Genomic DNA, 143,080 nt, shown 5'->3' on the forward strand with positions numbered 1-143,080 from the left:
GATTACTTTGAAATATAATCCAAAAGTAATCAGATTACAAGTAATCCAAATGTATTCTTTTAAAGTAATCCTACCCAACCTTGTGTGTGTGTGTATATATATATATATATATATATATATATATATATATATATATACATATACATTTGTAATGTATTAATTTAAAAACTTGCAGGGGTGGTGGCCAAATGGTTAATGCGCTTGGTTTCAGTTCGGAAGGTTCTGGGTTCAAATCCCACCCCTGCCACATTTCTCCATGTAATGTGGAGTTGCGTCAGGAAGGGCATCCGGCGTAAAACCTGTGCCAAATCAACATGCAGATCCACCTTGGATTTGCTGTGGCGACCCTGAGTGCAAACAAGGGAGCAGCCGAAGGGACTTACTTACTATTAATTTAAAAACTTGCTTTAGACTTCTGCAAAAATGTATCCCTGAAGATTATATCTGCATCCTTCAGAAGTGCAAAGGGTTTTCATTGTTTTTTACAGTGAAGGTATTTTTATGGTAAAATGACAGAAGAGCATTTTTATAGTTGTTTTTTTGGCGTTGCTTTGCTCTGTCTGTTATGAATGTTCAGTTATGTACTAGAATTCCTCCACATGCAATTTTGCAATATAAAGCTGTTGGAACTTTGTGACACCTTATGGTGAGTCAGCAGTAGTGCTGATTATTGTGCATGTGCTTTGTGTGTTATTTTTTTTTTAATTATTATATTTTTAAGACTGCAATTTTAAAGCCTCAAATGATTTTTGCTAAACTTGAGAGAAGGATATATCAATCAATCAATCAATCAATTTTTTTTATATAGCGCCAAATCACAACAAACAGTTGCCCCAAGGCGCTTTATATTGTAAGGCAAGGCCATACAATAATTATGTAAAACCCCAACGGTCAAAACGACCCCCTGTACGTAAGTAACTGCAAATGCAACTGGCTGGACTGTTGCAGCCTGTTGTTTGTGTGCATGAATGAGGATGTTTGGATTGGCAGCTTGTCCAGAGAGTACCCCGCCTCTGGGACTAATGACCTGTGGGATAGGTTCCAGCTCCACTGTGACCCTTAATCCCCCCTGCAATCCCCTCAACACACACCCCTCCACATGCAACCCAGGGCTCCATTAGTAAGTAAGTAAGTCCCTGCTGCTGCTCCCTTATTTGCGCTTGGAGCCACCGCAGCAGTTCCGATGTGGATCTGCATGTTGAATCAGCACAAGTTTTACGCCGGATGCCCTTCCTGATGCAACTCCACATTACATGAGAAATATGACGGGGGGGCGGGGTGTTGAACCGGGAACCTTATGCACTGAAACCAAGTCCTCTGCCTTTGATACTGTTGACCACCAGGTCCTGCTGAATAGACTGAGGGATCATGTCGGACTGTCTGGGTCAGTTCTTCTGTGTTTTTTTTCATATCTGTCTGGGCGCAGCTTTAGCGTTTTTGCTAACCAGATAAGGTCAGAGTCTGCAGACCTGTTATGTGGAGTCCCTCAGGGTTCTGTATTGGGCCCCATTTTGTTTTTATTGTACTTGATCCCTTTAGGTAGGATCATTCAAAGATTTACTGATGTCTCTTACCAGTTATTTGCGGATGACATCCAGCTTTACTGCTCCTTTAAGCCATCTGTGATTAAGAGGCTTGATTCCCTCCTCCATTGTTTGGCAGAAATTAAACAATGGCTAACGAATAACTTTCTTCAGCTTAATGCAGACAAAACAGAGGCATTGGTTATTGCCCCTGATGCCCATATTCCAGGTATTCAGCAGTACTTGGGAGACCTGGGCCAGTCTGCTAAATCATGTCTTCGAAACCTGGGTGTCATTTTTGACAAAGACATGTCATTGGTACAGCATTGTAAACAGCTGACGAGGAATTGCTTCTTTCAATTAAGAAATATCTCTAAGCTCAGGAAAATGGTGTCTCGAAATGATTTAGAGCTTATTATTCATGCTTTTGTGTCAACACGTTTAGACTATTGTAACAGTTTGTTTTCATGTCTAAACAAGAAGGAGTTGTGTCGACTGCAGTTGGTACAGAACTCTGCAGAAAGAATTCTGACACAAGCTAACAGAAGGACTCATATTTCCCCAATTTTAAAGGAACTTCATTGGCTGCCAGTGTCCTTCAGGATCAATTTTAAAATTTTGGTTTTAACTTTTAGAGCTCTACATGGCCAGGTGCCTCCCTATATCTGTGACCTCATCCAGCCTTATGCCCCTGCCAGGGCTTTGAGGTCTGTGGACCAAAATCTGTTGATGGTTCCTCGCACCCATTTTGCAACCAGAGGAGAGCGATCCTTCCAGGCTGTTGCTCCCAGGCTTTGGAATGGTCTCCCGCTGTCTCTCCGCTCACTGGACTCTGTCGATACTTTTAAAAGCCAACTTAAGACTTTCTGTTTTACTCAAGCGTTTGCTTAGCTTTTAGGCTGCTCTGTGATCCTATGTTATGTTTTATGTTTTTATGTCTCGGCCATTGTCTGATGTTTTGTGTGGTGTTCTCTGCTTTTATGTTGTGAAGCACCTTGTGGCTCTTGTCTGTGAAAGGTGCTATATAAATAAAATTTACTTACTTACTTACTTTTGTGCACACGCTTATCACAGACTGAACCTACACTGACGATTAAACAAACTCAAATCAGCAGTTCTGGAACCCAAAACTCAATGTTTTCTGTCTCAGGGTAAATCAACTTAGAGTTCATCGATAGACTCAGAGTTTATTGAACCTCCTTTCTGAAACAGGCCCCTATTCATGATGAGGGAGTATACCTGAAAAGACCAGACAAAGAGTGGGAATATTTTACTATCAGTATTTTATTACGTCCACCAAGGATGTAATAAAATCATGTGCGTTTATTACATCTGCCAAGGACATAAATTAAATCATCGGTGTTAATTTATTTATCTGTCTGTTCGTAAGATTACATCAAAACTACTGCATGAATTTTGTCAATTTTCACCACAGATACATTTTAGGCCATGAAAGACTCCATTAAATGTTGGAGGTGATCCAGATCCAGATTCTGGATAATGTTTCACTTTACATAGGCTTTGAAGGATTATGTTTAGCAGTATTACGTCGAAACTACCGCACAGATTTTGACACAATTTTCACCACAAATAGAAATTAGGCCTTGGAAGACTCCATTAAAATTTTGGTGGTGATCCAAATCTGGATTCTGGATCAAGATTTCACTTTACATAGGCTTTGAAGGATTACGTCAAAACTACTTCACGAATTCTCACCAAATTTACACCACAGATACATATTAGGTTATGGAAGCCTCCACTGAATTTTGGAGGTGATCCGGATCTGGATTCTGGATCAAGATTTCACTTTATATAGGCTTTGAAGGATTATGTCAAAACTACTTCACGGAATCTCACCAAATTTGCACCACAGATAGATATTAGATCACGAAAGACTCCGTTGAATTTTGGAAGTGATCTGGATCTGGATTGGCAGACATCAGAAATATCTGGTTCCTCTTGTTAACCCCAACCAGAGCCTTAAGGTCTTCTGACCAAATGTTGCTGGAGGTGCCTAAAACCAGATTAAAGATGAGAGGTGACAGAGCCTTTGCAGCAGCTGCTCTCAGGCTGTGGAATAGTCTCCCCTTTAATATTAGATCATCCCTGTCCCTAGAGACTTTTAAATCCTCTTTTAAAAAACCTATTTCTGTTCTCTGGTGTTTCCTAAATGAGCGATTACATCTCTATTTCACTTTAGTATTTCTTCTGCTGCTTAATGCTGACAAACTATACCTTATTTGTTGTCTTTCTGCCACCTGCTTCTGTTTTTTTCCTCTCTGTTTGAGGTGCGGCTCCATCCTGAGGTCAGAGTGGGTGTCTTCTTCTGCAGGTCTCCCATCCTGGACACCAATATGGACTCCCAAAAATTTCCTGTATGTTTGTGTAGTGTATTGGTTGCATGGCCCAAGCACAGGGTCGCCCCTTTGAGTCTAGGCTGCTTGAGATTTCTTCCTCACCACTGTCGCCTGTGTGCTTGCTCGAGGGGTTGGTAAGGTTAGACCTTACTTATGCGATGCACCTTGAGGCAGCTTTGTTGTGATTTGCTGCTATGTAAATGAAATAAATTAAAATAAATTATTTTCTATGACTTTTTACTCTTTATTTTACTTGGTCTTTTATGTTTTATTTCCTGCCTGCCAATTTTATTGTTATTTATTTATTTATTTATGATTGGGGGTAACTTGGTGTCCATTTTTACATTATATACAGCACTTTGGTCGATTGCTGTCGTTTTAAATGTGCTTTACAAATAACTAGCAAAGTACTGGTCCTTCAAACGGTGAAGAAAATTGTGAGTCACTGACCCGGGAAAGTGTGCAGCAGTATACTGAGACAACGTATTAGCTTCCAAAAGAAAGCTTTCAAAGCATTTTGTAGAAGCAGCTATAACAGACACACTGAGCCCTTATTTAAGAAGGTTAAACCTCATCTTTTTTAAGTCCTAATAATTATGAAATGACTGACTCTGTAGTGTAATGAAAATGGACGTAACTTTTATTTTTTTCTGAATATGTTATGAAGTTGTCAATAAATGCATCTCTCACACCACCAGGTGGCAGTAAAAGACATTTACAGCAGTAACAGCACCACCTAGTGTATACCGAAGTATGATGGGAATGACAGATTATAATAAATTATGAGAAGTGTAATACAAATATGCTGACATTTGTCTGCAATAATTAAGAAGCAATGCTTTCACAAAAGTATACTGTTTATGCATTTTTGGGGGGGCTGTGCCCGAGTGCTATCAGCGTCAAAACGGGGCCTATAGCGCCCGAACCATAATAGTTGGCACAAATGTGATGGCAGATTTGGAATCTGTGGATGTTTTTGCCCTAGAAAACATCTTCGAATAATTTTCAATGACCTACCTTGATGAAATACGAAAAAAAAAAGCAGTGCTCAGTGACAATGCATTGAATGTCATACATGGAAGCTGGATGGATTCATACTCGCTTGGCGAAAACTCCATCTGGCAGAAATTGGTGGTATATCACAGATCGTGGTTCTAATTAACCGCAAAATGTGGGCAATTAAGGGGATTTGTGAAAGAGACATGATGTGCATCCATCACTACAGAGGATATGGGAAGATCAAGAGTGTAGAGATGATGTGTGAGGTGAGCAGATCCAGAGAACACTGAGGACAATAAATTTGAGTTAACAAATAAGAAATAACCAGAACAATGTGGCTTCAGAGTCACTCACAAAAATATTACACAGATGAGGAGAAAAAAAAACGATATAATTATTGATTGCTGATCTGTTTTCATTGTTTAAAAAAAATAGCCTGCTCTCACCAATGTGCTGGAGACAACATAACCATGGAAGGTTCCCTACTGTGCACCTCCTCCTTTGCTTTAAGTAGTCCTTTAAAGTAGCTTCTCTGGATTTACAGACCCTTTTTAATAAAACTCATCCTTGGCCAGTAGCTGTTTCCTGTAATCGTCCTCCTTCTCTTCCAGTATTTTTTTTTTTCCCTTTGGCTTCCATTTCTTTGGGTAAAAGTTGTTCTTTGAACCTGAAAGCTTCCTCTATCTTTTAACTCTTTCTTTAAAAATTGTCCTTCATTGTTGCTGTCTGCTTCTGAAAAGCCTCCCCCATGTCAGTCAAGTCAGGACTTCTCTGGACTGACCTGCCAACAGCTTCCATCTCCATCCTGGAAGAGTCTTGATCCTCCTCTGACTGCTGCAAGAATTCCTCCATGTCAGCATTTGCATGGCCCTCCATAGTCTGATTGTCCACATTGTGTTTTTCAGGTTGCTTCTGAAGTGCATTTAGAACCTGGTATAATTTCAGCTCCTCGTGGTTGCTACTGTTTTGTGTGTCCTGATGATCACCTCTGTCCTGATGTCTGATGATTTGTCCATCCTCAGTTCATCTTGACCCCTTCTTCTTGAAGCGAGGTGACTGGTTTATATCAATAATAATGCTGTCAGTTCTGCCCACAATTAAATTCAACATTTATATTGTTTGTGAAGAAACGCAAACAACACCATGACCTCTGTGGTGGCTGCAGCCCCCTATTGGCGAGAGCCTGCTACTGCAATTTCTTTTTAGCTGAACATATATATATATATATATATATATATATATATATATATATATATATATATATATATATATATATATATATATATATATATATATATATATGTGAACTTTTTTCTGCTGTTTTGATTGTAGTTATGCTGTTCTGACATACAATAACGAGTTCAGGTTTGCAATTTGATATAGTGAATACATGTCGGTCATGCATGCAGGGAACTTAGAGAGGCCGCACGTAGTTGACTAAGGTTTTTTTTGTTGTTGTTCATTATACCAATCAATCACAAATATTTTACTTGTTGGTATAAGCTTTTGATCAAATATCTAGCCACAATGAGTTTACAGCCTTACCACTGTCCGCTGTGTACTTGAACAGGGAGGTTGGTCACACATTACCCATGTGAACTGCCTTGAGGCAGCTTTGTTGTGATTTGGTGCTATTTGTTACAAAAGTTAACATTCCCACCAAGTTTGGTGAAAATTCATCAACTGTTTTTTTGTTATTTTATTTACACACACACACACACACACACACACACACACACACACACACACACACACACACACACACACACACACACACACACACACACACACACACACACACACACACACACACACACACACACACACAGAGGAGCAGGTGTGATTACAATACACAGTAAACCTATTTTCATCATTTTTTAATATTTAATAATGACGGACTTGGTTGAGCTCCAAAAGATATACTTGGACTCCACTCTGTGAGAAGTTTTGTCTGCTGAATTGTCAGTGAAATAATGATGGAATAACTTCACATGCATACAGTGCATCCAGAAAGTATTCACAGCTCTTCACTTTTTCCACATTTTATGTTACAGCCTTATTCCAAAATCGATGAAATTCACTTTTTTCCTCAAAATTCTACACACAAAACCCTGTAATGACAATGTGAATTTTTTTTTTATAGATTTTTACAAATTGATTTAAAAAACAAACAAACAAAAAACTAAGAAATCAAATGTGCATAAGCATTCACAGCCTTTGCCATGAACTTCAAAATTGAGCTCAGGTGCATCCTGTTTCCACTGACACAGACAACGACCCTCAGCAGACAGCCAAGATATCAAAAGAGTGGCTTCAGGGTAACTCTGTGAATGTCCTTGAGGGGCCCAGCCAGCCAGTTCAGATCCACCAGTAGTCCGGCGGCTAAGGGACAAATTTTAGGGGAATCATGCACTTTTATACAAAAGCGCCAAAACTTTATCAGAGGTACTTTACAGTGTCCTGAAGTATATAAGATACTTTGAATCCATAAACGTCTACACTCTAAAAACTTGGGTTTAAGAAAATAACCATTTTCAGCCTTCTACAGCATATAATTCATGACAAACTCGTATCCAGATGTCTTTTTAAGTTCATAATATAAACTTGAAGGTTATGAAAAATGTATTAAGGCTAAGTAGGGATGCTTCGAATGTACTTCAGTGTGCTTACACTCTTAGAAAAAGCATTAATCTAGGGAAAGTGACTAAATATTGTCTAACTCATTGTAAATATCAATATACCTATGCAATATAGCTGTTTGTGAGCATAGGGCAAAGGAAAGATGATACTCATGCACTCTAACATATTTACACTCTAAAATAACAACAGTGTTTGAACGGAAAGAAATGCTTTTTTATTAATTACAAGAAATCAATTTTGTTTTTATGGCCATAACCATTATTATTATTATTGTTGTTATCATTATTATTTTATGTTATTGGTATTCAGACGATTATCACCATATTTTTTAACTGACAACATTGTAAATACCTGGTTGGCAAACTTCCTAGATATGCACAAATGTTTCATGAATATTTTTAATGAACTACTGTCTACAGCTTTCATGCTAGGAAGATCACAGTGGCCTAATTTTATGTCTCAGAGGTAGAGGCCTGTTAAAGATCCCTACCTCTTTCATTTTGAAACATACCACCCTGCTAATGTATAAGGATGTACGACGAAGTATGACGCCGCACGACGGATGATACATGATCACATAAGCTCAGTATAGCTTTGCACTAGTTGCAGTAGCCATTCTCTACAGCTTAACAATGTCCAATCTTGATCACTGGCCCCCTACATAATAACCATATGATCTTATTGTCATATGAATAGCAAAATAGCTAAAATCAAATGTCTCCCGCTTTGACATGACTTAATATAACCTAAAGAGTCTCTGGACAAAGTTTGGCGCTTTTGTAAAAAAGTGCACGATTCTATCCCTTAACTGCTGGACTACAGGACTCTTCCTAGAGCTGGCTCCCTGTCTAAACTGAGCAATTGAGTCAGGGAGGTGATCAAGAACCTGATGGTCACTCTGTCAGAGCTCTAATATTCCTCTGTGGAGAGAGGATAACCTTCCAAAAGGACGACCATCTCTGCAGCAATCCACCAATCAGGCCTGTATGGTAGAGTGGCCAGATGGAAACCACTCCTTAGTAAAAGGCACATGGCAGCCCACCTGGAGTTTGTCAAAAGGCTCCTGAAGGACTTTTCAGTCCATGAGAAACACATTTTTTGGTCCTATGAGACAAAGATTGAACTCTGGCCTGAATGCCAGGTGTCATGCTTGGAGGAAACCAGGCACCATACCTACAGTGAAGCATGGTGGTGGCAGCATCATGCTGTAGAGATGTTTTTTTCAGTAGCATGACCTGGGACACTAGTCAGGGTTGAGAGAAGATGAATACTGCAATGTACAGAGGCATCCTGGATAAAAGTAAGTAAGTAAGTAAGTAAGTAAATTTTATTTATATAGCACCTTTCACAGACAAGAGCCACAAGGTGCTTCACAACATAAAAGCAGAGAACACCACACAAAACATCAGACAATGGCCGAGACATAAAAACATAAAACATAACATAGGATCACAGAGCAGCCTAAAAGCTAAGCAAACGCTTGAGTAAAAAAGAAAGTCTTAAGTTGGCTTTTAAAAGTATCGACAGAGTCCAGTGAGCGCAGAGACAGTGGGAGACCATTCCAAAGCCTGGGAGCAACAGCCTGGACGGATCGCTCTCCTCTGGTTGCAAAATGGGTGCGAGGAACCATCAACAGATTTTGGTCCACAGACCTCAAAGCCCTGGCAGGGGCATAACGCTGGATGAGGTCACAGATATAGGGAGGCGCCTGGCCATGTAGAGCTCTAAAAGTTAAAACCAAAATTTTAAAATTGATCCTGAAGGACACTGGCAGCCAATGAAGCTCCTTTAAAATTAGGGAAATATGAGTCCTTCTGTTAGCTTGTGTCAGAATTCTTGCTGCAGAGTTCTGTACCAACTGCAGTCGACGCAACTCCTTCTTGTTTAGACATGAAAACAAACTGTTACAATAGTCTAAACGTGTTGACACAAAAGCATGAATAATAAGTTCTAAATCATTTCGAGACACCATTTTCCTGAGCTCAGAGATATTTCTTAATTGAAAGAAGCAATTCCTCGTCAGCTGTTTACAATGCTGTACCAACCTGTAAAAACCTGCTCCAGAACAACAGTTGCCCTCAGACTGGGCCGACTATTGATCTTTCAGCAGGACAATAACCCTATAAGCACACAGCCACGATATCAAAAGAGTGGCTTCACGACAACTCAGCAAATGTCCTTGAATGGCCCAGCCAGAGCCCAGACCTGAATCAAATTGAACATCTCTGGAGACATCTGAAAATGGCTGTGCACCGACCCTCCCCATCCAACCCGATGGAGCTTGAGAGATGCTGCAAAGATGAATGGGCAAAACTGCCCAAAGATAGGTGCGCCAAGCTTATGGCATCATATTCAAGAAGGCTTGAGGCTGTAATCATTGCCAAAGGTGCATCAACAAAGTATTGAGCAAAGGGTGTGAATACTTACGTACATGTGATTTTTTTAAAATTTATTTTTAATAAATTTGTAAAAATTTCAAAAATCTTTTTTCCATGTTGTCATTATGGGGTGTTGTGAATAGAATTTTGAGGGAAAAAAATAATTTACTCCATTTTGGAATAAGGCTGTACATAACAAAATGTGGAAAAAGTGAAGCACTGTGAATACTTTCCGGATGCACTGTGCAGCAGTAGTTCCTCTTTTCAATTTGGAATGGGCCCCATTTGACGATTTTATGGAATGGGCCCCATTAACCTGGGGCCCATTCCATAAAACAGGATTACCAAATAAGACAGGCTTATTTTGTTAGTCTGTCTTATTTTCCAGTCAGGATTTGGATGTTTAGTTTATGTTTGTTATTTTTGTAATCAAGTTTGCATTGTTTTTCTGTGTGGTGTATTTTCTTGCTGGTCCTTTTTTGCTGCTTGGGGTTTTCTGTCTTTACCTCTCTTATCTATCGTCCACCTGGTCGTTACTGTGAGTTTCTCTGTGAATTTTCAGACCTTTTGTCTGACTTAGTGCTTAGCTCAGATAAGATAATTATAGTGGGCGATTTTAACATCCACACAGATGCTGAGAATGACAGCCTCAACACTGCATTTAATCTATTATTAGACTCTATTGGCTTTGCTCAAAAAGTAAATGAGTCCACCCACCACTTTAATCATATCTTAGATCTTGTTCTGACTTATGGTATGGAAATAGAAGACTTAACAGTATTCCCTGAAAACTCCCTTCTGTCTGATCATTTTTTAATAACATTTACATTTACTCTGATGGACTACCCAGCAGTAGGGAATAAGTTTCATTACACTAGAAGTCTTTCAGAAAGCGCTGTAACTAGGTTTAAGGATATGATTCCTTCTTTATGTTCTCTAATGCCATATAACAACACAGTGCAGAGTAGCTACCTAAACTCTGTAAGGGAGATAGAGTATCTCGTCAATAGTTTTACATCCTCATTGAAGACAACTTTGGATGCTGTAGCTCCTCTGAAAAAGAGAGCTTTAAATCAGAAGTGTCTGACTCCATGGTATAACTCTCAAACTCGTAGCTTAAAGCAGATAACCCGTAAGTTGGAGAGGAAATGGCGTCTCACTAATTTAGAAGATCTTCACTTAGCCTGGAAAAAGAGTCTGTTGCTCTATAAAAAAGCCCTCCGTAAAGCTAGGACATCTTTCTACTCATCACTAATTGAAGAAAATAAGAACAACCCCAGGTTTCTTTTCAGCACTGTAGCCAGGCTGACAAAGAGTCAGAGCTCTATTGAGCTGAGTATTCCATTATCTTTAACTAGTAATGAGTTCATGACTTTCTTTGCTAACAAAATTCTAACTATTAGAGAAAAAATTACTCATAACCATCCCAAAGACGTATCGTTATCTTTGGCTGCTTTCAGTGATGCCGGTATTTGGTTAGACTCTTTCTCTCCGATTGTTCTGTCTGAGTTATTTTCATTAGTTACTTCATCCAAACCATCAACATGTTTATTAGACCCCATTCCTACCAGGCTGCTCAAGGAAGCCCTACCATTATTTAATGCTTCGATCTTAAATATGATCAATCTATCTTTGTTAGTTGGCTATGTACCACAGGCTTTTAAGGTGGCAGTAATTAAACCATTACTTAAAAAGCCATCACTTGACCCAGCTATCTTAGCTAATTATAGGCCAATCTCCAACCTTCCTTTTCTCTCAAAAATTCTTGAAAGGGTAGTTGTAAAACAGCTAACTGATCATCTGCAGAGGAATGGTCTATTTGAAGAGTTTCAGTCAGGTTTTAGAATTCATCATAGTACAGAAACAGCATTAGTGAAGGTTACAAATGATCTTCTTATGGCCTCGGACAGTGGACTCATCTCTGTGCTTGTTCTGTTAGACCTCAGTGCTGCTTTTGATACTGTTGACCATAAAATTTTATTACAGAGATTAGAGCATGCCATAGGTATTAAAGGCACTGCGCTGCGGTGGTTTGAATCATATTTGTCTAATAGATTACAATTTGTTCATGTAAATGGGGAATCTTCTTCACAGACTAAAGTTAATTATGGAGTTCCACAAGGTTCTGTGCTAGGACCAATTTTATTCACTTTATATATGCTTCCCTTAGGCAGTATTATTAGACGGTATTGCTTAAATTTTCATTGTTACGCAGATGATACCCAGCTTTATCTATCCATGAAGCCAGAGGACACACACCAATTAGCTAAACTGCAGGATTGTCTTACAGACATAAAGACATGGATGACCTCTAATTTCCTGCTTTTAAACTCAGATAAAACTGAAGTTATTGTTCTTGGCCCCACAAATCTTAGAAACATGGTGTCTAACCAGATCCTTACTCTGGATGGCATTACCCTGACCTCTAGTAATACTGTGAGAAATCTTGGAGTCATTTTTGATCAGGATATGTCATTCAAAGCGCATATTAAACAAATATGTAGGACTGCTTTTTTGCATTTACGCAATATCTCTAAAATCAGAAAGGTCTTGTCTCAGAGTGATGCTGAAAAACTAATTCATGCATTTATTTCCTCTAGGCTGGACTATTGTAATTCATTATTATCAGGTTGTCCTAAAAGTTCCCTAAAAAGCCTTCAGTTAATTCAAAATGCTGCAGCTAGAGTGCTGACGGGGACTAGAAGGAGAGAGCATATCTCACCCATATTGGCCTCTCTTCATTGGCTTCCTGTTAATTCTAGAATAGAATTTAAAATTCTTCTTCTTACTTATAAGGTTTTGAATAATCAGGTCCCATCTTATCTTAGGGACCTCGTAGTACCATATCACCCCAATAGAGCGCTTCGCTCTCAGACTGCAGGCTTACTTGTAGTTCCTAGGGTTTGTAAGAGTAGAATGGGAGGCAGAGCCTTCAGCTTTCAGGCTCCTCTCCTGTGGAACCAGCTCCCAATTCAGATCAGGGAGACAGACACCCTCTCTACTTTTAAGATTAGGCTTAAAACTTTCCTTTTTGCTAAAGCTTATAGTTAGGGCTGGATCAGGTGACCCTGAACCATCCCTTAGTTATGCTGCTATAGACGTAGACTGCTGGGGGGTTCCCATGATGCACTGTTTCTTTCTCTTTTTGCTCTGTATGCACCACTCTGCATTTAATCATTAGTGATCGATCTCTGCTCCCCTCCACAGCATGTCTTTTTCCTGGTTCTCTCCCTCAGCCCCAACCAGTCCCAGCAGAAGACTGCCCCTCCCTGAGCCTGGTTCTGCTGGAGGTTTCTTCCTGTTAAAAGGGAGTTTTTCCTTCCCACTGTAGCCAAGTGCTTGCTCACAGGGGGTCGTTTTGACCGTTGGGGTTTTACATCATTATTGTATGGCCTTGCCTTACAATATAAAGCGCCTTGGGGCAACTGTTTGTTGTGATTTGGCGCTATATAAAAAAAAAATTGATTGATTGATTGATTGTCTGTCTCCTGGTGTTTGGTGGTGGGCGTCTCTCTCTCTCTCTCTCTCTCTCTCTGTCTCTCTGGCCACACCCTTGTTCTGGTTCTTTCTCACACACCTGCTTCTCATTCGTAACTAATCACCTGGGTGTATATAAGCCTCACCTGGTGCACCTTTCCTCTGCTAGATCGATGTTCCTAGTGCCTTCGCTTCTGGCTCTGTTCCTTGTGTTTTCTCTTCCTGCCTGCTTCCTTGTGTTTTTTGACCATCTGCTTGTGTTTTTTTTTCTTTCTCAAGTGTGCCATTTCACCTGATGCTTTTGGTATGCTTGCTGATTTTGAACTGCTTTTTTGTGTCCCAGACCCAGCTGATGACCAAAGTATACGGTTTTAATCCTAAAAGCTTGTTGTTTGAGTCTCGCAATTGTGTGTCATACACACTAAGCAAACACATTGATTTACACATTGATTTAAAACATCAATTTATACTAAAACATATTTATTTGCTAATGATGCAATTCAGCTCAGAGTAATCTCAGTGGGATTTAGGGTCTGGCCTTTGACAGACAGAATGAGATTTTTTTGGCTTCCCATCATTAATTTGGGATTATTAATTACTACTTGATTACTGACAGGAGAAAATCTGTGTAATATTGAGATTTCAGCATCTGTCATACTGTGTGTGTATATACATACATACACATATTTGCTGTGACACTGAAGATGGGGTGCTTGGTCTCTATCACTTATCAGTGGGATTTTTTTTTTAATTTGTGCTAGAACAGTAAAACCAATGGCTCCATTCCACTGCAATTTGTCAGCAACCCATCACTGAACCAGGATGCACAAGCCAGGTCCCTGGTACCTTATCTGCAACTGTCAAATCTTAATGTAAAGCAATCACAACTCATTTTATTAGTAAGAAAGCTTTCTCTGCTGTAACATAGCAAAATGTGCAATGTGAAGCGCTGTACTGTACGTAGGGTGGAATAAAATTAGTGAAACATACTTACACTGATCTGATGGGATTTGAAGATAGATGGATGGATATCTACATTGAAAACCATGTTTATTTATTATTTAAAATACAATAAAAATTAATAAATTGTAACTACTAATTTTTCTACATTCCAATCTTCTGATAATCTAGGCATTAATGCAAATAAATGGTTTTTATTATCTGAAAATCTGTATTATCATAAGAAGATTTCCATGTGTTAATGGACTATATGGAATACTTCATAATAATACATAATACTACATGAATAGTTACAATAAATTAGAATATAATGTTCTTTTGTCCGATAGCAACCAGTCATGTAAATCTACTGTGGAGGTTCATAGCTTTTGAGTTGAAAATCTGACGCTAATAGTATAATTAGCTTTTATTCGATTTCAGTGGAACGGCAGGAAATGTTCATTGTTTTCATTATAAAAGACAAAAACCACATAAAGCAATCAGATACAACCGCATAGCCATGCAGATTAAATACGATCTTCACAGACATAATGACGTCACTGCTGTCTGGTTTGCGCGCGGGGGAGGGGGCGTTGAAGGCGCGTGGAGAAAAGGGGAGTTTAAAAAAAAAAAAATCAACCATCAACGCGCTAGCGGCTCGGGGTCACGAACTATGACCTTTAACAGAAGAAAACCAAAACAAATATTTTATAAAATAGCGGAGAGCGCAAAGTCTGCGGTCGTCGTTTCCCACAGGTAAGATTTAGTCCGGAGTGAAAAAGCGTATAAACCTGGGTGAGAATGGGGATGATAAAAGACCGCGGCTAATCTCTAGGCTAGCTGGTTAGCTGCTAGCCGACACAGAGCTCCGTCTCTGCCTGAGTCTGACAGCTACAACCTGGGAAGGATCACTAAGTGTTGCGTGTAGCATGGCGATACTAAATATCACTCATTCCTAATATGTGATACCGTTATCGCTAACTTGTTCTCAAAAGCTACTCTATGCTACGATGACCAATTGAATAATTCCAGTCGGCTTTTGCTGCTAATTCGCTGCAGATGAACTCGACCCCTTTACCTTTGCCATCACGGTGACAGGGACACTTTTATTATTTTTTTTTCCCTGCTGTGACTTTATTCACCGTAGATGTCGTTTTACATTTAGTGCGAATACATCAACAACTGGTTAATACTACTGAAAAAAATGCAATAAAATATATAAAGATTGTACTTTCGATTTATTGGCTGGCCGCCAGAGTCTCCATTTTGTTCTGTGTTTTTGGTGCATTTGAGGAAAGAATAAATGTTGATGGGCATTAGCGTTGACCAATCAGCAAACGAAGCAGAACAGTTTGCTCCTCCCCTTGCCCAGCTTTTGAATCTGCTGCAGGCATTTGTCTCTTTTTTACCTGTTTGGTGCCTCGGCTTGTATGTAAATCTATTCCATTGATGATCGTACTTTTTCATCGTTTATATATTGATTGACGGAATGTTACGTTAAACGTCCCTGCCCTGTCCCTTACATGGGACAGTTTAAAATATTTGTCACAGATAAAGAAGCAGTTTAGGTATGATAAGCACAAATAGAGCCTTTTAAGGAAAAACATTCCTATATAAAATATAATAGGGTCATAAATGACCCTACTCTGTCATTTCGGTCACTAAAATAGGTTGGTCGCTTGAAGGTTAAATGATGAGTAGAACATGAGTAATAAGACTTTTCTTCTGTACTATGAATGATCATTACTGGAAAACCTGATAAAACTGAAACCTTTGAAAACTCATGTTTCAAATACTACTTGAGTCAGCATGAAATTGAAGATGTCATGTGCAGCACTGCCATCTGCACCCGCTGGACAGTTCTAGATACTGCATCAATAGCAAATGATGAATTTCATATTTAAAGGTTCCATTCAGTGCAGGATCTTCTGGTTTGTCAATACAGCTGCCAAACAGGCCAGCATAGGTTTAACTGGAACATAAGTTCTCATTATTAAGACAAACATAAATAATGGGTCGAGGTCCTTCTCCATATTACAGTGAGACTTAATACTTTTGAACTTGTGGGACTTTCTTGGCCGATTTTGCTTTAGAAAAATAAATCATTCTAAATAATGGAGTTGTTTGTGACAGGGATTCTCTTAGATTTACTTTATCCCACACATTCAGTGAAAGAAAGGCGTGTGTGTGTATATATATATATCTCGGTAAGTGCACAATCAGGTGTTACCATTTTAATAATGCAATGTTACCAACCTATATCATAAAATAATGCCATTAGGGACATTAGAAGCTATTGTTAAGGACCCTTGGCCATACCTTTTATCTGTGCCCTGCTTTTTACAGTTTGGAAATGCATAAAAAACCTAAAAAATGGTGAATATATGGTGAAAAAAATGCTATTTTTTGCATGTTACCTCGTTTCATGTGAAATTTGCTCATTATATAATAAACCTGATATTTATCCTCTCGAACCTTTCAAAGAACTACACCAATCAGTGACATTCCCAGTATTTCTCTGGTCATGACACAAGTTACGGAATCAAAATATCTTCACTTGGAGCCAAGCAGCAGTCATTTGAGTAAAATAATAGGTTTGTAACCAGAATCCAAATTTGTCAGTTCATTTGCGAAAACACTATGTTCTAAACATAAATCCTTTGATTTCATAATTCCTGTTTATTAGATTTGACACCTAAATGGATCCCCTACAAAACAGTGCTAGTAATTTGTTTCAGTTTTATTGCTGGAACTTCTGGGAAATTCACATAATCAGGGATGTGGATGTCCCCCAAAATATTGTAGTCTCCGTAGTAGCATACTCACAGAGGCAACACTAGGTGCAGGAATGATACCACCACAGGAATATTTCACTAGAGTGTCTTTGTCTCAACCATGATCTAGAAATTGGAAGTGATATATTTATTTTTAGTACCTCAAGAATGACAATTTGTGCCAAATGTAGTCTCCGTAGAGCCTTGTAGTCTCCATAGTAGTAGCTCTATACTGGAATCACTTGTAAAACTATGATGGAGGTTTTACAGCAGAAATTTTGGTCCAGTCTTTTGACTCACATTATAGGGCACAGAAATAACACAATTTCCAATGCTTTGGTGTGTAACTTTTTGGAATAAAAGAGTTCTTCACAAACCTAATGTAGTCTCCGTAGTACCTGTTTTTGTTCACAAGGATCAAGCACTCAGTCTGTCACCGAAAAAAATCTAAATGGTATTTGCTCATGAAATTCTGCATGAAGATCCCTTGGGATGTTGTTATCATTGTGGAACAAACTATTAAGCATTATACTGAATTTAATTTTTCACCAAAAGTGAAACACTAGTGGTACACCTGATTGTGCAGTTACACACACATATATATATATATATATATATTTTTTTTTTTCTATACCTGCTTACTCCAATTAAAGATCTTTGGGGGGCTGGAGCCTATCCCAGCAGTCATAGGGCATGAGGCGGGGTACACCCAGTGGTGGGCATAGCTAACCAAAAAGTTAGCTTCAGTAACCATTAATCAGATAACTGAAAAGTTATCTTTTATGACGATAAACCAATAAACTGCCAAAAAATGTATCTTTATTACAGATAAACGAAAACTATTAGTATTGATTTGGACACGACCACATCAGATTACGCTGTTGGCTTCTGATAAATCAGTTTCACTTTAAGCACTGCAGGGGCTCCTGGGTAAATTCAAGGATCACAAACACAAAGAACATATGAAAAATGAAATAAATAAATAAAACCCCAAACACTGTCATCATCTTTCAAAAGCAGTAACACACAGTATTAGAAGTCAGTTTATCTTGATATTAGATACACCGTCATTTACGAGCTAAAAGCTGCTGCTTTTTTCCACACGCTTTGAACCTTGTGGCTTAAACAACCGAAATACGTCCATTAATGCGTTGATTGGCAGAGTAAAATACACGTAGTAAATATAAATTCTTACCTTTTAGTCTCAGTGGGATTCATCTGAATAAAATAATCCACATAAAGCGTCCTTTTTTAAAATCCAAAACAGTGTCTAAACATGAAGAAAAGTCCCTCCCTCTGTACACACAGCTGCGCCATTAGAGCTCCTCTCCCCCACCGAGTCTTGGTGATTGAATTACAGCCACAAAGAAATAAAATAACGTTAAAATGAGTCTGTTTTGTTTTTGTGTCGAGTGGACAAGTCACTGTAACGTCCAGAGTGAACCTGAACTACACTTCCCACAATGCTCCCTGTGTTGACCTGCCATTCACGTTTTGCACTTAATGATGACATCATCAGCAAGCGACAGCCAGTCTGCTCAGTGGCTATAAACACACAACAAATGGACTAAAATGTTTGATTTTAGGGTTTTCAAACGTTTTAGACCGTTAAACTTTACCAGCAAAGACAATGTTATCGGACTGAAAGTTATCGGAAGATAATTGGTCCGATGATGGTTTTAAAACTTATCTGAAAAGCTAATCCGATAGCAAAAACATTAGCTTTGATAATTATCTGCTATCGGATTAGCTGAACTATGCCCACCACTGGGTGCACCCTGAACAGGATGCCAGTCTGTCACAGGGTCACATAGACAAACACATTCACACCCGCACACGCATTTATGAACAATTTAAAGTTTTCATTCCACCTAAACTGCATGTTATTGGATGTGGGAGGAAACCGGAGCACCCGGAGGAAACCCACTCAAACATGGGGAGAACATGCAAACTCCACACAGAAAGGCCACAGGTGGGAATTGAAACCATGACCTTCTCGCTGTGAGGCAACAGTGCTAACCACTAAGCCACTGACAGGTGTAATATATTAAACTGATTTAAGACTGTAGGGCTCTTGTTGAAAACTGGAATAAACTTGGTTCAAAAAGTTGCAGCTTTTAGACACCTACATTACATTTCAATTTCAAAAAGTACGTCCCTTTTTCGCTATATGTTGGAAGATGGTCATTATGCCTTACATTTAATTTACTGAAAATATGACAAAGTGACAAAGTTTTTTAATTCGGCACACAAAATATTCAAATAGAAAAAAATGAACAATTCCACAAACAAACACAGACAAAACTAGTGCGTCCAAAAGGGTGTGGGCTGAAGCAAAGCTTATTAGCGCCCACCCCTGCTAGTACAAGTCCAACAATTCTAATCAGTCATATTTACATAAATATAAATTCACTACTACATGTCGACACACAGACATACACATCAATATACTATTCACTTATATTTATATAGTACCAGATCATAAGAAAGTCGAATCAAGGCACTTTACGCCAGTAAGGACTAACCTTACCAACCCCCAGAGCAAGCACTAGGCAACTGTGGTGAGGAAAAACTCCCTATAAGGAAGAAACCTCAAGCAGACCAGGCTCTTGGGGGGTGACCCTCTGCTTGGGCTGTGCCACATATACCTATATACATACGTATATACTTTACAAACATAAATATATACATACATATACACAGTCACTTATATACATATACACCTACCCATATCTATATATCTACATACGCATATACATACCCACACATTCAAATATACAATAAGTCCCACTTATAAATTGAACATTCCATATAAATCAAATTATATTTGCTTCTTTATGATACTTAGACATAATGTTCTTTTTGAGTAGTTTCTTAAATCTCACTAAGGTACTAGTCATTCTAACCTCTTGAACATTTGTTCCATTTCCTCACCCCAACCACAGACACACAAAAACCCTTTACATTTGTTCTTACTGGTGGTTTCATAAAAATTGCACAACCTCTTAAACTATATCTGGATTCCCTCAATCGGAACAGACTCTGGACATGTCTCGGTAAGGCTTGGTTTTTCGCTCGAAATAAAGTTTGAATTGTAATGTAATCGACCAAATCAATGAATTTTAATAAATTTAAAGACACAAATAGAGAATGAGTTGGTTCACGATATTGTTTATTGCAGATGATTCGTATGGCTCGTTTTTGCAAAAGGAATATTGGATTGGTATTTGTAAGTGTTTCCCCATGACTCAACACAATATGTCATATATGGTACCATCAGAGAATGATATAAAGTAAGTAACCCTTCTTGCGGCAGTAGGTCTTTGGCTTTATACAAAATGGCTATAGTTTTTGACAATTGTGATTTCACATAATTTATATGTGGTTTCCAGCTAAGTTTATTATCAATTATAACACCTAAAAATTTATTCTCTGTTACTAACTCAATTTCCTTATTGTTTATAGTTAAATTTTTACATTTGGGTGCCTGTTTATTTCCAAATATAATACATTTAGTTTTCCCAAGGTTGCGTGACAACTTATTAGCGTCAAACCAAACCTTAAATTTTTCCAGTTCTTTCTCCACTATGTCCAGAAGCTGTTCAAGATTTTCACCGCTACAGAACACAGTTGTATCATCCGCAAAAAGGACACATCTCAGTGAACTCGACACCCAACTTATATCATTTATATAGATTATAAACAACAAAGGACCCAGCACTGAGCCCTGCGGCACCCCACATGTGACATCCCTGAGTTCAGAATTTGTATTATTGAATTGAACATACTGAAATCTGCCTTGTAAATAACTAGCTATCCATTCATATGCCAGACCTCTGATTCCATATTTCTGCAGTTTACTTAATAGTATTCCATGGTTAATTGTGTCAAACGCTTTCTGTAAATAAAAAAAAACACCTATTGTGTATTGTTTATTATCAATTGCAGTTGCTATACTTTCCACAAAGTCCATCAAAGCATGTGATGTAGTTCGAGACCTTCTGAATCCATATTGTTCTTCACAAATGATGTTATGCTTCAGTAAATAATCATTTAATCTTTTAGCAAATATTTTTTCCAAAATTTTGGAAAATTGTGGCAGGAGTGATATAGGTCTATAATTAGAAAATGTGTGTTTGTCACCAGTTTTAAACAGAGGAATTACTTTGGCTATTTTCATTTGAGAAGGAAATTTACCAGTACTTAGTGACATATTGCAAATATAATTGAACGGTTTTACTATACAATCAATAACTTTTTTTAATAAAGCCATATCCAAATTATTAAAATCAGTCGATTTCTTCCTTTTTGAACCATGAACCAGATCAAGTATTTCCCTTTCATGAGTACCACCAATGAACATTGAAACAGATTTGTTAAACGTTGAATTATTTACCCAGAAGTTATTAGTTGATGAGTCAATCTTACTGGCAAGATTTTTACCCACATTAACGAAGTATTCATTAAAGTGTTCAGCAATAGATATCAATCGTGATGTAGTTGTTACTCTGAAAAAATGAAGGATAATCTCTAGTTACTCAATTCTTTTTTACTATTTCATTTAATATGTTCCATGTGTTTTTGATGTTATTTCTATTTTTGACAAGTAACTCATTATAATATGTTTTTTACTGAGTCTCATGATATTGATTAACTTATTCTTATATGTTTTATACTTACTTTCAGCTTCCTTAGTTCGTAGTTTTATGAATTGTTTATATAGTACGTTTTTCTTTTTACATGCCCTCTGAAGTCCCTTAGTTATCCATGGTTTGTTGCTATATTGATTTCTATATATTTTGTCAACAAATGGACAGTGTTTATTATACAAACTGGAAAAAAATGGAAATGAAAGCATCATATGACCTGTCAACATCATCAACAAAAACATCTGACCAATTCTGACTTGATAAATCCTCCCTTAAATTATCAATTGTTTCAGGTGTTACTTTTCTACTCATGAATTTGATATTGCTTCGATACTTACAACAACCCTCCAATTCAAAGACTGAGAAAACTGGCAAGTGATCACTGATATCGCTGACCAGTAGTCCCCCACTAAGATTACCGGATATAACGTTAGTTAAAATATTGTCAGTGAGAGTTGTTGAGTCCATAGTTATTCTGCTTGGATGAATGATGGTTGGAAACAGTCCTAAACAGTACAAGGTGTTTATAAATGAGGTAATTTGTGGATGATTGTGAGGGTTTAAAAAATCTATATTGAAATCTCCACAGACAAATAAATAATATGAAGTGATAAAGCACATTTTGGCACTTGATGGCATGTTAACATGATGTTGAGTTCACAAATAGAAATCCAGTATACTTAAGTATAAGTAAGTAAAAATTATTAAATGCCCTGTCACACCTTGACGATTTAGCCTGCGTATGCCGACCGTATTAAAAACTCTGGTGCACGCCGGTACACGTCTAATAAATTAATGCAGTTGTAACACCTTGACGATTATCCAGCATATGCCCAAAGCCCCGTTACACCCACTGGTTTGGGTCGGTACTGCACAGTGTGATGCGTGTCAGAAACAGAGTAATTTAACATTATTTTATTTTTTTTATTTTCATTTTTTATCTTGGTGGACCATTTTCATTGTGTAGAGAATGCTGATGAGTGGACTGGTTGTGGGGAAACACTGCTGTGAATGAATGAAGTGCTGTCTCCTTAAATGTTGAAAGCGCTGGCTGCTTCCTGATCAGCGGATCTGCTCAAGTCATCACACAACTAATTAATGAAACGCTGTGATGATTTAAACTTTTTAAGCGCCAGTCGACCACGATCAGGTGTGATCTGAATGAAGTGCTTTGTGATTTGTCAGTGTGGTGATCACAGACAGCGATGGCACTTTAAATGTTTAAGCAGCGCATTAATCAGGCGTGATCACCCTGATCGATTGATCAGGTCGTCTGATGATCACACCACAGCGACGCCACTTTAAAAGTTTAAATTGCTTTAAAAGTTTAAATCGCTTTAAAAGTTTAAATCATCACAGCGCTTCTGTGTGATCAACGTGTGACACTGGCATCCTCTGAGAAATGCACATGGAGCAGAAAAACCACTGAAGGATTTGCTTTAATACTCTACATTTCCAGCCATGAATTAAAGTATTTTCAGATGTCATTTTCAAAAATCAGGAGCTTTATGTGGATTCATGTCCATCTATGATTGTGAATTGGATTGAAATGAACAGGTCAGACTTTATATTTTTTTCCCGTGTGTGAATGAAACAGTCTTTGTGCATATGGACCGCAGGTTTCAGCCAATCAGTGGCCAGCATTAATGGACAGATTTAGACTTAGGAGCTGTGAGCAGCGTGCCGCAGGACCGTGACAACCCAACAGTATGACAAATACACCACTTTCAGTCACGGATCAGTAGAAATACGCCATACCAAACCCTGTTTAGTCAGTTATCACAGCGCTTTTTTTTTTTTTTTTTTTTTTTTAGAAAATACATTTATCTGTTTGTTTAGCCATTTCACACTCCTGTTACAAGACAGTGATTGTAGCGCAGTGGTGAAGTTTCCGTATGGTAATCAGAGTATGCGGGTTCAAATCCCGTGAGTGGCATTTTTTTATTTAACTGCAGGGTTCTGTATTGCCTCACCTTTTATGTATTATTTATATCAACCCAGTGATATTCACTAATTATACACCTGGGTTTTATTTTATTTTCCTCCACATCAGCAACTGCAGCAGCTCGCACTGTGTTCCTGCTCAAAAGACACTGTCGCATGTATGAACTGTTGCACTGGCATTGTGCACACCTGCCTTCGGTGTGATGTTTAGTGGTGCGCTCATACGAGCGGTACCGCCGTGAGTCGCCCTGAGTTGTACGTATTTGCACTATGTGTGAAGGGTCCCTAAACAACTGCAAATTATAAAGAAGACAATGCTCATACGGCCAAGGGTATTTTAGCATTGCGTTATATTTAAAAGTCAGTGGAGTCTGTGCAGTGTAAAGAGCATTCCTCAAGTATACCAGTATACGTAATACAGTTTCACTTTGTGTAGCTTATATTATTAATGTATGTTATAATTACAGTTTTAAATAATGTGGTTTTTACAGTTGACTAATTAAAATCCTGGTTTCAGTGATAAAGCAGACTATTGTGATATTCAGGTAAAATAATTATTGTCACTTGAAAGAATGAATGACATGTATTTTCCCCCCAGTAATATGCCATCAAGAAAGGTTCACCGGTATCAACATGAAATTTGGCAAATGTTTTTGCACCAGCTGATTGGCGGTTGTTTAATCTTTTGTAATCGCTTTCCGTGTGGTTCCTTCCTACAGATGTTTCTAATGTCTGGACATTGGCATGATGAGAAACCAGAACCTGCTGTCTCAGCAGCAAGTGGACTCTGATCAGGTAACAGCCTGCAAAGGAAAGAATGCTTTCTACAGTCGAAGGCTACAAAAGTTGTATGTTTTGTATTAAGGGACACTGTTACTTTCATATGGAAGTATAGAATTGGGTTTCAAAATGGAGTTGTCAACCTCTCTTTCAGATTGTATGATGACTGCATCTTCACATCGCTTTCAGTTCATTTCAGCGGAGCCTGCCACTACACCACAGCAAATCCAGGTAACAGCAGGATACTGTACATTCACTGGCTTCAGATAAAGTGCTGCTTTTTTCCCAGCAGAGTCATTCCATCTCAAATCAACCATTGGCTCCAACAGTGCCATTTCTTATTTGCATTATAATCAGGTTCATTGTGCCATTAGGTCCCAAAAGAAGGTAGGAAACAGGTTTTTTGGTAAGATATGTACACATTTTGCTTTAACACCCCACTATAAGGGGGTAGGTTTAGGCCTACATCTGATGACCATCATTCAGGTAGGCACTTCACAGGGCCACAATTCTTGAAACATAACCGCTAGAGGCATGAAATTTAGAGGCATCTTATTTTTCATTGCTGGTTGCAAAACAGTCGTGTTTTTAGCTCTAGCTGTGTGTGGAAAATTTTATGGAGGGTGGAATTCCTGAAAATAACTGAGTCTTAATTTTGTCCATCCATTAAAAGGTCTCTGTATGCTATTTTAATCTTAAAAAAAAAAAAAAAAAAAAAAAAAAATTAAAATTGTATTTCATTCTTTAGTATGGGTCTTTACTGACATGCCAAAACCACTGTTGAGGTGTTCAACTGTTTAGTGTGTCCACAGGACCTACTTTAATTAGGGGCGAATCTGACATTTTGTGAAATTCAACCACATTATCACCATGTGTGAAAAGTAGCACCACTCTGAAATTTTTTGCAAAATTGTCTGTGTACTAGTTGTCAAAACTTCAATTTGGTGTTCTGTCTCCTTCATATTGAAAATTTAGGCCAAAGTGAGGCCTAAAAATGCCATCGGTCATGGCAAGAAAGTGTCATAGGCCCTTAGATGTTACTGTTTTCTGTGGTGTTTATATGATAAGATGGTTGCAACATTCCATCTAGGCCTATATGGAGATTATTTAAAAATATTGCACTCATAACTGGGTTATACTCTGGACTTGTCACCATCCATGTCAGACTCACATTTGTCAGACTCATATGATTCTAGAGCCAAGAAGTTGGTTTGCTTTCTACATGAAGGACAATATTTTTGTCCAGGTATGACATGCTGTCCTATTTTGCTTGTGAGAAACAGTGAGGTAGCCATGTAAATAACTCTGTCATCCTGTTACACTTTTTTGTGGGCACGAAAGGGATCACAGCAATTCTTTTGTAAGAATTCATACTTTTCAAGAACTTGCTGATGGTGATAACAGATTGTTTGCCCTCAGTTTTGCTCCCATTTTGTATGAGATGAACTCAAAGATCTAAAACTTTTTCCACATACACAATATCACCATTTCCCTCAAATATTGTTCACAAACCAGTCTAAATCTGTGATAGTGAGCACTTCTCCTTTGCTGAGATAATCCATCCCACCTCACAGGTGTGCCATATCAAGATGCTGATTAGACACCATGATTAGTGCACAGGTGTGCCTTAGACTGCCCACAATAAAAGGCCACTCTGAAAGGTGCAGTTTTATCACACAGCACAATGCCACAGATGACGCAAGATTTGAAGGAGCGTGCAATTGGCATGCTGACAGCAGGAATGTCAACCAGAGCTGTTGCTCGTGTATTGAATGTTCATTTCTCTACCATAAGCCGTCTCCAAAGGCGTTTCAGAGAATTTGGCAGTACATCCAACCAGCCTCACAACCGCAGACCACGTGTAACCACACCAGCCCAGGACCTCCACATCCAGCATGTTCACCTCCAAGATCATCTGAGACCAGCCACTCGGACAGCTGCTGAAACAGTCGGTTTGCATAACCAAAGAATTTCTGCACAAAGTGTCAGAAACCGTCTCAGGGAAGCTCATCTGCATGCTCGTCGTCCTCATCGGGGTCTCGACCTGACTCCAGTTCGTCGTCGTAACCGACTTGAGTGGGCACATGCTCACATTCGCTGGCGTTTGGCACATTGGAGAGGTGTTCTCTTCACGGATGAATCCCGGTTCACACTGTCCAGGGCAGATGGCAGACAGCGCGTGTGGCGTCATGTGGGTGAGCGGTTTTCTGATGTCAATGTTGTGGATCGAGTGGCCCATGGTGGCGGTGGGGTTATGGTATGGGCAGGCATCTGTTATGGCGAAGAACACAGGTGCATTTTATTGATGGCATTTTGAATGCACAGAGATACCGTGACGAGATCCTGAGGCTCATTGTTGTGCCATACATCCAAGAACATCACCTCATGCTGCAGCAGGATAATGCACGGCCCCATGTTGCAAGGATCTGTACACAATTCTTGGAAGCTGAAAATGTCCCAGTTCTTGCATGGCCGGCATACTCACCGGACATGTCACCCATTGAGCATGTTTGGGATGCTCTGGACTGGCGTATACGACAGCGTGTACCAGTTCCTGCCAATATCCAGCAACTTCACACAGCCATTGAAGAGGAGTGGACCAACATTCCACAGGCCACAATTGACAACCTGATCAACTCTATGCGAAGGAGATGTGTTGCACTGCATGAGGCAAATGGTGGTCACACCAGATACTGACTGGTATCCCCCCCCCAATAAAACAAAACTGCACCTTTCAGAGTGGCCTTTTATTGTGGACAGTCTAAGGCACACCTGTGCACTAATCATGGTGTCTAATCAGGATCTTGATATGGCACACCTGTGAGGTGGGATGGATTATCTCAGCAAAGGAGAAGTGCTCACTATCACAGATTTAGACTGGTTTGTGAACAATATTTGAGGGAAATGGTGATATTGTGTATGTGGAAAAAGTTTTAGATCTTTGAGTTCATCTCATACAAAATGGGAGCAAAACCAAAAGTGTTGCGTTTATATTTTTGTTGAGTATACAACATCAGTGTAAATATTTTTGGCGTCACTAGACTGGGTGTGTTGGCCTCAACAGGTATTCAGTGTTGTTTAACAACATCTACTTTCTGCCTGAGCTGCAATATGACACATTTGATATTTCAAAATATGTTATATGGCAAAAATAATGCTCAAAGGCACTTAGGCTCCTTATTGAGTTAGATTTTCCATATGAAGGAGACAGAATACCAATTCATTCTTTTGAAGTTTTTATTACTGGAATATGAAGATTCACTGTGAAAAGTTTTTAGAGTGGTGGTATTTATCACATATGGTGAAAAATGTGGTTTAATTTCAGATTTGCCCCTAATTAAAGTAGGTCCTGCAGACACACTAAACAGCTGAGTACTTCAACAGTGGTTCTAAAATGTCAGTAAACACCCATAGTCAATGATCCAATACTATGAATTATGATTTACGGATTCATATGGCATACAGAGAGCTTTAAAGACATGGGTGAAATTAAGATTTTGAGTTTGTTTTTTCCTCTTTCTCAAGAAATCAATCCTCCATAAAATTTTTCACAGTCAGCTTGGGGCTAAAAATCTGATTGTTTTGTAACCAGCAGAGAAAAATGAAATGATGCTGTTAATTTCATGCCTCCAACTGTTATATTTCAAGAATTGTGGCCCTGTGATGTACCTACCTGAATGACGGCCATCAGATGTAGGCCTAAACCTACCGTCATATAATGGGGTGTAAAAGCAAAATGCATACACATATTCCAGAAAACCTTTTTCCTACCTTCCTTTTGGGACCAAATGCCACACAGACTGACTATGATGCAAATCAAAGGTGGTGCTGCTGGAACTTTTTTTGGATATTGGTTGATTTAACATGGAATGACCCAGCATATCACAAGCAATAAAGCTGTTAAGCTGCTCTAGCTTGAGTATAATTTTCTCTCTTTTTTGCCTCTTTCCACCTGTATCTTTCATGTCTATTCCCTAGATTGTAACTGACCAGCATACAGGACAGAAGCTTCAGATAGTGACAGCAATGAACTCCTCCAGTACTCCTAAGCAGCAGTTCATTTTGACTATGGGTGATAGCTCAGGACCTGGCAAGGTTATCCTGGCCTCCCCAGACAGCCACAACACTAAGCAGCTCATCTTTACTGCTGCAGAGAACTTTCTCCCTGGAAGGATACAGGTACAATCCTCCAAAACATTATCACTGCTTTGTGTTTTGATAACACGCTTAATACAGTGGACTGACATACTGTCCATGGGGTGTCATAGACTCATCTGCTTCATGCTGTAATATCTGGCGATAAGAACAGGCACTAAAGGGGCTTCTTCCGTGCATAGTGCTATACTCTTAGATTCATCTCTAAGTCTCTTAATTTTGCAGACATTGCGTGTTTACTGTTATTTTCAGCATTTAAACCATGATGCTGATTTTGGTTTACTTTACTTTTCAGATTGTCACAGATCCCGTGTCAATGGAACGGTTGCTTGGTCAGTCAGGGGACTTGAGCCGACCACAGCCAGTGGAGTACTGCGTAGTTTGTGGGGACAAGGCTTCAGGTACTTATGTAAACAGACGTTACCTGCATTTGCAGTGCATTGGATGTGTTTTAGGTTTTGCACAGTAATTCACTTCTGTGTTCAGGTCGTCACTACGGAGCAGTCAGTTGTGAAGGCTGCAAAGGTTTCTTCAAGCGGAGTGTAAGGAAGAATCTGACTTACAGCTGCCGGAGTAAAGAAGACTGTGTCATTAACAAACACCATCGTAATCGCTGCCAGTTCTGTCGGTTGAGAAAATGCCTCAAAATGGGGATGAAGACTGAATGTGAGTTTTATGTCTGCAGATGTTGATTATTTTCAGACTTGGGTATTCAAATGTTGTATTATTAATTGAAAAATCAAACAACACTCTTACTGAAAAAGAGGTGGGTAAAAGTTAATTACATTTATTAGGCTCACCTTCTTTGAAGTGTAAAGGTCTACATTAGTCCCCCCCCCCCCCCCCGCAGAAGATAAGAATTATGCTAGTGGAAATCAAATAAGAAGAATTAATGTAGTTTGGTTCTGCAGATGTTTTGATCACTTTTTAAAGTGAGGTCTTAAAAAAAAAAAACACATTGTGTGGTTTCTCAGTGGGTATTCATGCAGTACTTCTGAAGTACAAAACAGCCTTGAAGACTATTATTCTAGCTATATATTAAGTCATGTATATCTTTAAAAAAGTTGCACTCACTAATAGGAAATATTATTTCAGCCAGCCAGAGGATACACATTTATGCACCATGATAGACTGTTGGCTTATTTTATTTTTTATTTTTTTAATTGTAATAATGTAAAAACTCTTTAATGACAAATGATGATTATCTGATTAGTACAAGCTTTGGGCCACCTCTGTAGCTTTGTTGGTTGTGGAGACATACATCAAATTTTGTGCGTTTTGTTTTGTGACATCTTTGTGACATTATCATATTTGATTACGGATGATTTAGTGATTGATATGAGCTTTACAGGTCTCTGGCCCCTTTAAAAGCCTGGAAAATGTATTTTCCAGATTATATGCCTGACCTTGACCCAAAAAAATATTCTTACCAAGTTTGGTGAAAGTCTGCTCACCCATTTGAGTTATTTTGTACACACACAAGCAGGCAATTACATTGCTTTGCTGCATCACCAATGCCCAGGGTAATGAACTGGTAGCATCCACAGCAACACTCTGATGGAAGACACCAGATTTCTATGAATACACTGTTCTGCAGACTGACCCTAGAGTTTGCCAATCCAGTTGACTAAAAACATCACTAATATTGATATTAGCATTGAAACATGGCATTAAGGATTAGTCTGTTTATGTCTTCAGCTGTACAGAGTGAAAGAAAGCCTGTCGATGTATTGCCAAGAGAGAAACATACAAACTGCGCTGCATCGACACAGAAGATCTACATTCGCAAGGATTTAAACAGTCCGCTAATCGCCACACCAACATTCATGTCCGATACAGAGACTGATTGTTCCAGGTTTGTTTAAATCTCAATTTTTTTTGGCCCATTTAAGATGTTGTTTGAAGTTGACCTGTTTTTGATAGACTCTCTGTACTATGTGCAGGTCCAGCCTGCTGGATCAGGGGATGCTGGTTAATATCCAGCAGCCAGTCATTCAGACTGATGCTACTCTGCTGCTGGCTGACTCAAAGGTACAGTTGTTACTCATTTATTTATTTATTTATTTAATAAAGGAATTAACTTTCAGTAAGTATAGCTGGTCTTGCATTTTTTATGTTTTATGTTCAGGGGTCAGCCAAAGAAAAAACTAAACAATCTGTAAAGCAGTTTTTGACATTGAACTTGTCAGTGTTAGGGTGCTTTTACATGCACCTTGTTTGTTCCAGACCTTTGAAGTGTTTCAGGTTAGTCCAAAGTTAAATAACAGGTGTGAAAGCTGCCTCAGACCACTGCACACACGAAAGGACCAGAATGTGATCCAACAAAAAGAGGTGGTCTCAGTCAAGCCCAGCCGAACCATAGTTCAGTTCATTTGAAGTGTGAAAACACTTTGGATAGTTCAGACTTTTAGACCAATTACAGGAAGTTGAGGCAGGTTATCTTCACCCATTAAACAACAGAAGAAGAAATATCATCAGACACAACAGGGTTATTCCCTAAATATATCTCTGTAATATCACACACTGTCAGGATTGGGGTTTTTCCGGTTGGGGTTGTCTGTCCCTTTTTCTCTTGTCTTTCCCTACTGTTTCTTGGTGGTGGTTCTTTCTCTCTCTCTCTGGTCACGCCCTCTTTCTGGTTCATTCCATGCTCACCTGTTCCTAATCAGCACCTCTTTGCCAGGGCTTATTTAAGCTCCTCTGTTCTCCTTGTTCTTCGCCAGATTGTTGCACCCTGTGCCTACTTTCCAGCTCTGTTTTCTTGTATTCTCGACCTGCTAGCCTCAAGTGTGTATGACTGCTTGCCTGTATCTTTGACCACGCCTTTTGCCTGATGATTCTGTTTTTGTTACTCTTGTTGGACTGCTTCGCTGTGTACCGGACCCTGTTTACTGTTTTAGTAAACAGCTTTTACCTACAGAGCCAGTTGTCTGTGTCCTGCATTTGCGTCCAGCCATATCCGACCGCTAGTCCTGATACACACATTATTCATGTTTTCCTGTTTAAAATGGGGTGAATTTCAACGGTTTTAAAAGAACCATCTCTCGCTTCTCATCTTTTCTCCTCTATAAAGTTAAATCAACATTTTTCTCCTTGTCACTGCAGCCGGGGTAAAAGTTTAAAATATTAATCTTCTGACGACAAGTGCCGTCACATGCTGCTACTAAAATGCCATAACATTGTTAGTTTATTTGCAACAAATCAATCAATCAATCAATCAATTTTTTTATATAGCGCCAAATCACAACAAACAGTTGCCCCAAGGCGCTTTATATTGTAAGGCAAGGCCATACAATAATTATGTAAAACCCCAACGGTCAAAACGACCCCCTGTGAGCAAGCACTTGGCTACAGTGGGAAGGAAAAACTCCCTTTTAACAGGAAGAAACCTCCAGCAGAACCAGGCTCAGGGAGGGGCAGTCTTCTGCTGGGACTGGTTGGGGCTGAGGGAGAGAACCAAGAAAAAGACATGCTGTGGAGGGGAGCAGAGATCAATCACTAATGATTAAATGCAGAGTGGTGCATTTAAAAGGAATTTGTTCATTTATTTTTAGCTCACTTGGACCAAAGGTCCAGTGGGCATATACCGTGGGTCTGCATTGGCGGCGGTTTATGTAAACATCTTCTCTGAAACTGCTGACACAGTGAAGCTGAAATTTTGCATAAATGTTCCATCCTATAAGGGGCGCCAAAGGTATCCAATGTTAAACATCGCTGCTGTTGTGGCCTTATTGAAAATGCCACCTAGAGCCATTAGTGAGCAGTCTTTAAAGATATTGAGCTGAAATTTGGCACAAGTGTAGCTAGAAGGTAGCTCCAAAACATTTCCAATGGGTTTTTAAGATTTGTTTTTTTTTTTTCTTTTCATTTGACTTTGATACGACATTTGTACTTTGGCCATGCCCACTTATCCAGCTGAAACTGTGATGTATTGTATCATCCAGGTGAGCTACAGTGCCCGTGGCACTATTTTTCTCCATTCAAATGGAACTGTCCACCAAATTGACGGCAGCAACATCAGACACAAGCACATGGAACATCCAATCTGTGTCGAGCAGAGTTGAGTCTATAAATACTTTTAAAGCATCCATCCATCCATCCATTTTCCTCCGCTTTATCCGGAGTCGGGTCGCGGGGGCAGCAGCTCAAGCAAAGCCGCCCAGACCTCCCGATCCACACACACCTCCCCCAGCTCCTCCGGGGGAACCCCAAGGCGTTCCCAAGCCAGCCGAGAGATGTAGTCCCTCCAGCGTGTCCTGGGTCTTCCCCGGGGCCTCCTCCCAATGGGACGTGCCCGGAACACCTCTCCAGCGAGGCGTCCAGGGGGCATCCGGAAAAGATGCCCGAGCCACCTCAACTGACTCCTTTCAACGTGGAGGAGCAGTGGCTCGACTCCGAGCTCCTCCCGAGTGAAGCAGTCAGTTACAAATGCAATTACTTTCCAGGATTCTGAAGAGCAATCGATTATAGGTACAATTAGTTGAAAGCATAGCTGTCATTACAATTGCTTCGAATACAATTACTTTTGGACCCAACTTTGGTGTAGAGTACAGAGAAATGCAGTCTGCATAGATGATGTAAGAATATCATGAAATATTTAGTGCTGCTATATTTAGTGTTACTGTGTGAAACCAAACTAACTGGACCAAATGTGTACAGTGCAACAAAAACATGAACCTTATTCAGACCTTGCTATGGACTTTCAGGTGTGAAAGCACCCTTAGGTAAGTTTTAAGAAGTATATGTTAAACATGTGTTATAGATCATTTGAACTTTTGTGTTTTCCTGTGCAGGACACTTCTGTCTATGGCTGTTCTCAGTGCATTTGACTCATACTGCTTGTTGGAAAGTAATCAATATTATGCATCTTTAGATGGAACCTGGGCAGGGAGACCTGGGGACGCTTGCCAATGTTGTGACATCACTGGCCAGCCTGAATGACTCCCTAAAAGAGAATTTAAACAACGGCAATTCATCAGACAGTCCACATGAGGAACAATCGGCCAGTGAGATAACACGGTACATAGAGAGGATAACAGGGGTTTGTGAGAGGTATTAGGTATGGCTTAATACTCACTTCAGCAGGCCTTTACAGATTTAAGATGTTTCTGTGTTGTGCTGTGCACAGCGCCTTTGACACCTTGGCCAAAGTCCTTAACCCACCTGAAGAAGGATTGGGACGCACCCGGACAGAAAATTCACTGTGTGCCACTGGAACAACCATCCAGCTTATTGGTGGAGACCAGGAGTCCCCCATAATTGAGGTGGAAGGGCCACTGCTCACAGACAGCCATGTTTGTTTTAAGGTGAGTGGGTAAACACATCAAATGGCCTTTAATAAAAGAAACTGTAGAGCTGAGTGAACCACGTAGTAACCGTGATGTACACTCTGACCGTGCACAGTAGAGCTAAGGGGCCACATCTGGCTCACGAGGCAACTTCATAGGGACCCCAGTTTTTGCAAGTGGCAAGAAAAGTAAAATTAAGACCAACAGAACACCAACACAGGACACCAAAATATCTTTCTGAATGACATGGTAAAGTTGATCTGCACACACCAACAGCTGGACAATTAAGAATTTTTTTTTTCTTTTTCCCTGTGACGGCTAAACTCCAATGGAGAAAGTTTCCTTCTGAACTGATACAGTCTTACCCCCCCCCCCCCATGTGTTTTTTTCCACTTCTTGAATATCAGAAATTCAAATACATGCTGTTTTATTAAAGTAGAAACATTGGATGAAAAGTTTGTCTTGCTTAAATGGAAAACGAAAGTTTGCAGTATAATGCAACACTCTTCTTTCAAAACATACTGCAGCTATTTGTGTGACTTGTTTTTGCCAAGTCAAATTAAGATGCTTTATGTTGGTGTTTCTCTTACTTTGACTTATATCTGTAGGTGTTCCTATATTAAATTTGTTTCATGATGTGTTTCCCTAATATATAATTTCTCTGTGCCCTTTTCCCCCTGCTTTGCTTCTCTCCTGTAGCTGACCATGCCCAGCCCCATGCCTGAGTATCTGAATGTACATTACATCTGTGAGTCAGCATCCAGACTTCTGTTTCTCTCGATGCACTGGGTGCGCTCCATCCCCGCCTTCTCAGCTCTTGGGTGAGAATACATTAGATGCAAGAACATTTAATGAATTATCTATGCAACTTTATGAATGCTGCAAAGATGGACTGTACTATCAACTATCTTGCAGGTTCACATACTTTTCTTTTGTAATTCTTTGTCTTTCTCAGTCAGGAGGCAAACACCAGTTTGGTCCGAGCATGCTGGAATGAGCTGTTCACTCTGGGTCTCGCTCAGTGCGCTCATATCATGAACCTGTCAACCATCCTGTCTGCCATCATCAACCACCTTCAGAGCAACATTCAGGATGGTAATGACTGCTAAGCTTGTCATCACTTCACAGTAGAGCAAGTAGATAAGAACAAAGAAATGTGTGCTTGTGATATGTGAAAGTATTAAAAAGAGGGTTTATAACAATTTGTGGTATTATCTAAACATAAGATGTCTGGTATGAGTAGCAGTATTCCCATCCCCATGTTTTTGATATACAGGGCTGTGAAAACTCCACAAATCTGTGAAATTCCACAGATTTCATCATGGGGGCGGGGTTAGTGTTTTACTCTGTAATCATGATCATCACTGAGTTTTTAAAATGTCTATCGCAAAATGTTCTTTTTTTACGATATCGTGCCAGTTATATAAGTCCACGACGGTCCGCGGACACTGATCTGTGTGTTACAGATACAAATCAGTGTCCTCGGATTCACGGAGTTTCGAGGAGAAAAAATCCCTCTCTCAAAGCCTGGCTGTTGCGACAGTTGTCGTAAAGCGGGACTGGTTGGTTGCTGCGGCGATGCTGTGTGGCTCCTGCGTGAAGCTTAAGCTAAATGTAGCATGTGGACATCGCAAACCTTTAGCGCTCTAAAGTTTTTAAAAGAAGAATTGTACAGCATGTCTGTGTCAAGGACCAACGTCGGACAGAGAGAAGATGTAAGAAAGACTGTTTGAAAAAGTCTGATAAGGACAATAATCCGTGGAATTGTCGCTGGCTTCATCAACACACCTGAAAGAAACTGAAAAATTGAACTGTGCCATCAGGAAACACGGTAAGAATTTTTTTTCTCTCTGAAAAATAAACATTGTCCTGTTCAAACAGGATTTTAGAAAAGATTATGACTTTTTTCATTAATCCAGACCTTCTTTCATTGGAAAAAAGACTGTGGCTTTGAGTGGATTTACAGGAATTTCCACAAGAATATATGGCTTTTTTACTGTAAGGAAAGTTATTGATATTTTACCCTGATTTTCAAAATATTCTCCAAGTTTTGGCTGTGGTTTTTGAAATACTTTAACGGTCTTTTCAGTCTTCATGAATTTCATGTAGTTTAATTGTTCTGCGTTAATGCATAATTTGGTTTACAATTAAAAGGAAAATCATTCCAGGTCCTGCTTCCACGTCATGTTCTGTTATTTCAACATGATCATTGACCGTTCAAATGAAAGGTTGAATACAGGGTCATTTAAATCTGCACTAATTTTGAGATTTTTTTGTTCCAGGAAATGCTAAAAATGTATCATTAGATAAAAAACTAATTTGGTTTCTGGGATCCCACGGGGCCCGAGAGCCCGGCTCCTGTGGGTGTATGGCCCCCAGAGCCCCTCCATATTTTCCTTGGATTTTACAATTTTCATTTCACAGCCCTGGATATATCAGCACTTATTTGCATATCAGTGAACTCACCTGGTGGAGTGGGTGGTTGCAAAGAAAACCTGCACCCTCTTGGCCCTTTCTGGAATCAGTTTGAGACTTCTGCTTTAAACTATTTAATTACTGTAGATGCATTGAATGGGATTACGGTAATTAACACAAGTGAACAATTTAATTTTACTTAATTAGAATAATTTTGCTGATTTGGATTGTTTGAGTGAAGTAAACCTAAATGTTTGAAACCATTTGAAATCCTGGGTTTTACAGTGTGCATAAAACGTGGACTGTTTTCCATCTCAGACAAGCTTTCAGGGGAGCGAGTGAAGCAGGTGATGGAGCACATCTGGAAGTTCCAAGAGTTCTGTAACAGCATGACGAGGTTGGAGACGGACCGTTATGAATACGCCTACCTGAAAGCAATAGTTTTGTTCAGCCCTGGTGAGTTAGAGTGGATGAGAGTGGTAGTGTTTGAGTTTCTGTGGAAAAGTGGGAGTTTTCACCCTGTACATTTGTGAGAAATAACTGTTGTGTGTTTGACAGATCATCCAGGTGTGGACAGCAGCGGACAGATTGAGAAGTTCCAAGAGAAGGCTCTAATGGAGTTGCAGGACTATGTGCAGAAAACTTATCCAGATGACACCTACAGGTACATTCATACCTCCCAGGTAACCAAACAAAATTGTTTCAGAGTAGTAAGTCCATAAACTAGAAAAGGTACTTAAAGAGTGCAGTACTTGTGTATTACATGTGTGACACAAATCCATGCAAATTAATTCTTTGTGATTTAATATATGGTTCGGTGTGCACTCATCATACTTATGTAATGTTTTATTACAAGAGTAATGTTCCTTTATAGATTTTTCCTCTCACTTTGAAATCCCGTAATACAAACATTTCATTGTTTGTTGTAATTTATTTTATGATCCATTTAATTGTATGTACTTGTTAAAGTGCAAATAAGAGTAAATTTTGCAGGTGAAATGTCACTGTGTCATAAGCACTTCATGCCTTGAGTTTGACCTTTCACGGTCACCCAAGGTCAAAAGGTCATGTAACCAATGGAAAAGTTATGTATGATGACTTCAAATTAGTGTTTCATAGTAAATACTGGTGCCAATTTCTTAAAATAGCCTTTGTAAATACCCCCATAAACATTGGGCCAAAATTTGGAGTTCACAAACTCATGTTTTTCTCACACACTCACACACCCACACAAAGGACCAAAACAAAGCTCCCCCATGTGCAACAGCGTACAGGTAAAATAATGTGATTTTCAGAAGTTAAGCTGTGCGTTTCAGTAACTATCGGAGTCAGTGCAATCAACAGAGTAAAATTATCAAAAGTGCTACAGCTTTGTTATCCTCAGCTGGCCGAAAGCCCAAAGGAGGATTATGTCTTGGCGATTTCTGTCTGTCCATCTCTAAAAGGTGTAAGCATTCTGAAATCAACTCCTCTCACACTGGAGGAATTTTGTCAAACTTGGTACAGTTCCTTGTTATAAGTTGGTAATAGGCATATTGTAATATTGTACAAGATTGACACATTTTGGCAGTTAAGTCACATTTATTTGAAATGGGACAATGCATATTAATGAACATAGTTACATGTAAATATGCCTGATTGTAGCAGGATGCTAATTTTCATCCTTAGTCCCAGTAATGTAGAACCGGACTAAGAACACACAACATACCAAAACAAATCAATGATGACAAAAAACAATTAAAACCGAATATACATACAAATATTTACAAATTCAAACTCGCAACAATTGATCGTTAATAAGCAGCCGACAGGTTGAGGAACCAAAATAGTTTTATGATGATGGGTGATTGAGGTGCAAAAGTACTGCATTAAAGTGACGAGTGCTACGTGCAAAGTGCTTTAGTGCCTGGTTGAATTGCGTATTGCGCATGTTTAAAAGCAGCTGTTCCAGCTGCTTTTAAACATGCTGTGGTTTGGCCTCTTCTTAAAAAACCTCACCTGGACTCATCAGTTTTATCCAATTTTAGACCTGTGTCTCATCTGCCATTTCTGTCTAAGGTTTTAGAAAAGGTTGTCTTTTTACAGTTACAATCATTTTCAGAAGACAATCTCATCCTTGAAAAATTCCAATCTGGGTTTAGATCGCGACACAGCACTGAGTCAGCACTTTTAAAAGTTCATAATGACATCACTTTGTCGGTGGATGCAGGGAATCCTGCTGTGCTGGTTCTGTTGGACCTCACAGCAGCCTTTGATACTGTGGATCACACAGTACTTGTTTCCCGGTTGAAACATTTTATTGGCATTCATGGTACTGCACTTAAGTGGTTTAGATCATATTTGGCTGAAAGGAGCTTTTCTGTCATGATTGGGGACCTTTCCTCATCAACTGCTCCTCTGTGCTGTGGAGTGCTGCAGGGTTCTGTCCTTGGGCCGATTCTGTTTTCTTTGTACATTCTGCCATTGGGGTAAATTATAACCCAGCACAATCTGTCCTTTCATTGTTATGCAGATGATCTGCAAATCTATCTGCCTGTGAGGACTAATGGGAGTGATGCTTTGTCATCATTATTTCATTGTATTCGTGATGTAAAGCAGTGGCTGTCCCAAGACTTTACCTGAGTGATGGTAAAACTGAGATCATGGTGTTTGAGCGCACTGGCATACCAAATGTGGTAACACCAAATTTTGGTGCTTTGGCTAACTATGTAAAACCAGCTGTCAAGAATTTGGGAGTGATATTTGACAGCTGTTTGAGGTTTGATCAACAGATAAATTCTGTTGTCAAAGCTAGTTTTTTCCAACTTCGCCTTTTGGCTAAAATAAAGCACTTTCTCAGTAGACGTGATCTTGAGACAGCCATTCATGCTTTCATCAGCTCCAGACTTGATTATTGTAATGCACTTTATTTGGGCATTAATCAGTCGTCTCTTGCACGTCTTCAGTTGGTGCAGAATGCTGCTGCTCGTCTTTTGACAAACACTTTTAGACGTGAGCATATTACACCCGTCCTGTACAAGGGTATTGTGTACATATAACTGAAAAAAAAGAGAGAAAAGTGGTGCCTCCACAGTTAGGCTACAGATGGTTGCATGTCTGATTTGCCAGTAACCAAGCTTTCAACTGTCCTTTGAAGGTTCTGAAAGTGGTGCTCTCCCTGATTGTGACTGGGAAGTTGTTCCAAGCTTGCCCATCTTTTATGGATAATACGTTCTGACCAAAGGTGGTCCTTCTATGAGTAATCTCACATTCACCTCTTGTGTCAGCTCTTGTACTATACCCTGTGAATCTTTTTATGTGGATGAATTCTTTAACAGGAGTTTGTGCTGGTCCATGTAAACATTTATGTATGAAGCAGGCATATTTGAATACCTTCAGATTTTCGAAGTCCAGAAACGTATGCTTTTCCAGAACCTTACAGTGATGATAAGAATTAGATTGTCTATCATATATCTTAACTGCTCTATTATACAGCTGCTCTATGGATTTTAATACCGAGGTGGCTGCAAATGTCCACTTAGTGAAACAGTAGTCAATATGTGAGAAAACCATGCAAAAGAGATATGTTTTGGCTGCATTAGTTGTTAGAGAGGGATGTATATGTTTAAAATTTAGTAAATTAAAATTTACTGTATTTTTGACTTTTTTAATATGTTTTTTGAAGGACAAGTTTGAGTCCAGGATAACTCCAAGATTTTTAAATTGAGATACCAGCTCCAACTCCTCCCCGTCAAAAAACACATTGGACCTTCTAATGTCAGTGGGACGTTTACTAAACACCATACATACTGTTTTTTTTTTTTGTATTCAAGTGCAGGCAAGTGTCATTTAACCAGTGTTGTATGTTGTGTAACACATCCATGAGTTTTGAGGCGATGTCTTTCACATTATTTCCGTAAGTAAAAATGACCCTTGATTAACAAACCTAGACACAACTATCACATACTTTGAAATGTTATCAGAATGTACCAAACGCTAGTGATGGGTCGATGAGGCATCATGAAGCGTTTCAGCACATTGCCAAGTTGTATTAATACTGTGTCACTGAATACTGACACCTGCTGGACCTAAAAAACCCCTACAGGCACCCGCGTTGACACTCAGTGTCGAGATGTTGCCAAAGGTCATCTAAAACAACAATGTGGCATTTCAGTACATGATTTCCAAACAACAACAAACCAGTAATGATGAATATGAGGGCTGAAGGACCTGAACAAGTTCCCTGAGCCCTTCACTCTCCACAATGCTGAGGGGCTGGCAGTCGGTGCAGTTTTGATACATATCAATATCACAATATTGCCATGGCGTCCATCTTGAAAATAATAATGTATAACCATTTGTTAGCCATCTTTGCAGCAACTGAGCTGAAATGTGCTACATGGGTAGCAATTGGCAAGCCCCAAAACATATCTATAAATTTTGACCATGATATGATCCCTGGACTATGATCACACCCACTTTTCCAGTTGTCAGTTTAAACATCTAAGGAACCACTGAACCAATGAAGCTGAAACTTGGTGTGCATGTTCCTACCAATGAGGACACCAAAGTATGCTTGAGGCATTATGATCCGATTTCAAACATGGCTGCCATAGCGGCCATATTGAAAATGCCATGTAGAGCCATCGGTCAGCAGTTTTTAAAGATATTGAGCTAAACTTTGGTACAAGGGTAGGTAGCTCCAAAGCATTCCTGAGGGGTTTTTAAGATTTTTAAAATTTTGACCTTGATACAATCTTTGAAGATTGGCCATGCCCCCTTTTCTAGCTGAAAGTGTGATGTCTTGTATTATCCAGGTGAGCTACAGTGCCCGTGGCTCTATTTTTGTGGAAATTGCTTGTGAATAATTAGCATTTTTAAAGAAGTCCTGCAGTGTTATACGATGATACGGGTGCATTTCTCAGCCTGAATCAGAGGAAGCCACGGCTTTGTCACACCGATGACAAAAAGAAAAAAAAAACTACTTATTTTGAAAGCTGAAAATCTTTTCTGCAATTATTTTATTAGCATCAGTGCTCAGTTTATTCATGATCAGCATTCACCACAGCCATCTGTCATCTCTTCAGCACACTGCTAGCGATGAAAATAAATCCCATTAATGATCTACCAAGAAAAAAAATGATGTATGTTAAGTTACACTGTTAACAACATGTCATTCATTATGAGCGGCTGAGCTTAGAGAGGCAGAGCTATGACATCATCATTTTTGAAAAGTTTCATACGTTCAGTGTCTTTGTGCTGACGTGACTGAGTATCTTTTCGAAATGTATGTCTGACCCGTCGGGCCAGGGTCGGGTATCTGCACTCGCATCTGCAATAGATTGCACCCTCTTGTGAATGAAAATGGTACTGTATTTCCACTTTATTTCAACCAGCAAATGATTTGAATGAGTTCAGTTTTGGACTTTAAAAATCAATTCTCGTATCAAACAACTAAAAATCGCAATATTATAAATTTTTTTCCCCCACACCCCTAATAAATCGCATTGCCCACACGGCTGAGAGACTTAGGAAGTGTTTCACTGTTTAACTGTCTTCACATTTTTGCATCAGAACAGTGAGTGCACAGAAGCCAAAATCTTGAGATCACATAACTGTGGTCACTCTACAGCTATTGTTTCCTTCCTCAGATTGACCCGTATCCTGACACGGCTCCCAGCCCTGCGCCTCATGAGCTCAAGCATCACAGAGGAGCTTTTCTTCACGGGTTTGATAGGTAATGTCTCTATTGATAGCATCATTCCCTACATCCTTAAAATGGAGACAGCCGAGTATCACAGCCAGGAGTCTGACCTGACAGAATGACACACCTTCACTCCAGTTCGCAGAATTGTCTGTTAAAGATGAGTGTGCCTCCACTTCAGGTACTGAGTATGTGAGGGTTTAGAACCTGTAATGACGCCTGGTGCAGTCAGTCAGGTTTCACTGGTGGATTAAGATAATCTGTCTTGTTTTCAGGGGGCAGTGCAGTTTGCGCCTCTTGGTTTTGTGGCCTAAATTGAATGGCTTTGAACTGAATGAAAGCAGATGTTTTGCCAACCACAGCTCTTTTTCTGACTTCATCGCACTTCAAGCTAAATATATGTAAGATTTACATTTTCAACTATTTAGTTACTTTAATCCAACTGTTACTGTGTTCTCATTGTCACAGACATAATTTTAATACGGTCTTTTGTTTCAGCTATTGACAAAAATATATTTTACAAACCCAGCCAAATCAAACCTAATAAAAAAAAGTCTTTGTACTGACTCTAAAATGTACTTTGAGGCTGACTATTTATTTGCCAACGTTGGTACAGCATAGGTATGTTATTACTCTTCATTTAAGAAATTTGACAGTGGACAATAAGTAATGGCTTGAAAAATAATTTGTCAGCTACAAAAAGTGATTCAGACCACAAACCTCAGTCCTTAATCTGTGGAGTACTCCCGTTAGCTGGGTGTCATAGTGTTGAAGTACTTCCTGTTGCAACATGACCAGTATTTGATATAATTCTATGTTAAAGTGATCACATCTTTTTTATATAAATTATTTTTTATTCTATTGATTCTGATGTCAGATTGTCAGTGTTCTGGTACACTTATTTCTGAATTAGGAGATGCATAAGTTTATTGAAGTTCTACTACAAATGTATCACGTGCAATCGCCTCATCACTTTTCCCTTTATGACAATCGGTTTGTTCGCTTGCATTTCGTCAGTCATAACTACCTTTCTATATGTACATTTCTTAACTGTGTATTTATGGCAGTTATCTGTTTTAAAGAATTTTTAGCGTGAAAGGAGTTGGGTCCAGAAATGTAACTTATTTGTAGCTATGCTACTGTTTTTGTATGTTTGCATTTGTATTCTGCTCAGTGCACATCAGACAGCTTTTGTGGTTTTCAGCTGTATTCTTGCTGACTAAAACTTTTTTTAATATGTTTTCTAAAAGGTTTTTAATTCATTTGTTTTGAAGAAAGTTGTTGAATACTAATTAAGTGTACTTAAAAGTACTTTTGGGCAGGTTTCCCTAAATAAATAAATAAAATTCATGACCGTCTTTAAGATGATACAGAAATAGGATTTTTGTTATCAAAACGTTGGCTATATTGACTATTATTTGGGTGTCAGACCCTTAAAAGACTGTTTGCAGAGGCAGGGGTGTGAAATGCAATTTGTATGTGTAACTTCATTAAAATGCGTGCATGTTGTTGTCAAACAGGGTTTTATAATCTTGTTACTGCCTGCCCTTAAAAGAACATTGTTATTTTTATAATGCATTGCAGTGCATGAAGTTGCTTAAGTGCATTTTAATAAATGCTGTATGGAGAGAAAAAAAGTGTTGATTTTAAATGTTGTGGCTTTATAATATTTACTAGGGGCTGAGCTGGTGTTCAGTGACATTTGGCCAGAAAAGAAGAATCGTGTTGAATGGTTAAAGGTCCATAGTATGTAATGTAGTTTCAATATTTTACCCATTCCTTCAAACAAGATTGATGGATTCAAACAGCATCCTTTATTTTTGTTCATTAATCACATACGTTTTCTACCTCACATCAATGAATATGTAAAACAAGTGTGTTCATGACTGAGCTCTTGTATTATCATTCCAGTCTCTGAAGCTGACGTCTTTGAAGCCACAGGCTATAAAAAGAAATAAAGAGTTTCACATGGAGTAAGCTTTGACTTGAGTCTTTCAATGATAAACAGCGGAAGTGCTTCAGTTTATGTAAGCAAAGCAAAGTAAATCTGCCACTGACTACGGGATGATGCATTATGGCTAGTTTTAGCATGTTCAAAACTTCTGCGATGTGACCAGTGCAGTATTTCCTGCATTACATCACACTGCATTGCATGGTGTTACATAGATGTTATTAGATGCACAGAGACACATACCGGGACACACACACAGAGTTGTATTAGCACTTGGACAGAGGTACACCCCTCTGCCAGTGTTACGGATCCACGGAACGACCATAACGAATGTGTGAGGTGGAGAGCAGCTGAAAGAAAGGGAGGAGAAAAAAAGTTTACATCTTGAATTGGCCATCAGCATGTACATCTTATGCCAGATCCACAGTTGGATGTACAAATCTCTCCCAGAATTTGACATAAATTTATGTTAATATATTTATGTTAATAAATATTGTTTCCCAATAATAACATCTTGCACACAAGGTGTTCTTGTCTATCTCAACTTTGTTGTTGCATTCTGCAATTTGGCACATTGCGGACACTTATGCGCACATGAAATAATTAAATGTGGAAAATATATATTTTTTGAATGGACTGCATTTATATTGCGCTTTTTCATGTGCATCAGATGCTCAAAGCGCTTTACAATAATGCCTCACAGTCATCCTGATGTCAGGGTGCTGCCATACAAGGTGCTCACTAACACTGGGAGCAATGGCCCTTAGTGATTTTCCAGTCAGGCTGGGATCCTCTAGTCTCAAGCCTAATGCTTAACCACTACTATCACGTCCCTGTGTGCAACATTTTGGCATTTTTACTACTCAAAAAGGGGGGTCTCCTTCCATATTTAATGCTCTCTCAAAGCAGAGCCCTGCATCAGCCACAGATGGGTAAAACCTGTGTAGCATTGTACTGATGCAGGCACACACTAGTTTTGTACTCTACTGGGTGTATCCACCAAAATCTGACTATGCAAAGTTAGTTATAAAGCTAGGCCACTTTAAATATGGACATCACCTGGCCTGAAAATCAGTAAAACATTTATATTTTCCTTAAGATTGCAGGTGGAACTGTGATCTTTGTGTCTACACTGTGTTTTTTAGGGTCAAACAACTGGTGTCACTTAAGGTAAAATGCTTCAAAACCATCATATGAAGGGTGGTGTATAACCATGAATAAGGTAACCAATCCTGGGACTCAGAATTGATGCAACACACATAAAGCAATGTTTGTGCATTTAAGCAAATTTACATATGGAAAATGTTTTATAAATGTCTAATACCATTTATGAACGTGGTCAAAAATGTCAGATAAACTTATGGCCTTCTTGCAATTTGCAAAGAAAGAAAAAAGAAACTGCACATACTTGAAGCTATGCAGTAAGTGTGATCTGCAGTTTTACTTCAATGAAGAGGTTCTTTATTAGCTAGCCTTGGTTGGGTTTTATGGTACCTATGTCAAAATTCAGTCCTCATGGTTGTCATCCAGATAATCATGAACTTGGTTGAATGTGTTGTCACAAGATGTAAGTTGGCAGGATCGGCATGCAGAAGTACATGGAAGCCTTTGTGCAACTTTGTGGAAGCTTTGTGCAACTGCACTGGATCAGAGGTGTGTATCGTGCAGCATTCAGACATAATGGGAACAAACTGGCTGTCTTCAAGTTTCCAACCCAAATCCAGTGGGTCAAAGTTTCTTCCCATTCAGAACATTGTCTGATCCTAAGATGGACAACCCTATCATCCTTGGTCTCTGTCAGCTTGGCCTTAGGATTGACTTTGCACTGTCGTGCAGTTTTTATGTAACTCCTTGTAACTTTATAACTGTTAGAATGGCCTAAGCAGTGGCTCATCCCTCTGAGTCTGGCCTGCTTGAGATATCTTCCTTAAGAACAGCAGAGGGAGTTTTTCCTTACCACTGTTGCTTATGTGCTTGCTCAGGGGGGTTGGTAAGGTTAGGCCATACCTATGTGGAGCAGCTTTGATGTCATTTGGCATTATATAAATAAAATAAATTGAATTGAAATCCTAGTAAATGCAGTTGGAAAATGTTGAATCACTGGAGAATCATGGGAATGTAACTTACATTTTAGCTGCCAAAGTGGGGGCCATATTGGATTTACAGGTGATCTATGGGCTCTTAACACAATTTGTGAACAGTGATAAATTATTGACCTTTCAATATCCAGAAAAACATGTATTGTGCAAATACATACCCTATGACAAACAAGTTGTTCCATGTAATAGTTTTGGTTGGGTAGGAAACTGTCAGGCTTTGAAACTAGGCTTGTCTAGCTTAACGCACAGTTGCATAGCACCATTGTTATTATTCCCCCTGGGTTTTTCCTATGCCCCAAGTAAATTTTGTGTGCTTTGTTCCAAAACGCTTATTGAGTGTTGTTAGAAGTAAAGGTGATGTAACACAGTGGTAAACATATCACTGTTCCAGCTTTTTTGAAATGTGTTGCAAGCATCCATTTCAAAATGAGCAAATATTTGCACAAAAACAAAAAAAGTACCAGTTTGAACGTTAAATATCTTGTCCTTGTGGTGTATTCAATTGAATATAGGTTGAAGAGGATTTGCAAATCATTGTATTCTGTTTTTATTTACATTTCACACAACATCCCAACTTCATTGGGATTGTACCTTGCTATAAAACATACAAATGTGATTCATATGTTTACTGATGGATCAAAGGTCCAGTCACAGGACATGACATGGACAGCAGTTTATATTTCCCAGTTTTGTAAGTCTATCATAAAAAGACTTTCAGATCATTTAGGTATCTTTTCGATGGAACGGCTAATGATTCTGCTTGCACTGTGGTGGGTGGAGGAGGTGAAGTTCAGTCACCAGGTCATCTGTTCGGATTCAATGGCAGCATGAATCAGCATGTTAAATGGCAAATCTGTTTGCAGGCCAGACCTGATCAATGACATTATTCAAAACCTATTTAAATTATGACAACAGAATATTTCAGTATGTTTCATATGGGTTCCATCTCATTCTGGAATTGAGGGTAATGAAGCGGTAGATCAGCTGGCTAAAGCAGCTCTGAACTCAGAAATAGAGATCAATGTTCCATTTAGTAAATCTGAAGTCAAAACAATCGTCAAGACAGAACTGAACAAATCATGACAAAAGCAATGGATCAGGGAATCTAAGGGTTGGTTTTCAGTGACGTGCAGTGAGGTTGATGGCTGATGAGGCACTGATTTCATCACAATCAAATTTACAAACATGAACCCCACAGTGTGGCTTATAAACCAGTTTCAGGTTTTCAGCTCCGCAGTGGCTGCTGGGTAAGTTCAAAGGTCAATGCATATAAACATTGCGCATTTCCAGTATCATGGCAGCGAAGTACGGACAAATCTGCCTGTGGAAACGATAACAATTACAGCAGGGGATAACAATTGTGCAAGGGGTTTACCAGTGACTGGGAGAGTGGAGGAGCTTCGGGTTTTAGTGTGCGGTGCTCAGTTCTTCAGTGTGCCGGTAAAACCCACGGCAAAAGAAGAGAACTAACTCCGGGCAGGTGTTGGTCATCTTTTAATTATTACCTCCTGCTTTGAAAGTGTAGTATAGATAATTTTTCAGTTTGGATATACAGTATAATCCTCCATTCTGAAAGTCCAGGTGAGAGGAAAAAATAAATGAACAGCTGCTCTTATAGCTTGCTGTCACTTATTCTGCAGCTGAGGAGTTACTGCAAGAAGAATCCCTGGGATCACTTGTGCCCCCTAACATGAGGCAGGAGAACTGTGCGCCTCACTTGGTGCCTCTTTGCAGCCGTTTTATGATCGCTCAATACACGAAACACATCACACACATGCAGCTGCTGATAAAAAAAAACCACTACATTATGTACATCAGCTATACTATGGAAATTAAGTTCATATAACCAAAGTGTTTTGCCATTTTAATGTCGACATGCAGAGAGACAATAACAGTGTCACTGCACAGCATTCCGACAGTTAGCCCAGTGACTGCGATCCAAGGTGAGGCACAGCTAGCCGGCTGCTACGTCACTGCAAGTCTCTGCTCAGTATTTGAACGGCAAATGTGAAAATTCAGCAATTTTAAAGTTAAAAGGAAAATACTTTAAAGTACAAATCACTGGATAAATATAAGCATTTAATTTATTTTTTCACTTTTTTCACATTTTTTTCTTTCCATGATGACACGTGAGGCATAGCCTCACCTGCCTCCCCTGACTGCACGTCACTGTTGGTTTTCATATAAAATTCAAAGACCAGGTTGTATCAAGGAGACAGGGTAGATGGGGTTATTCAAGAGAATTTAGTATAGAGTAACTTTCCCCACCGTTTTTTTTTTTTCTTTCTCTCCCCGCTCTCATCCCCACAATTCCTCCATTAGTGTAACGTACATAAAAAAAAAAAAAAAAAAAGTATAACGTACATCAGAATCTAGTAATGCTCCACTCCTAAACAGCTGATGGCGGTAATACACCATGTTGGTTTAGAAGAAGAAGAACAACAACAACTCTGAGTTCTCACGTGGTGACGTCATTAACACGCGCCTCTTCCGTGTGGTTGTGCATAAGTTTTGGATACTCTGTGAATTTAAAACAAAGCTTTAAAATGCCTATGAAAGGACCATATCCTATAAGAAGGACTCTGCAGTACCTCCAGAAAGGCGACATCATATTTAAAGACAGAGTGAAGATTATGACTGTGAATTACAACACTTCTGGAGAACTCGGCGAGGGAGCAAGGTCAGAGCTAACAGCAGCTAATGCTCAAAAACAAGTGGCGCTCAGTGGGCAGATGTCCAAATTGCTGTTGAGCCGGTGCATAATTTGAGTGCATATCAGGCCGCTGGGCGCAAAGGAGTAGTTAAATAAGAAAATAGACTCTATTTCTGTAGAGTTTTTCCTTCTGAATCAGTGATTTTCCTAACAGGGATCCTCTGGACAAGGGCTTCAACTAAGTTAGTTTCATAAATCTATAAAATTCTGTAAAATGTGGTGCAGAGCCCAAGATGATACTTTGAAACGTCTCTCTTTGTTCACAGCCCAAAGAGGACAAAAAACAAATGAACAATAAAATAATTTAGAACATATTCACATTTAAGGAGCTGAGCTCAAACAATTTGGATATTTTAAAAAAAAAATTACTCAGAACCATTGCTGTGGATTAGTGGTTAGAACCATTTCCCCAACGCAAGAAGGTCCTCAGATCGCTTCCCACCTGCTTCCTCCTGTGTTTGTGTGGGTGCCTTTTGGCTGCTCTGGCTTCCAAAGAGTTTGTGTGAAATTAAACCTTTAAGGACGTACATTTTTTTAACGCCCCAGTTAGCAAGACAACATAAACGTACTCATGATTGTAAGTCTCTCCGCACACGTTAATAATTAGTGATCGCTGATGTATTTTATTCCTCTCACTCTGTTAGCAGGTGCATTGCCAGAAAGGCAGTGGATATTTTGCCGGATATAGCAAACACGTACTTAGCGATATTTGACCATGTTTCCTCGCTGATTGGCTAGTTCAAATGACATCATCGTAGAGTTTATTTCAACATGGCGGTGCCCTCAGCATTGAGTGTTGGTGCTAATTTTTCATCTTTAATTGCCATTTTGGGTGCCATAAAGTCGTTTGAATAGGAACAGAAAATCACCGAGTGGCGGAGGGATTCTCAGACGCTAAAAGCAGCTCAGAAACGTGGCATAGCCCTGCCCGAAATTATTTCCACTGGCGCTTTTCGCCACACGGTTGAAATAATTTTTGCAGTCTTGGTAAATTTCTGTGTAGGGCGGGGATGATAAACAAAAACTTGCAAATTCAAGAGAGAAGAAAAAACGAAAATACAGAAGTCCACGTCAGCATGTGTCCTTATCCTGTTTTTTCTCTGTCAGTGTCATGTCTGCAAAACCTTCGATTAGTCCACCCCTGAAAATAGTGAATGGTAAAATATGCCAATTTTCAATAATGAAATCATCAATATCGAGCTACTGTCATAAATGTGAAATAAGGAGAGCTTAAACTCCGATTGCCTTTAAGTTCCTGCCCAACCGCGGCCGTTCCGTTCCGTCATGAATAAATTTAGACAGCCGGCAAAACAGCGCAAGCTGTGTACGGCGAAATATTGTCCAGTTAAACTTTGCCAGGGCTGATTTCATCACAGGTTCTGGTACCAATGACATAACTTGAATTAGCCAATCAGATAGGAGATCCGGCAAAATATCCACTGCCTTCCAGAAAACGTCTCATGCTGCAATTCTCTGTATTTCTTGGCGTGTGATGTACATTTTAGAATGAGCAGAAATGTCCCAATGACTGACAGACAGAGGGAAAGGAACCTGCTCCTTCTGAGTGTCGGATTTTGGAACCTAAAGTGTGTTTGACGCGCTGTTTGTATGGATGCTGGTTTACTGAAGCTGTGTACATGCACGTGGGACATCTCCATGACACTGTTTTTAACAGACTGCCCAGACACAGAGGTGGATTTGTTACATTGGAAAAAGTCAGAATACATTATTTCCAGGAGTTTTTGGACTTTATTTAATGTGCCACAATTGTGAGAGAACTGCAGGCGGAGCTGCAGCCGGCGATTGCGCGTGCGTAGGCATGTGGGGGGTTTCTTTGATTATATGGAGTTTATATTTGGAAAACGGTCTACAACTGGGTGAGTCTGACATGTTCAGGATTTTCCCCCTTTTGTGTTTTTTTTCTCAGTGGAGCTGGCAAGCTACTTTTTTTTTTTTTTTTTTTTACTTTGAGAGAGTGTGAATTTGGAGCTGGTGTGTGTGCGTATGTGCTTGCGTGCGTGCACTGCACAGCTCCTCTCAGCTGTTTTACTGTCGCTGCGAACTTGAATGTCTCTACGTTTTTTTCCCCTGGCAGCAGATGTATTGTGTTGACAACACTCATAATTAATCATGCTCAAAGCTGAGGCTCAAGCAGAGATTGTTATTGACAGGCTGCGTTTATGGCTAATGACCGCAGGTGCACTAAACCTTCTCAGAGCTGCAATTGTACCGTAACTGTATCAAAATGAACTGTTTTCACTTAAGAATGAGTTCTCATAACACAACATCACACTTGTGTCAAACTTGTAATTAATCTGTGCCTCAGTTCTGGAACGCTTCTAATAGTCATGTGACCTATCGGAAACACACGAGTACTCACGAGTAGTTTGTTTTTCTGGAAGTATTGATAGCTGTTTGTTTCTGTGTAGGCTCTCAGTTTTCCAGGTGGTTTCCATAGTAGAGACGCTTGAATCTTCGACTGGACTGTCCAGTCGAAGATTCAAGCTTCTCTACTATAGCTGTTTGTTGCGAATGGCGCATACTTTGAAACCGGTCATGGAAGTGCACAAAAAGTAATCATGGTGGATCATCAGATGGTCACTAACAGACCAAATCTAAATTGTTATGATTTCGGTGCGACATGTCCTTTAAATTGACAGTAGCTGTGCGTGTCGGTGTGTTTGTCTGTTTATACGTGGCTGTGCGATACACTGTCATCCTGTCCTGGGTGTATCCTGCCTCTCGCCCGATGACTGCTGATATGGGCTCCACCTCCCATGTGACCCTTAATTTGAATAAGCGGGTGTAGAAAATGAATGAATGACTGACTTCATTTCATAACTAAATAAGCTTTTGGTAATTCTTTTGAGATGATTTGTCAGTTTGTAAAAATAATAACTTGTCTTGATTGGCTTGTTTCAGAATGTACTTGACATCCATCCACTGTATGTGTGTTTTATCCAAAGTTACAATTATTTACCCCACTTCAACAGCCATCGTGTCACATTCACCACTTCTTGTGCTACAACATGTTTTTTTTACCACTAGAACTAGGTGTTTTTTTTCTCTCTTGTGACAACACGTCTAACACAATCACCAGTGGGTAACGTGTATTTCTGTCACTTTGTGTTGGCAGCCGCTGACTCGCTGATGTGTGAATTTGGTTTACTTGTGTTTTTTTCCCCATCTTTCTGATATAATGGAATGGATGATGGACTCTGGAGATATAAGCACCAGCACCAACAGGACTTTGAGACCTTTTCTTTCCATTGTAAAACACAGCATGTTATAAACAAGTTGAAATGATGAATGTGACCATCTCTCTGCCTGTGCTTTGCAGGAAGTTTATATTCTTCACTATTCCTCAGATCCAGTACAAAAACCCGTGGGTACAAATAATGATGTTCAAAAATATAACGCCATCTCCGTTTTTGAAGTTCTACCTGGGTATGTAACCTTGCTTTGCTTGTAAAGCTGTATACAATGTTACTCTATAGAAATAAGAATCGGTTGAGTCTGCGCTTATCTGCTCTGTCACTGCTGCAGATGATGGAGAACAAGTGCTGGTGGATGTGGAAGGAAAGGACTACAGGCAAATTTCACAGCATGTTAAGAAGATTTTGGGGAAATCACAGTAAGATGCTCCTAGTTGTTTTCATATAGTCCAGGGGTGGCCAAGTTCGGTCCTCGAGAGCCACATTCCTGACACTCTTAGTTGTCTCCCTGCTCCAACACACCTGAATCCAATGAAAGGCTCGTTAGCAGACTTTTAATGAACCTTTCATTGGATTCAGGTGTGTTGGAGCAGGGAGACAACTAAGAGTGTCAGGAATGTGGCTCTCGAGGACCGAACTTGGCCACCCCTGATATAGCCACTATGTATACTTTTTGTGTGACAAGTTGTTCATTTATATCACAAATTCCAGTGCTAAAATTTTAAAGTGCTGAACACAGGACTGGGTATCGATTGAGATTTCAAGAATCGATTCCGCTTCTTAAGATTCAGCATCAATTATTTTGATTTGATCCGATCTTGATTTGGGTTAGTGTTATTAAAACCATTTTTTGAGCTGTTACTAGGGATGGGTATCGAGAACCAGTTCTTTTTGAGTATCGTTAAGAAATGATTCGATCCACTGATATCAATAGCCTTTTTGTGTAACGATTCCCTTACCGGTCCTTCAGAACAGCTGTTGTTTTTGAGGGTGTTTGTTGGGAAAATGATCATTCCTCTATGTTGATTACTAGGGATATGAATCGTACAACAACTCACGATTCAATTCGATTCCGATTCTTGGGGTGACGGTTCGATTCAGAATCGATTTTCGATTCAAGAGCATGTGGGCTTGCGGATTTCAAATGTTTCTGAAGTACTTGACTTTCATTTTGCACACTGCATAAGTCATGTCAAGCTCCTTCTTATGCAGCAAATAATAAAATCCAAAATGCGCCCAAACATTTGCCTTCAGCAAAGATGGTGTTGGCTGAATTAGCTCTTCGTCCGCCATGCTAAGCTTCAGCCACTGAACTCTGCAGCTCACAAGTGTTTGAAGCACGCCGGAAAAAACAGATCAAAATAAAAACTATTCACAAGAAAGAGAATAAAAATAGACTTTAAGTCTTGACTTAAAAATGTCCACGGACTCTGACTGCCTCACGGTCGCAGGAAGACCGTTCCACAGAGCGGGTGCACGCTAAGAAAAAGCTCTTTGACCCTTTGACATAGAAAACCTGTAAAGCCTACTTTTCGTACACAAAAAATTCACAAGAGGTATCGATAAGGGAATCGATAAGGAATCGGATCGATAAGCAGAATCGATAATGGTATCGATAAAATCTTATCGATACCCATCCCTAGCTGTTACCCGATTGTCTAGTTATGCAACATATTAATATTACTTCACATAATTTGGCCCTCAAAATGCTGGCAATAGTGTTTCAGCGAGTTCTAAAGTCAAAAGGTATTGGGCTTGAGTCCAGAAGATCATGGGTTCAAATCCCCACCTGACTGGAAAATCACTAAGGGCCCTTGGGCAAGGCCTTTAATCCCCTGTTGCTCCCGGTGTGTAGTGAGTGCCTTGTATGGCAGCACCCTGACATCGGGGTGAATGTGAGGCATAATTGTAAAGCGCTTTGAGCGTCTGATGCAGATGGAAAAGCGCTATATAAATGCAGTCCATTTACCATTTAAATGCAGTCCATTTAAAAGTTTTCAGGGGGAAAACAGCCCTGGTCTACTCTACGAAAACTGCGCCTGTAGCGTTCGCTGCATGGCACGCTGCAGGAGTTGTCCTAAGTTCTCCTGCAGCAGGAGAATGTGTCTATGGGAAATGTTCTCACACAATCCACCCCAGAGAACCTTCGTGTGCTGTCCCACGGAAATGGCACATTTATGAATAACGAAAAAGAAACCTACTGTGTGAATTAAATGGTGGACGATTCGCTTTTCTTGCCCGCACCAACAGAGTCTCGGTACTCAGAGTCCCGGTTGGTAACGTTAGAACTTACTTATGTAAAGCGCCATGAGGCAATTTTGTGTGATTTGGCACTATATAAATGAAAATAAATTGAAATTTATGATTGACATCTTTAAATGGCTTTGACAGAGATTGATGAATATATTGTGGACATGCTGCTTCTAAATCAGCTTGGGACTCTGGCAAGGATGGTTGCATTCCTCCCCTCTCCTCTGCTCCTTTTTCTGTTCTCTATCTCTGCTCCGACCTTCAAAGTCCCAGCTTCACCAAACTGAATTCTTCAAACTAAGATTTGGAATAACTATGGAATTGATCAGTTGGTCTCTCAACATTATTGACACCGTTTTTTTTTCGACAAGGAAATCAGGGTTGGGGGACCCTGCATGCCCTGATGGAACCTGCCCAGCGGGCTATGCTCTCTACGCCTGAGAGAGACAAGAGTGTGACATGCTTGGCTCCACTCTCTGTGGAAGACATTGATTGATTGATTGATTGATTGATTGATTGATTGATTGATTGATTGATTGATTTTTATTCGCTTTGTGGTGGGTGGTTTGGCACTGATTGGTTTGTGCGCTGCCCTGACCCACAGGAATATTAGCAAGACGGCTGCTTCCAGAATCTTGTCCCCTTGTAAGTCCGTCATGATTAATGAGTTAGGCAGTGCTCTGTAATCTCAGACTGCGTGAACTCTTGAACTCAAATGCAAAATGGAGATTATCTTGGAGCAAATACGCTGTATTGCAAAGGAATGTTCTGCTGAGGACTGGAAAATATTCTTCATAAATTTGGACTCGAGACGGTCAGAGGTGAAGTAAATGGAATTCTGTATCTCTCCTCCTAACATCAACATGGCAGCCTTAACGGCTCCTGAAGGCTAAATACCTTGCTCTTTCCCCAGAAGGATCTAGGGCCTTGGTAAAGGAATTCGGCTCTCCCTTCTCATCTGTCTACCCCCCCCAGCCTGCTGTTGCCTAGCAACGTCAGACTTTACACAGCGGACAGAAACTGACAGAAACTTAACTCATCTGCACACAACTGCACATCTGTCTCCCTCCAACCTGAGAATCGATTTAAAATCGGCAAATCGACTTTTTTTTTCAGCTCTGCACTAAATCAAAACATACCAACTGCATGCACACAATACTAATCAAAAAAATTTAAATAATAATAATAAAACAGTTATAATTTATAGAAAGCAGATATGTTTTGAGTTTGGCTTTAAAGGATTGAACAGAGCAGGGTTCTCACCAGCATTATAACAGCGTAATGGACCGACACGCTGTTATAATAAATTACACTGCAGTTGGTCCTGTCACTTTGTTTTTGAGGGTGTGTAATGGGAAAATTTTAATTTTTCTATGTTGATTGTGGACTTGCTGGTTCTGATTTAGAAGCAGCGAGTCCACAATTTATTCATCAACCTACATCAAAGCCATTTAAAGATGTCAGTTGTGACTCACCTTTTCTGCTGATTAAAGTGTTTAATTAAACTGATTAAACTCTTTTTCTGCTGTTGCGGACAGGAGTGAGAATCATCACCGCTTCACATAGAGAATTTTTATTTGTTCATCATTAACGTGCATTTTTTTTGTGGGGCAGCCAACGACTCGGTTCTCTGCCATGTACTGGAACATTAATATCTCCCGCTTCTCTGGTTCGTAAACTTTAGTTACTGCCCCTCATGATAATAATAATATCCTCTGCTCCATGTGTGTGTTGTAGGCTTTGCTGTGGCGCTCATTCAGGAATCAATAACTTCAAAGCGAATCGCCATTTTAAATCAAATAACACCTCTTTTAAAACATAAAACAGACAGACATACTACAACTGACTAAAACTGTTTTTCCCCAAAATGAGACATCCTCCATTCCGTTGGGGAGAACATATCCCGGTGTCACAGTCTGTGCTCAAGTCTGAGCACAGCTGCACTGCAGCACTCCAGGCGCGAATATTGTAGGGGAGACCGGGGCCAAAGTAACATTTTACATTTATATCCCTCTGAGACACAATTGCCTACATTTTGAGGGCCAAATTTTGTTCAGTAAACCCATAGTTTTTTTGTTTGTTTGTTTTTTTGTTACAGCCTTACTTTAAAGCCAAAAGAAATGAGGCGTCAGGCCAAAACATGGAAGTGTGGAAATGTGTGTCACTGCATAGGAGCATCACAACTGTTAATTTATACACAGCAGTTTATTATAGAAAATCCTTACAAATGTTTTTTTTTTTTACTTCAAGATTAATTTCTCATTACTCTACATTTTGAGGCTTAAAAAAATACAAAAGAAGGCCCTTTATAAGCCCATAAAGCTAAAGCTTCAGAGGGGTCGAAGCCTAAGCAGTCCCCGAACCCCCAGCTTTTAAGGTGTTTTTTCCATCCCATTACGCTGAGAAAAAATCCAACTGAGAACCCTGCAGAGAGAGGTCAGGTCTGTGAGCATTTGCCCGTTCCACGTGTCACTGCAACCAACATAGTGTGGAACCAACTTGGGTCATGGATTTGAACCTCCAAGGCCAACAACTTGCCCATCACCATGGCACAAAAATGCCAACAGAAACGCGTCACATGGCCACAAAATGTGATAGCTGACATTCCCTCACAATGCAAGTGATACTCCTTACCTGAGTCTCCCAAAGTAACTACTTGTTGGAAGCAAAGGATCCATGGATCCTCTCAAAAGACCGAGTCCCAAAGACATCGAGTTGGTGCATCAATGGTTATTGTACAAGTCTCACAACCTTGCAGTGGACATTTTGATATCCATGTTCAATTTCTTCTTAACCTTGAGAACACAGTTCAGGAGGTGGTTCATGAAGGTTGAGTTCCCTTACAGCACACAGCCATTCAGTATTATATAAGTCAGCAATAGAATTTTAAAGTTAGCTCATTTTAACAGGAAGCTAATGAAAAGAGGCCAATATGATCACATCTCCTGGTTCCTGTTAGAACTGTACCAGCTGTATTCTGGACCACCTGGAGACATCTTGTACTCTTTTGCAGTAAACCAGAAAATAATGTATCATAGTAACCAGCTCTGACACAAAAGCATTAATTGATGTTTCAGTATCAGAGACATAATAGATTTAATTATTGCAGTATTAAGTGAATGAAAATGGGTAATCTTGGCAACTGCCCTAATATGCATATCAAAACAATGCCAGATGAAAAATCACATAAAGATCTTTATCTCATGTTAATTGATCGTAATGATGTCTGTGTGTGGCAGGACTCATAAAAATCATCTCAGTCTTCTGTAAATTTAAAGAAACCTAGAAAAGATCCTGCTTTTTCATAGCAGTTAGATAAACATCCAGTTTTGATGCGACACCTGCATAAACAGGCATGTACATCTGTAGATTGCCCACATATTTTGGAGTAAACACAGGGCTGTGACAACTCCGCGGATCCGCGAGATTCCGTGGATTTCGTCATGGGGAGGGGGTGGATGTTAGTGTTTAACTCTGTAATTGTGATAGTCACTGAGTTTTTAAAATGCCTGTCGCAAAGTGTTCTCTTTTTTTTTTTTTTTTTTTACGAAATCGTGCAAGTTTTATCGGACCGCGGCAGTCTGCGGACACTGATCTGTGTGTTGGATACAAATCAGTGTCCTCGGATCCGCGGAGTTTCGAGGAGAAAAAAGCCTGGCTGGTGCGACAGTTGTCGTAAAGTGAGGCTGGTTGGTTGCTGTGGCGACGCTGTGTGTCGCCTGCGTGAAGCTAAAGCTGAATGTAGCATGTGGACATCGCAAACCTTTAGAGCCCAAAAGTTTTTAAAAGAAGACTTGTGTAGCCCGTCTGTGTCACGGACCGACGTCGGACAGAGAGAAGATGGTGAGAAAGACGGTTTGACAAAGTCTGATAAGGACAAGAATCCGTGGAATTGTCGCTGGCTTCATCAACACATATGAAAGATAAAAGGAACGGGAAAAGTGAACTGTGCTCTCAGGAAACGGTAAGAATTTTTCTCTGGAAAATAAACATTGTGCTGTTCAAACAGGATTTTAGACAAGATTATGTGACTTTTTTCATTAATCTAGACTTTCTTTCATTGGGAAAAAAGACTGTGGCTTTGAATGGATTTACATGAATTTACACAAGAATGTAAGAGTTTTTATTAATGTAGACCTTTTTCATGGAAAAAAGACACTGTGGCTTTGAGTGGATTTCCAGGAATTTACACAAGAATATGTGGATTTTTACTATAAGATATGTTATTAATATTTTACCATGATTTTCAAAATATTCACCAAGCTTTAGCTGTGGGTTTTGAAATGCTGTAACAGTCTTTTCAGTCTTCATGAATTTCATGTAGTTTAATTGTTCTGAGTTAATGCATAATTTGGTTTACAGTTACAAGGAAAATCATTCCAGGTCCTACTTCCACGTCATTTTCTGTTATTTCAACATGATCACCTGCTGGTTCAAATGTAAGGTTGAATACAGGGTCATTTAAATACTAATTTTGAGACTTTTTGTTCCAGGAGATGCTGAAAATGTATCATCAGATTAAAAAATTAATTTGGTTTCTGGGATCCCACGGGGCCCGAGACCCCGGCTCCTGGGGGCCTGTGCCCCCCAGAGCCCCTGCAGATTTTCCTCGGATTTTGTAATTTTCATTTCACAGCCCTGAAACATCTCATGGTTACAATCTCACTGAGAGGTGCCACATAAAGAATACTAGAACACCGTGCTCGCAGAACGCAAACCTCCACCAACACTAGTTTCCAATTCCACAAATTTTTACCTTGGAAAAAATTTTCAAGTTAAAAGTCCTGTTAGAAGTTTCTTTTCATAAGCAAAAATATAGTATTTATATATTTAAATATATAAATATAAATAATTTCCCGGAAGGGACAATAAAATATAAATCAAAATGGCTTTTCAATCAAATCAAATCTCTGGTAAATCTGCAATATGGATCAGATGTGAATCAAGTTTAGTCTGTTAATTGAGTGCTGGTTTGCACCTCATTGTCACAAATTAGTGATTGAGGCACTTTTGATTGATTATATAACGTAAAATGTACATCAAATGGGCTTTTCGATATTAAATTCAAATGTCCACACAATCCAGAGCAGATCCGGATCAAACTTCGTCAGGTGATAGTGTCAGTCTGCATGTCACCTTATGAGAGTGATAAGGGCACCTTTGAATAAGATAATGTAAAATATACATTAAATGGGGTTTTCAGTGATAATTGAATTGGCCACAAAATCCGTAATCTCGATCAGATCTGGATCAAGCTTTGTCAGTTGATAAAGAATACTATCCTACATAATGCACTCAAACATGAGAGATCTTTTTTTTTTTTTTTGACAGAGTTATGTTTGAAAATTTGTTCAATATTAAAGTAAGGGATTTTTCCTGACGTTTCCCTTTGACCTTGAAAATTGAATCAGTTCTTGCCTGTCAGAATATGAATCTTAAGTAAAATTTCCTGGTAAATGGACTGCATTTACATAGCACTTTTCCATCTGCATCAGACGCTCAAAGCGCTTTACAATAATGATTCACATTCACTCTGTCAGGGTGCTGCCATACAAGGCACTCACTATACACGGGGAGCAACTAGGTGATTAAGGACCTTGCCCAAGGGGCCTTAGTGATTTTCCAGTCAGGCTGGGATTTTGAACTGAGGATGTTCTGGTCTCAAGCCCAAAGCTTAACCACTAGACCATCACCTCACCTCTTTTCATATATCTATATGAAAAATTGTGGGCTCCAGGCTCTTCACAAACAGACAAACAAACAAAATGGCAATACCCTAGCCACCTCCAACTTTGTTGGCAGAGGTAAAAACAGTGGAAAAGGAACAGAACCCTGAGGTACTCCATTTCAGTAAACTCAGATGCAGTGTTGTTTGAAGCACAGCCCCACCCACCAAGACCAACCTGATAAATGTTGGCCATGACAGCAGTTGACCAGAAATGAAAAGTAACTTTCAATTCTCTCCAATAAACTACAGTAGATCAACTGTTTGAAATGGTGCACTTAGATAAAAGCGACTAATCTGGAACCTGCCTGTATTGCCACGAACATCTCATTCATCACTTTAGTGAGTGCAGTCTGTGTTCGAAATGCTGATTGCAAAAGCTCAGAGATAACCACTGTATGACAAACATGCAAGAACTTGCACAGCAATCACTAATTTAATTTTCCAGTTCTGACGCAGACTACTTTTTTTTTAACTCTTCTGTTCACAGACAAATGCTGCAGCTTGAGGCTCAAGCCAAGATGCAGGCTGCAAATCCTGCCAACTTTGGTCCAAAGAAGTATTGTCTGAGGGAATGTATCTGTGAGGTGGACGGGCAGGTTCCCTGTCCCAGCACAGTACCACTGCCAAAGGAGATGACTGGAAAATATCGTGCCCAAGCATCACAGGATTGATGATTGAAGCGGACTGTTTATCATCAGATGCTTCTGCACTGTAACAACTTTTTTTTGTATGAAGTACTGATATTCCGTGTTGTCAGAAGATGTCATTGGAGTCCATCTTTCACTCTGTGGGCATTTTAACTTCACACTCAAGCACCACAAAGTGCAAAGTTGTTTGTAGATGTTGAATCCACACGGCTGGATGGTTAGTATTATGTCCTGCTTTACCAACACTGGGCCAATTACTGCAATGTAACTATTGTAATTAAAAACATTTAACTCTGTGCCTGTTACTTTGAAATTAAATATGAAATACTCAAATGTTGGAAAGTCATGACAAAGATCAGATGGGTTTTCACAAACATGCATTAATCACATGACCAAAAACAAACACTTCACAGTAGACTTTATTTATTGGTTCTGAAATCGAATTCTGATGTTAAACTGATGTTTTGTGTCCAAAATATTGAAGTTATGCAACTTAATAAAGATACTTCAGTTAATAAGACGTTAATGAGCTCAGAGATACTTAAACCCTCACCAAACATTTCTTTTATATTTTAACATGTAGTGAACACAGAGACTGACAGGCAGTAGTGGGTGCACATGGATAGTTTAGTTGATCGGCTCACAGGTAGAGTCTTTCAGGGTCCCATCATCCCCTGCGCGCTTGGAGTGGTTATGGTTTGACTCGCCGGTTGTAATTAACGAAAATGGCATCACCGCGCATCACGCACAAGGAAAAGAATCAAACTAGTGTGAAATGTGGACACTGGAGGCATTTAAACATCTGCCCCCCCATCCCAGGATGAATCGCACCAATTGTATGCTATTGATATTACCATTCCAGAAGATCCTTAATTTCCTGATAACTGAGGAAGCAACAAATCTCCCTGTGATGCCATGTTGGTGTGCGACCGGAACCACTTCACGCATACAAAGGACCGTGGGGCCCTGAAGTCATCTATTAATAAAGCTTACATTTTGGTTGGCAGATTAGCTTTTCAGCTAACTTTAAACCATTAGCAGGCCAATTAGCTTCCACTGCTTTTTTTTTTCTTTTTTTTTTTAAAACTCAAATGTTTGTAAACCATAAAAAATATACATTGTTACTGTTTGTACATTAAGACAATAAATGAAATTAGCACATAGTGTAGAAGCAACAATCAGGTCAAATCAGTGTAGATCATCAAAATGTGTTTTTCCATGTGATTTTTATTAATTCTTATTCCAATTAATACTTTCTGTACTGTGAATAAACTACATTGAATGGAAATGACTTGAATTTCAGTTCATTTATGTATATCGGGCTAATCATCTGATCTTGCTAAACCTTTTTGGGAACCTCAATGTTGACAGCATATAATTTCAGTTCTTTAGGTCCATTATTCATGGGTTTAGAGCTGAAAAAAGTAAAATTCATGTAATAAGGGTTCACATACATTTAGCTTCAGCTAAATGTATGCCTTAGCATGATCAGTTAAATTAGCGCTATCAAAGCAAATGCTAAGTATATTGCTAACAGGTTAAACACAAAAACAGCACAGGCGTACCAGCAAGAACAATAATACTTGTTGGCATGAACATAGTGTTAATTTATTAAATCCTGTCAGTGGGAAGCTCATTACTAAACCTTAAAGCTAAAAGTTTATTTTGACCCTACAACAAAAAAACAAAAAAAATATGTTGGCAAGGTTGTGCTTTTGCAAATGTTACTCTGTAAAAGAACTGGAATAGATGGAACTCTCAATGATTACATATTTTACTTTCACACCACAGATCAAGGTTTGAGTCTGAGTTAAGAACAGTTATGTTTATATATATATATATATATATTTATTATGAACCAAAACCAAATTTGGCCACAAGCTCCATTTAAAACTAAAAAAAAAAAGCATCACACGTGAAAGAAACATGCAACCCACGCGCTCTGTTGGATCAGGAGTACCTCTGTAAACAATCACAACCTGTAAGGTCATTGCACAGTATGAATTGGAAAATGTTCATGGTGGCATATAAGAGTATATGATGCGTCCTGTAAAACAACTCAATTATAACTACGACAGAAAAGATGCACAAATTTGAAATGAACTGCACTTGTGTGTGTGCTTTTATCTAAACAGTGTAGCCTCACAGATGGTCAGTACTCGAGATGCAACTTTCCATTCAATAGCTATAACTGCCACAAATTTGACTTGTTCTAGATTTCTTAAAGATTTCTTGTGTTCATGGAGCTGAATAACTTTTAAAGTTCAAATTGGACTACATTTCAACCTCTGCATTCTCTTCTCCAAGAGCTCTGCCTGCATGGTTCAAGAACCTCGACAGAGCGTGCAGTCATGTACTCATGGGACAGTGCTGTATCATACTGCTGCCATCTTTGGCTGTAGTAAGATGAAGAAGGTCCAAGGCTTCTGAGCCCTGGTGATTCTGATTTTACCTTTACCAGTCACTGTACTACTGACTAACAGTAAACATTTTAAAAAAAACGTCTTCAGTTACAAAATAATGTGTGACCTTCTTAGCTGGTTTGAGGTCACGTGGTGAAAATACTATGACTGATGGATTTTGTCGATGTTTAGAAAAACTGAAGCATGTGAGGATGTGAACAGGTTTGGGAATGTATATGTGAATTTGTGTGCTGCAATTTGGACCGTTACCCGTTAGTCGGTGTATCATTACACAACAGTGCATGCGTGCAAAATCATTAGAATATGTTTGGTTTGATGCTATGCTTTTTACTCCAAGTTTGTGTTCTGTCAGTTGGTAAAGTTAGGCCTTACTTCTGTGAAGCGCCTTGAGGCAGCTTTGTTGTGATTTGGCGCTATATAAACTGAATAAATTGATTTTACCTTATGGTTGAGACCTGAAGGTAACCAAGTAACTGTTAAATGTGCAGTTACTTGAATGGCTGTATGAAGTGCATTACATGCATTTTAAAGAAGACATTTTTTCAACCTTGGCTGCATTTTTAGATGCTTTGTAGGTTATCTTTAGACTCGGGATACAAATTTATTTAATTGGTGCATTACTAGATTACGCAATCGCTGCCATGGGACAGCTGGCTAATTAATGTTACTGGACTTGACCAAAAGAAAGAGTGAACCGCTTGCTGTCACCACACACCAGCACTGTGTTCTAAAGCAATAATGCATCAATTAAATTGTGCCCCAAGTGAAAAGACGCCCCTAAAAAAATAAAATGTATGAACACAGTCTAGGTTGAAAAATGGCAAACCTCTCCTGTAACAGAGCTGCAACACTGCAGCCATGTGGCACATTTTCCCACAGAGATCCCACATGCAGGTGCCTCAATGCTGACCAGACAAGGCAGAGGGACTGCGCACATAACATGTGACTACTTTCAGGATAAATGGATGGACCATTGATCTCTTTGGACTGCCAGCAGACCACAGCACTTCTGCTACATGGTGGATGTCACGGCACTTGCGCCGACCCTAACACCACATATGGACAGAGATAAAGTGTTTTAAGAGGGGTTTCAAACAAATACCACACAGTTTACAACTGTAAATGTTGAGACAGGCTGGTTTTGACTGGATAAGGTAATTCTGAGTTCCCACAAATGTAGTCAACATTTTTTAAAAATATTTGACAGATCTTCACAAATAATAGTAATCAACAGGTTAAACAATGCAAAATAAGTATTTGCAGCCCAGCTCTATGTGATTAATCATGGTTATAGTGTTTTACACATACCTGTGGGAAGTAGTGGCATTAGGTTAAAAGCCTTCATTTGTATCAGGACGGCAGCTCATCACTACCACAACTCTCCGTGTGTGTGGATTATGCGTATTAAATCTGCTGCTCTTACTCATCCATCAGATCAAAGAGGCACTCGACAGATAACATCGATTAGTATTTAAAAAATTAATTTAACAACCCATAATGGCAAAAGTATAATTCTGTTTGTCCAGATATAGTTCTAAGGTTTTCCTGTGACCATTGATTTTGAAAAGTGCATCGATTGACTCATGTCTCCCCTTTCCAGGATCAGACATGATTAAATTTTGTTTAGATCAGCTGCAAGCAGAGAAATAGTGTGTCCCCGTTTCCTCAAACGATCCGACTGTCCCATTAAACAAAAGAAAATAAAAACATATATTTACTGATACAGTAACTGTTGCCATAAAATGTGTAACCAGCCTCTCACCCAATACATGCTGGGACCCTGACTACCATGAACAGGTTAAGTAGTTTAGGAAATGATGGCTGGATCCATACTGCTTGGTACGCAAAGGAAGCCCCTCTTGAGTACTGAGATCAAATACGTATTTGGTAATATTTTACCCAAACCACAACCATTGGTTTATGACTCAAAAGTGTGTTTCAGGTGATCAAAAGGGTGTATGAGGGGAAGTTGTTAGTGTTTCTTTTTCTTCTGTTCACGTAAGGTGTGTTGCAGCTCTCTTAGGTTCTCCGTCAGTAGCTCCACCTCATCCAGACGGCCGCTGTGCTTGGCATCAAAGATGTAGGCTCTAATGTTGTCTATCTGCTGTAGCAAGAGTTCCTCCTCTATTACGTCCACATCGGGCAGACCATCATCGTCATCCCCGTCAAACGGGTTGGTTGAGACTCCAGCAGAATTTACAGAAGATTCCACGAAAGGGTTGGTTGCATTGCCATCCTCCTCCTCAAATGGGTTGACAAGTACAGTCCCAGCTTGTTCATCCTCTTCACCATCTCCATCATCTTCGAAGGGGTTGTATTCTTTCTTTCTGTGCATCACTTCTTTTTGCTCCCTCTGAATGTCCTCAAAAAAGGGATTGGATGGATCCTCCTCAACTGGAGTAGAGTCCTCATCATCAAACGGGTTAAGTGATGTGTTGTTCTGCCCTTCTTCACCAGGTGGGGTGACATGCCCCCCTAAACTCCTCAATCTAGGAGGCGACTCCTCCTGGTTGGGAAGAGTGGAGAAAGCCCTCAAAAGTGTTGGGCTGCTGTCAGCTGTTGGAGTGAGGTCATCTGCTGCTTGGTCCTCATCCTTCTGAAAATCCCCTGCTGTGCTGATATTGAGAGACATCTCCCAAGTGACAGAAGGCTGTATGGAGGCAAATTTGGGGCCCCTGTGCTCTTTCTCCTCCCTTTCCCAGGCCTCCAGGCGACTGAGCTCCTCCTGTTGCAAGCTCTCTTCCTCAGCGAGCTTCCGAGACAGTGCCATGGCCAAGCTGGTCTGCTGCTGGTCGTACTCATCCTGTAGCTGCCGCAGGTTTTCCTCTAGCATTGCTACTTCATCTGTCCGCTGGGCCTCCCGTGCCTGATGAAGGAATGACTGAATGTTTTCAATCTGCTGCAGCAAGGGGTCATCCAGCTCACCGCGCCTGTTGACTGAGCCTGATGAAGGTAACCAGCTGCCAGCTTTGGTCATGCGTGGAGCTCTAGGGGCCTGTGGAAGCTCTCCGTTGGCTCTGGCAGCTGGACGGTTTCTCTCCAATTCCTGTCTCCTCTTCAGAGCCTCCTGAGTTACCTGTTGTAAGTATATCTGTTGTACAAGGTTTGTCTGATGAAAAAAGAACCAAAAATTTTTGGCATTCTCACCAGTCTCTCCTGTTGAAGTCTCTTCTCTTGTTCCTGTTTCCGCTTTTCTTTCAACTCTTCATATTTCTCATTTGTGGGTAAAGACATCAGACCTAAAAGCTTCTCCTGATACATGCAGTGTAAAAAGCACGGTGAATTCAGACTCGGGTACAGTCAAATGAGAGGAAAATAAAAGATGAGGGCTGATAAATCAAACCTGTACAAAGAGTGTGGCTGAATAACGGATCATCTTCTGGAGCTGGAGGGTCTTAGGATGTGGTGGAGGATCATCTTTCATTCCTAGTGTCAAAATCTTCTTACTGAAAACAAAGCACAAAATGCCCACTTGAAATTTAAAATGTCTTTAAATTTAATTTTTAAAGCTTTCCATTTGACAATGGAAGGTCCTTGTGCATCAAATTGTGCCATGTTGCTGGAAAAGAGTAACAATTTCCAGTTGAAGTTTACAGTATTTTCTGGACTACAAGTCTTTGTTTTTTGTTGTTGTTTCTTTTTTACTAGAGAGATGCCATATTATAAAACAAATTCTATATGGAGCATCCTCCCACAGCCAAAGACATGCATGTTAGGAGAACTGGAAACATTAAGTTTACCATAGGTGTGCGTGCGGGTGTAAATGTGTTTGTCTATACAGTGCATCCAGAAATTATTCACAGAGCTTCACTTTTTCCACATTTTATTATATGCCTTGTTATATGCCTTCACTTTTTCCACATTTTATTATATTCCTTATTCCAAAATGGAGTAAATTCATTTTTGTCTCTAAATTCTCCTCACAATGCCCCATAATGACAACATGAAAAAAGTTTTTTTGAAATGTTTGCAAATTTATTAAAAATAAAAAACTAAGAAATCACACGTACATGGGTGATTCTTTAACTACGGGCACTATTGGCCTTGTAAATGTAACTTCCACCACACCATTGCCTTACAATATAAAGCGTCTTGGGGCAACTGTTTGTTGTGATTTGGCGCTATATACATGTGCTCTGATGTCACTGTTTATCTCCATAGAAACTACCCAAACAATCTTTCATACAAATTGTTTAAAGGGAAATTACAGTGTTGTGGTGGAAATTACGGCAATAGTGTGGGACAATTACATTTTGTTTAAAAAAAATCACAACAGTTGTATGACACTGAATACCCCAATTATGTTTTGATTATTTTACTGATATTTTATTCAGAGATATTTTAAAATATTAGAAAAAACGTTTCTTTACCATTCATTTTTATCATTGAAGATCAAAAGTCTGGGTGTGGGACAAGCACAAAACAGCAATATTTGCATATAATGATGCTGAAAAAAGGTGAGTCATCATAGACTACTAGAACAAATTTCTTAAAACACTTTCATTGTAAAGATAACTATAAAAGTGTGAAATTTCCCCTTTTTTCTGTTTTTCATACAATATGATCAAAGGACATAATAAGTGCCCGTAGTCTAAGAACCACCCACATAAATATTCACACCCTTTGCTCAATACTTTGTTGATGCACCTTTGGCAGCAATTACAGCCTCAAGTCTTCATGAATATGAAGAATATATGCTTGGTGCACCTATCTTTGGGCAAATGTTTTCAAACAATTAATTACAATGGACAAAAACATTTTCCTCAAGTTCTTTGCGTCTCCTACAACAACATTAATTAGCCCATTAGTTTCTCCTTCCTAAAGCAGTGCCTGTATTATAAATAGTTTGCAGAGTTTTCAAGCATTTTATTACATAGCATATTTACCTCACCTATGATAGTCTGTTCATTTGCGACAAGGAGCAGTTTACTTGAGTTCTTTGTGCTTCATTAACCCTCTGGGGTCCGAGGGCATTTTTTGTACAGTTCACTCGCCTGGCATAAATGTTTTATTATTGCTGTTAACAGCTCTCCCTGCATCCCACAATTGAGTTTTATGTCTCTTTTTTTTCAGGACAACCTGTACTTTCAGAATATATATGCTATAGTTGTGTTTTGGTTTACAATCAGAAAAAAGAAAGGAAAAAGTAAAGCGGGAAAATAATTTTCCACACATTTATTCAAAACACAGCAAAGTATGACTCAAAACAACTGTTTTGACACTTTATAAAGGTAATTTGGGCTCTTGTGTGAAAGACTGTACAACAAAAAGGTTCAAACAATAAACACAAATGCACATTGGAACAATATATACAAAATGGTCTATGCGTTTTGTTTGTCTTCATCCCAAAGCAATTTCTGTCTGCTATTACACAAAGGTCACATTACAAACTTATACTTCTGTGTTTTGGAGTGTTCTGTCCTGCTCTGAAAGCAGCTTTTACACTTTCGCCCACTTTGGCTCCTTACACTCTGAGGAGCGGCTCCTCCCCCTCGCTCCATTGATATGGTAAACGGTGCTTTACACCGGAGTGAGAGAGCTTGCCACAGGCTTATTCAATAACATTCACAGGTAATGAGGAGTGAAGCATCTTTGAAACTCACACACACTGTGTTTGAGCACATGAGATTGTGTGAGAGGCCCTCTGTCTGCTCACTTTCACTGATCGCTGTGCGTAATGGCGCAGGGCTCATTGGAGCCAACATCCAGATGGCTATTCAAATGGGCCAACTAGTAACACATCACTACTAAAAACGATCTTTGGTTTATCACGTGAGGTATATCTGCTCTAAGATTGGATTTTGGAAAACTATGTGACGATGAACCAATTCCGATTGGACACTCACATTGCGCACGTCATCACACAGCTTCGATGAGGAGTACAAAGATGGTGTACGGTGGCTCGAAAGTCCTCAGAGTTAACTTTTCAGCAAAAAAAAAAAAAAAGTAAGTTTCTATCTCATATCATTAAAAAGTTATTTATAATTTAGCAAAGCTTTGTCTCAGCCGTCGTATACGACGGTGTCGGCCCCAGAGGGTTAAACAACATTAATTAGCCTCTTAGCTTCCGCTCACTGACTCTGTGTTTGCATTAAACAAATAATGTGCCTATTAAATTAATTTTGCTTCTTGTTGCATGAAGCAGTACCACTACATTTTCAAAAATCTTTTCAAGATTCATTTTTGAACAGATGTGACTAATACTCTGGTGCAACGTGTAGTCAGGTAAATAGTAACAAATACCTTAGGGCATCAATGAGTTCGTAGTATTTCATTACTTCCAGTCTCAGTCCACCAGCAGTGTCCAGATTGTATGTGGTCTCTCCAGCACTACGAAAATATTCAGCCATTATAGGGATATGAAGACTCTCAAAGATAATCCCTCACATAAATTATATTTATTGGATTATTTCTAGTTTATAATGAGGCTTACTTGAGAGACTCAGCCATCCGGGTATATTCTGGAGCCTTTTCATCCACCTTCTTGATGCACATCCTCAGCCTCTGACAGGAAGACATTATGAGCAAGTAACACCAGGAAACCCCAACAGAAACACAGAATAGATACAACCCGAGTAAACACAAAACAGCTTTATTTGGAATTACAGAATTAACCATGTTACCGCTGTGAACAACAGAGCAAGTCTTTCATTTCAACCAACCTCATAAAGCTTCACTATATCAGGCACGTGGTCTTTTTCTTCCAGCTTCTGCTGCCTCTTCAGCAGTTTGTCCATACAGTGGTGACAACAGCGAATTTTCTCATCGTCCTTTTCCTCCAGCAGTGATGTCACGCTGCTCAGGCTGCTGATGCTGCCTCTGCGGGAGCCCATTCCTGTGCTGCCACCTCCTGGTGGGGGAGAATGTGAATGACCCGGGCTCCCGGGTGCACAGAGGGCCTCTCGTATTCCATTAATCAGCTTTTCTGTGACAAAGGCAAAAAAACACAACAGTGGGACAGAAATAAAGAACAATCATGCCTCAACTGGACGTGCAACAATGTTCACTCAAAATTATTTTTACTCATACATACGAGCCAAAGGTAAAGGGATAAATTCCATGCACTTTCTGCACATGATGGATCCACAGAGACGGCAGTGATGCCGTCTATTCCGAATGTTGAACTTGTTTCCGCAGTCAGGACAAAAAGGGACGTCTGAGTCATTCACCCAGGACACAACAGACTTCTCAACAGCTATAAAGTGGATTAAAACATACAATATTAAATTAACAATTTTCACTAACAGTGGAATAAAGTATTCATTTTGCCCCAAAAAAGAACAGACCTCTGATTTTAGCCGTATCTGCACTGATTCTGTCAAAAGATGTCAACTGAAAGGACAGGTTGCACGGTAATGAGATTGCACCAGTGAACCTGTGAAATTACTACATATATGTACATATATTCCACTTTAAATCAGTTGTGGCTTGTTGTTGGAACCCCACCTTTTCCAGTCTGATGATGAGCTTATTGACCTCAATGACATAGTGATCTATCCTGGCTGCTCTGTGTTTTTTAAAGAAGTCCAGGTGACTTTTGGTTGCCCCTACAAGGGAAAAAAACAAAACAGTATCCTCAGAGGTGAGCATGTTGCTACTGCTTAAAGATCCCCTTCTGCAAGGCAGTAAATACAAAACACAAGAGTGAAATTCAGTTTAAATCAGTTTATAAACCATCTTTCCATTGAGATGGGAATTGATTTTTTTTTTAATTCATTTCAATGCCATATTGATTCTGCTTATCGATACAATACTTTATTGATTCCTGATTAATTTCCTCTGTGGGGAAAAAAATGCATGCCTACACGTCTTCAATGTCAATGCAGCTGTTTTCCTTGTTCCTCAATGCTGATTTTGATATCATGATGCTAGATATCATGTGACATCGTGACACATACATTTTTGCAAGGCATAACTGACAGAATAACATGCCAACATTGATAAGAGGAATTGATTATGTGTGAGGTAAACAAATCCGACAGACTGAAAAATTTGGAACGGATTCTCACCCAGCTCCTGAGGTTCCCACATGTATGGATCCACTCCACCATAGTAAAAGGATTCATAGTTTCCAGCATCCGGTCTATCATCTCCATCCTTCCCCAAGAGCTTATCTTTGGCTTTTTTTGCCTTCTGAACCAAATCTGTGCACAAAAGAGTAAATGCAGAAAAAATACATCAACCCATACACAGGAGCTGTTATATTATATGTATTAGTAATGTTATTTACACTGTGTTCCTGAAGTAGACTGGATTTCACCAAGTTTGGCTCAGAAATTTTAAAAATGTTCTGAGAAAAAAAAAAAAAAAACCTCAAACGTCCAAAAACCATCATCGAATTAACTGATGTGCTTTCCTACTACTATTACTGTACAAAGTAGCTCAAAGGATGCATACCCCTTATAAGCAAGTAGCAGGTCATTCGGTGTCATAGGAACAGATATTAAAAGTTTATAGCCAAAAATACCCCATACACACTGAGGTGATGCAGCATATATAAATTGTGCACAATATTTAAAATTAAAATGTGCGCATGAATTATCATGGCTTGAATTATCATGGCCAGGAAATCGTGCGCACGTTTTATTAATTTGAGAGCACGTTTTATTATAATTCGAGGGCTCAATTAAAGGAAAACGTGCGCACAAATTATCATGGCCAGAAAAAAAATATGACTTTAAGTGACCTCTCCTGGGTTCCGTACGTTCGTGCGCGTACGTGAAAAAACAAAAAACAAAAAAAAAAAACTGTCTGCCGCTGCTGCTGCTCTCCCCTCAAACTCTCCCCAGAGAGGAAGATCAGAGGAGGAGTTTTAATGTTGAAATAAGACTGACTTTTGGTTGTACAAGTAACTTTTTTTTTGGTGCAAGTAATTTTTTTGTTACTTGCACCAGTGCGAGTAGGTTAAAAAATGTATTTCGTCTCCTGGGAGAGAACGTATCCTGGCTCGAAATGGAATGTGATTCTGAGATAGGAATGAGATGTAGTAGAAGTAAGATGAAATATGTGCTAATAGCCGCACATTTTCCTTTTGTTCAAAATGATATGACCTAAACTGTCATCCTCACGATGGGGAGACGCTTCGCCCTCAGCATCCTTTTTAATGTGCTTAAACTACAGATGATGCCATGTTGGGTAGCCAGAGTTCTCTATATGTCCTTGTGCGCCCAAACCATGATGATATACCCTGACCACATCCATTTCTAATAAAACATGTGCACAATATAATAAAACGTGCGCACATTCTCTCCACATAGAAAACATTTTGCAATGACATTTCCAGGGCTCCATAGTTTACATGTGCGCGCGAACGGGACAGAAGGTCCTCAAACTGGAGCTCCTGCAGCTGCAGGAGCTTGGTGCAGCTGCTGCAGCAAATAAATGAAACTCCCCAAATTGGGAACGTCTCATGAGGATGTTGTGAACCCAGGGACAGCACTACTGGCGACATTTGTCAGCTTTCCACAACAGATACAGCACAGCAACTCGCTCCATGTGTGAGAGTCATAAAACGCAGGGAAGACGAAGACAACACATTGGAAACTGTTTTCCTTATTTATTCTTTTATTGGTTCATTCTAGTGGTGCTTATAGTTGATAAAACTTGGATAAAGTTACTTGCACCAGTGCTAGTGCAGTATAAAATTACGTGCACCGCTCGAATAATACGTGCACAAACTAGCACATGCACGTACTATTTCGACCTCTGTCTCCCCTTTTCATCCTGTTCCTATTTCAATTCTCTCTTTGAGAAACAGCAGCACATTTTTGCTTCATCCTAACAACACCTTCCTCTGGTCACTTGTTTATGTCACGCATCCTGTTTCCTATTGTTCTTATTACTTTTCCTGCAGGACTACCTCAATCCATCACCTGTATTTCCTCATCTTATTAAAAAAAAAAAAAAAAAAAAAAAAAAAAAAAAAACCAACAACAAAAAAACAAAACTGAAATCTTAAGTCTGGTCATGAATGAATTTTTTGGCTCCTGAGCACAGCATATTCAAACTGCTAAACATATGGTCTTTAATTTATAGGATAAAGCAATAAAACACGAATTGTATTTTAATTCATATTGTTGATGAATAGAGTGCCCTCCAAAAGTATTGGAACATTTGGTATTTCACATTTTAATTTATTTATGCCATTTAAAATACAAAAAAAAAAAAAAAAAAAATTAGAGTTTCTCAAATTATCATCTTTAAACTCAAAGTGAAACCAAATCTCTACAACTTGATATAAACTAATTTAAAATATAAAAGCCAAGGTGATGGGCTGCATAAATAATGAAATGCTTTGGTATAATACCTGTAAATAAGCAGTTTTATTGCTAGTTTTCTTCAGACAAGTCAGGGGATGGATAGACGAACATTTCCAAGTCACTGAATATGTCTTGGACTTAATTTACATCACTCATGAAGAAATACAAACAGTACGGCACTCTATGGTAAATCTGTAGGCTTCTCTGGCTGTCACTGGATAAATTGTGCATAGTGCATGTTTTGCATTTTGTATCACCAGTTATGCAGCTTCATGATGAAGTGGCATAGAGGAGGATTTTCTTTCACCAATTCTAGGCTTGCATCTCAGATGTACCTTCTGGTAAAGTGTAGCTAAAATGTTCCAATACTTTTGGAGGGTACTGTGTAACATTTGTATGTCAAAATGTACTTTAAAGGAAGGGTCAAATTTATCTTATTTTGTATCCTGCACACCTCTAACCTATCCACCTTGATTATTCATGATCTCCATCCTTTCCATTTTCATATCAGAAAGGTTATCTAACCAAACGGCAGTCAAAAGAACAGCATTCTACTTGGTAATGTTTAAACTATATATTCTCCAAACCACAATATAATCTGATCGGTGACATATTACAGCATTTCAATGAAAGATCACAGTAAACTGTCAATCAAACCTCTGAGTAAAGGATACTCAATATGTATTTGCATGCCATCTTATTTCATAAGAGCAAAAGTATAACATAATATGCCGGAGTAAAAGTGTAAAATGAGTGTGGCCTGATTTGGTCAATGCACAAAACTCACTTTTGAGCTGTCCCCTAACATGACTGTCATCCCCAGAATGCTCCTCTTCATAGTGGTCTTGGAGCTGGTAGAATGACTGCAGGTCCTTCAGGCACAGAGGACAAAGAAATCCCTCCTTGACTTCACTTGCTCCTTCAAAAGAGGGTGGATAGCTGGAGGCCATGATGGCAACAGGCTGTGAGGTGGATGAAGAGATACAATGTGGGAGGACCGTGCTTCAGTCCACATGCCATAGGTTGCGCAACTCATTCCATATTAGCTCCATTGCTGCTGAAAACAGTGCAAAGATGCAGATGTTGACCAAAAAAACAAAACATAATTAGGGGAAAAAAAACCCAGAATTGAGCACGTTCACTCTTTGGGATGTAGCTACCAAGCACTCGTGTTTATTTACACCAACCTAATTACACATTAATATGTGCAATGAATAAATGTATGACATCTATCAAATTAAACTCAGTCAGCACTTATTGTGGCAGAGGAAAAAAGCTTCTTGTGATTTGCGACAGACACACTGAGTCACTGAGCAGGATATGAAACTACATTCCAAATCCCTGTTTTTACAGATTGTAGCACATTTTTCAGATTACAACACACATGCAGATACAAATAAATATCACATTATGCTGCTTAAATGAATGAATAGAAGGAATAAGTCCTACATAGGCCCTGAGTCCCACTGGTACCTGTGCTTATACAGTATGCAGGAATCATGACTTGAAGCAGCAGTCTGCCACTGGACAGGACGCCGATCTATCACAGGTTACTTCCTTTGACAAGGCCAGTAACCATTTACAACTGGGTAGACTGGCATGATGTGTAGTTGATGTGTGCTGGCCAATGACATACAGGTGTCCTGCAGCACAGACCTGAAATTGAACTCCAGTCTATATACTGCAGTCCAACTACTATCCCACAGAGCCACGAGCTCTACAAAACGAATTCTATTTGGCTGCTCCTGATTTTTTTTTTCATGCTTAGGGTTCACCACCATGTTGATTCAGTATGTTGTTTATATCGGATGCCTTTTCTGATGACGCAACATATGCACAAGGGGAATGGGGCATTTGTGGCCTCAAACCTTTGATTCTCATGCGGAGTCAAGCATAGTAATAATTGCATGCCAATTATAGCACGGTTATTACCACACAAGGTTCATGACATTACTTGCCTAGCTAAGGCAGATACTCATTTATATTTCTGTGTAGGCTCTCAGTTGTCCAGGTGGTTTCCATAGTAGAGAAGCTTGAATCTTCGAATGGACTGGGTTGTTTGATGCGAGGACGTTTCGCTTCAAATCGCAGAAGCTTCCTCAGCTAAAATTCTTGCTCTGGTGGTCTGACTTCTGTCTTATTTTTTTAGCAGTCTTTTCCAGCTTACGTACCAGTGGCAGGGCCTCATGCCCACAGTTGGTCGCAATGTTTCTGTGTAGGCTCTCAGTTGTCCAGGTGGTTTCCATAGTAGAGAAGCTTGAATCTTCGACTGGACTGGGTTGTTTGACGCAAGGACGTTTCGCTTCAGGAGGAAGCTTCTGCGATTTGAAGCGAAACGTCCTCGCGTCAAGCAACCCAGTCCAGTCAAAGATTCAAGCTTCTCTACTATACTCATTTATACACTCAACAAAAATATAAACGCAACACTTTTGGTTTTGCTCCCATTTTGTATGAGATGAACTCAAAGATCTAAAACTTTTTCCACATACACAATATCACCAATTCCCTCAAATATTGTTCACAAACCAGTCAAAATCTGTGATAGTGAGCACTTCTCCTTTGCTGAGATATCCATCCCACCTCACAGGTGTGCCATATCAAGATGCTGATTAGACACCAGCATATGGCACACCTGTGAGGTGGGATGGATTATCTCAGCAAAGGAGAAGTGCTCACTATCACAGATTTTGACTGGTTTGTGAACAATATTTGAGGGAATTGGTGATATTGTGTATGTGGAAAAAGTTTTAGATCTTTGAGTTCATCTCATACAAAATGGGAGCAAAACCAAAGGTGTTGCATTTATATTTTTGTTGAGTGTATTTGGGTTGACTAGTATGACAGAGATCAAGTCGCCAGTAACACACACACATGGAATCACACCCCGATGTGTATACTGGGTGTCATACTCCTATCCCAGAGGCACCTGCACGCCACACTTATGTACATCATATTGTGTCTGTACATTGATTGATTTATTTATTATTAAAATGTACACTGTATAACAATTAACAAATATTGTATACAAGTAACATTAAAATAAAAGGATTACACAAAAAAGCGCAAGTGCTTATTTCCATTGTGGTCCTTATAAAAAAAACAAAACAAAAAAAAAACAGATACAGTACATGATCAACATGGGTACAAAAAATGTTTTTTATCAACGTAAAGAGAAGATATGAATTTATGACTGGGTGAAATAAAAGATAAAAAAGTACCTAAATAGTACACAAAAAAAAAAATTAATAATATATAAAAGAACTTGATTCCTCAGCTCTGAGGTTATCAAATAAAAATTGTCTGACTAGGCGTTTAAAAAGAGACCTGCTCCTTTGACTCTGTACATGACTAGGTAACTGATTCCATATCAAAACACTTGTATAATTAAACAAAGATTTTCCATGAGACTTAACATTGGGTAGTTGGTAGGACATGGTACTGGATCTTGGTACCGATTGAGTGGAGATTACGTGTTCGCTCAAAAGGACAGGCCAAATATGATGGAGCATTTCCATGAAAGATGTTGTGCATTTGGTTTAATTTCAGTTGGTGAACACGCAACTCCACTAGTAACATACCAACATGTTCGAATTCATGAACGCTGATATGTTTTCTGGCTGGTGCATTTAAAAGATATTAAAGAGAAGCAGGAGCTAAAAAAGTTAAAGTTATATCCCTCCATTTTCTATACCCACTCAATCCAATTAAGAGTCACGGGGGCTGGAGCCGAGAGTCCTTTGATTGAGAGAGTAACGACATGATGAGTCGAAGAAAAAAAAACAAAAACTGGTCACATGACTCATGGTGCCATCTTGGGTTCAAAATAGTGTTTGCTGTTAATCTGTCTGCATGTAAATCCAGGTATTTTATTTATTTATTCGCTGAAAATGACAGGTTGCTGTGCATTTGGATGCAAAAATAGACACAAGGGCTTCAAGATGTACAGATTCCATTCAGATCCAGAATTAAAATTTGGGAAAATAAAGTCAGCTATGTGGGATGGAAGCGACTTCATCGTAAAAGTTTGAGAGATAAATTTATTGTTCCCTCCCATGTACAGTAAAACTCAAGGAAACCGTCATCGTATAAACAGGATAATCGCAGTCAACGGGAAAAAAAACTCCCAATGTTTTTGTATTGTTTTCCATGTAATAAACACTGTATATAACAGATTTTGTTTAATGGATTTTCACTCACATCAGATAAAATGTCCCGTCCAATCGCAATGTTTTTCCATTAAAAATCGCAAGCAGTCTGGACGTGCAAAAAAACAGAGGCACAAATTAAAGTTCACCACTCTGACACTCTCCGATTTGAGGAAAGTGGGACCGGAGTCATTTCCCTGATTTAAAAAAACGACCGTTTATTTTTTTCACACTGTGCTCAGACTCTGACCCGCAGCCAGGACATGCACCTGTTAAATCAGACATAAAAGGCTGTGATTTGACACTTTAATGCTTTCACTGCTTCATCTGCCATCATATTTTAATAGTTTTTGCAGTGCGCACGCTGATTAAAAATGGATCAGAAAAGTCTGCACATTTACAACATGAAGTCAGTAAAAGAGGAAATTGTACATTTTACCTTTGAACTGGAGGTGATGATTGTAGAAAGACAAGCTTGTTAAGGGTCAAATTAATCCATAATAACACATAATCCAGCAACAAAGAACTTTAAAACTGTCACTCACTTCATTGCATGACACGGTTACAGAGCTGCAGTAGAGTAAATCAGGCTTTAAATTAATTAAATAAATCATCAGAAATTGTACCTTTATGTAAATTTGACAGCTTAACTATTTTTATATTTATTTTGATCGTACCTGTACATGCTGTTGTACGTGGTTAAATAATTTTTACAAATGTTGAAAACATAAAAGTTTCATTCAGTAGTTCAGCACAGTTGGAACCAAAATGGTGCCATGTTCTAAGTTGACGCTACTCTCCTCAATCAAGGGACTCTACTGCAGTCTGTCTCAGCAGTCATAGAGAAGCAGGGTACACCCTGGACAGGACACCAGTCTATTACAGGACCACATACAGACCCCCATGGACAACTGTGTATTTACTGCGCACGCAGCCCAGAACTTCCTGCCTCTTCAGCTAGCAGAGCCACTGAAAACAAACCGCTAAGAATGAATCCCATTTGTTGCGGTCACATTGTAAACTGGATGTGACGTAGCTCCATGCCCACCTATAGACAAACAAACACATTCACACACACCTATGGTCAACTTCAAGTTTACAATGCTAATGTGCATGTCTTTGGATATGGAAGGAAGCCGGAGCACTTGGAGACAATTCATGCAAACATGGGGAAAACATGCAAACTCCACACAGAAAGGACCCAGGTGGGAAACGATCCCATGACCTTCTTGCTGTGAGGCAATAGTGCTAACCACTAAGCCATTGTGCTGCCAGTTAATTATTTTTTTATTTCACAAATTTCTCACTCAAAAATTCTTCAAAGGTTCACATAAATAAATTATTTGCTTAAGAAAATTAAGATTGTACTTCAATTCTAGGCTGGAATGTAGCCTCTTTTTTCTTGTTTTACTATTATAATCTACTTTTTTTAATCCGTTGTTTATCTGCTACTATTTTGATTCCTGGCTTCCTCAGAATGCAAACAACTGCTGTTAAATACGTTGTGCAGCCCGGTAAACCTACATTAACTAGGAGTTCAAATCCCAAAACCACAGTCAATATATGTTTATTTCATTGAGTGCGAACGAGTATCTCCCAGCAGTTAGCACGCTAACTAGCAATGCTAGCAACGAGCTTCTTTCTTCAGCTGTCCTTTTCTGCAGTTCTGTTTAAACTACAAAAACGCATAGAACACGATGGGATAAAACACAAACGACACCACACTCGTACTTACAAATGTCTCCCAAAGTACGTGTTTCGGTGACACTTGTGCTTCACTGTGACAGGTCGACAGGAGGAGCAGCCCCGCCTAGTCATGTGATTAGCATTCAGGGACTACGGCAAGAAAAGAAGGACATTTGAAAGCGACAATTTGTTGGTTTACAGTCTGCATATTTTTAATAGTGCCACTAGAGGTCACTGTGTCTGCTGTTTCTTAATTCTGTTGCATATAGCCATAAAGTTTGCCACATATCATCCCTAATTTTTCAGGATTCATTGGCTGTTTGTGACTGTATACATCTCTCTCTCTCTCTCTTTTTAAAAAAGGTATACTGTACAAAGGTTTTTTTTAAATCTACAGTTGAGATTAAATATGGTTGAGGTTTGATGTTATATATCCTCCAAGACCCATAGTTGTGTGATTGTCTGAATCAAAACACTCCCATTATGAGCAAACTGTATCTTTGAAGGGGCTTGTGTCAGCCTTCCATGACAGACAGCGCCACACGCTTCAATTCTGGCCTGAAATGTAGCCTCTTTTTTCTTGTTTTACTATTATAATCTACTTTTTTAAATCCGTTGCTTATCTGCTACTATTTTGATTTCTGGCTTCCTCAGAATGCAAACAACTGCTATTAAATACGTTGTGCAGCCCAGTAAACCTACATTAACTACAAGTATACAACTGGAGTTGCATCAGGAAGGGCACCCTGTGTAAAACTTGCACCAAATCACAACGTGCATCTCTACTGAATCTCCTGTGCTGACTTCAAGCAAGTGGGGGCTGGTTGAACTTGCATGTAATTTGTCTGTAACCTACAGAATGTTGATCATGTTGTGTACTCATCAGCAGGAACGCCCCCTGGCACCAGCTTCACATCAGCTAATGCATTAAACTAGTAACTACCAGGACATACATGATGCCCACTTCATAGGAAAATATCAAACATACAACAGAACTGGAATGTGAAACAGGAATTAAATAATAGATAGAATGTCTGGCTGGGGATTGTGCTAGAGTTTTTCATCTGCAATGCAAATTAGTGATGGAAAACTTGAAACACTATTCCGAAACATTTGTAAACCTATGCAACATCTGAATTTTGGACTGCTGTTCCAGAATCTGCATCAAAAGGGATATATCACATGCTATGATGAATGGGGCCTCACTAGGTCAACAAATGTTTCAAAACATTCCAGCTGATTACCGCCCTCTGGTGCTGAAACAGAATAAACACATGGGAATGAGCGGCTACAGTCAGACCAAGATTTATATGTGCACTTTCACATACATTTCTTGCTTCTAGTCATCTGATTAAAATCTGTGAAAAATATATAGCAGTTAATTGCATTATTTTGCCTGTTACCTTCTCTCCATGTGTTCCCCATGAGCTGAAATAGAAAAGTTAATGCACATGCATCTTAATAAATAATTGACATATTGATCAGGCCTGTGGATAGCTTCTTGGACTGCATAAACTGGCACATACTGCTGACTCATTCAGGATGGAGGTCTGCATAATACCCGCTTTCTTTGAATACACAAAAATTACACATGCTTAGGTTGAATACACAGTTTAATAGAGTTTTGGTGTGCGGCAAACCATGAGCTAATGTTGCATTGTTATTATACAGAAAAAAAAAAAAAACATTTCCTTCGAGTTTTAGCATTTATTAACTTATATTAATGTAATAAACACAATGATAAATTATGAGTGACACACTTTATATGCTGTAGTATTCATTATATTTTGTAGAAGTAGAAAATAATAAAATCAAATGAAATAAAAACCCACGCATAACTAAAAGTGGTTAAATGTAGATGTCGCCACTTTCGTTCTCAACATTTCATCCATGTACTGACAAGCATGTTGCCTCACAGAGGAAACATCACTAAAGACAGTCAAACATTTATCCTCAGTATTAATAATAATAATAATGGTGATGATGATCATACTTTTTACTGTCATATATTTGCGTATACTACATATGTTTCAGTTTGGAGGACAATTACGCACAAGCTCTCAAAAGAAACCAACAGCAGAAATGTTTTCTGATGTAATGCAACAAAGGAAAAACTGTGGCACAAAAGATTTTTTTTCTTAATTTTCGTTTAATCATTCGTGGATTTTACCTAATTTACACATCTATCTTATTTTTTTTTTAACATGACCGCAGTACACGCACACCAGACCTAATCTTGATCTCCTTCCACCAAATCTTCCACGGGTGCGAACCTTTTACCGGGGTGCTGCCTTTTCTCCTCAGCACGATTACTGGCAGCGTTGTCTAAAAGCTCGAGCAACTGCAGACCGCTCTTGCTGCAACTCCTTAAGTCCAACACATCACAAGGTCTGTCTGAGCTTAAATCTGGACTCTGGTTATCCCAAAACCGTTTTCCGGGGTGCTGGCGCTTTTCCAAATCTTGCAGGTCTTCATCTCCGTCCACATCGGCGTCCCAGTCCCACTCACCATCCTCATCCTCCATGTGGCGCTTTCCTGGATGCTGGCGCTTGCTGTGCAATATCAGGTAGCGCTTCCCTGGATGTTGCCGTTTAGTAACTTCGCTGAGAAAAGTGATGGGGTTTTCAGAAAGGTTTCCCACCCTGGAGCGCTTTCCCGGGTGCTGCCTTTTTTGGAACTCCACGAAGGTGTGCATTTCATCCTCGCGTTTGCCCGGGTGTTGCCTCCTCTCAACATCCAGCTGTTTATCCTCACCCTCTTCTCTGCGTCCCGGATGCTGTCGCTTATCAAAATCCTCGCCGTATCTTTTCCCGGGGTGCTGTCTTTTCGTCACCCACTCTGACTGAGTAGAAAATCCCTCTGAAGAAAAAGAGGAAGACTGCTTAGATTAGTGTACAACTCCAAATAACATGGAAGGAAAACTACAAGAATGCGTTTGCTCATTTTGTCCAAGCATGCGTAAATTACGCACAGAGCTGTGCCGTCGGTTATTCAAATTACATTCATCCTTTTAAATCGCAGATTTGATTTGTTAAACACAGTTTTGTTATTCAAAGCAAATCTGAAAGTAAATATAAAGCGCAAAAGGCTCTCCAACATCTAATTGTCGCTTCACGTAAAGAAGTTTTAGTCTTGAAGTCAAATTATAGACATTGTGATTATATAGAGGGTTACAAAAACACTTTAAAAGTTTAACGTACACTTAAGCACCTCTCAGCTAATTTTACGCACCATTTATGCCGTCTTCTTCCTGCATCTTTCTGATAATGGACCGTAGCAGGAGACTTTCTGCTCTTTGGAGTATGATGTCATCTATGGTCCTTCGGTCCGTCTCATCATCAGCAGGGACGCTCTGTCCTCTGGATACTGTCAGGTTGCAGATCGCGAGAAAAGCCAAGAGGAACAGGCATGCCGACTTCATGATAACGTAGTTGGTCGACTATTGAAGAAAGATAATGATTAACTGGAAACATGGGGCGACGTGGGAAGAGTGGACATGAACATGAATAGGACGCAGCACGCATTTAATTCGACTGCGCTGCGCACAGCTTTAGTTTTCAGAGAAAACTATGAAAAATTATCTCTGTTTTAAGTTCATTTTGTTCAAGTGTTAAAAATATCAAAGTGGATTACGCACAAGCAAAACTATCTTTGAATCAATTTTAACTTTCTCGGAAATATTTCAAATTCTCCAAACATGTAAATGCGCAAAGTCTGTGTGCCATGCTTACCTGTGAAGTATCCGAATTTGGCACAGTTACGCGCACCGCTAGACGTGTGGTTGCTTTCAGCCTCTCGCAACGGTTAGTGACCCGTAAAGTCTAGAGGTATGAGCAGAAAACTTTCTCCCTCACCTTTTATACTTCTTGTTACTGGCGTCACACCGAGGCTGGACTCGTTTTTCAGGCTCCCTCATCTCCCCATTGATGTCACCAAGTCGTGCGTAATCGAAAGGTAGTGACGGACGGTCCTGTAGGCGCTGCTGCCCAATTTATCATAAAATAAAAGAAAGAAATCAAATAAGCATCAAAGTCTGAGAGGAGCAGCCAGGCTTCCATTAGAAAAATCATTCATAAAAATATAATTTTACACATTCACTGTGTAACACGATTTTTTGTTCCTGGCAAATAAGTGTATTTTTCCAACTTATTGCAAAACAATAGAAAAAGCCCATTTTTCATGCCAAATTGAAAACAGCTATTTTTGACAATTTTCTGACTTTTTCACAATAAAACTAAAATACGGAACATACAGTGAGGAAAATAAATATTTGAACACCCTGCGGTTTTGCAAGTTCTCCCACTTAGAAATCATGGAGGGGTCTGAAATTTTCATCTTAGGTGCATGTCCAATGTGAGAGACATAATCTAAAAAAAATAAAAAATAAAAATCCAGAAATCATAATGTATGATTTTTTAATAATTTATTTGTATGTTACTGCTGCAAATAAGTATTTGAACACCTACCAACCAGCAAGAATTCTGGCTCTCACAGACCTGTTAATTTTTCTTTAAGAAGCCCTCTTATTCTGCACTCTTTACCTGTTCTCTCTTGTTAGTATGGTCATTGCAGATGGTTACTCCATTTAGTCTGTTCTGCTTGAGGCTTCTTCACATAATCAAAAAACAGCTGAGGATGTTTTTTTCTTACCATTGTCCTCATTGTGCTTGTTCGAGACTCATGTATTGCACTTTGAGGTCATTTGTGATTTAACACTGAAAAACTGCACATGTACCGTCACAGAGGCATGCCATTGAAGGAGACTTCATATTAGAGGTACATCTCCATCATAGCTAGCACAAGTTAACCTGAACTTCCTCGAAAAACATTACTCTGCAAAGGAAACAGTAAAGAATTTTTCACTTTTTGTTGTGTCCATGATGGCTGAAAAGAGGTGTAGTATAGATTAGTGCTTTAATTCTCTGAACTCAGAGAGTATCATTCAAAACAACATGGATGATGACGTGCACCTGTTAATTATGCAGTCTGTCTCGGTGAAGTCCTTCAGTCACTCTTTCACAGTGGTGACTATCACTGAGAACTGAATTGACCATGTAATAGCGTAATTCGTTGTATTCAGTGTGCTGTCACGTCCAATACTACTTCAAACAGGTTTAGACTACGGCCTCAACAGGCGCTTTTAAAGGTTATCTCGCAGTATCTCTGCTCCACAGTAAATGGACTGCGTCAATTTACAATTATACCTCACATTCATCACATTCGATGTCAGGGTGCTGCCATACAAGGCGCTCACTACACACCGGGCGCAATAGGGAATTAAAGGCCTTGCCCAAGGGCCCTTAGTGATTTTCCAGTCAGGTGGGGATTTGAACCCATGATCTTCTGGACTCAAGCCCAACACCTTAACCACTAGACCATCACCTCCCCTTGTCCCCCCAGTATCTCTGCTCCTACTCATTGGTCTTTGCCTCATTGTTCAGCAGCAATAAAGGTATGCCTTATTGTTCCAGTGTGTCAAACTGCCTCAGAGTCTAGACTATACAAGAACATCCATCAATACATGCTGGGATCCACTTACTCAAAATCTTCTCTATTTAGATGTCGAAATTTTTTTTCAAATAACTACATTTGCTCCCGTTGCAGCTGAAATGTTATAATGTAAATTAAGAAAAAGAAGAATGAATTCCAGAAAGGTTTTATATATATATATATATATATATATATATATATATATATATATATATATATATAAAATCTCCCTCTCAGCCGCATGGGGAGGGTGGTATGAATGAATGGATGGATGAATGAATGAATGAATGAATGAATTTATTTGGCACACAAACTCAACAGTAACAAAAAACTGATACACAAGACAATTCCACAGTGACATGTGTGACCAAAAGGGGGTGAGCAGAAGCAAAGCTTATAAACACCCACCCGTTATATACATACAAACATACATATATACTCATTACCAACCCCCAGAACAAGCACACAGGTGACAGTGGTAAGGAAAACCTCCCTCTGATGTATTGAGGAAGAAACCTCAAGCAGACCAGACTCGAAGGGGTGACCCTCTGCTTGGGCCATGCTACAAACACATTTAACACAACACAAACTCAAGTCATCATAAACATCATAAACATCTCTAGTGTAGATACATACATATATACACATGCCTACATACATATGCAATGCATGTGATTTTATACTACATATTTACAAGATAGAAAAACAAAGTGCACACAACTAAACAATGATCAACAAAACACCCTAACCCTCAACACCCTTCCTCCTCCTTATACCTAGAAAAAACCATGTACCTATACCGCTGCTTAAACTGGTTCATGCTTGGACATTGCTTGAGCTCCACCTTCAATCTGTTCCACATCCTCACTCCACAAACAGAAATACAAAAATCTTTTAATGATGTACGTGCCCATGGATGTTTTAAGTTAAACTCCCCCCTCAGATTATAATCCCCTACTCTATTAAAGAACATGTTTTTAATATTTCCAGGAAGTAAATTGTTTATTGCTTTACATGATTTGTACTGATTGAAAATGAACCAGATCAGTAAATTTTAAAATTTTTGATTTTAAGAATAGTGAATTTGTGTGGTCTCTATAACCAGTATTATGAATTATTCTTATAGCTCTTTTCTGCAGTATGAATAATGGTTGTGTTGTACATTTATAATTATTGCCCCAGACCTCTGCACAATAGTGTAAATATGGTAAGATCAGTGAGCAATAGAGAATGCGGAGTGAGTTGTGGTCCAGAATGTATTTAACTTTGTTCAGAACTAAAATGCTTCTTGACAGTTTGCTCTGTATATGTTTTATATGAGACTTCCAGTTTATTTTATCATCAATTATCACCCCAAGAAACTTAGTTTCATATACTCTTTCAGTATCCACCCCCTGTACTTGTAACTGTACTTCTTCTTTGTCTGTCGGCTGTTCCCGTTAGGGGTCGCCACAGCAAATCAATCGTTTCCATCTCACCCTGTCCTCTGTATCTTCCTCTGTCACACCAACCACCTGCATGTCCTCTCTCAGCACATCCATGAACCTCCTCTTTGGTCTCCCTCTTCTCCTCCTGCCTGGTGGCTCCATCCTCAGCATCCTTCTCCCTATATACCCTGGGTCCCTCCTCTGCACATCTCAATCTCGCCTCTCTGACTTTGTCTCCAAACCGTCCCACCTGAGCTGTCCCTCTGATATGTTCATTCCTAATCTTGTCCATTCTTGTCACTCCCAAAGAGAATCTCAACATCTTCAGCTCTGCCACCTCCAGCTCTGCCTCCTGTCTTTTTGTTAGTGCCACCGTCTCTAAGCCGTACAACATAGCTGGTCTCACTACTGTCTTGTAAACTTTCCCCTTCACTCTTGCTGATATTCTTCAGTCACAAATCACTCCTGCCACCTTTCTCCACCCACTCCACCCTGCCTGCACTCTCTTCTTCACCTCTTTACCACACTCTCCATTACTTTGAACAGTTGACCCCAAATATTTAAACTCATCTACTTTCACCACTTCTACTCCTTGTAACTGCACTATTCCACTGGGCTCCCTCTCATTCACACACATGTACTCAGTCTTGCTTCTACTGACTTTCATTCCCCTTCTCTCCAAAGCATATCTCCACTTCTCCAGACCAGACTCAACTTGTTCTCTACTCTCACTACAGATCACAATGTCATCTGCAAACATCATAGTCCATTGGGACTCCTGTCTGATCTCATCTGTCAACCTGTCCATCACCACTGCAAACAAGAAAGGACTCAGAGCTGATCCTTGGTGTAATCCCACCTCCACCTTGAATGAGTCTGTCATTCCGACTGCGCATCTCACCGCTGTCACACTATTCTTGTACATGTCCTGCACTACCCTAACATACTTCTCTGCCACTCCAGACTTCCTCATACAATGCCACAACTCTTCTCTTGGCACCCTATCATAAGCTTTTTCTAAGTCCACAAACACACAATGTAACTCTTTCTGTCCTTCTCTGTACTTTTCCAACAGTATTCTCAGAGCAAACATTGCATCTGTAGTGCTCTTTCTCGGCATGAAACCATATTGTTGCTCACAGATCTTCACCTGTTTTCTAAGCCTAGCTTCTACTACTCTTTCCCATAACTTCATGCTGTGGCTGATCAGCTTTATGCCTCTGTAGTTACTGCAGCTCTGCACATCACCCTTGTTCTTGAAATTAGGAGCCAGCACACTTCGTCTCCACTCCTCAGGCATCCTCTCACTTTCCAAGATTTTATTAAACAATCTTTTTAGAAACTCTACTGCCATCTCTCCTAGACATTTCCATGCCTCCATTGGAATGTCATCTGGACCAACTGCCTTTCCACTCTTCATCCTCTTCATAGCAGCCCTCACTTCTTCCTTGCTAATCTCTTTTACTTCCTGATTTACTCTCACCACATCATCCAGCCTTTTCTCTCGCTCATTTTCTCATTTTCATTTTCTTTTCTGTCCCTTTGTCTGGCCAATCGGTATCCTTTTCTCCTTCCTTACTATTCAACTTCTTGTACAGCTCGCAATATGCCTTTTCCTTTGCTTTTGCCACTTCTCTTCTCGCCTTACGCCGCATCTCCTTGTACTCCTGTCTACTTTCTTCATCTCTCTGACTATCCCAAAACTTTTTCGCCAACCTCTTTCTCATTATGCTTTCCTGGACCTCTTCATTCCACCACCAAGTCTCCTTGTCTTCCTTCCACTGTCCAGATGTCATACCCAGTACTGCCCTAGCTGTCTCCCTCACCACATCTGCAGTACTTTTCCAGTTGTCCAAAATTGCTTCCCCTCCAACTAGTGCTTCTCTCACCTGCTCGCTAAATTTCACACAACAGTCTTCCTCCTTCAGCTTCCACCATCTGATCCTTTGTTGAGCTCTCACTCTCTTCTTCTTCTTTACCTCTAAAGTCATCCTACAAACAACCATCCTATGCTGTCTAGTGACACTCTCTCCTGTTACCACCTTACAGTCTGTGATTTCTTTTAGCTTGCATCTCCTATAAAGAATGTAGTCCACCTGTGTGCACCTTCCTCCACTCTTATATGTTACCCTGTGCTCCTCCCTTTTCTTAAAGTAGGTATTCACCACAGCCATTTCCATCCTTTTTGCAAAATCAACTACCATCTGTCCTTCCCCATTCCTATCCTTGATACCATATCTACCCATTACTTCCTCATCACCTCTGTTCCCTTCACCAACATGCCCATTGAAGTCTGCTCCTATCACCACTCTTTCATGCTTGGGGACACTCTCCACCACCTCATCTAACACACTCCAGAAATCTTCTTTCTCCTTCATCTCACAACCTACCTGTGGGGCATATGCACTGATGATATTCATCATCACCCCTTCAATTTCCAACTTCACACTCATCACCCTGTCAGACACTCGCTTAACCTCCAACACACTTTTAACATACTCTTCCTTTAAAATGACCCCAACACCATTTCTCTTCCTGTCCTCACCATGGTACAACAACTTGTACCCACCGCCGATGCTCCTGCTCTTACTTCCCTTCCACTTGGTCTCTTGCACACACAATATCATATCAGCCAGCTCTCTCCCTTTACCAGTCATACTACCAACATTCAAAGTCCCCACTCTCATTTCCACCCTTCTAGTTTTCTTCTTCTCCCACTGTTCGTGGCAACGTTTTCCTCCTCTTATTACAATTGCCAAATAACATATATTTTGTTTTACTTAAGTTTAATGATAATTTATTTCTGTCAAACCACATTTTCAGCTTTCCCATGTCTATAGTGATGTTCCTTAGTAGTTTCTGCAAATCCCCCCCCCCCCCCCCCCCAGAACAAAAAATACTTGTGTCATCTGCAAATAATACTAATTTTATTATCTTGGACACATTAAAAATATCATTTATATAAAGTAAAAGGAGTTTCGGACCCAATACTGCCCCCTGTGGGACACCACAAGCAATGTCCAAGCATCATGATGTATATTCCCCCAACTTCACAAATTGTTTTCTGTTACTCAAATAACTTCTCACCCAGTGCAACACTAATCCCCTGATCCTTTTCAAGTTTATTGATTAATATATCATGATTGATTATGTCTAAAGCTTTTTTAAGGTCTATGAATATTCCAACTGAATGTAATTTATGATCTATGGCATTTGTGATCTCCTCAACTGATTCTATTAATGCCAGTGATGTTGAACTATTTGCTCTAAATGTATGTGTCTTCCTTAAGCTCGAGTCCTCAACCAAAGGTTTAGGAGTTTGAGTGTTTGATAAGGTATCTTAGCTGTTCACTGCACTCTTCTGGACGGAGACCTCTGATGCTGTGCCTTGAATCTGCTGGAGCCACTCTTCCAATTTGGGAGTTCTAGCTCCTAGTGCTCCTATTACCTCTGGCGCCACTTTGGACTTTACCTTCCACGTTGCTCCTTCACCCATTGGTACGCCTTGATTTTCTCGTGCTCCTTCTTTCTGATGTTGCTGTCAGCTGGGATTGCTATATTGATCACAACTGCAGTTTTCTTTCCCTTGTCAACCACCACTATATCTGGTTGGTTGGCCAGCAGCTGCTTGTCTGTCTGGAATTTGAAGCCCCATAGGACCTTAGCCCTGTTGTTCTGTTCCTGTTGGCGTCTCCCATCGGAACTTGGGGACTTCTAATCCGTATGTGGCACAGATGTTCCTGTACAGAATTCCCGACACTTGATTGTGCCTCTCAGTGTATGATGTCCCATCTTGCATCTTTGTCCTGCTACTATGTGCTGGACTGTCTCTGGGGCACATTTACACAGCAACTGTCCTGTCAGCTGTGGTAGACTCTTGTCTCTATGGATCTGGTGTTTAGGGCTTGTTCTTCTGCTGCCATGATCAGAGACTCTGTGCTGTCCTTTAGGTCGGCCTTTTCTAGCCACTGGTAGGTCTTCTTGATGTCAGCCACTTCCTCTATCTGTCGATGGTACATTACTCCATGGGATGTACTCTTATAGGAGCTGATCTTGGGGGGCCATCTTTCTGATGTATTCATGGACGCTCCTCGTTTCATCCTGGATTGTGTCTCTGACACTCACTTTTTTCTCACCCTCCCCCCTTGTGGTGCTTGTAGAGCCTCAGGGTACTGGACTTTGGATAGAAACCTTGGTGCATTGTGAAAAGTTTTTGTGTCTTTACATCAGTGGTATCTGTCTCCTCCTGTGGTCAACTTATTATCCCAGCTAGGTATCTGATGACTGGTAGGTTGTATGTATTGATGGCTCAGATGTTATTACTACCATTGAGCTGGCTTCTCAGCACCTGTCTTACATTCTGGAAGTATTTGGTTGTGGCTGACCTTGTATCTTCATCATGGTTCCCATTGGCTTGTGGGATTCCAAGGTACTTGTAGCTGTCCTGTGTGTCCCCTGTCTTGCCATCTGGCATCTCCACCCCCCTCAGTCTGGATCACCTTCCCTCTCTTTGCCACCATTCGGTGGTGGACATGGGCCAGTTGGACTGGATATTGGCTCTGTCATGTGGAAGATGCAACAATGCCCTAACCTCTATTCTCCATTCTTGTTTAAACTGCTTGTCAACCTTTCAAAGATAAGAAATGAAGTTGTCTGATTACTTTGGCAATCTGCCTCTTTGTAGCTGTTCTGTATTTGCGTCATGCAATTTTGAAGGCGACCTAAAAGGAAATGATTTATTTCCGAGGAGAATGTGTGCATTTGATTTCTACACTTTAAATTTCCAGTGTGCTTCAAAAGTTGGGCGATTATGCAGAATCAGTTCATTGAACATGGTGTCCTGATGCTGAAAAACAGCGGATGAACATAAAATACTCGTGGCAGGTGTAGAAGCACATCTGTGCAGTCACATTTTTCCCTTTGGTGCTTAACACTATAAAACAGTGATTAAAACATAACCTCCTTTGTCTTGATTCACTATCGCTCGTGGACCACAAAAAGCTCATTATCTGTCTTTCAAAACAGGAACACTGGAAGAATTGATATTTCAGTCAGGATTGTGTACTTGTACTGAGGAAGTGGAAAGGTTAAGTATACACTCTGTGCAGTGGGTGAAAATAATAAGGCTCATTAGCTTCTATCCTCAATTTGTTCTTGCTTAAGGTGGACTTCAATATGTAAAAAAACCCTGCAAAATGCCTGCAAAGTTTTCACGATGAGTGACAATTAAGAGTGAAGACATTTGATGCAGGTGAGATACTGGTTATAATTTAAACACAAGCAAACTATGTTTTTGTGTACATCAGAATCAGAAAAGTTTTATTGCCATATGAGTGAACAAGTTCACAACATTAGGAAATTGCTGTGGTACTTGGTGCTAACATAAAAGACAAAAAAAAAAAAATAAAAAATAAAAAAAATAGAGCAGTAAAACAAGTAATATATGGTGATGATAAATGGTGATAAATAGTGGTGATAGCAACAATGCAGAGTTCTAAAGGTCTGTGTTGAGGAGGCTAACAGCAGAGGGGAAAAAACTGTTCTTATGGCGGGAGGTTCTGGTCCGAAGGGACCGTTGCCTCCTGCCTGAGGGGAGGTCAAAAAGGCTATATCCAGGGTGAGAAGGATCGGCTCTGATCCGTCCTGAACGCCCCAGTGTCCTGGAGATGTACAGGTCCTGAAGAGGTGGAAGGTTGCAGCCAATCACCTTCTCAGCAGAGCGTACAATGCGCTGTAGTCTCTGTATGTCCCTGGTGGTGGCTCCAGCGTGCCATACGGTGATGGAGGTGGTGAGGATGGACTCTATGATGGCAGTGTAAAACTGCACCATGATCCTTGCTGGCAGATTGAATTTCTTCAACTGCCGCAGGAAGTACATCCTCTGCTGCACCTTCTTGACAACAGAAGTAATGGTGGACTCCCACCTGAGGTCCTGGGTTAGAGTGATTCCCAGGAAACAGAAGGTGTCCACTATGGTGATGGGGGTGTCTGCCAGGGCAATGAAGGGGAGAGGGGCTGTGTTCTTCTTAAAGTCCACAATAATCTCCACTGTACATATGCAATGAGCTGACTGTAACCTTATACGGATGCACACTCCTGAACCATCCAGCAGGTGCAATTGGACACCAGGGGGCAGCACAACATGCGATGACTTCCTTTTAATATGGAATTCAAAGGTTTCAAAACGTTTTGAAAGCAGTGTTTCAAGTTAGCAATCACTAATTTACAGTACAGACAACAGGTTTTGGTATCCTCAGCTACACACGCTATCTGTTTTTTTAATTCTGGTTGTACTTTCCCATGCTCTTGGACATTTCGGCTTGTAAACAGTTTTTTGAACATGGGTGTTTCAGAGGTTTTGAAATGCTTCAAAGCAGAGTTTTGACTTATCCATAACTAATTTGTAATACAAACCAAATGTTTGGCAATCATCTCCATGTACTTTCCCATTCATTTGATTATTTCAGCTCATAAGCAAATATGGGTGTTTCAGCGGTTTTGAAATGCTTCAAAGCAGAGTTTTGAGTTAGCCACAACTAATTTATAATACAAACCAAAAGTTTTGCTATCATCTCCATGTACTTTCCAATTCATTTTATTATTTCAGCTCATAAGCAATGTTTCAAATATGGGTGTTTCAAAGGTTTTGAAATGTTTCAAAGCAGTGTTTTGAGTTTGACAATACTAATTTGCAATGCTAACCAAACATTTTGGTATCATCCCCAGCCACATATGCTATCCATTCTTTATCTGTGGTTGTATTTTCCTGACTTGCTGTATATTTTGCTCATAGTATGATGCCATCATTTTAACGCGTACTTTGGAACAATGTTTGAAACATGGGTGTTTCAAAGGTTTCAAAATGTTTTCAAGGTGTGTTTCAACTTAGCCATCACTAATTTGCAGTACAGACAAAAAGGTGGTATCATCCCCTCTCACACAGTCTGTCCATTTTTAGTTCTGGTTGTGCTTTCCCCTTCTTTTGAATACGTAGGCTTGTAAATGTGTATTTGTTCACCCTTTAATTCTGGTTGCATTTTTCCATTCTCCACAGAATTACTAACATATTAGCTAGCTATTAGCGCAGTAATAATCAATCAATTCAATTCAATCAATCAATCAATTTTTTTATATATAGCGCCAAATCACAACAAACAGTTGCCCCAAGGCGCTTTATATTGTAAGGCAAGGCCATACAATAATTATGTAAAACCCCAACGGTCAAAACGACCCCCTGTGAGCAAGCACTTGGCTACAGTGGGAAGGAAAAACTCCCTTTTAACAGGAAGAAACCTCCAGCAGAACCAGGCTCAGGGAGGGGCAGTCTTCTGCTGGGACTGGTTGGGGCTGAGGGAGAGAACCAAGAAAAAGACATGCTGTGGAGGGGAGCAGAGATCGATCACTAATGATTAAATGCAGAGTGGTGCATACAGAGCAAAAAGAGAAAGAAACAGTGCATCATGGGAACCCCCCAGCAGTCTACGTCTATAGCAGCATAACTAAGGGATGGTTCAGGGTCACCTGATCCAGCCCTAACTATAAGCTTTAGCAAAAAGGAAAGTTTTAAGCCTAATCTTAAAAGTAGAGAGGGTGTCTGTCTCCCTGATCTGAATTGGGAGCTGGTTCCACAGGAGAGGAGCCTGAAAGCTGAAGGCTCTGCCTCCCATTCTACTCTTACAAACCCTAGGAACTACAAGTAAGCCTGCAGTCTGAGAGCGAAGCGCTCTATTGGGGTGATATGGTACTACGAGGTCCCTAAGATAAGATGGGACCTGATTATTCAAAACCTTATAAGTAAGAAGAAGAAGGACACAACAGGCCCAGTGTTCAGGAGGCAGGCAAGCTATGTGTGTGTTCAACTACAGGTGTTCATACTTTTCCTTTTTTAACCATCATCCACTTTCCAGCAGGTGGCAGAAATTATGATGAAATAAAACAAAGTTATTCTTTCGGTTGATGTGGTGCATCAAAGTTCACCATATCCCTTACCAAAAAATAGTACTGATAAGTATATAAAAAGTAAACTGGAAGTATACTTGAAACATACTTGCATATACTACTTTTTGGTAAGGGATGCACTGGCTTGCCCTCTTTATATCTTCTTTTATTTTGGTGAGTTACAAGATGACAGCTTTTGTTGTTGTTGAGTCTGCACAACTTGCTTGGATGGACTAACTCACTCACTCACCCACTCATCTATACATTTTTTTTGCTGTCATGTCCTTTAGTAAAGAAATCTAAATTTCGCAGCTCTTATAGTCTGCCGTGACCTGGTTCCGGATAAGCGTCTGAACACCCCCCAACTTAAATTACTTTTCTCTTGAGTAACTCTGTGAAATAGCAGGAAGAAAGAAAATATTACGGCAATCATTTCAAGTGATATCTCTTCATTTCCAGTAATAGACATCTTTTCATTTGAAGTGACACAAATTTCAGTGGGCATGATGGCTGATAGAATGTCACTTCGACCGTGGTATTATGCAGTGGGATGTGAGGTGAATTTGACTCATGATATATAGTTTTATTTTAACAAAACACAATGCAAGATGCAGAGGAAAGAAGGTACTGCCTTGAGCTTGGAACAGCATTATAATTTTAATGGCCCCTTCACACATTAACATGAAGTTGGGAGAAAGAGGCAGAAACCGGCCGAAAAATTCGAAAACTGCGAAAAATTCCAGCCGCTATCGGGAAGGACAGACGGGCGTACAGGTGTGTATGATCCAGCGGCGACTGTTTCGTTCACACTCGTGTGCACGCGCACAAACACACAGAGACAGGGACCCCACATCACACAGCAGCAAGGAGCTGTCCCAACAATGGGGAAGCATGGAATATTTAATTCCTCATAAAAGGATATTTTGCTCATACTGAGATGACATCCTTTTCACACGTACTCTGAAACAATGTTTGAAACACGGGAGTTTCAAAATGTTTTGAAGGTGTGCTTCAACTTAGCCATCACTAATTTGCAGTACAGACAAAAAGATGTGGTATCGTCTCCTTTCATACAGTCTGTCCATTTTTAGTTCAGGTTGTGCTTTCCCCTTCTTTTGAATATGTAGGCTCATAAATGTGTATCTATTCACCTTTTAATTCTGGCCCCTTCACACATAACACAAAGTTGGGTGAAAGAGGCAGAAACTGGCTGAAAAAGGGCCAAAAAAAAAAAAAAAAAAAGAATTGGCAAACCGCAAAAAAAATTCCAGCTGTCGGGATTTAATTCCTGATATGAAAAGAGCAGAGAATACAGGAAGTATTGTCCATCTGTTTCGTTCATGCCCATAGATGTAAGCAAGGACTTTAATGAAACTACATGTATGAAATAAAATGATATATAAACATCCCTCCCTCCTCCCTCGTGCGCAGTGACCGGTGCTCAGTCCAGCAAAGTTCATGGCCGCTGAGGGTCTGTGTGAACCTTCTATGCTGATCACAAAGTTTGCACGGATAATTTCATATGGCCAAGGCTGGGTCCATGGTCATCACCGTGCGCATGATGGGCGGTCCACAGCTCTGACATGCCGGTCAGCTGTGTGCGCCAAGTCTTTCACATGCACCTGCATGCCTGGTATTACAACTGTAATGACCATAATGTCTCATATACATATGTAATGGGAGGGAATGACAATGTATATGTTACATGACATCCATCATGGACATGACAGGCCACTCAGATGTGCACGCTGTGCTGGACAGTGATCACACTGAGGACACACTCAACACCATTTGTGTTGCTGGGGGGCACTGCACACTTGCATGCCATTTCATTTGTGTCTTGGGGGGTGGGGGTGGGAGAAGTGGTCTGCCTGCTCTTTACTTTTGTGCTCGCTACGCAAATGGCCCCATCGTGAGCGGTGTTGCATGTTCGTGGGTGGCACCTGGACTCTGGCCAGCTCCAGCCGAGAGTGGGATGAATGGGCACTCACATGCCATTCACCATCATTCGGCCGCTGGTGCGAAGGCTGCCTCGAACGCACCATTCGGCCAGGGTTTGACGTGGCCAATGATTTTGTGTGGCCCATTGGCCGCAGCACAATATGTCCAACCTGCGTTCAACCTGCCATGCGGATGTTGCAAGCACGATCAGATGACAGTGCGACCTCATCTTGCCAGCTGTTTGAATTGGTTTCTGACGTATGTGACACGTGAATGTAGAGTGCATGTGCTGTGCCTGAATGGATGTGGTGACTGCTGTACGAGGCGTTCGAGGCTTTGTTCAATCATGTTATGTATGAAGGGGCCCTAATAAATGGGAAGTAGGCACAGATATGCACTAGTGTACAAAAGCTTTTGGTATATAACTTCTGAAATAATGAAAAAGCAGCTCTGACCCTGGTCACCATCACAGAAACTTTGAGAAATAAAGAAACTGAGAAACAAGTTAATTCCAAACTACCCACAGAGCAGAAAGAATAGTCTGCTTCATATACAATTATACAAATTCCTTTCTGCAGGTAGACCAACAGAAGACCAACAAAAATGTCAGCAACAACGGCCAGGAAAATTGTTTGGGATGCAAAGAAAAACCCAAAAATAACTTCAGCTGAAATACAGGACTCTGAAAAAAGTGATGTGGCTGTTTCAAGATGCACAATAAGGAGGAAAAGAAAATGGGCTGCATGGTTGAGTTGCCAGAAGAAAGCCATTACTACGCCACAAAGTATCCCACTTATGACAAACAACACAAAGAACAAAGTCATTTGGAGTGTTGAGACCAAAATTGAACTTTTTGGCCACAACCATAAATGTTACATGTGGAGAGGAGTCAACAATGCCTATGATGAAAGGTACACATTCCTACTGTGAAGCACAGAGGTAGATCGCTGAAGTTTTGGGGATGTGTGAGCTACAAAGGCACAGGAAACGTGGTTAGAATTGATGGCAGGATGAATGCAGCATGTTATCAGAAAATACTGGAGGAAAATTTGCACTCAACAGCCTGGAAGCTGCACATGGGATGCACTTGGACGGTCCAACATGACAGTTATCCAAAACACAAGGCCAAGTCATTCTGTCATTGGCTACAGCAGAATAAAGTGAAGATACTGGAGTGGCCATCTCAGTTTCCTCATCTCAATATCATTGAGCCACTCTGAGGAGACCTCAACCACGCAGTTCATACAAGACAGCCCAGGAATTTACAGGAATTGGAGGCTTTTGGCCAAGAAGAATGGGCACCTTTACCATAAGAGAAAAAAAAAGAGCCTCGTCCACAACTACCACAAAAGACTCCAAGCTGTCATTGATGTTAAAGGGGGCCAATACACTGTATTAAGAACTGAGGTATGTAAACTTTTGATCAGGATCATTTGGGTAGTTTCTGTTGTCATTATGTTTTAAAAAGAGTAAACGCAGTTGTCTGACAATAAATGGCTTCACACAACCACTAACCATGAGTGAAAAACAAGTTTTTGTGTTATCATTTACATTCTCTGAAAAATGGCCAAAACAAACAAACATCCATCCATTTTCTTTCGCTTTATCCGGAGTCGGGTCGCAGGGGCAGCAGCTCAAGCAAAGCCACCCAGACCTCCCGATCCACACACACCTACCCCAGCTCCTCTGGGGGAACCCCAAGGCGTTACCAAACCAGCCGAGAGATGTAGTCCCTCCAGCGTGTCCTGGGTCTTCCCCGGGGCCTCCTCCCAATGGGACGTGCCCAGAAAAAACAAAAATTCTGCCAGGGTATGTAAACCTTTGAGCACAACTGTATATATATATGTACTGTCTTTGAATTACTGTCAACACAATGTTGCTGGGATGGACTAACCCACTTGCTCAGTCACCCACACACTCATCAACACTTGCTGTCATATCCCTCGCTCTTGACAGTGCAGGAATCCCCCCCAACCAATCCCTCTCACTGTCTCTAATTGAGAACCTACACAGTGTGCAGTCATGGTGACTTTTTAAATAATCTGTCAACTCCATAAACGAGCTACATTTGGCAGTAAAATTTATTTTATTTATAAAATCCATGGACAGTGTCAGCACATACGAGGATATTGTTTTTCATCCTGCGTGCGTGTGTGTGTGTGCTTCAACAACATAACTCAAACAGGTTTGATCTGATTTTTACCAAAATAAGTGGATTGACTGTGGGTTAGTAAAGGACAGACAAGATTTGTTACAAGTGTTACAAATTGGTTACAAGTCAATGTCACAGGGCAAGCTAAAAATTGGTCCAATGCTATAGGGATATTTAGAAAAAAATTATTGTTCAACTTTGTTGTGTATTATTGTATAAAATGTTCTAAAACTTGTGTAAACTCTTGTTGGCCATTTAAATGAAAACACAACTTAAAAATGTTTCTCTGCATTTAATATGACATTGTTATATACAAGACCACCGAGATCCCAAGAGAGTTTCCCACCGATCACTGGTAACTCCTGAAGGTACTGCAGGTATGATGTGAAAAGTCAATTTCATGAAATGTGTATTTATGTTGACATAATTCCCATTTGGCTTTAGTTGAACATTATCTGGATTTCACCACAACTGACTGGGTGTATGAGGTATTGATTTGAATCACTTTGGGGTAAGGGAATTAAAAAATGCTTGGGAAGCCCTGATATATGTTGATTTTGTAAGAATTATTGATATAATAAGAAGATTATATTTCAACTTAAATTTAATGCAATATAAACTGTATAAAAATTAAATTAACATAAAATTAACTGTGACTCATCATCCACACTCCATTTGATTTGTTTGTATTATTGACACAGCTGCACGGAAAGGAAGCTGCTTTATGAATCATAAAGTTGACGTGTCACCTCACAAAGCTCAAAGAACATCATGCCTGATTTGGAGGGAGGAGCATAGTTCACAACATTTTTTTTCTTTCCACATCAGTGAGCAGCAAAACTTTGACTTACCTCTGAAGACACAGTCACCAAATCTTAAAATAAATTAATCCGTCTCAAATGTCAGCCCGAGTCGTCTTGTTGTGTGGGCCGCTGAAGAGGAGGTACTGCTGGCCCACCACCACCAGAGGGCGCCCTGCCTGGAGTGCGGGCTCCAGGCACCAGAGGGCGCTGCCGCCTCACAGGAGCAGCCGGGGTGACAGCTGACACTCATCACCTATGACAGCTGTCGCCACTCATCTGATCAGCATCGGTATATCAGCAAGACGTCATCTCCACCTCTTTGCCGAGATATCGTTCTACCTGGAGGGTAACGTACCTCAGCTGACTGTTTGACAGTATTCTTTTGTGACTTTGTGCGTTGTATTGTGGACTACTTTTCCAACGAGAGGTGGAGGTAGCTTTCCTGCTGTACGGATTCCTGGGTGCAAACGCGCCCTCATTTAATTGCTTTTTGTTCCTCGCCAGCAGTACCAGGTCCGACACGCGGAGGCAGTGGCCACCTGGGAGTTCGGGACTTGACGGCTCCAGTATTCCCGGGGTCTGGTGGCGGAGGAAATCGTGTGGTTCCGGTTCTGCTTTGGACAGGCGTCTCCTATCTTTGAGCCTGCCCACACGACACCTTTGTGAATTGACTTTTGTCTATTGTTGTAATCTGTTGTATTTGTTGTGCACATTCACAACAGTAAAGTGTTGTTATTTGACCTACTCCATTGTCCGTTCATTTGCGCCCCCTGTTGTGGGTCCGTGTACCTACACTTTCCCAACAGGATATCTCGGCCATCGTCATGGATCCCGAGGGGCGTCAACCGGCTGTTGAATGGACAATGGAAGAACAGGGCGCACAGGTGTCCGCAGGAGGAATGATCGGTGAGTTGCAGCGGATCCTCACCGCTTTCACGGCTCAGTTGGATTTAATGACCGAGCAGAACGTCCTCCTTAACCGCAGGGTGGAGGCTCTCGCCGCGCAGGTGGAAGCGCGCCCTCAGGGCGCTGCTGCGGCTCTCCCTCCTGTCGACCCTGTGCGTAACAGTGACGTTCCACAGGTCGTTCAACGACCCCTCCCACCTTCCACGGAAGCATACATAAGCCCTCCAGAGCCGTACGGAGGTTGTGTGGAGACGTGCGCGGACTTCCTTATGCAGTGTTCGCTCGTCTTCGCACAACGTCCTGTCATGTATGCGACTGATGCCAGCAAAATAGCTTATGTAATAAACCTGCTTCGCGGTGAGGCACGCGCTTGGGCTACAGCGCTCTGGGAGCAGAATTCACGGCTCCTTCAGACATATGATGGGTTTGTGAGGGAGTTCAGAACAGTGTTCGATCACCCAAATAGAGGAGAGACCGCTTCAGCCGTGCTGCTGTCAATGAGACAGGGGCGCCGGAGCGCAGCTGCCTATGCAGTCGACTTCCGCATCGCGGCTGCGAGGTCCGGCTGGAATAGCACTGCCCTCCGCGCCGTCTTTGTAAACGGACTGTCGTTGGTCCTAAAGGAGCACCTGGTGGCTAAGGACGAACCGCGGGATTTAGACGGGCTTATTGATCTCGTTATACGATTAGACAATCGGTTAGAAGAACGCCGTCGGGAACGAGACGAAGGGCGTGGCCGGGCACGCGCCGTCCCTCTCCCTTCCAGTTCCGACCGCGTTCCGCCCTCCCCACGCTCCACGGCCCCTACGCTCTGTGTGGTTACAGCTCCCCCTGCTGACGAAGCTATGGACACGAGCAGGGCCACATTTAGGGCACCAGATAGACAGAGGAGGCTGGCCCGCGGAGCGTGTTTTGTTTGTGGCTCGATAGAGCATCAGGTAAGAGACTGCCCCGAGTGGTTAAACACCAACGCCCACCCCTAGAAACTGGGCTAGGGGTCGGCCGAGACATTCACGTGGGACACACCCACATTGCCACATGACTCCCAGTTACAATCCTTTATGAGGATTTAACCCTGAAGGCCCCAGCACTGGTGGACACGGGCTCTGAAGGGAATCTGTTAGACAGCAGATGGGCCAGGGAGATAGGGCTCCCTCTGGTGGTGCTTACCTCGCCTGTGCAGGTGCGGGCACTAGATGGCTCCCTACTCCCTCCAATCACACATAAGACACCACCAGTAACTCTGGTGGTGTCAGGAAATTACCGGGAGGAGATCGGGTTTTTTTGTGACTCCTGCTACCTCCCGTGTGATTTTAGGGTTCCCCTGGATGTTAAAACACAATCCCCGGATCGATTGGCCGTCCGGGGTAGTGGTTCAGTGGAGCGAGACCTGCCATCGGGTATGTTAGGTTCCTCGGTTCCTCCCGGTTCCCAGGCTAAGGAGGAGGTCAGAGTCCCGCCCAATCTAGGGACGGTGCCGGTGGAGTACCATGACCTTGTGGATGTGTTCAGTAAGGATCTGGCGCTCACCCTTCCCCCCCACCGTCCGTACGATTGTGCCATTGATTTGGTTCCAGGCGTTGAGTTCCCGTCCAGCAGGCTGTACAACCTCTCACGACCTGAGCGCGAATCAATGGAGACCTACATCCGGGACTCTTTAGCTGCCGGGTTGATCCGGAAATTCCATCTTCCCCGATGGGTGCAGGTTTCTTTTTGTGGGAAAAAGGATGGCGGACTACGTCCATGCATTGATTACAGGGGGCTGAACGAAATTACGGTTCATAACCGATACCCATTGCCCTTGTTGGATTCAGTGTTCACGCCCCTGCATGGAGCCCAAATGTTCACCAAGCTCGATCTTAGGAATGCGTATCACCTGGTTCGGATCCGGAAGGGAGACGAGTGGAAGACGGCATTTAACACCCCGTTAGGTCACTTTGAGTACCTGGTCATGCCGTTCGGTCTTACAAACGCCCCCGCGACGTTCCAAGCATTGGTTAATGATGTCTTGCGGGATTTCCTGCACCGATTCGTCTTCGTATATCTGGATGACATACTCATCTTTTCTCCGGATCCTGAGACCCATGTCCGGTATGTACGTCAGGTCCTGCAGCGGTTATTAGAGAACCGGCTGTTTGTGAAGGGTGAGAAGTGTGAGTTTCACCGCACTTCTTTGTCCTTCCTGGGGTTTATCATCTCCCCTAACTCCGTCGCTCCTGATCCGGCCAAGGTCGCGGCGGTGAGAGACTGGCCCCAACCCACCAGCCGTAGGAAGCTGCAACAGTTCCTCGGCTTTGCTAATTTTTACAGGAGGTTCATTAAGGGCTACAGTCAGGTAGTTAGCCCCCTGACAGCCCTGACCTCACCAAAAGTCCTCTTCACCTGGTCGGATCGTTGCGATGCCGCGTTCAAGGAGTTGAAACGGCGCTTCTCGTCTGCACCCGTTCTGGTGCAGCCCGATCCTAGTCGCCAGTTAGTGGTTGAAGTGGACGCCTCGGACTCAGGGATAGGAGCTGTGCTTTCCCAGAGCGGGAAGACCGATAAGGTCCTTCACCCGTGTGCCTATTTTTCCCGCAGGTTGACCCCGGCCGAACGGAACTATGACGTCGGCAATTGAGAACTCCTTGCGGTGAAAGAGGCTCTTGAAGAGTGGAGACATCTGTTGGAGGGAACGTCCGTGCCATTCACGGTTTTCACTGACCACCAGAACCTGGAGTATATCAGGACCGCCAAGCGGCTGAACCCCAGGCAAGCCCGCTGGTCACTGTTCTTCGGCCGTTTTGACTTCCGGATCACCTACCGTCCCGGGACCAAAAACCAGAGATCGGATGCCTTGTCCTGGGTACATGAAGATGAAGTCAAAGCGGAGTTGTCGGATCCACCGGAACCCATCATCCCGGAGTCCACTATCGTGGCCACCCTTACCTGGGACATAGAGAGAACCGTCCGGGAGGCCCTGGCACGAAGCCCGGACCCCGGAACTGGGCCGAAGAACAGACTCTACGTCCCACCAGAAGCTAGGGCTGCAGTCCTGGACTTCTGTCACGGCTCTAAGCTCTCCTGTCATCCAGGGGTGCGAAGAACCGTGGCAGTTGTCCGGCAGCGCTTCTGGTGGGCGTCCCTAGAGGCCGACATCCGGGATTATATCCAGGCCTGCACCACCTGCACCAGGGGCAAGGCTGACCATCGCAGGGCTTCGGGACTGCTCCAGCCGCTGCCCGTGCCCCATCGCCCCTGGTCCCACATCGGCCTGGATTTTGTCACGGGCCTTCCGCCGTCCCAGGGCAACACCACCATCCTCACGATAGTGGACTGATTCTCCAAGGCGGCCCACTTCGTGGCCCTCCCGAAGCTCCCGACGGCCCAGGAGACAGCGGACCTCCTGGTCCACCACATCGTCCGGCTGCATGGGATCCCAACAGACATGGGATCCCAACAGACATCGTCTCCGATCGCGGTCCCCAGTTCTCCTCGCAAGTCTGGAGGAGCTTCTGCCGGGAACTGGGGGCCACGGTGAGTCTCTCATCCGGGTATCATCCCCAGACCAACAGGCAAGCAGAACGGGCCAATCAGGAGGTGGAGCAGGCCCTGCGTTGCGTGACAGCTGCGCACCCGGCGGCCTGGAGTACCCATCTGGCCTGGATCGAGTATGCCCATAACAGCCAGGTGTCGTCAGCCACCGGCCTCTCCCCTTTCGAGGTGTGTCTGGGGTACCAACCTCCTTTGTTTCCGGTGGTTGAGGGAGAGGTCGGTGTGCCCTCGGTCCAGGCCCACCTACGGAAGTGCCGTCGGGTGTGGCGTGCCGCCCGTTCTGCCTTGCTGAGGGCCCGGATGAGGACGAAGGCCCATGCAGACCGTCGGCGGACCCCGGCCCCTACGTACCGGCCAGGGCAGGCAGTGTGGTTGTCTACTAAGGACATTCCCCTTCAAGTGGACTCCCCTAAACTGCAGGACCGGTATATCGGTCCGTTTAAGATCATCAAGGTACTCAGTCCAGCCGCAGTGAGGCTTCAGCTTCCGGCCTCACTGCGGATCCATCCCGTTTTCCACGTGTCCCGGATCAAGCCCCATCACACCTCACCCCTCTGTATTCCGGGTCCGGCACCACCTCCTGCCGATGGCGAGCCGGCTTGGACTGTGCGCCGGCTCTTAGATGTCCGTAGGATGGGCCGGGGATTCCAGTATTTGGTGGACTGGGAGGGGTACGGACCTGAAGAACGCTCCTGGGTGAAGAGGAGCTTCATCCTGGACCCGGCCCTCCTGGCCGATTTCTACCGCCGCCACCCGGACAAGCCTGGTCGGGCGCCAGGAGGTGCCCGTTGAGGGGGGGGTCCTGTTGTGTGGGGCCGCTGAAGAGGAGGTACTGCTGGCCCACCCACCACCAGAGGGCGCCCTGCTGGAGTGCGGGCTCCAGGCACCAGAGGCGGCGCTGCCGCCTCACAGGAGCAGCCGGGGTGACAGCTGACACTCATCACCTATGACAGCTGTCGCCACTCATCTGATCAGCATCGGTATATCAGCAAGACATCATCTCCACCTCTTTGCCGAGATATCGTTCTACCTGGAAGGTAACGTACCTCAGCTGACTGTTTGACAGTATTCTTTTGTGACTTTGTGCGTTGTATTGTGGACTACTTTTCCAGCGAGAGGTGGAGGTAGCTTTCCTGCCGTACGGATTCCTGGGTGCAAACGCGCCCTCATTTAATTGCTTTTTGTTCCTCGCCAGCAGTACCAGGTCCGACACGCGGAGGCAGTGGCCACCTGGGAGTTCGGGACTTGGCGGCTCCAGTATTCCCGGGGTCTGGTGGCGGAGGAAATCGTGTGGTTCCGGTTCTGCTTTGGACAGGCGTCTCCTATCTTCGAGCCTGCCCACACGACACCTTTGTGAATTGACTTTTGTCTATTGTTATAATCTGTTGTATTTGTTGTGCACATTCACAACAATAAAGTGTTGTTATTTGACCTACTCCATTGTCCGTTCATTTGCGCCCCCTGTTGTGGGTCCGTGTACCTACACTTTCCCAACACGTCTGGCTTTATGCGTGAGGTTCACTAGGACTTCTTTTCAGCAGATGTTCTTTTTTAAATAACAGTATGACTCAGTTAGTTAGGCCAGTTTGAGGGACATCCTAAGACGTCACAGGATTCCCACACAGTTGGTGGAGCACGGTTGTGGAGTCTTGTGATCTGGGCGCCTTTGTTAAGTGAGGAAAAGTTCACTGCTTGGCTTTGCAGAAGATTCTGTGATCTTTGTGGATTGAATTGATTTCCTGGTTGTAGCAGTGGAGAACCTAACTAAGTACTGCTGGTATTGCTTACGGAAGCACACAGGTCAAACACATCCAGTTGTTTCCTGTCCTATTCGATAGAGAGCCTATTTATTGGTGAGTGCTGATTATTTTATGTGGACAATTATCAGTTTGTATTGATCAGCACCTGTTAATTTTGAAGATACTGGATTTATGGCATGCTCGTGATCTCTTTTTGAGAGAGTGAGCATGAAGGAGAGACAGCTTTGTTTCAACATATGACCCCCCCCCCCCCCCCCCACACACACACATACACACACTCTTCTCTTGTTCCATTTTCCCCTCTACAGTCACCATAATATGCTGTCATCTTAATGTAACATCGCCGTAGGTGACCAGTGATATGTGCAGGCAAGTAGGGAGAATCTGAATGTTGTCTTCTTTACAGAAAGAAATACACCTTATGCCCATTTCATGTGTCTGTTTTCTGAAAGCTGACAGATACAGATGAACTGGAGCAGTACCACCGGGAATTATGGGGGCAGTGCAGCCAATAGTTCAACCAAGATCTAACTGTTGGAAAAAGGACAATAGGATGGTATTTTGAGACAGTGTTACTTATATAATCTTGTTATGAAGTATTTATTGCCCTCCTTAGACCACCTCCAGCTACCATTTGGTCTCTTTGGCAGGATATATACTGTTTCAATCTTTGCAACCATCACCATGTTTCATGTCAGTGTGAAACATCAGATTATAAGATGAGAAGGGTTCACCTATCTGTCTGAACTTTGAGCAAATGAGATGAGTTCATCAGTGAAATCACCTGCTGGAGTCAGTGGCTCAAAGGAAACCTGTACCCTCTTGGTCTTTTCTGGAATACGTTGGACACCACTGCCCTACTCCCTCCATGTCCTTGCCCAGATTTCTACAAAGGGTTGCATATGGATGAAGGGCAAGCCGGAAATTGCCTGTAAAGGGTATGTTTAGCAATTTTCAAGACCAGTGGGGTCAAAGGATTTTTTTCACTTCAATATTCTCCAAACCTGGCACACAGAACATTGGTGCATTTGGGAATATCCAGTATGAAATCAAATTTACAAAAGATCAGTCACTGGGATTGAGGTACTTGGGTCAAAGTTCAACATTTAAGCCTTTCACTCTCATATTCTCCACACTTGACACACACAGGGAATTGGTTCTGGAATTGCCCAGACAAGATCAGATTGTCCTAAAGTGAAAAACTGGGATCAAAGGTCAAAATTAAAGTTTTAAGATACAATTTGCATAAAAGTTGGCATACATATAGGGATGGGTTTCTGGAATTACCTAGGCAAGGTCAAATTTGCCAAAGGTTCATCACTGGTGCCAGTATCATTGAAATCATCTTTACCTGTCTGTTGGTTGACTGACTTAAGTACTTTTGCTGATTTCTATCAAACTTTCTACCAAACTTAGTATGTCAATGAAGGTTGCCTTTAAATACTTCATTGTGGCAAATGAAGGAATTTGATTTTCAACCCTATTTGGCCCAAATGTGGCTCACATGTAGATGGATTCCAGAACTGACCTGGAAATGTCAGCTATAGGCCAATCATTTGTGTGAAGGTCAAGGTCATTGGAGTCACATGTCAGACTGCCATTGCCGTTGTTGTCTTCATCCTTATGGGTACTACTGTTACGTATTGTAATATAAAGTGCTAAACAAGGTCTCCAAGCACAGCCTGATTCTTAGTTTCCGTTCAGTGTTAGGAATGAAGTAGGATTTGGCTGCACACAAAAGCAAAGTCATACAAAAAAGTTCCCAAAGTTTGAAACTTGCTGGCTCTGTGGAAGGAGAGAGTGGAAGTGTAGACAAGTGAAATTCAAGAACATGGTGAGTGGAGAGACGAAAACACAAGAAGACACTTCAGAGAAATGCAGGCAAAAGTAAAAGACATTCCGACTTTGACAGCGGGGGCACTGAAGGACTGGAGTGTAGGAAACAGACAAGAAGAGCGCACAAACTGCACTGACAAACACATAAACAAATGGAGCACGGGGTGTGTGGCGCGATAACCCCGTCTCCCACGAGCTGACACCAGTGTGACAGGGGTCACCGTGAGCGGAGCTGACTGACAGTTTACAGGGGCTGCTGGTGGAGATGGAAGACTGGAAGTGTGCATGTGTCTGTCAGGAAGACAGACTCAGCTTCAGTCACTGACTTCCTTGTCTATGACTTGCATGTTGAAGTAGTGGAGAAAGTTAAAAGGAAGTAACTCACTTATCTGTGCAAAAGAGGTCTGCTGGATTTCTAGTGGAATTACCAAATGAGGAACAGATTGTCCCCACACATGGCAAGGCATTTGGCTCTGACTTGGAGTAGATATAATTACAATTTTGGGTGGATCTGCAAAGCACAAACTAGAAGGGCACTCAGTAGAGTGCATACCTCCGCCATGCCACATATCAATATCGAAGGATGTGGATTCACAAAAGGGCATACTAATACATTATGCTATATTCCACAGTTTAATCCGAATCATCACCAAATTTTAATTGATTGATCCTGGACATATTTCCCATCATTCCGTCAAATTTGGTTTAAATGCATTCAAAACATTTTGAGTTATCCTGTTAACAGACAAACACATGGACAAACGCCGGTGAAAACATAACCTCCTTGGCAGAGGCAATTAGATTTAAGAATATTTAAATATATTTTAAAACTAGACAGCTCGTACCTCTTCCAAAGTCCAACAGTCCCGTGTTTTTTCAATCCTGATCACTTTTCTTTGATTTAGAAGAATTATCTTTCATCTAGATCACTAACCGTATCTTTGATCCTGGTTATGTATCTTTGACCCCAATTGCTGACAGTATCTTTTATCATGATTATGTATCATTGATCTCAATAACTGACAGCATCTTTGATTCTGATCATGTATCTTTGATCCTGACCATGATTCTTTGATATCAATCACTGACGGTGTCTTTGATCCTGATTATGTATCTTTGATTACAATCAGTTACAGTATTTTTGATCCTGATGATGCATCTTTGTTTGAGATCATTTGCAGTATCTTTGATCTTGATCACTGAAAACAAAGGCCAGGGGTGGGCAACTTGTTCCAGAAAGGGCCAAGAAGGTGCAGGTTTTCTTTGCAGCCACTGATTTCACCAGGTGATTTCACTGATTAACTGATTCCATCTGCTGAAAGTGATATTAATCAGTGAAATCACCTGGTGGAGTCAGTGGCTGTAAATAAAACCTGTGCCCTCTTGACCCTTTCTGGAGCAAGTTGCCCACCCTTGACATAGGCTCTTTTGCTTTTGTTTTCTTGTCTGTTATTTTATAAGTGGTATAGCTCAAAAGACCTCTGGGTGCAGTTATCATGGTTAGAGGACTGAAGGATTCAGGATCAAAGACCAAAGGCAGGATCAGGAAGAAAGATGAAAGACCAAAAACAAGATTAATTTCTTGACCTGGATCTTCACAGCTGAAATAACACTTCTCTGATGCAAGGCCTTTCTTCAGCACATTTCAGTGAAATCCATTCATATCATTTTGAAATATGATGTTGACAAACAAATTAATATGGCAATAAACGCATAACTATGGATCCCTGGAGGGGCTGCAATGTAACAATAAATAAATAAATCAAGGCCATGTTTTACTATATTATGTACATGAGATGCAATCTATTCCCATGTTTTGATAGATTTGTATATGCTTTGATTAATTTATTTGTATGTGATAATACAGAGACCACTGCAAATTCCAGTAATCACTGAGGGATGGAGTGTGAGGACAGAGAGAAAAACATTTTATGAGTGAGCTGTCTATGCGGTCTCGCTCTCTGTCATGCATGCATATGCAGTCAGGTAACACGTATGCTAAAGAAGTCATTTTTAAAGCTGCTGCACTTCATTAATGTTCACATTTGGCATCATCGTCTGTGATATAACATTATAAAGTAAAGTGATGCTTATTGTGATGGAAAAATCCACAAATAGCAAAGTGCACTTGAACACGCCCCCAAACCTGTTTTGCATACACTCTTAGACAGGGCCCAAGAACTGTCAGCAACAACAACAACAACAACAAAAACACTTCAGAGGCATATATTCCAATAATACATCCAGTGGAACATTGTTCCTTGCAGTGTAACCAAAACATGGACCATTATAAATCTTGAAAACCTACCAGGTAAATAAAGTATTAAGTACTGTGAAATAAAATGACAAAAAAAAAAAAAAAAAAAATTGAACTGCAAAAACCAAACCTAAACACTCAAAAGACAACCGTGTCCTACAGATGAGGACATTCAGTGTTTACAAGAACTACGTTAAATTCTTATGGGTTCCTGCTATACACTCCTAACCCTAACTTAAAGTTCATGCATTCATTCAGCCATTCATTCCTTTGGTTGTTATTTGCCATTCAGCTGCACTCATTTGTTCATGGTCACCACAGAAGATCCTTAGCGCTACCACCAGCCAAGTGCGAATCTACTCTGCTTAGCATCTCAGGTCTGATGGGATCAGGGTACACAGGGTAGATATATAGAATCCTCTGTAACGCATTTAAGAAAAATCGACCCGTTGTTAACAACTTTTTTTTTTTGGGGGGGGGGGGGGGGGACTGGCTCAGCCACTCCAGGACTTTGAAATGCTTCCTACGGAGCCTCTCCTTAGTTGCCTGGCTGTGTGTTTGGGGTCATTGTCATGCTAGAAGACCCACCCATGACTCATCTTCAATGCTCTTACTGAGGGAAGGAGGTTGTTTGCCAAAATCTCGCAATACATGACCCCATCCATCCTCCCTTCAATACGGTGCAGTCGTCCTGTCCCCTTTGCAGAAGAGCACCCCCAGAGTATGATGTTTCCACCCCCATGCTTCACGGTTGGGATGGTGTTCTTGGGGTTGTTCTCATCCTCCAAACACGGCGAGTGGAGTTGATACCAAAAAGCTCTATTTTGGTCTCATCTGACCACATGACCTTCTCCCATGCCTCCACTAGATCATCCAGATGGTCACTGGTGAACTTCAAATGGGCCTGGACATGTGCTGGCTTGAGCAGGGGGACCTTGCTGCCCTGCAGGATTTTAAACCATGACGACCTAGTGTGTTACTAATGTAATCTTTGTGACTGTGGTCCCAGCTCTCTTCAGGTCACTGACCAGGTCCTCCTGTGTAGTTCTGAGCTTTCTCAGAATCATCCTTACCCCATGAGGTGAGATCTTGCATGGAGCCCCAGACCGAGGAAAATTGACAATCACCTTGTGTTTCTTCCATTTTCTAATAATTATGCCAATAGTTGTTGCCTGTTGTCCTGTAGTCCTTCCCTGTCCCTGGTGTCCTTAGACAGCTCTTTGGTCTTGGCTATGGTGGACAGGTTGTAGTGTGATTGATTGAGTGTGTGAACAGGTGTCTTTTACACAGGTAATGAGTTCAAACAGGTGCAATTAATACATGTAAGGAGTGCAGAATAGGAGGGCTTCTTAAAGACAAACTAACAGGTCTGAGAGCCAGAATTCTTACTGGTTGGTAGACGATCAAATACTTATTTCATGCAATGGAATGCAAATTAATTACTTAAAAATCATACAATGTGATTTTCTAATTTTGTTTTTAGATTTTGTATCTCACAGTTAAAGTGTACCTACGATAAAAATTACAGACCTCTCCATTCTTTGTAGGTGGGAAAACATGTAAAATTGACAGTGGATCATATACTTATTTGCATCACTATATGTATTAGAAAAGGCTGAATCCAGAAGACGCTGTCACAAATGTCAGTGAATACAGAAAACCTTTCAATCAATCAATCAATCAATTTTTTTTTATATAGCGCCAAATCACAACAAACAGTTGCCCCAAGGCGCTTTATATTGTAAGGCAAGGCCATACAATAATTATGTAAAACCCCAACGGTCAAAACGACCCCCTGTGAGCAAGCACTTGGCTACAGTGGGAAGGAAAAACTCCCTTTTAACAGGAAGAAACCTCCAGCAGAACCAGGCTCAGGGAGGGGCAGTCTTCTGCTGGGACTGGTTGGGGCTGAGGGAGAGAACCAGGAAAAAGACATGCTGTGGAGGGGAGCAGAGATCGATCACTAATGATTAAATGCAGAGTGGTGCATACAGAGCAAAAAGAGAAAGAAACAGTGCATCATGGGAACCCCCCAGCAGTCTACGTCTATAGCAGCATAACTAAGGGATCGTTCAGGGTCACCTGATCCAGCCCTAACTATAAGCTTTAGCAAAAAGGAAAGTTTTAAGCCTAATCTTAAAAGTAGAGAGGGTGTCTGTCTCCCTGATCTGAATTGGGAGCTGGTTCCACAGGAGAGGAGCCTGAAAGCTGAAGGCTCTGCCTCCCATTCTACTCTTACAAACCCTAGGAACTACAAGTAAGCCTGCAGTCTGAGAGCGAAGCGCTCTATTGGGGTGATATGGTACTACGAGGTCCCTAAGATAAGATGGGACCTGATTATTCAAAACCTTATAAGTAAGAAGAAGAATTTTAAATTCTATTCTAGAATTAACAGGAAGCCAATGAAGAGAGGCCAATATGGGTGAGATATGCTCTCTCCTTCTAGTCCCCGTCAGTACTCTAGCTGCAGCATTTTGAATTAACTGAAGGCTTTTTAGGGAACTTTAGGACAACCTGATAATAATGAATTACAATAGTCCAGCCTAGAGGAAATAAATGCATGAATTAGTTTTTCAGCATCACTCTGAGACAAGACCTTTCTGATTTTAAAGATATTGCGTAAATGCAAAAAAGCAGTTTTTTGTTTAATATGCGCTTTGAATGACATATCCTGATCAAAAATGACTCCAAGATTTCTCACAGTATTACTAGAGGTCAGGGTAATGCCATCCAGAGTAAGGATCTGGTTAGACACCATGTTTCTAAGATTTGTGGGGCCAAGTACAATAACTTCAGTTTTATCTGAGTTTAAAAGCAGGAAATTAGAGGTCATCCATGTCTTTATGTCTGTAAGACAATCCTGCAGTTTAGCTAATTGGTGTGTGTCCTCTGGCTTCATGGATAGATAAAGCTGGGTATCATCTGCGTAACAATGAAAATTTAAGCAATACCATCTAATAATACTGCCTAAGGGAAGCATGTATAAAGTGAATAAAATTGGTCCTAGCACAGAACCTTGTGGAACTCCATAATTAACTTTAGTCTGTGAAGAAGATTCCCCATTTACATGAACAAATTGTAATCTATTAGACAAATATGATTCAAACCACCGCAGCGCAGTGCCTTTAATACCTATGGCATGCTCTAATCTCTGTAATAAAATTTTATGGTCAACAGTATCAAAAGCAGCACTGAGGTCTAACAGAACAAGCACAGAGATGAGTCCACTGTCCGAGGCCATAAGAAAATCATTTGTAACCTTCACTAATGCTGTTTCTGTACTATGATGAATTCTAAAACCTGACTGAAACTCTTCAAATAGACCATTCCTCTGCAGATGATCAGTTAGCTGTTTTACAACTACCCTTTCAAGAATTTTTGAGAGAAAAGGAAGGTTGGAGATTGGCCTATAATTAGCTAAGATAGCTGGGTCAAGTGATGGCTTTTTAAGTAATGGTTTAATTACTGCCACCTTAAAAGCCTGTGGTACATAGCCAACTAACAAAGATAGATTGATCATATTAAGATCGAAGCATTAAATAATGGTAGGGCTTCCTTGAGCAGCCTGGTAGGAATGGGGTCTAATAAACATGTTGATGGTTTGGATGAAGTAACTAATGAAAATAACTCAGACAGAACAATCGGAGAGAAAGAGTCTAACCAAATACCGGCATCACTGAAAGCAGCCAAAGATAACGATACATCTTTGGGATGGTTATGAGTAATTTTTTCTCTAATAGTCAAAATTTTTGTTAGCAAAGAAAGTCATGAAGTCATCACTAGTTAAAGTTAATGGAATACTCAGCTCAATAGAGCTCTGACTCTTTGTCAGCCTGGCTACAGTGCTGAAAAGAAACCTGGGGTTGTTCTTATTTTCTTCAATTAGTGATGAGTAGAAAGATGTCCTAGCTTTACGGAGGGCTTTTTGTACTTACCCGTAAGTTGGAGAGGAAATGGCGTCTCACTAATTTAGAAGATCTTCACTTAGCCTGGAAAAAGAGTTTGTTGCTCTATAAGAAAGCCCTCCGTGAAGCTAGGACATCTTTCTACTCATCACTAATTGAAGAAAATAAGAACAACCCCAGGTTTCTTTTCAGCACTGTAGCCAGGCTGACAAAGAGTCAGAGCTCTATTGAGCTGAGTATTCCATTAACTTTAACTAGTGATGACTTCATGACTTTCTTTGCTAACAAAATTTTGACTATTAGAGAAAAAATTACTCATAACCATCCCAAGATGTATCGTTATCTTTGGCTGCTTTCAGTGATGCCGGTATTTGGTTAGACTCTTTCTCTCCGATTGTTCTGTCTGAGTTATTTTCATTAGTTACTTCATCCAAACCATCAACATGCTTATTAGACCCCATTCCTGCCAGGCTGCTCAAGGAAGTCCTACCATTATTTAATGCTTCAATCTTAAATATGATCAATCTATCTTTGTTAGTTGGTTATGTACCACAGGCCTTTAAGGTGGCAGTAATTAAACCATCACTAATTAAACCATCAAAGCCATCACTTGACCCAGCTATCTTAGCTAATTATAGGCCAATCTCCAACCTTCCTTTTCTCTCAAAGATTCTTGAGAGGGTAGTTGTAAAACAGCTAACTGATCACCTGCAGAGGAATGTCTATTTGAAGAGTTTCAGTCAGGTTTTAGAATTCATCATAGTACAGAAACAGCATTAGTGAAGGTTACAAATGATCTTCTTATGGCTTCGGACAGTGGACTTATCTCTGTGCTTGTTCTGTTGGACCTCAGTGCTGCTTTTGATACTGTTGACCATAAAATTTTATTACAGAGATTAGAGCATGCCATAGGTATTAAAGGCACTGCGCTGCGGTGGTTTGAATCATATTTGTCTAATAGATTACAGTTTGTTCATGTAAATGGGGAATCTTCTTCACAGACTAAAGTTAATTATGGAGTTCCACAAGGTTCTGTGCTAGGACCAATTTTATTCACTTTATACATGCTTCCCTTGGGCAGTATTATTAGACGGTATTGCTTAAATTTTCATTGTTACGCAGATGATACCCAGCTTTATCTATCCATGAAGCCAGAGGATACACACCAATTAGCTAAACTGCAGGATTGTCTTACAGACATAAAGACATGGATGACCTCTAATTTCCTGCTTTTAAACTCAGATAAAACTGAAGTTATTGTACTTGGCCCCACAAATCTTAGAAGCATGGTGTCTAACCAGATCGTTACTCTGGATGGCATTTCCCTGATCTCTGGTAATACTGTGAGAAATCTTGGAGTTATTTTTGATCAGGATATGTCATTCAAAGCGCATATTAAACAAATATGTAGGACTGCCTTTTTTCATTTACGCAATATCTCTAAAATCAGAAAGGTCTTGTCTCAGAGTGATGCTGAAAAACTAATTCATGCATTATTTCCTCTAGGCTGGACTATTGTAATTCATTATTATCAGGTTGTCCTAAAAGTTCCCTAAAAAGCCTTCAGTTGGTTCAGAATGCTGCAGCTAGAGTACTGACGGGGACTAGCAGGAGAGAGCATATCTCACCCGTGTTGGCCTCTCTTCATTGGCTTCCTGTTAATTCTAGAATAGAATTTAAAATTCTTCTTCTTACTTATAAGGTTTTGAATAATCAGGTCCCATCTTATCTTAGGGACCTCGTAGTACCATATTACCCCATTAGAGTGCTTCGCTCTCAGACTGCGGGCTTACTTGTAGTTCCTAGGGTTTGTAAGAGTAGAATGGGAGGCAGAGCCTTCAGCTTTCAGGCTCCTCTCCTGTGGAACCAGCTCCCAATTCAGATCAGGGAGACAGATACCCTCTCTACTTTTAAGATTAGGCTTAAAACTTTCCTTTTCGCTAAGGCTTATAGTTAGGGCTGGATCGGGTGACCCTGGACCATCCCTTAGTTATGTTGCTTTAGACGTAGACTGTGGGGGGGTTCCCATGATGCACTATTTCTTTCTTTTTTTGCTCCGTATGCATCACTCTGCATTTAATCATTAGTGATCGATCTCTGCCCCCCTTCTCGGCATGTCTTTTTCCTGGTTCTTTCCCTCAGCCCCAACCAGTCTCAGCAGAAGACTGCCCCTCCCTGAGCCTGGTTCTGCTGGAGGTTTCTTCCTGTTAAAAGGGAGTTTTTCCTTCCCACTGTGGCCAAGTGCTTGCTCATAGGGGGTCGTTTTGACCGTTGGGGTTTTTCATGGTTATTGTATGGCCTTGCCTTGCAATATGGAGCGCCTTGGGGCAACTGTTTGTTGTGATTTGGCGCTATATAAGAAAAAAAGTTGAAGTTGAGTTGAGTTGATTAAGAAATGATCAGACAAAAGGGAGTTTTCAGGGAATACTGTTAAGTCTTCTATTTCCATACCATAAGTCAGAACAAGATCTAAGATATGATTAAAGTGGTGGGTGGACTCATTTACTTTTTGAGCAAAGCCAATAGAGTCTAATAATAGATTAAATGCAGTGTTGAGGCTGTCATTCTCAGCATCTGTGTGGATGTTAAAATCGCCCACTATAATTATCTTATCTGAGCTAAGCACTAAGTCAGACAAAAGGTCTGAAAATTCACAGAGAAACTCACAGTAACGACCAGGTGGACGATAGATAATAACAAATAAAACTGGTTTTTGGGACTTCCAATTTGGATGGACAAGACTAAGAGTCAAGCTTTCAAATGAATTAAAGCTCTGTCTGGGTTTTTGATTAATTAATAAGCTGGAATGGAAGATTGCTGCTAATCCTCCGCCTCGGCCCGTGCTACGAGCATTCTGACAGTTAGTGTGACTCGGGGGTGTTGACTCATTTAAACTAACATATTCATCCTGCTTGGAATCAGAACTCAGGGTTTGCTTGCTTGTTTGTTTGTTTTTCTTGGTGTTTTTTTGTTTGTTTGTTGTAGTTGCAGACACATATGCGTGCACTCAGCAGACGAGTTAAAGACTATTTTTGCATTATTTATTTTCACATTCCATCTGTCTTTAGCTCTGTGCCTGTTGTGCTGAGAATCTCATTATCTCTCAATAACCTGGAAGATGCCTGTGAGTTTTTTTTCAGCCTGAGGCTGTGATTAGTGCACTACTACCACATGCTACATCTCACTTATCATCGCACTATCTGTCTTTGGCTTCATGTCTGTCCTCCTTCTTCTTTGCATCCCTTCATCACAGGCAGTTGGTGTCTGCGAGCTGCAGTAATCGTGTGAGATTGAGCTGATCTTTCAGTCTCGCACTTTGGTGGAATGACAGATGTGAAGATGTAAATATTTCATTCCAGAGCAGTAATGAAGGGAAGAATATTTCAGGGAACAAAACAGACAGAACTGCAAAAGACTTTCTACTTATGAAATCACAATTTTGGTTCTTGACTCATAATAGCCTTATTTACATAAAAGAGCTGAAAACTATTACACGATTTATCCCATTTCCTGGGCAAATTAGCTTGTCCAAGAATTTTTTCAGGCGTTATTATTTTTGATACTTGTGTCTTATTGTGTTATTTTATTATTATTATATTATATAAAAAAAAAATTCTTCACACACGTCCATTTGAATTCCAAACAGGAGTCTCTGTAAGGAGTCTCCCAGGCACAGCACTGGGAAGAGATTCTTTATGATTTTGCTGCCCAACAATGCAACATATTTTCAGGAAGCAGTTCATCATACAAAACGCGAAGCACAATATTTTGTGCAATAGTCCTACAAATCACCCTGCACACATGTGTAACATGCATTTCTCATTCAGCATTCAGCAGACTGAGAAAGTCCAGCAAGTATCTGAATCCTTGAGGAGGAACGTGATCTCTATGTCAGCGGACCTGGATTCCTGTGGAATTAAACTGACCATGAATCAGTGCTAAGAGAAAGCTTTTAGGAAGACTGGAAGCCTCCTAACACACTGCAAAAAATTGCAGAGAAAAAAGAGAAAAGTAATGCAGGGCCACAAGCGTCTGAGTGACAACAACAAAAGTGCTTCAGACCAAAACAAAACAAAACAATGGAATACCGTCATGATTCTGTCTGTTCTGGGCTTGTGTTATGATTTTGTCTCATGTCTGTTTCTATGACCTCCCTCTTTGATCCTCGCTCTTTATTTTTCTGTTTCTTATATTGTAGTCACTGGTTGGATTATACTTTTGTCACATTGTGAATTCAATTCTAGTTTAGTCTTAACTTCTAATGTTCTTGTTGCTCATTTTCAGTTCTTACATTTGTTTCCCGGTTTGATTCTTTGTTTCTTTATGTTGGGTTTTCTTTATTATATTTATTAGGCCTTGGGTTTTTTCATTTTTGATTTTGGTATTTTACTTTGGTCACAATAGGTTGGGTTCATCTTTTGTTGGGTCTTGTTCACTTTATGTTTGTCTAGTTGCACGCTCTTGTCTGGTGTTCAGGGTTTGGTATGAGTGTGTCTTGTCCCTTCTGTTTGCCACGCCCCTACCTGATTGCTCTCTCACACCTGTGTCTCATTTTGCTAATCACCACTTGTCCTATTTAAGCCCTTTGCATTCTCCAACTCTCCTCCAGAATTTACACTCACATTCCAGCCTTTTCCACAGGCTTGTTTTGCCTTGTTCAGCTGCGTGCCTGTATTCTGACCCTGCCTTGTTTTTTGTCTCTGCCACTGAACTCAACTAAGCTGTGTCTTTTGAACTCTGCTTGCTACTTGGACCAATATTAAACCTTTTTTCTTACTCTATCATCGGTGTTTGAGAGTTTGCATTTGTGTCCTACTCCATTTGAGCCACGCCGCCACTAAACCTGACAAATACCGCACCACGGACCTCTATGTGCCAGTGATGCAGAGACAAAAGATGTGCTGTGTTGTATTTTGTTTTTGTTTTGTTTGTTTGTTTTGTTCCAGGTAAAAAAAAAAAAAAAAAAAGATAGGTTAATTCCATTAACTCATGCAAGTTGTGGTCCACAAAATCAGACCATGAGTTATCTGAAACCACGAGTTAATTAGGTTGACCACTAAAACTTAACATCAATTATGCTGGTCAAAAAAAAAAAAAAAAAAAAAATGCATGGACTTTGAGAACTGATTTAGGGTCATTTTGGGGTGCTGAATCCAAATTTGAGCTCAGATTTCCTCTATCACCTTTTTTTTTTTTTTTTTTTTTTGTAATCTGCATGTTCTGTATTGATGGATTGTGCAAACGTTGCTCATTCACTAATGACTGAATAAGCTGGTCAGGAAGTCCATCTCTGTCCTGGGCTGTCCTCTGGACTCTCTGGAGGAGGTGGCTGAGAGGAGGGTGTTAGCCAAGTTCAAATCCATCATGGACAACTCCTCTCACCCTCTGCACCTGACTGTAGTGATGCTGAGCAGCTCGTTCAGTGACAGACTGAGGCACCCTCAGTGCAAGAAGGAATGATACCGCAGGTCTTTCCTCCCTGCTGCTGTTAGACTGTACAATAACACTGTGAAATAACCACATGCAATAATATGTCCATAAATCATGTGCAATAACAACTTGTTTACAAATCCCAGCACTAATGTCACCTTATCACATCTAAATTCCTCTTCACATATTGTAAATAAGATGCTCCTATTTTTTTTCAATTCCAATCATGTTTATATATGCATATGTACATATATATATATATATATATATATATTCTATGTCTACCTCATTTTCTTATTTTATTGTATTGTTACAAGTATTATTATTATTGCTTATTCTTGTACACGCTGTTTGATGCACATTTTCGTCTACTCGCACTCATCTTGTGTGTTTTTTTAAGAGCTGATGTAATGTGAATTTCTCCACTGTGAGATCAATAAAGTCTTATATCCTTTATGGCACAGAAGAGGTGTGTGACACTGCAGCTTTTGTGTCAATGCTTGATATGAGAAATGTGGTTTTATATCTCCAAAACATGATGTGATTGGCAAAAACCAACATCAGATTTGGATTCAGTGCCCTCAAATGACCCAAAACCCATTGAAAAACCCCATGCAAGAAAAATCGTGTTGACTAGTGTTATACAGTAATCTAAATGTTCAGGGTCCTCAAATTGACCGTGAGTAAAGCCGAAATGTGAGTTACGCATACGTGAGTTAATGGGGTTTACCTGTAGATATTTTAAGAGTATGCATTACCTTGCAATCTAGTGGAAAGCCACATATAAGAAGCACAAATTACTCCTGCTTTTGCCTTCTAACTAGTGCGCTAAAGTTAGAGACTAACAATAGGTAGCAAGCAAATGTTTTTATGTTAGTTTGTGTGTCAGAGGCCAGCAGGTGTCTCTGTGGAATAGTAGTCAATAGGCCTCATTCCCCCCACAGCCAAAGGATTCTCTGGCCTCTCAGGCGAGAACCCAGATTTTAGCTTACTGGACAGAGTGTCCGCCTCTTATGCCAGAGAAGGTGAGTTTGCATCCTGAGGGGAGCGAGTGGGAGGAGTCATCAATCACTACAACTGAGAAAGCCAGTTTGTGGAGTAGGTCAAGTTCCTGTGGTGGAAACGGCCTTTTTGATGCCCCAGAACAATCCAAAACGCAAGTTTGTGTTGTGTGGGCCGCTGAAGAGGAGGTACTGCTGGCCCACCACCACTAGAGGGCGCCCTGCCTGGAGTGCAGGCTCCAGGCACCGGAGGGCGCTGCCGCCTTACAGGAGCAGCCAGGATGACAGCTGTCACCCATCACCGGAGACAGCTGATCCCAATCACTACGGAGGTATATCAGCAGGACGGCATCTCCACCTCATTTGCCGAGATATCGTTTCTACCAGAGAGGTAACGTATCAAAGCAAATAGAGTGCATCTTTTGGATTGAGCTAGTTTTTTTGGATTACTGTTCCAACGAGAGGTGGAGGTACCTTTCCTGCTGTTCGGAGTCCTGGGTGCATACGCGCCCCCATCTAACTGTTCTTTGCTCCTCGCCAGCAGTACCAGGTCCGACACGCGGAGGCAGTGGCCACCTGGGAGTTCGGGACTTGGCGGCTCCAGTATTCCCGGGGTCCTGTGGCGGAGGAAGCCGTGTGGTTCCGGTCTTACCTTGGAGAGGCGTCCCCTATCTTCGAGCCTGCCCACACGACACTTTTGTGAATTGACTGTTGTCCATTGCTGTGATTGGTTGTATTCGTTGTGCACATTCACAACAGTAAAGCGTTGTTATTTTGACTTACTCCATTGTCCGTTCATTTGCGCCCCCTGTTGTGGGTCCGTGTTCCTACACTTTCCCAACAGGATATCTCGGCCAGCGTCATGGATCCCGAGGGGCGTCAACCGGCTGTTGAACGGCCAATGGAAGAACAGGACGCGCAGGCGTCCGCGGGAGGGGTAATCGGTGAGTTGCAGCGGATCCTCACCGCTTTCACGACTCGGTTGGATTTCATGACCGAGCAGAACGTCCTCCTGAACCGCAGGGTGGAGGCTCTCGCCGCGCAGGTGGAAGCGCGCCCTCCGGGCGCCGCTGCGGCTCTCCCTCCCGTAGATCCTGTGCGTAACGTTGACGTTCCACTGGTTGTTCAACGACCTCTCCCTCCTTCCCCGGAAGCATACATAAGCCCTCCAGAGCCGTACGGAGGCTGTGTGGAGACGTGCGCGGATTTTCTGATGCAGTGTTCGCTCGTCTTCGCACAGCGTCCCGTTATGTACGCGACCGATGCTAGTAAAGTAGCTTATGTCATAAACCTGCTTCGCAGTGAGGCACGCGCTTGGGCTACAGCGCTCTGGGAGCAGAATTCACGGCTCCTTCTGACATACGATGGGTTTGTGAGGGGGCTCAGAACCGTGTTCGATCACCCTAATAGAGGAGAAACCGCTTCAAACCGTGCTACTGTCAATGAGACGGGGGCGCCGGAGCGCAGCTGTTTATGCAGTCGACTTCCGCATCGCGGCTGCGAGATCCGGCTGGAATAACGCTGCCCTCCGCGCCGCCTTCGTAAACGGACTGTCTTTGGTTCTCAAGGAGCACCTGGTGGCTAAGGACGAACCTTGGGATTTAGACGGGCTTATCGATCTTGTCATACGGTTGGACAACCGGTTAGAAGAACGTCAGCGGGAACGAGACGAAGGGCGTGGCCGGGCACGCGCCGTCCCTCTCCCTTCCGGTTCTGACCGCGCTCCGCCTTCCCCACGCTCCACGGCCCCTGCGCTCCGTGGGGCCACAGCTCCCCCTACTGACGAAGCTATGGACACGAGTAGGGCAACATTTAGGGCACCAGCTGCACAGAGGAGACGGGCCCATGGAGCTTGTTTTGTTTGTGGTGCACTAGAGCACCATGTGAGAGACTGCCCCGAGCGGTTACAACACCAACGCCCGCCCCTAGAGACTGGGCTAGGGGTGGGCCGAGACATTCACGTGGGACACACCCACATTGCTACACGACTACCAGTCACGATCCTGTATGAGGATTTAACCCTGAAGGCCCCAGCCCTGGTGGACACAGGCTCTGAGGGGAATCTGTTGGACTGCAGATGGGCCAGGGAGATAGGGCTCCCTCTGGTGGCGCTTACCTCGCCTGTGCAGGTTCGAGCACTAGATGGCTCCCTGCTCCCTCCGATCACACATAAGACACCACCTGTAACGCTGGTGGTGTCAGGAAACCACCGGGAGGTGATCGAGTTTTTTGTGACTCAGGCCACTTCCCGTGTGGTTTTAGGCTTTCCCTGGATGTTGAAGCACAATCCCCGGATTGATTGGCCGTCCGGGGTAGTGGTTCAGTGGAGCGAGACCTGCCATCGGGTGTGTCTAGGTTCCTCGGTTCCTCCCGGCTCCCATGCTAAGGAGGAGGTCAGAGTCCCGCCCAATCTGGGGACGGTGCCAGTGGAGTACCACGACCTTGTCGACGTGTTCAGCAAGGATCTGGCGCTCACACTCCCCCCCCACCGTCCGTACGATTGTGCCATCGATTTGGTTCCAGGCAGTGGGTTCCCGTCCAGTAGACTGTACAACCTCTCACGGCCTGAGCGCGAATCAATGGAGACCTACATCCGGGACTTGTTAGCTGCCGGGTTGATCCGAAATTCCACCTCCTTGATGGGCGCAGGTTTCTTTTTCGTGGGTAAAAAAGATGGCGGACTTCGTCCATGCATCGATTATAGGGGGCTGAACGAAATCACGGTTCGCAACCGATACCTGTTACCCCTGTTGGATTCGGTGTTCACGCCCCTGCATGGAGCCAAGATTTTTACCAAGCTTGATCTTAGAAACGCGTATCATCTGGTTCGGATCCTGGAAGGGAGACGAGTGGAAGACGGCATTCAACACCCCTTAGGTCACTTTGAGTACCTGGTCATGCCGTTCGGCCTCACAAACGCCCCCGCGACGTTCCAAGCCTTGGTTAACGACGTATTGCGGGACTTCCTGCACCGGTTCGTCTTCGTATATCTAGACGATATACTCATCTTTTCTCCGGATCCTGAGACTCATGTCCGGCATGTACGTCAGGTCCTGCAGCGGTGTTAGAGAACTGGCTGTTTGTGAAGGGCGAGAAGTGTGAGTTCCACCGCACTCTTTGTCCTTCCTGGGGTTCATCATCTCCTCCAACTCCGTCGCTCCTGATCCGGCCAAGGTTGCGGCGGTGAGAGACTGGCCCCAACCAACAAGCCGTAGGAAGTTGCAACAGTTCCTAGGCTTTGCTAATTTCTACAGGAGGTTCATTAAGGGCTACAGTCAGGTAGTTAGCCCCCTGACAGCCCTGACCTCACCAAAAGTTCCCTTCACCTGGTCGGATCGGTGCGATGCCGCGTTTAAGGAGTTGAAACGGCGCTTCTCGTCTGCACCCGTTCTGGTGCAGCCGATCCTAGTCGCCAGTTAGTGTGTTGAAGTGGACGCCCTCGGACTCAGGGATAGGAGCCGTGCGTCCCAGAGCGGGAAGACCGATAAGGTCCTTCACCCGTGTGCCTATTTTTCCCGCAGGTTGACCCCGCCGAACGGAACTATGACGTCGGCAATCGAGAGCTCCTTGCGGTTGAGAAGAGGCTCTTGAGGAGTGGAGACATCTGTTGGAGGGAACGTCCGTAGCCATTCACGGTTTTCACTGACCACCGGAACCTGGAGTATATCAGGACCGCCCAAGCGACTGAACCCCAGGCAAGCCCGCTGGTCACTGTTCTTCGGCCGTTTTTGACTTCCGGATCACCTACCGTCCCGGGACCAAAAACCAAAGATCGGATGCCTTGTCCCGGGTACACGAAGATGAGGTCAAAACGGAGCCGTCGGATCCCCCGGAACCCATCATCCCGGAGTCCGCTATCATGGCCGCCCTCACCTGGGAAGTGGAGAAAACCATCCGGGAGGCCCTGACACGAGACCCGGACCCCGGAACCGGACCCGAAGAACAAACTCTACGTCCCACCAGAAGCCAGGGCTGCAGTTCTGGACTTCTGTCACGGTTCTAAGCTCTCCTGTCACCCCTGGGGTGCGAAGAACCGTGGCAGTCGTCCGGCAGCGCTTCTGGTGGGCGTCCCTGGAGGCCGACGTCCGGGGTTACATCCAGGCCTGTACCACCTGTGCCAGGAGCAAGGCGGATCACCGTAAGACACCGGGATTGCTACAGCCGCTGCCCGTGCCTCATCGCCCCTGGTCCCACATCGGCCTGGATTTTGTCACGGGTCTCCCGCCGTCCCAGGGAAACACCGTCGTCCTCACGATAGTGGACCGATTCTCCAAGGCGGCCCACTTCGTGGCCCTCCCGAAGCTCCCAACGGCCCAGGAGACAGCGGACCTCCTAGTCCACCACGTCGTCCGTCTGCATGGGATACCATCAGACATTGTCGCCGATCGCTGTCCCCAGTTCTCCTCGCAGGTTTGGAGGAGCTTTTGCCGGGAACTGGGGGCCACGGTCAGTCTCTCGTCTGGGTACCACCCCCAGACCAACGGACAAGCAGAACGGGCAAACCAGGAGATGGAGCAAACCTTGCGCTGTGTGACAGCCGCGCACCCGACGGCCTGGAGTACCCACCTGGCTGGATCGAGTACGCGCACAACAGTCAAGTGTCGTCCGCCACCGGCCATCCTCCCCCTTTGAGGTGTGTTTGGGGTATCAACCCCCGTTGTTTCCGGTGGTTGAGGGGAGGTCGGTGTGCCCTCGGTCCAGGCCCACCTACGGAAGTGCCGTCGGGTGTGGCGTGCAGCCCGTTCTGCTTGTTGAAGGCCCGGACGAGGGCGAAAGAACCCATGCAGACCGGCGGCGGGCCCCGGCTCCCACGTATCGTCCAGGGCAGGAGGTCTGGTTGTCCACCAAAGACATTCCCCTTCAAGTGGACTCCCGAAACTGCAAGAACGATACATCGGCCCCTACAAAATACTCAAGGTCATCAATCCCGCCGCAGTGAGGCTCCGGCTTCCGGCCTCACTGCGGATTCACCCGGTATTCCATGTGTCAAGGATTAAACCCCATCACACCTCACCCCTCTGCACTCCGGGTCCGGGCCACCTCTTGCCCGGATCATCGACGGAGAGCCGGCTTGGACCGTGGCGCAGGCTCCTTGACGTCCGACGAATGGGCCGGGGTTTCAGTATCTGGTGGACTGGGAGGGGGTACGGGCCCCGAAGAACGCTCCTGGGTGAAGAAGGGCTTCATCCTGGACCCGGCCCTCCTGGCCGACTTCTACCGTCGCCACCTGACAAACCCGGTCGTGCGCCAGAGGCGCCCGTTGAGGGGGGGGTCCTGTTGTGTGGGCCGCTGAAGAGGAGGTACTGCTGGCCCACCAACCACTAGAGGGTGCCCTGCCTGGAGTGCGGGCTCCAGGCACCGGAGGGCGCTGCCGCCTTACAGGAGCAAGCCAGATGACAGCTGTCACCCATCACCGGAGACAGCTGATCCCAATCACTACGGAGGTATCTCAGCAGGACGGCATCTCCACCTCATTTGCCGAGATATCGTTTCTACAAGAGAGGTAACGTAATCAAAGCAATAGAGTGCATCTTTTGGATTGAGCTAGTTTTTTGGATTACTGTTCCAACGAGAGGTGGAGGTACCTTTCCTGCTGTTCGGAGTCTCGGGTGCATACGCGCCCCATCTAACTGTTCTTTGCTCCTCGCCAGCAGTAACCAGGTCCGACACGCGAGGCAGTGGCCACTGGGAGTTCGGGACCTTGGCGGCTCCAGTATTCCCGGGGTCCTGTGGCGGAGGAAGCCGTGTGGTTCCGGTCTTACCCTTGGAAGGCGTCTCCTATCTTCGAGCCTGCCCACCACGGACACTTTTGTGAATGACTGTTGTCCATTGCTGTGATTGGTTGTATTCGTTGTGCACATTCACAACAGTAAAGCGTTGTTTATTTGACTTACTCCATTGTCGTTCATTTGCGCCCCCTGTTGTGGGTCCGTGTTCCTACACTTTCCCAACAGTTTGTTTTGCTTATGTAATAGCCATAGACTTGTCTGCCACCTGCTGTACATGACTGGACTTGTTGGATGCAACAGTCTGATCATCACATAGTAAGTCCCTTCAGCTGCACCACTCGGAGTAACTCGGGTTGCCACAACAGATCTGAGGTGGCTCTGCATGTTGCTTTGGCTCAAGTTTTATGCAGGATGCTCTTTCAGACGCAACTCCTATTACAGAAAGAATGGGGGAGGGTGGGTTTCCAACACGAACCTTCTGGACTGAAACAAGCACATTTAACCACCTTGGCCACCACACCATATCTCGTCTTATCATCATGTGTGTCTTATGTTTGCCAGTTTCTTTCTGTTCAAAGGCTAATGAGTCTGTTGGCCACCAAGACTACTACTGCTTCCCTAATACTTTGTTAAGCACACTAACAGTAAAATATACAACACCAAATATCCTCAGCCTCAGAGGTGCATACTACTGTGTACACCTCTGAGGCTTGAATTACAAACTCTTGCAGTATTTTTATTTATTTATTTTTCTGCTCCCCTGGAAATGCTTTGGTCTGTGTAAGGCTGCAGCAGAATGACAGTGCATCAGTCCCTGCACTGACAACAAGCTGGAGAGCTGCAAGGTGTTTGGCTGTTGCATGCAAATCATCCAAACTTGGCAACCAGAAGGGATAGCAGACACTCAGAGTCCTTCTCCTGTATCCAACCCTGAATATCCTTCCGTTTAGTTTATGCGACTGGGGAAAGTGACTATCTAGTTATCGCTAAATAAAATGCCAGCAATATGCCAAATGCTCTTTCTTGACTTTATCTTATTTACCTGGTGTTGCTTTGCACAGGGTGGAGAAGTTACAGTATGTCACCATTGACAGGGAAGGTCCTCTGGAGTGAAATACCTGTTCAATATTTTTGTGCAGAAAAGTATGAAAAAAATAATAATAGTAGGAGCCCCAAAGCTGCTTTAAAATCAACCTGTTCTTTTTGGAAATTTAGATGAAATGTTCAAGCGCTTCTATTTTTACTTCAATGTGGTTACTTCTGTATCATCACAGCTACCATCATGATATTGACCTGCAAAGACTGCCATTAGTTCTATGTCTCACACATTATACCATTCTTAAAACGTCTCTGAGTAGTAAGTTTACAACAGGAACTTTTGAACTTTGGTTTGTCATGATAGAATCTATTAATTTTATTTTTAAAGCAGCATGGGCTAACACTATCTGAAGGAATTGCTTTGTGTTGTTTGAAAATGTGTGTGTCCAAATTCAAATCGAAAAATTATATTATATTGTATTAATGGAATGCAGTTTTATATTATGGATGTACATAAGGATAAGGAATATATTTCACAGTTAACTTGGGGACACGTTGAGATGAAGTTAGAAGACTTGGCTGAGGACTAGGGAAGTCATGAGCTGCTTAGTCTGCTGCCACAGCAACCCGGGCCCAGATAAGCATCAGAAAATGAATAAATAAATCTTTAACAATATATAATGTTCAGCAATCACAATACAGTGCATCAGGAAAGTATTCACAGTGCTTCACTTTTCCTACATTTTGTTATATTACAGCCTTATTGCAACATAGAGTAAACTAATTTTTTTCCCCTCAAAACACCCCATAATGACAACATGAAAAATGTTTTTAAAATTTATTTATTTATTTTTTTGCTAATTCATAAAAAAAAAAAAAAAAAAAAAAAAAACAGCCTTAAGTCTTCCTGAATATGATGCCACAAGCTTTGTGCACCTCAAGCTCCATCAGGTTGGATGGGGAGCATCGGCGCACAGCCATTTTCAGTTCTCTCCAGAGATCATCACAGAGTTGTCCTGAAGCCACTCCTTTGATATCTTGGCTGTGTGCCGAGGGTCATTGTCCTGCTGAAAGATGAACCATCACCCTAGTCTGAGGTCAAGAGCGCTCTGGAGCAGGTTTTCATCCAGGATGTCTCTGTACATTGCTGCATTCATCTTTCCCTCATCCCGACAGCATGATACTGCCACCACCATGCTTCACTGTAGGGATGGTTCCCTGGTTTCCTCCAAATATTGACTGACATCCACACCAAAGAATTCAATGTCTTATCAGACTGGAGAATTTGTTTTTCATGGTCTGAAAGTCCCTTCAGGTGCCTTTTGGCAAACTCCAGGTGGGCTTCCATGTACCTTTTACTAAGAGGGTTTCCATCTGGCCTCTTTACCATACAGACCTGATTGGTGGATTGCTGCAGAGATGACTGTCCTTCTGGAAGGTTTCTCCTCTCTCCACAGAGAGGCCATCAGGTTCTCTTGGTCATCTCTCTGACTAAGGTCCTTTTTTAGACAGGTGTCCAGCTCTAGGAAAAGTCGTGGTGGATCCGAACATCTTCCATTTATTGATGATTGAGGACACTGTGTTCAGTGGGACCATCAAAACAGCATAAATATTTTTGTACCCTTCCACCAGATTTGTGCATTGAGACAATTCCTTTGACTTCATGCTTGGTTTGTGCTCTGACATGCACTGTCAACTGTGGGACCTTATATGTAGACAGTGGTGGACACAGATAACCAAAAAATTAACTTTGATAAAAGATAATCAGATAACTGAAAAGTTATCTTTGATAAAGATAAACCAATAAACCACCCAAAAATGTGTCGGAAGTTACAGAAAACCGATAACTGATAAATTCCAGTATTGTCTCTGGTACATTTGCATCTACTAATAAACTGAATTTGAGTTTTAACACCACGATCGCTTTTGGAAGCATCAAAAGACCCAAACAATGAGCTCATATTTCTATGTTTGAACATCCTGCCCCATGCTGGAAGCTTTAGTTTACTACACAGCTTACAGTACAGAAGCAAGCTGAGAGCAGCCACAAAGCCAGCTCTCTACCAGTCACAACGCTCCTGTCAGGCGGAGGTCTTGGAAAATAAAGTCATACTGATTTATGGTTTGGTGTGAATACTGATAGAAGAACTCCATTAATGTCAATTCTGTCATTTGTGCAAAGTTAAAATATAACATATATCTTTTAATGTTGAATAATGCACTAATTCTGAGGTTTTGTAACAAACACAGACAGATCGCAAAGGATTCTGGGTAAAAGTGCCTCTGCTAAACACTGATTGGTTCAGTCATTCATTATGTATACCAACACGTCATTGTGACGTGTGTTGTGTGTTGGTGTTTACAGATAAATAAGCTTTTGTAAAATATTCCATTTTTTATTTGTAAAAACAGGCATTTTTACGGAGCCCTGGAAGTGTCATCGCAAAATGTTTTGCATGTGGAGAGAATGTGCGCTCATTTTATGATGTTGTAAAATGTGCACTCAATATTGTCTTAACACATAAATGTTGACTTTACACTGTGTGAGTTTTGGCCCTTTTTCAGATGATTTTTCATTCGTGCGAGACTTTTTTGGACAGAGTTTCAGGTTAATTGTGCGTCCTGCATCGTGTAGTGTACATGGAGCTGTGTTTAACATCTCACGACCACCTCCTGATCACCGATCGTATGGTCGAATGAAAATCAAACCTGTTTGATATTATTCTGGTCGACCGTCGTGAGGGTATCCTGATGCTGAAGAGCTACAAGCATCCATCCGCTCGCACTGTGCATGTGCAAACACTCCAGACCTGTCTTGTAATGGTTTTTTTGTTGTTTTGTTTTGTTTTTAAGCTTTGATGTCTCCCATCGAGAGTTTTTGTAAATTAAGTTTGAAAAAACTTAACTTATGATTGAAAATATCATACAGTGTCTACTCATCTTCAGGACGAGTACTGCCATGAACACTACTGGCCAGTAGATGGCAGTAGAGACCGTGAAAACTTGCCAAAACAAAATTCCAGATAATCCATGTCTGCTGCATTTAAGATGTGTGGAATTTAACAAACGCAAATACAATAATATCGATAAACCCAGAGAATATATTCACAAGAGTTTTAGGCACTAGAGTTTAATGCTGTTGTCCGTGGAGCCTGAACAGAGTGTCTGAAATGCATTTGTCTTGTTGTGAACATACTGAGATTATCCTATCCTACCCATAATGCACTGCTGGGCACAGCATGTGCTCGCTAAAACCTTAAAAATTAGCACATTACTTTAAAACTAAAACATATATATGATATTTTCACTTTATAAAACTTCAGACAAATTAAAATTTGAACCATAAGTTAAAAATGTATGCCTGTGGATGACTTGGGTGATATTGCCAACATATCAGTATGGTGTTAAAGGAAATGATTTTTTGTGTGTGTGTGTGTGTGTGTGTGTGTGTGTGTGTGTGTGTGTGTGTATGTGTGTGTGTGTGTGTGTGTGTGTGTGTGTGTGTGTGTGTGTGTGTGTGTGTGTGACCAGTTCTTCTATGCCTGCAGAGGATAGAGCACTTTCTCATAGAAGCAGCTCTCTTCTGTTTGCAGAGGGTAGAACTATACATCTGTTAGGAAACTTTTAACAGGTAGGTGCTCAACTGATTTTAAATTTTAAAAATGTTTGCTGCTGTTCAGCTTTGTTTACTACGTTATCAGTCTAAAAGATATTGGACAAAAATTTATCGGAAGATAATTAGTCCGATAATAGTTTTTAAAGTTATCTAAAAAGATAATCCGATAATGAAAAAATTATCTTCGATAATTATCTGTTATCAGATTATCGGAACTGTGCCCACCACTGTATGTAGACAGGTGTGTGCCTTTCCAAATTATGTTCAGTCAACTGAATTTACCCCAGGTGGACTCCAATTAAGCTGTAGAAACATCTCAAGGATGATCAGTGGAAACAGGATGCACCTGAGCTCAGTTTTGAGCTTCATGGCAAAGGCTATGAATGCTTAGTTTATTTTTTAAATAAATTTGCAAAAATCTCAAACATTTTTCAGATGGTCATTATGGGGTATTGTGTGCAGACTTTTGAGGAAAAAAATGATTTCATCCATTTTTTTGAATAAGGCTGTAACATAAAATGTGGAAAAAGTGAAGCACCGTGAATACTTTCCGGATGCACAGAAGAAACTAAAACACACCACTAACTTCCAGATACATAACACTTAACAAAAATTATCTCACATAAACTATAATATTCATCACAATAGAGAAATTAAAAACAATGTCTCTTACTTCTCAACATCTTCTTTGTCTGTCGGCTGTTCCCGTTAGGGGTCGCCACAGTAGACCAATCGTTTCCATCTCACCCTGTCCTCTGTATCTTCCTCTGTCACACCAACCACCTGCATGTCCTCCCTCAGCACATCCATAAACCTCCTCTTTGGCCTCCCTCTTCTCCTCCTGCCTGGTGGCTCCATCTTCAGCATCCTTTTCCCTATATACCCTGGGTCCCTCCTCTGCACATGTCCAAACCATCGCAATCTCGCCTCTCTGACTTTGTCTCCAAACCGTCCCACCTGAGCCATCCCTCTGATATGTTCATTCCTAATCTTGTCCATTTTCACCATTCCCAAAGAGAATCTCAACATCTTCAGCTCTGCCACCCTCCAGCTCCACCTCCTGTCTTTTTGTTAGTGCCACAGTCTCTAAACTGTACTACATCTCACTACTGTCTTGTAAACTTTCCCCTTCACTCTTGCTGATATTCTTCGGTCACAAATCACTCCTGCGATCTTTCTCCACCCACTCCACCCTGCCTGCACTCTCTTCTGCACTCTCCATTACTTTGAACAGTTGACCCCAAATATTTAAACTCATCTACTTTCACCACTTCTACTCCTTGTAACTGCACTATTCCACTAGGCTCCCTCCCATTCACAAACATGTACTCAGTCTTGCTTCTACTGACTTTCATTCCCCTGCTCTCCAGAGCATATCTCCACCTCTCCAGACTAGACTCAACTTGCTCTCTACTCTCACTACAGATCACAGTGTCATCTGCAAACATCATTGTCCATGGGGACTCCTGTCTGATCTCATCCATCAACCTGTCCATCACCACTGCGAACAAAAAGGGACTCAGAGCTGATCCTTGGTGTAATCCCACCTCCACCTCGAATGAGTCTGTCATTCCTACTGCACATCTCACCGCTGTCACACTATTCTTGCACATGTCCTGCACTACCCTAACATGCTTCTCTGCCACTCCAGACTTCCTCATAAAATACCACAGCTCTTCTCTTGGCACCCTATCATAAGCTTTTTCTAAGTCCACAAACACACAATGTAACTCTTTCTGGTCTTCTCTGTACTTCTCCAACAGTATTCTCAGAGCAAACATTGCATCTGTAGTGCTCTTTCTCGGCATGAAACCATATTGCTGCTCACAGATCTTCACCTGTTTTCTAAGCCTAGCTTCTACTACTCTTTCCCATAACGTCATGCTGTGAACATGCTGTAGACATTTCCATGCCTCCACTGGAATGTCATCTGGACCAAATGCCTTTCCACTCTTCATCCCCTTCATAGCAGCCCTCACGTCTTCCTTACTAATCTCTTGTACTTCCTGACTTACCGTATTTTCCGCACCATAAGGCGCACCTAAAACCCTTAAATTTTCACAAAAATCGGCTGTGTGCCCTATAATCCGGTGCGTCTTATGTGCGCACTGAATTCCAAAATCTGTAAAAACTACAGACGATGTTGTCCTTCACTGTCAGAATATCGGACCATTTCCCGCTAACACAGGGACGTAATACGTAAAATACGCATGCTGGCAGCATAGACTACGTATGCTGGCAGCAATAAACCAATAAGAAAACATTACGTGATACGTAAAGTTCGTACACTGGCAGCGTAGAGTACGTATGCTGCCAGCGATAAACCAATCAGAGAAGAGTCCCTGGTACGTACACTTACCGGTACCTCCGCCATTCCTCCGGTAGGTGTACTACAGGTATCCAGCAAAACAACATTTGTTTGTCTAAGGACCCCCGAAAATGGCGCCAGTGAAGAGACATGCTTACGAGGCACAATTCAAACTGCAGGCTATCAGTTACGCAGTTGTTCTTGGGAATAGAGCAGCTGCGATAGAATTCAAGATCAATGAATCTATGGTACGTAAGTGGAGGAAACAAGAAAAATGAACTGCTAAAAGTTAAAAAGACCAAACTGAGTTTCCTCGGGAACAAAGCGAGGTGGCCACAGTTAGAAGACCAACTCAAGCAATGGGTCATTGAACAAAGAACAGCCGGAAGAAGCGTCTCTACAGTCACCATTCAGCTGAAGGCAAAAATGATAGCACAAGACATGAACATCGAAAACTTTGATGGAGGCCCATCTTGGTGCTTTCGTTTTATGAAAAGGCATCAGCTCTCTATCCACGCGAGGACTACCGTGGCGCAGCAACTCCCAGCAGATTACAAAGAAAAGCTGGCCCATCTTCCGCACCTACTGCAGACACAAGATTACCGAAAAAAAGATCCAGCCCCAACCACATCACCAACATGGATAAGGTTCCCCTCACGTTTGACATCCCCATGAACCATACTGTGGAGAAGAAGGGGACCAGCACAGTATCCTTACGCACCACAGGCCATGAGAAGTCGGCTTTCACTATTGCTCTTGGTTGCCATAGTAATGGAGAGAAACTACCACCCATGGTAATTTTTAAGAGGAAGACGCTGCCAAAAGAAATGTTTCCAGCCGGAGTTGTCGTTAAGGCCAATCAAAAGGGCTGGATAGACGAGGAGAAAATGAGTGAGTGGCTGAGAGAAGTGCTGAGAGAAGAGACCGGATGTTTTTTTCCACGCATCACCGTCCCTGTTGATCTGCGACACCATGCGCGCCCATCTCACCGCTACTGTGAAAAGCCACATCAAGAAAACTAATTCGGAGCTTGCCATCATTCCGGGAGGACTAACAAAAGAACTCCAACCGCTGGACATTGGTGTAAACAGGGCGTTCAAAGTGAAGTTGCGAGCAGCTTGGGAGCGATGGATGACAGACGGCAAACACACCTTCACGAAGACGGGGAGGCAGCACCGGGCGAGTTACGCCACCATATGTGAATGGATTGTGGATGCTTGGGCTCAGGTTTCTGCTTTAACTGTTGTCCGAGTTTTCGCAAAAGCCGGCATCATTGCTGAACAGCCACTTGGCAACGAGACCGACTGCGATGATGATGAGAGGGAAGAGATGAGCGGGAACCTGGCGTGTTTGATGGCGAAATTGCCCAGCTGTTCAATTCAGACACAGATGATGAGGACTTCAATGGATTTGTGACAGAACCATAATAAAAAATAATGTGAGTACCGTATTGTTAAATACAGGTAGTTCAAAGTTGTTAAAAAGTTCAAATAACTCACTGTTTTGCTTCCGTGACCTTTTTTTTTTGTAGACTATATGTTTTAGCATGCGCCTTATAATCAGGTGTGCCTTATGTAAGGGTTAAGTACGGGCTAATTGAGGGCGCGCCTATGGTGCGGAAAATACGGTACTTTCACCACATCATCCAGCCTTTTCTCTCGTTCATTTTCTTTATTCATCAGCTCTTCAAAATATTCCCTCCACCTTCTCAGCACACACTCCTCACTTGTCAGCACATTACCATGTGCATCTTTTACCACCCTAAACATGCTGCACATCCTTTCCAGCTCTGTCCCATTGTCTGGCTAATCGGTACAAGTCCTTTTCTCCTCCTTATTATTCAGCTTCTTGTACAGCTCGCAATATGCCTTTTCCTTTGCTTTTGCACTTCTCTTTTCACCTTACGCCGCATCTCCTTGTAATCCTGTCTACAGCTCTCTGACTATCCCAAAACTTTTCCCCCCAACCTCTTTCTCCTTATGCTTTCCTGGACCTCTTCATCCACCACCAAGTCTTCTTGTCTTCCTTCCACTGTCCAGATGTCAACACCCAGTACTGCCCTAGCTGTCTCCCTCACCACATCTGCAGTACTTTTCCAGTGTCCAAAATTGCTTCCCCTCCATCCAGTGCTTCTCTTACCTGCTTGCTAAATTTCACACAACAGTCTTCCTCCTTCAGCCTTCCACCATCTGATCATTTGTTGAGCTCTCACTCTCTTCTTCTTCTTTACCTCTAAAGTCATCCTACAAACAACCATCCTATGCTGTCTGACGACAGCTCTCTCCTGCCACCACCTTACAGTCTCTGATTTTCTTTTAGCTTGCATCTCCTATAAAGAATGTAGTCCAACCTGTGTGCACCTTCCTCCACTCTTATATGTTACCCTGTGCTCCTCCCTTTTCTTAAAGTAGGTATTCACCACAGCCATTTCCATCCTTTTTGCAAAATCAACTACCATCTGTCCTTCCCCATTCCTATCCTGATACCATATCTACCCATACTTTTCCTCATCACCTCTGTTCCCTTCACCAACATGCCCATTGAAGTCTGCTCCTATCACCACTCTTTCATGCTTGGGCACACTCTCCACCACCTCATCTAACACATTCCATAAATCTTCTTTCTCCTTCATCTCACAACCTACCTGTGGGGCATATGCACTGATGATATTCATCATCACCCCTTCAATTTCCAACTTCATACTCATCACCGTGTCAGACACTCACTTAACGTCCAACACACATTTAACATACTCTTCCTTTAAAATGACCCCAACACCATTTCTCTCCTGTCCTCACCATGGTACAACAACTTAAAACCCACCACCGATGCTCCTGCTCTTACTTCCCTTCCACTTGGTCTCTTGCACACACAATATGTCTACCTTTCTCCTCTCCATCATATCAGCCAGCTCTCTACCCTTTACCAGTCATACTACCAACATTCAAAGTCCCCACTCTCATTCCACCCTTCCAGTTTTCTTCTTCTCCCGCTGTTTGTGGAAACGTTCTCCTCCTCTTCTTCATCATCTTTGCCCAGCAGTAGCCCAATTTCCACCGGCACCCTGTTGGGCAACAGCACCGGTGGCGGACGTTGTTAACCCGGGCCTCAACCGATCCGGTATGGAAATTCGATTCTTAGCCTGCATAGTTGGTTTGGCTGTTTTATGCCGGATGCCCTTCCTGACACAACCCTCCTCATTATCTGTGTTTGAGACCGGCACTCTACATGTACTGGCTGCACACCCCATGTGGCTGAGTTTCTTACTTCTCAACATATGATTATCAGTATACAGTAGCTCATTGTGTCAAACTACCGTACTCATTATTGACAATCATACATGAGGTCCATTGGTAAGTTTAACCATAAATAACATTTTAACCTCTTCAATTAACTTTAACTTAAACTGTTGGATTATTTTTTCATGCAGTTGTTGACAAAGTGGTGATCCTTGCCCCATCTTTGCTTGTGAACGGCTGAGACTTTTGGGGATGCTCCTTTTATACCCAATCATAACACTCACAATTAGTGTCCTCAGTTCCCAAACGCTTATTGAGTGTTGTTAGAAGGAAAGGTGATGTAACACAGTGGTAAACATACCACTGTCGCAGCTTTTTTCAAATGTGTTGCAGGCATCCATTTTAAAATGAGCAAATATTTGCACAAAAACAATAAAGTTTATCAGTTTGAAAATTAAATATCTTGTCTTTGTGGTGTATTCAATTGAGTATAGGTTGAAGAGGATTTGCAAAGTATTGTATTCTTTTTTTATTTTTACAAAATGTCCCAACTTCTTTGGAATTGGGGTTGTACAGTAGGTGCTTACATTTTATTCAATATGAAATGAGATTTGAAACAATGTCACAAAAATATTAAAATGGTTTTGATAGAAGAATCGTCACAGTACATAAAGAACTGAGGGAACATGCTGCATGAGCCACATAGTTTCTTCACCTCCAGGCAGCATAGTTTGGAAGCTGTTGAGGTGAAAAGGCCTATAGGGGCCCAGTTAACCCACAGGGGATTCCACATAGGTACGTGAGTGCAGCAGCAGGTGGTGATTGTGTGAACTGATCTGCTCCCAGGAGGCAGCAGAGAGGAAGGTCTGCTCTGTCAGTAAGGATTAGAGTCCAGTTCAACAACAATACTCCACATCTTCATTTGCTGTCACTGCTCAGAAAGAAGCACCCATATCAGTACTAATATCATTGCTTTCATTGTGTTATGGTCAATTCAAGGCATAACCCATTAACCTATTATCCTCAGCTTGGTCTTTGCTAATGCAGTTTTGTGCGGCTGCCTTTTTCCACAGGTATTGTCATTCTGTCTGAATTTAAACCATATTGTGTTACTGTAACATCACACAAGACTGTAGTTTCCGGAGACGACACCACAGAGGTTGTTTGCAGTAAAGAGCAGCACTGACGGGATCGTCCATTCCACCAATGTAATTGTGCACAGGCATGGAAGAAGATACACCATCTGTCTGCCTTGTTTGGAGACGATGTAAAGGTCAGACTACAAAGAGCTGATTTCAAGGGTAGATGATCTTATTGCATTGTGACTGAACTCTTGTCACAGTTTTCTATGATGCCAAAAGACTTGTGGGGCACCTGCGGTCAACCACAGGAATTCAGATATTCATCAAGCAAGATACCCAACTTGGACTGAAGTCTGCAAAGAATTATTTTTAAATTTAAAGTATCATTACAAGCAATATAAGTATGAAGGTTTCATGTTTGTATGAAGGTTACCAAGGCAAACCAAATGATTGGACTTATTAAGAGGAGTTTCAACTATTTGCTACTTTTACAAGACTGTACAAATCTATAGTAAGACCCTCATCTTGAACATGTGGTAAGTAAGTCCCTTCGGCTGCTCCCTTGTTTGCACTCGGGGTCACCACAGCAAATCCAAGGTGGATCTGCATGTTGAATTGGCACAGGTTTTACGCCGGATGCCCTTCCTGACGCAACTCCACATTACATGGAGAAATCTTGAACATGTGGTACCCTAGTAAAAAAAACTCATCACTGAACTTGAAAACGTCCAAAGATGAGCCACCAAAATGCTTCCAACACTGTGAAACCAAAGCTACCCAGAATGGTTGAAGAAGCTGGGTCTGCCAACTCTCCACTCTCTATGCCTCAGAGGTGAATGATGCATGTTTATAAGATGGTTACACATAGTGCTGGAGAGCATAAAGTGCATCTGGATATTACTAGAAAAATCAGAGAGCAACAGTTCAAGATGGGGAAAACTAGATGCTGGTTAAGTGTCTGCTTGAAGAGTTCTACTCAACAGATCATCAACATATGGAATAGTTTGCCTGAACAGGTTGTCAAAATTGCCAGTGTGCCAGCATACGAGAGATGACTAAACAAACAGTGGTTTGGGTTAGGTGTAAGTTTTGATTATTTTAAAGAAATTAGAACCAACTCACTACATTTGAAATCTGGAAACACAGGACCAATAGGACCTTATTCTAGAAACCACGTGAGCCAATTAATGAGGTCATTAACAGCACTGTGGAGAACTTGACTTGCATATTGAGGAGGTAATTCAGCCATTTGATTCAGATGGGTTGGGTCGGGTACACGTCTAACAGGTGCAGGACACCAGCACTTGAGGACTGGAGTTGAAGACCCCTGACATAAGTGAACATGAGTACACCCTAAAAAAAACATCTGCTGGTTCAATGATAAAAATTGATGTAACAATTTGCATAGATTTTTTAAAAAGTTATTTCAACTTAGCCATCACTGAGTTAATGCCACAAGACATCTCTAGTTAAGCAAATTCAATTACTTTAGTACAAGAAACATGTTTTGCTTTGTCTTCTACAAGCTTAAATAAACTGAACCAACTAAATTTGAACTGTGTAAAAATTACTCCTTTTAGTAATTCTTACTTATTCTTGTCCTTTGATTCTACTCAGAAATGTCTATGCAAGTTACTAGTACTACTAGTTTTGATTTTTAAAAGGTTACTAGTACTACTAGTAGTAACTTTTTAAAAATCAAAATCATAATAAATTACACATCAAATTTCCAGTTTTATCATCAAATTGTTTATTACACATGACTGACTGCATACTGATATTTTAACAGCACACAAAACTGTTGCTTCCATTAAAACAAATGACAAAACAGTTTCCAAAATAACAAACATTTTGACAGTCCTGCTGATCAGATTGTTATGAGTTGTATGCATTATTAAAAGGGCATTAATCTGAATTATAACTGTCACATACTGTACATCATGCATGTTACTCAGCAACAAAACGTAAACAACAGTGCTGCATTTCTTCTTTAAGGATAGCCCAACTCTTCATATGTTCTTTAGAACAGCAGTCTATTTTTTGCGACAAGGTATTAAATATGTGGTATCCCTGTTGAGACACTTCAGTCTCCAAGTGATTTATTTAAAAAACAAAACATAACAAAACAAAACACACTGTAAAAAATGTCCGTGAAAATTACAGTGAAAAACTGTGAAATGGCAACAGGAATAAACCGTAAAGCAAGAAGAAGCTTATTGTTGTAGAATAAACATTGAATTACCATAAATTTAAAAACTGTCAAAAATGTTATTTTTAATTGTTTTAACATGTGAAATATATGGTGAAAAGCTGAAATGGTGACAGCATTGGACAGTCATATTAAAAATAGCCCATTACTGTATTATTCACGGAATATCACCCAAGTCATCCAGAGGCATACATTTTTAACTTGTGGTTCAAATTTTAACCTACTAATTTTGGACAAGTTATTTAAAATTACTGTCATGTCTGAAATTTTATAAAGTGAAAATATCAGATATATGTTTTCATTTTAAAGTAATGTGCTAATTTTTAAGAACCAATCAGTGTTTAGCAGATGCACTTTTACCCAGAATGCTTTGCAGTCTGTGTTTGTTACAAAACCTCAGAATTAGTGCATTATTCAACATTAAAAGATAAATGTTATATTTTAACTTTGTACAAATGACAGAATTGACATTAATGGAGTTATTCTATCAGTATTTTCACAAAACCATAAGTTAGTATGACTTTATTTTTCAAGACCTCCGCCTGACAGGAGCATTATGATTAGTAGAGAGCTGATTTTGTGGGTGCTCTCAGGATTTGTCTGTGCAGCTTCCTACATGGAGCACTATGGTCAAACATGGAAATACTGGCTCATTCTTTGGGTCTTTTGATGCTTTCAAAAGCGATCGTGTTAAAAGTCAATTTCAGCTTCTTAGTAATTGCAAATGTACCAGAAAAAACACTGGAATATATCGATTATCTGTAACTTCTGATACATTTTTGTGCTGTTATTTTTAGCAGGAATAAACCATAAAATAGGGTAATAAATTATGTGGAATGGATAAAAATTCACCTTAAAAGCAAAGGGTTTATACTGTGAACAGACATACCGTCAAGGCATAAATAATTGTGCTGTTGTTTTAACAGAAATTGACCATAAAATAGAACAATAAATGCTGTGGAATGGATAGTATTTCACTTAAAAAGCAACAGGGTTACATTGTGAATTGTACAGCTATACCATGAGCCTATATACAATTTCACCGTTATTTTAACAGTAACTCATCTTTATTGGAACATTTTCAAACTGTTGTTTTTACAAGTGTTAATATACCTTACCGTGAAGCCATATACAATATCACTGTATTTTTTACGGTGAAAAAATGGCAACCACAGCTGCCAGTTTTTCACTGTAAATTTGACAAGATTTTTTTTTACAGTGCAGCTCTACTTCTAAATCTACAATCTTCTCACAGTAGGCATTGTTTCATTCCCAAACCTGATGCCCCTTTGCAATAAAGCCTAATAGCCAAGGCTTTGAATTGGTTCAAACTGGAACGAACATGAAAATGACAAACCCTTGATATATTGTGAGGAGCAAACAGGAAACCAGGAAGTTCATATTTTTTTAATGTGTTAGAATGTGTTTTAATGTGTTAGGAAACCGGAGCACCCAGAGGAAACCCACGCAAACACGGGGAGAACATGCAAACTCCACACAGAAAGGCCACAGGAATTGAACCCACGACCTTCTCGCTGTGAGGCAACAGTGCCAACCACTAAGCCACCGTGCAGTCCTTAGAACAGAAATAGTAGAGAAGCTTGAATCTTCGACTGGACTGGGTTGCTTGACGTGAGGACGTTTCGCTTCAAATCACAGAAGCTTCCTCAGCTAAAATTCTTGCTCTGGTAGTCTGACTTCTGTCTTGACTCTTGTAGAGAAGAATAAACCAGAAGCCAACAAAAGCTGGAGTTTTTTAACCTAACCAGACCCCTCCTACCGAGAGGCTGACTGCTATAGGCTAATGACTAAACAATAGCTCTAATTAGCAACTATTGTGCTCTAGAACAGAAGTGCTTTAGAACAGAAATGTTTATTTGAATGAATAAAATTGTTTTTTAATGATTTTACTACAAATTAAAATATTTTCTGCATGAAATAACTTGGTGTTGTGTTCACTTCCTGTCTTCCTCTGAACATCCTGTGTGTTTGAATACTAAACAGGGAAATTTACCAGCAGCAGGCGATTAAAATAAAATGTGGTGTGGTCTTGCTGTTTACAACTTGGGGGATGTAAATATTGTGCTATGTACTTTATACATGTTGGCCTTGGACATCAGCTTCATCAATAACACGTAACACGTAAAGAGAAATACTGTGGGAAATATTTAGCTACCTCCAGTTAGGCTACTCAGTGTGTCTAGAATACTTTAGCTTGCTAACTGTGGAAATATTGATAGTCTACAGAGTAAAATATAGCCTATATCAAGAAATTTCTGTCATGTCCAAAAGTTACATATGATACTGTTATGTACTTGGAAAGAACCAATGGGGGAAAAAACCAAAACAAAACTGTGGCTTGAAGTCCCGCTAATATCAGTCTCTTGTGTATCTTAGAGCTACAAATAAGGTGTTTATCTTTAATTACAGAGAACGATCAAAGGTAGAAATGAGATAGGAATCTGTTGTGAAAAGTGTGATGACACGGACCCACAACAGGGGGCGTAAATGAAGGGTCAGTGGAAATATGAAGTAACAATTTAATGTTGTGAAAAGTGCACAACGGATACAGATACAATTCAATACTACAGTCAATTATGAAGTTGGTGTCGTGTGGGCAGGCTCGAGGATAGGAGACGCCCGTCCAGAGAAGAGTCGGGACCCACACGATTTCCACCGCCAACGGATCTGGAATACCCCGGAGCCGCCAAGTCCTGAGTCCCCAGGTGGCCAAGTCTCCAGCTGTCAGATCAGGTACTGCTGGCAGGAAACAGAAACAGTCAAGAGTGGGTGTGTGTGTGCACACACCCAGTAAAACAGTCAGCAGGTAATCCGTTTGGAGAAAACACCACCTCCTGATCTCACTACTTCCTGAAGTCTTATGTGCAGCCTCCACTCACGAGTGTAAGAGTGAAGAGCGGGAACGCCAACTCTTACCAACTCCCTCCAACTGGGCAGACAGTGGAAAGCTGCAAAACTCAAATGTACAGTTCACCAGCTACCAGTTCAGATGCAAAAGACGTCACCACTTAGCTTAGCTGAATTACGCAACGGCTGAGTGTCTACCTGAATGGTTTGACGATTTCTCGGCAGAGATGTGATGTCTTCTCCCGGCCTTTATGGATGAGGTGTGATGAAGGTGATGAGTGACAGCTGTCAAGTCCAGTTCCTGGCAGTGACTGCGCCCTCTGGTGCCTGAAGCCCGCCTTCAGGCAGGGCGCCCTCTGGCGTTGGGCCAGCAGTACCTCCTCTTCGGGTGGCCCACACAACAGGAATCACTTAAATAATTACAGAAGTGATTGAGATGGGTTTTCATAACATTTCATTGAAATGAGTCACAAAGTTACTTTACTTAAAGGTTTTGTCGCTCCTTAATTATCACTGAGCTGCACAAAATAATGTCAGTTTTTTTTTTAAATGGCACTCAGAGAGTGGATGCATCTGCCAGCAAACCAAATCTCCCTTGTTCTTAGACATTAGCATTCCACATATGCCTATTTTTTAAATATGTTTTTTAAATTTACATTTGCCAGGGAGGTCATGCTGGATTGTTTGCTTGTTTATTTGTTTGTTAGCAGGATAACTCAACAAATTTTCTTGGAACTTGGTGGAACAGTGGGGTATCGTCTAAGGAAGAAACCTCAAACTTTTTAGCTGGAACTGTTGAAGGGGGCAGATCCAGGAATTTTAATTTTCTCTTTAAAAAAAAGTGGAAAATGGCTAGATTCACCCCTTTAACTGGTCAGTCTTACTGATTTTCAATTTCAATTTTTTCAGTTTATTTTCATTTATATAGCGTCAAATCTCAACAGAGTTGCCTCAAGGTGCTTCACACAGGTAAGGTCTAACCTCACCAACCCCTAGAGCAGTAGTGGCAAGGAAAAACTCCCTCTGAGGAAGAAACCTCAAGCAGACCAGACTCAAAGGGGTGACCCTCTGCTTGGGCCATGTTACAGACACAAATTACAGAACAATTCACAGACGAAAATACAAGAAATGCTGTTGGCGCACAGGACAGGTGGGTCGCCAACACAAATACAACTCCCATCTCTGGATGGAGCTGCACCTTAGACAGAGAGAAAAAAACAGAATCAGGCATCAGAAAGACAAAAAATACTGTATAATTTGCCAGCATTAAACAACAAGAAAAACAGAAGAAATACTTTCGTGTGAGTAGCTGATTTCACAGTGAGTATAACAGCTGATTTTTGGAAATAATTTGCGAGATTCGCAGACAATAGCTTCATAATTGGGTCATTTGCCCACAAAATTGAAACTCTCATTCTTTCACCAAAATCTAGACACAACCATTGGAGAGCTGGTGGAGTTCTGATAATAGCTTTTTAAGAGCACACAAGGTTGGTT

General features: G+C 41.4%; 4 protein-coding genes and 1 long non-coding RNA gene across 7 annotated transcripts; 2 read left to right on the top strand and 3 right to left on the bottom strand.

Moving 5' to 3' along the window:
* Positions 1-14,887: 14,887 nt before the first annotated feature.
* On the top strand, positions 14,888-43,975 carry nr2c2 (nuclear receptor subfamily 2, group C, member 2). 2 transcript variants are annotated; one of them, XM_034172725.1, is made up of 15 exons: positions 14,888-15,069; positions 24,400-24,475; positions 24,615-24,691; positions 28,439-28,639; positions 28,911-29,016; positions 29,102-29,281; positions 30,314-30,470; positions 30,559-30,646; positions 33,489-33,634; positions 33,744-33,921; positions 34,603-34,724; positions 34,859-34,998; positions 36,637-36,774; positions 36,877-37,001; positions 41,949-43,975. In XM_034172725.1, the coding sequence occupies exons 3-15, from the start codon at positions 24,620-24,622 to the stop codon at positions 42,036-42,038; spliced, it is 1,743 nt and encodes a 580-aa protein (XP_034028616.1). In that variant the 5' UTR covers positions 14,888-15,069; positions 24,400-24,475; positions 24,615-24,619; the 3' UTR covers positions 42,039-43,975. The 2 variants fall into 2 exon arrangements, with proteins under 2 accessions (XP_034028616.1, XP_034028615.1); XM_034172724.1 differs by having other exon boundaries at positions 14,890-15,069; positions 36,877-36,982.
* Positions 32,381-40,735, bottom strand: LOC117512591. Its single transcript, XR_004561334.1, has 3 exons — positions 40,725-40,735; positions 34,829-34,832; positions 32,381-32,589 (listed from the first exon to the last, which is right to left on the bottom strand). It is a non-coding gene; the product is annotated as an uncharacterized LOC117512591 (long non-coding RNA).
* Positions 43,976-48,506: 4,531 nt separating the features above from the next.
* On the top strand, positions 48,507-61,084 carry mrps25 (mitochondrial ribosomal protein S25). Its single transcript, XM_034172727.1, has 4 exons — positions 48,507-48,731; positions 52,105-52,211; positions 52,311-52,398; positions 60,445-61,084. The coding sequence occupies exons 1-4, from the start codon at positions 48,598-48,600 to the stop codon at positions 60,626-60,628; spliced, it is 513 nt and encodes a 170-aa protein (XP_034028618.1). The 5' UTR covers positions 48,507-48,597; the 3' UTR covers positions 60,629-61,084.
* An 812-nt stretch (positions 61,085-61,896) lies between these two features.
* Positions 61,897-79,251, bottom strand: LOC117512592 (rabenosyn-5). 2 transcript variants are annotated; one of them, XR_004561335.1, is made up of 13 exons: positions 79,167-79,251; positions 74,074-74,340; positions 71,037-71,171; positions 70,474-70,574; positions 70,314-70,359; positions 70,061-70,222; positions 69,690-69,952; positions 69,461-69,531; positions 69,271-69,357; positions 66,371-66,473; positions 66,175-66,279; positions 63,469-66,103; positions 61,897-63,056 (listed from the first exon to the last, which is right to left on the bottom strand). XR_004561335.1 is itself a non-coding variant. In XM_034172726.1 (12 exons), the coding sequence occupies exons 2-12, from the start codon at positions 74,234-74,236 to the stop codon at positions 65,000-65,002; spliced, it is 2,340 nt and encodes a 779-aa protein (XP_034028617.1). In that variant the 5' UTR covers positions 74,237-74,340; positions 79,167-79,251; the 3' UTR covers positions 61,897-64,999. The 2 variants fall into 2 exon arrangements, 1 of the variants encoding a protein (XP_034028617.1); XM_034172726.1 differs by having other exon boundaries at positions 61,897-66,103.
* A 1,461-nt stretch (positions 79,252-80,712) lies between these two features.
* Positions 80,713-82,997, bottom strand: trh (thyrotropin-releasing hormone). Its single transcript, XM_034172728.1, has 3 exons — positions 82,849-82,997; positions 82,349-82,556; positions 80,713-81,976 (listed from the first exon to the last, which is right to left on the bottom strand). Exons 2-3 carry the CDS (start codon positions 82,536-82,538, stop codon positions 81,348-81,350), a joined length of 819 nt encoding a protein of 272 aa, XP_034028619.1. The 5' UTR covers positions 82,539-82,556; positions 82,849-82,997; the 3' UTR covers positions 80,713-81,347.
* Positions 82,998-143,080: the final 60,083 nt, after the last annotated feature.

Source organism: Thalassophryne amazonica, chromosome 6 (genome assembly GCF_902500255.1).
Source record: "Thalassophryne amazonica chromosome 6, fThaAma1.1, whole genome shotgun sequence".
Lineage (NCBI taxonomy): Eukaryota > Metazoa > Chordata > Actinopteri > Batrachoidiformes > Batrachoididae > Thalassophryne > Thalassophryne amazonica.

Excerpts from the sequence above, each read along its gene's own strand:
- nr2c2 (XM_034172724.1), top strand. The coding sequence starts at position 24,620 with ATGATGACTGCATCTTCACATCGCTTTCAGTTCATTTCAGCGGAGCCT. Across the intron at positions 30,647-33,488 it reads TGCTGCTGGCTGACTCAAAG|ATGGAACCTGGGCAGGGAGA; the intron begins GTACAGTTGTTA and ends ATGCATCTTTAG. Across the intron at positions 34,725-34,858 it reads CCCGCCTTCTCAGCTCTTGG|TCAGGAGGCAAACACCAGTT; the intron begins GTGAGAATACAT and ends TGTCTTTCTCAG.
- mrps25 (XM_034172727.1), top strand. The coding sequence starts at position 48,598 with ATGCCTATGAAAGGACCATATCCTATAAGAAGGACTCTGCAGTACCTC. Across the intron at positions 48,732-52,104 it reads GAACTCGGCGAGGGAGCAAG|GAAGTTTATATTCTTCACTA; the intron begins GTCAGAGCTAAC and ends TGTGCTTTGCAG. Across the intron at positions 52,212-52,310 it reads GTTTTTGAAGTTCTACCTGG|ATGATGGAGAACAAGTGCTG; the intron begins GTATGTAACCTT and ends TCACTGCTGCAG.
- LOC117512592 (XM_034172726.1), bottom strand. The coding sequence starts at position 74,236 with ATGGCCTCCAGCTATCCACCCTCTTTTGAAGGAGCAAGTGAAGTCAAG. Across the intron at positions 70,223-70,313 it reads AGATACGGCTAAAATCAGAG|CTGTTGAGAAGTCTGTTGTG; the intron begins GTCTGTTCTTTT and ends TCCACTTTATAG. Across the intron at positions 66,280-66,370 it reads CAGCCACACTCTTTGTACAG|GAGAAGCTTTTAGGTCTGAT; the intron begins GTTTGATTTATC and ends TGCATGTATCAG.
- trh (XM_034172728.1), bottom strand. The coding sequence starts at position 82,538 with ATGAAGTCGGCATGCCTGTTCCTCTTGGCTTTTCTCGCGATCTGCAAC. Across the intron at positions 81,977-82,348 it reads GGAAGAAGACGGCATAAATG|AGGGATTTTCTACTCAGTCA; the intron begins GTGCGTAAAATT and ends CTTTTTCTTCAG.